Below are 114,946 nucleotides of genomic sequence, written 5' to 3' on the forward strand. Positions count from 1 at the left end.
AACAGAATGAACAACACTTGTTTGCCAATCATGGTCTAGACTTGAAATTTGGCACTGCAATACTTACAAACAAATGTAAATGTTTTAATCTCACACTTCAAAAAAAAATTAAATAAATCTGTCTTGTAAGCACCTTTAGTTTTAATTATTTAAGATCAATACTAACCTAAATGCCTCTGCCCCTAACATGCATCTCCTCTCCAGGGCCATAGACCTTTCTTATTCTGAAATCACTGGCTTTCTCCACAAACACTGTTAACCAGTTTCCTCAGTATCATATGCATAAGGGCTATAAACTAATGAGCAGATCTAGGTTATGTAGAAAGAGTGTAGAAAGGAAACAAATGTTGAACGTCACATTTACATTAACTTCTCACAGTTCAAATGGCAATTTATCCACAACATAGTATGAATCATGCAGTAAGAAAAGGGAGGAATCTCCAGTTTCTTTGATTTATTTGTCATATGGTCGACTGATGTCAGTATCAGTGGCTTTAAAAAAAAAAGTTTAGACATCCAAAAGAAAGGAGGAGAGAAAGAAGGAAAAGGTCTAGCTTTCCACAAAATCCATTTCCTTCAGGATGATGAGCTCAAACCAAACGAGATCAAAGACTGAGGATGAGCAGGTTCTTCTGTTCCTTCCGTGCTTGTCTCGTGGTCTGGCGCAAGCTGGGAATCAAGGGTATGGGACGGGTGGATGTGTTTTGTTTCTCTATATATGTATGTATGTAGGTAGGTATTAAAATATACATACATACATACACATATATGCAAACAGAGACAGTCTTCCTAAAAAATGCTCTTTGCAGTCCAGAGGCAGCAGAGTCACTGTGAAGGAAGAGCTGGGCAACATATGGCTGTAGAGTCTGCACTGGAAAAGTCACTGGCTAAACACACGCCGGCTGTTAGTTTTCTTTATTTTCATGAGGCGAAATAGGAGCTCTGCATAGAGTACAGCCTGTCAATGGGATTTCCTACTCTAGCCTGCATGGAGTTAACTTCGGAAGAGGCAAGAAAACAGTCGCTCAAGCTAGTTAAAGAGGTATCACTGTCGATATCATGAAAAATGGAGTCGTTTCCTGCAAATGAAATGTACACGTTAAGCTGGATGCTGCGCGGCCAGGGGAGGACACAGTACACACGGATGCTCACACGCTGCAGCAAATGGGAACACTCATGGTTCTGTAGCCACATGTTAACATACTTTGGCTTTAAGGGTCACACCTACAAGGAGAAGGGCTTGAAACCAACCCACAGGGGTCAGCTGGCAGCAATGCCCCCACACCTGCCAGGATTTAATTTCAATTTCAGTCAGCAGCACAAAGCAGAGTATTGGCTGACAATGGGAGCAAACGGTGCTGGGGAAGAGCAGGTCCCCAGCTTCTGCATGGGCTCTGGCACTCAAGGGGACACCGGGACTGTCAAGAAAGGTGGGACCCGCTATCGAGTGTCCATGACAGGGAAGCATGGTCTAAGAGCCATTATGATACTTGTCTTCATATACACACAAGGTAAAAGTTCTCCCACTGTGACAGGACCCAGGAAGAGACCCAGCTTCCATGGCCTCAAGTGACCTCAGTTGTAAACATGCTGTCCTTTCAAAAAAATTCCACTCTTTTAGGGCTGGTTTGGAACAGCACCTTTTATTTCCCTTAGCAACTAAGATTTCAGCTTACTTCAACACTGGAGGTACCAAAGCTCTAGCTCAAGTCCTGCGGGCTCTGCGAAAGTGTTAGTCTAGTTCTTTTTCCTCACACACTTATTTGTGCCATCCCCTGCACTTCTTTTGGGGCACAGAACCTGCCTCTCAAGGAGTTTTACTCAGAAAGCCAAGCAAACCAACAAAATCACAAGCCACCTAATGCTTGAGGGCACTTCATATATCCTCAGATCCTTACAGGGCCTCCCAAATTTCCTGGTATACACCACAGACTTGTTTCAGTGACAAAAGTAATGACACAGACCCAAAGCAGATTTCCTGTTGGCCTGTGCACGCTTTGTGTGGGACAGTGATGCACACGTGAGCCTCTATAGAGAAGTGTTCCTGGTCAGCAGAAATGAGTCTGAAACAGGCCCTTGTGGGCTACCGCAAGGCCGAGAATCCCAGTCTGAAAAATCCTCTGATATTCTTTTTAAATGCCACACTGCAATTGTCCAGAATCAATTACTGAGCATTTAGTGCTTGTTTGTGTGCTCATTTGATGTGTGGTCAATCAATCATGAAAGCAAACCGTCATCTTGATTTGGGACAGAGAATAAAACTATGCAGGAGAAATGTCCTGTGGTAACCCATCTCTTAGTAGCTCCCGAACTGTTCTTTAACAAATCCACGCATCCAATCTGAGTGGTCTTACAGGGCTGCTTATTCATTTTGTAATGAATAGATTACTTCTCTTTATTGAAGGCACTTTTTCCTCAAAGCTTCTAAGAAAAAAGGAAAAACTTGTGAAGGAGCTAGAATTTGGTACTGTTTATTTTTCAGTGTCTTGGACAGTGGTTTAAAATAGTGGAGTTTTGAGAGGTGATGTTGCTTCCTTTATCGTTTATCAGGATTATACTGTTAAATAATTTTGAAAGGTGTCCAGAGTTTGAGACGAGCTCTGTTCTACCCCGTTATGTGTACAACAAAATATACATGTAAAACTGACCGGTACGAATTCCCTGCTACAAATCCCACAAAAATATTCTAAAAGCCAGTAATGCTGCTGCCCCCATGGTGTGTGATCCAGCACACGGACCAAGCTACTTCAGATGTGGCAGAATGAGGCAAGCCTTACCATAGGGGTTCATGTGGTCGCCTGGCATTTGTGGAGGGGTAAGACCCTGTTGAAATGGGTCTGTGCCATAACTGCTTTGCTCCATTGCTACAATCTGCTGCTGTGGTGGTGCAAGTGGTGTGTAAGATGTCATCATCCCTTCCATTCGGTTGGACATTACTTCTGCAAAGCAAAGAAGAGTCACAGTTACTGCTGGGGAACAGGGCAGCATCAGTGGCAAAAATGAGCCCTAGAAAATGCAGTCAGGGATATCCTGTCAGTCAGGGATATCCTGTCAGTCAGAAAAACTTTCCAAATTTTGTCTGAGTGTAGAACTCTGAGCAATAAGTGGAAAGACTTGTAATTTCTGACTACACAGTAGTTTCTGGAGCTCCTAGGTCCTGGATCCAATCCTCCCAAAGCCTGTATACTGTGTGCTACAGAGCCCAGTTATTCTCTAACTTCTGCTGGTCCCAGGTTTTCTGGTTCTGGGTAAAGTGGAGGATTTGAGGTTACAAGGTCTTGGGAGCTTGAGATCCTCAAAAGCACCCACAGAGCAGCAGGGCAAGCCCCAGTACCTCTGTGCAGCAGGGTTCAGCCAACTGTGGGGGCACAGGAGGGACTCTCCATGCTGATGCCTGTGCATATTCCCAGCTGAGCATTGTGCCACTTACTGCAGAAGAAAACAAACCGGAGCATCTATCTGGAGCAAGCCTCCTGGAGATTTCTTCCAGTGGAAGTACCTCCACTCGGAGTAACCTGGCATGGGCACTCAGGCACACCTCTGTATGCTTCAAGTACTGATGGCACATATCAGCCACAGATCTGATGCACCCTGCATTGCTGTTCTAAAGTATCATGTGAGAATAGCACTTCCAGACAACTGCACATTGTTTCTCTCTCTATCACTGGATTGTTTTTCACTTTATCGCAAATCCCCTACCTTGTCCTAGTCGCTGCGAGTTCTGTTGCTCCTGCTGCTGCTGGTGCCTTCGTGCTAGCTTTTTCATCTGAAAAATGCAGAAGAGAACAGAACAATCTCATGGCTCCAAATGCAACAATTTTGTTTCCTTACAAAACTCTCTGCAAACATCAGCTAATACAGACCATTTATACTTATGCACACATTGTTGTGGGTTCAGTTTCAATTCTAAGCTTAAACATTTCAGTTTCCAGTTCAGACTTGCATGCAAAATTTACTCCCAACCCCGTGTTGCTTTGAGCATATGAATTTAATGTCTATGTTTCGAATTTGCCTTTCTAGTGTGGATGTAGAAAGCAGTGCTGGCAGAACCCTCAGAGCTCAGCCATGTGACTTCTGCAGTGTGAGCTGCATCCAGGGCAAGAGCCCATGTTGAGGCACAACCTGCATTTGATTTTTGAGAATGTGACAAACCGCCTACCTTTGCTCTTTGGTTTTGAAACCAGACCTGGACGACTCGCACACTGAGCCCTGTTTCAGCTGCCAGTGTTTCTCTGACCTGCAGGAGGAAATGCTTGATGATGCAATTTTTCGTAAGTTAAAAGAAAACCCCAAGAACCACCAGTCAGTTTTGTTAGAAGAACACTTGCACTTACAACAAAAATTGCATGTATGGAATTACTTTTAAAATTCATCATATTTTTGCCCCGTGTTGTCAAGTTCTGCCCCGATGGTGCTACTGGTTCTGTAACTACGGAACAAACAGTCTGAGCTGAGGAAAATGACACTAAGTCATTTCATGTTTTCTATTCTACTCATTAAAGACTTCTGTGCAAAAAGAGTGCTCTGCTCTCACCCCAGGAAAACGGCTATTGTCACAGCAAGCCACAGAGGCTGTCTGGGGCTGTGGCCTGGTGTCAGGACTGACTTGGTCCCTGGTGATGCACCTACCTTTCTACAGGGCTTAGAAGACACTTCAAAGGATGCTTTAAATGCTCGTCTCTGTTGTGTAGTAAGTATTGTCCTTGGTCGTTTAGGTCTTCTTGGGTCCTTCCCATCATCGCTTCCTTTTCCTTGGGTTACTTGGCCTTTGGTGGGCTTTACATCTCCATCTTCATCATCACTTTTGACTGGTGAAAAACAGGATACATAATTGCACTTGTTCCATCAAGAAAACAGGATGTTTGAGAACTGCTCTTCAGTCAACAGGTTCAACTATTGTCCCATGGTTATTTGAATACCTAAAGCAGCTGTGGGCAGGAAGAGGCTATCTTAGATCTATGTGTTCTGACTAAATCAAATGCCACAAAAGCATAAAAATGTTTTCAAATTTTAATTGTGGACATGGGACTGATCAGGGGATGGAAACTCAGAATGTGCTTCAGTATTTCCAGGAATCAGGCGCAGAGAGACTTTGAGCCCTCCCAGTATCTCTTGGTCCCGTGTGCTCACCAGCTGCAATCTCACCATCAGATAAATACCTTTCCCATCACAGCTGAACTCCAGCTTCTCCTGAAGCATTATCTGCAGACAGGTAGTACCACCTGCATTGCTACGGCAGCAAAACAGCATAAAGCAAGTATCACACAAGTGTCTCAAAACCTGTCTAACTAAATAGAGTGCAGATTCCAGTTATTGAATATTGTTCTAAAAATTTTGAAGCTCCAGAGATAATATTAAATATAATCTTTGTCATATCATTTTCACTTCCCACAGAAAACATCAGTAATTTTCCTCTAGCATTACAACTATGCAGGCACAAACTTCTCTTTCTCAGTAAACACATATAAGCATCTATGTACTTGTGTAGACCAATGAGATTCTTTGTATTTTCTATAATTAAATTCTGAATACTCATACAGTCTGGTGATATTACACGTGTTAGCATATCGTCCCGAGAAGTCTCAAGGGCAGTGGCAAAGGCTGAGGGTTAAATACAAATTTTGTTGTGAAAATCAGCTTTTCAACTCAGCATATTTTATTTGACTAGTGTACTGATTTTTCTTCCAGAAAACACTATCACATTATTATAGGGACTTCAACATGAAGAAACACACTGAATTTTTTATATACTGAAAGACTACATTTGGGGAATCAACAAATTAGGCTTTAATTCATTTTAGGGTCTGATTATTATGCACCTAGCAGTTTAATCACCTTTTACTTTAATAAGCATCTTTGGCCTAATGATTAAAGAGAAGTTCAGCCATTTTAATAACCACGACATTATTAACTTTCCAGCATGCCATTTCTAAGGAAAGGTTTGTGAGGATTAATACTGCTCATTGGAGAGTTACTTTTGAGTCCAGTGGATAAATATTTGATTGAAGCAGGACACATTCTCAGCCAGGGCTTTGCAGATCATGTGCTCACACACAGGCCTCTGGGAGATCAGTGTTTTCAGTATGTTAGACAATGGGAGACGAACAACTTGTTTAAATTGTCAGCTTGCTTTTCAGGTTTGGCTAACAGAAAAAGGAGAGGGAAAAAGCATCTCCAGGAGTAAAAAACTCCCCTTTGTGCCAAAGGGAAATGAAATTGAAACCAAGGCTGGTTTGTGCTACCATGGTAGCTCCTCACTGCTCCTCACTGGCTTGATCACAAGCCAGATCTGGTCCTGAAGAGGAGCCCACCCTGCTCAAAGCTCATGTCAAACACAGCTGCCAGCACTGTGTGTGAGTGAGGACAGCAGAGGGGGAAGATGCCAGTGACCAGCGTGGGGACAGCCTTGCACAAGCTGCTCAAGGGGCTTTAGCAGGTGCACAGCAGGTTGCTGCAACTTGTCTGGAGGTAAGACATGCTGACGGTCAAGGAGGAAACTCACATGCCTCGGGCACATTCACCAAGAGCCCAGACCCTACGATGTGAGATTTACTGAGCAGAGCACTCAAGGTGCTGCAAGTGTAGCATGGCAGTAACTAAAACACTGCTCCAAGAAAGGCCCTGGTCAGTCTGATTCATGCTTTATGATCCTATAGGAAAACACTTGGATGAAAGCAAAAAGATTTAGCTTTTACTAAGCAGGAAGTTAAGGAATGGAGTCAAGGTAGGGAAAGCAGACTGTGAATAGGAATGTTTTCATCTGTGCCTGCGAATTTGCATAGGTGGCACGTGCATATAGATAAAGTGGATGAGAAAATGGATGTACTTTTCCATAAGAAGGCTCTACAAACTCATGCAGCTTTTCCAGTCAGAGCAGGTGTGGGAAAAGCTTACCTGAGTCTGAGTCGTCTGGGCTGACCGAGCTCAACAAGTCTTTCTCTTTCTCATAGTCACTTTTGCAGAGCAGCTGCCCTTCCTTGAGGACAAACTCGTCCCCTTTCCTCAGCTGGCGCTCGCACACGCAGCAGCAGAAGCAGCTCAGGTGGTACACACACTCCAGGGCTCGCATCACGAATTCCGTTGGAGCAATTTTCTCCATGCAGCCACTGCACTTGGCAGCAAAGAGCCTGCAAGGAAGAGGCAGCACAGTCAAAGGAAGTGTCAGATCATATCCTGCATGGATCTAAATCCAGCAAAGCCTGCAAAGATCAGCGTGGCTCATGCTTCTGCACACTGCAAGACTCGCATCCTTAGGCTTGAAAACATCATAGGCATGGGATTTTTTCAAATCTCAATCCCTTTGGTCTCTAGATCCCCCAAATCACCTTTGCTGGACAAAGCCCATTAAGATATGTCCTTATCTCAGTGGCTTTTTTTGCTTTCAAAATGCGCAAGACAAAAGGGAGCTCCCAAGGTTGGATAATTGCTCAAACCCGAATGTATTTTAATTCACCTTTTAGAGGAAGGACCAGGTCATGCTTTGTTTTATGCAGGTCTCTGGTTTCAGCACTCAAGCCCTATTCTGAACAGATTTCATGATTTTCCATTTTTGGTATTATCTGTCTCTGAGGAGGCTGATAAACACAGAAATGAGCGTGAAAACTTCGTACTTTTGCTGAGACAAAGTCAACATGCGTGCATACACACAATTGTACACATGCAATCGATAAAGAAAGCAGTTAAATAAGAAGACAGTCTTTTTTTGGATGTTGAGTTATTCCAGAACAACCTGTCTCTGAAGGAAGTACTGTGCATTTTAAATGGTGTGAAACATCCTTTGGCAGAGATAGGCAGTGATACAATCTGTCAAATTACCAGTACAAGTACAGACCCTAGAACACACACTGTATCCAGACTATTTCCTATTAATGCTCTATAAACCCTGTCTTTCATCCAGCATTAATTTTCTAGGCTTAAGTTAGAACATTTGGATTAATTTTATTTTGATTTTCTAATGGCAACTGGGAATCTCCCTAAGTGAGATTTCAGAAAAGGGCTGCCTCAAATAAAGACAAATTGCTACATTACATCCCTGTGTCACACGGTGTGCTGGTGATTTGAAATTCAGCGTCTTTTATGGCAATACATCACAGCGCAAGGTGCATGAACATTTACATTTCAGCAAGGAAACAAACACCACTGCACCTGTGTGTTCAGTGGAAAAAAATCAGATTCTGCCTTTTAGCATGGGGTATGCTTTTTTAAATCATCATCAAAATTATAATTTTTCACTAAGAGGGCAAGGCTCTTTGATTTTAGAAGGCAAAGGCTGTGGTAGTAATTCATTCCTCCAGAGCCTCCATTTTGTCTGAGCAGAGAAGTGCAGGAAAATGGCAGTCACAAGCCCTCGACAAAGAGCTGGAGTCAAAGTGGGCAGGAGGGAAAAGCAAATGTTAGTATGGTTGCACATGACATCCAGAAAATGGTTGAGAGATGGCAACTGGGGTGTTCCCCAGCTGTACCCAGGAGTGACTGCACTGGGAGCCTGGCTGGCTCAGTGCAAACCTTTGCACAACCACAGCCTCAAGGTAACAGCTGTGCAAGGTGGACTGAGTGGCTCTTTTTCAGGTATGTAATGAATTAAATCTATCAAAAGGAAACTGATGGAACGCAGGATCCTGGGCGCTGCCATGAACAGGCCGGCTTATTTCATACACTCCGTTTGCTTTGTCCACAAGGTTTTCCTTACAATGCTTTAGCCAGCAAATTCCTAAGCAGAAAATATTTTTATCTCTACACAATAGCACATCCGAAAGGATTAGCACAGAAGGAGGAAAAAAAAGGTGCGCTGAAAAAAGTCGTTTCTATCTAACTGCTTAAACCCACTTGACTCATAAGGCAAGCCTGGCCGCCCTGTCCGAGGGGTGTCCTTAGGTCGGGGCACACCTGGAGACCTCAGGAGCGGCAGGCTCGGTGCCAAGGCACTGTGTCCCCCAGCTACCCGCACTGTGCCGTCCCCGCCAGCCGCAGGAGGGAAGGGACCCCCGACGTGCCGATGCCCGGCCGCACCGGGACCGCGGCGGCTCCGGCCGCCTCCAGTCTCCGCCGCCGTTCGCGGGTTCTGTCACAGCGCTGCTGGGCTGCGAAACGTTCAAAAACGAGCTCCAGGGACCGCGCCCCGCCGCCGACAGGTGCCCACGGCGCCACTGCAGCGAGGGGAGAGCGGAGCCTTCTCCGGGAGGGGTGTGGAGCCCACGGGCAGTGCGGGTTCGGCGGCGCGGGCTCGGCAATGAGGGCTCGGCCGTGCGGCGAACCAGCCGCGGCTCGCTGGGCATCGGCGCTGGGCTGCCAGCGCTCCAGCTTGGGCTGCCGCTGCCTCCAGTTGTCTCCCGAGCAAACCCACTAAATGCCACCGTCCAGTGACAGTGAAAACACAAATGTAACACGGTTTACAGATTATTTCAAGAAGAAAAGCCCAGGAAAGCATAAATCCCCTGCACCTTCTCTCAAACCGGGACACGAAAATAACCTCCTTGTCTTGTGGAGCGTGTTGTTTCCTTGACAAGCACCTTTGCTGTCGTACTGCCTTCCTGTTTGGGGTTTCTTTCTTGTTGGGTTTTTTCATTTTTTCTTTTTTCTTTTTTTTATTTTGTTTGTTTGTTTGTTCTTTATCTTCAAAACAAATATATCTAACATGAATAGAAAATACTTTGTGTTATTTACAGGTAACTGACTATTCTAGCAAAGCTGGTACTTTTGCAACAGCGCTTCCCAAGGCAGCCTTTTAGCTCTAACGAATTACATTGTCATCAGTGTATATTAACTCATTTAAATGAACATTAAATTGCCCTGACAATACTGCACAGACTTCATATCCCGAATTTCCCTCTTATCAAGAAAATTCCCTCCCCTGTACACAGGTACTCTGCATTATAACATGCATTCACACAAATACACACACACACACACAGAGCAGCATGTTGGGTTGAATTCTGAGATTATAAAATCTTCATTAAACTTATCTTATAGGGTGTTTATAGGTATTTTTTCAGCTTCCCAAGAGGAACACAAGGTTATGCACTCTTTTTGCACAAGGCAATCTCACAACAGGAAACTAATCTTGACAAATGACCAGACTTTGATAGCTGTGATCTAAACCACTGCTCGTTAGACTGTTCATTTTATAAACGAATGGTAATAAACCTGTTGGGAAGTGTAGGATAGCAGGAATACTTTACAGATCACCCCTTTACAGGTTTCAATCAAAGCCATAAATTTTAAGGGGAGCACACAGATATTCTGTGCTGAGACAAAGACTCTGTCCCACACCAACCACATTTAAAGGAATAGTTCTTTTTCTTTCTATACATTTTACAAATAATTTGCATAACTCTGGCTTTTTACCCCCATGGCTGATTGTCTCCAGCTCTCTTAAGTTAACATCAAACCTCAAAATCCTTGGATGTGTTAAAGTATGTGGAGAGTGGAAATCAAATGCCTTTATTAGAAGCTGCAGGAAATCTCTGACTCCTAAGCACAACGAAAACATTCCAAAGAAAACTGTTCAAAGAGGACAAAGAAGAAACGCAGAACAAGAAAACCTTGTTTTGAATCAATGATTGCAGAGTTTTATAAATAAATTCTGTTGCCTGGACAATTTTGAAAGACAACTCAATAGGTTTAGGAGTTTTTAAGTATGTTTGCCTCTATGCCTGGAACACTTGGGGGACTCAGCCAAGCTAAAGCTCAGAACAATGGCCTGTCTGTCCATCACAGTATTTACAATAAATGCTGTGAAACAACTTTACAGTACTAGATAATCAAAAAGTCTTTAACAACTAAAACTGGGTGAATTTAAATTAATTTTACATATGTATCAGGAGCAATGCAAATGTCCTGACTTTAACCAGTAGACGAAAATGTTCACCAGCAGAAGAGGCCATAAAGATTTTATTTGTTGGGATATCCCTGTGAAGTCAGGCTGAATCAGTAATCCTTAGAAACAACCACAGTTACATGATCCACTGTGCCTTCCTGCATGGCACAGCCATCTGGAGTGCAATACGGACCCCTGATTTATTATCTCCTGCACAGTTATCTCGCAGTAAGTTTGACCCTGCTTTGCTCCTGAGAATCGCAGCTCTTCTGTTTACTCTCCCAGTGTCCTGACAACCTACCCTTTACCTTTCTATGGCTCAGTCTGGTCCTTCATTTCCTCCTGTCTGTGAGCAAATAGATTTTAATAGTTTTATTATAACTAATTTAATCTGTGCTGAGAGATCTCCATGTGCAGTGTGAAATTTGCTGTTCACATTAAGTGTGGTTCAAGAGGTTTGTTATACAGGACAAAGGTAGAAAAACAGACTTATTTAGATAGGTTGTTTATGTACTGGGCCTCTGCCATGAAGCAGTACATAGGAAGTTATTAGGCTGTGTTTGACGTGTGCAAGAGGACAGATGCTGCTACCTACTTACCAGAGACCTTCAGTCATTTCCCTTCCTGTGTTATTCTGACATTATGTGTTGCAGCAACCACAGTAGATATCTGGCTTCTCTTTATTTAATAAATATGCAAAGGTAGTGGTCACAGCTTTTGTAAATACTCTCAGTGTAGTCTCTATGACACTTTTCCCTCTGCTCACACCCACCTGGGACACCCCTGTTTGCCTGTTCTGACACTGGGAGCTCACTCCACACTCCTGTGGTGTGAAACAGGGTAGAGCTAGAGTGAAATATACTGTGCTTTTCACAAAACGAGTTTTATTAAGAGCTGAAATTAAATTACTAATGAAAGACATCTGTTCCTTGTTCTTTGGGAGAAATTTTGATACTTCTTTCTTTAGATTACATAGAATTGGAAAAAAAGTATGCATGGGGCTTTTCCACAATAGGACTTCAATATTTTCTGTAGCATCTTACAGCTTAGAGATGCTTATAAAGTGGAAAAACTGTTGCTTGGTTGCACTCAATTCTGAACATTCAAAACATCCTGAATGCAGTAAAGCACAACAGGAATATTATAATTTTATGATTTGGAACCCCCACACACCCCCTTAAAAAAGAAACAATCCATTTAAAATATTTTCCCTGCAGAAGAAATAATTACATTTTTCATTAAGGCAAATTTCATAGCTGAAACTTCAGTAATAGAAAGAGAATTCCCTTTCATTGAGAAGTAATAAAATGTGCAAAAATTAAAAGTTCCTAGGAAAAAAACTGTAATATTTCGAGAGAAACTAAAACAAAGAAACCGTTTTTTTCTTCAGGGAGAACTGAAGAAAATATTTATTAACCCTCTATCCACAGGTGCAGTAGTATGAACACCAGCTACTGGTGAAAGCTTGAGTTAAACCAGCACTTCACAATGTGGATTTGGACTCACAAATTACATTTTGCCTATCTTAATAATGAGTGATTTTTTCTTTACATAAATATTCTACCTGTATTTCTGTGAAGAGTGCCATACTCCCCTGCCAAGACAAGCTGATGGCTAAAATAGTGATAGGGACCACATATTATCCCATGCCAAATCTTGCTCTGAAGCTGGTTGGACTTTGATTGTGGACACTATCAGAGCCACCAGCTCCCATCCTCACTCTGCCCACCAGAAACAGACCCACCAATGTGGTCCCAGGAGCACCTCAGGCTGGCCATACCCAGACAACAGTCTGTGTCACACCATGCCCACAGAAATACCACCCTTCATGTGGTTTCCTTCCTGCTGGGACCTCTCATGATCCCTCTGCAGGTAGCCAAGCACTCACTGTCCACCTCAAACCCCTGGACACCAGCAGCTCCGGGCTGGAAATGGGATGCTTAGACAAAAGCACAAAGACGCATACAATTTAAAGCTTACATCCTAATGCAACTTGCTCAAGTGGGACCAGAATGACCTAAATAGTTACATCTCCCTTAACTATAAAGTACAACATAAAATGCAAAGTGCAGAGCAGTTTCTCGCTTTGAGCAGAATGTGACAGAATGAATTCTTCTCTTTGCTTAATTTTCATCCCCTAATTGACCACTTTGTTCAACTGTCTTCCATCACTGCCATGCTGTTCTATTTTATAGCATTTTTCCATACAACACTTTGATGGAAAAATTTATGAAGAATAGAATTATTGCTGTTAGAAGGGAATTAAAACAATTTTTCATTTACAAAGTCACTGATATTGCTCTACTGTGCTCCACCTTTGGGAATCCAATTGCTCTTCTCAGCTACTCCCATTCCTCTTTATAGCATGGCAATTGCACTGTACAGATTATGGCTGCAATTTTCTCTTAATCTGTTCTGTAGAACAGGAACTGTTATAAAAGTTAAGGGCGTCAATTGAATTGACAAAGCTGGGGCTGCAATTAAGAAGCCTTAATGAATTAACAAAATAAGATGATTTTGTTACAATTATATTCTTTAGGCAGTGTGAAAATTTGTGAAATAATGTTATTTTTGTCCATGAGTTTCAAAGAGGCTAAATGTGCGTCTGTTGCTAAGTTTTTTGCATTCTCCAAATCACATCAATGGGCTATAAAAGCATCGTATGTACTGGGGACTTTGTGCTTCTGCCACAACTCTACCTAGCTGCGGGGCGGTGGTCACCAAAACCAACCAGGTGCTCCTTTTTTTTTCCTTTGGATTTTTATTCAGTTATTTACATAAACTAAATCCACCTTAATTTTGTCCCTTTACCCCCTCACCAGTATCCAGAGGATGTGGAACAGCCCGGCTCAGGGCCGGGATGCTGGCTTCAGAACATTCTCTGCTCTGACAGACATCTTATCCTTCTTGTTCACTACATGGCACACTGAATTTACATCACCAACAACACAGGGAAATTCTTCTAATGCAATTTTTATATGAGATTTCACTCTAAAGGCCCCTTAAGCAGGGAAATGGTACTGTTGTGATTCACTGGCCCAGTCTTCACTTTTACAGAAGAAAATAATCATGTGTCAAAGCAATTCAAATGTAATTTCTAAGTTATTCCTTGGCTGGCAAGAATGACTTAGGGAAAGAATTTACACAAGGTTTTCCTCACAACTAAGAACGTTAAGAGGAAGAAATGCTATTTGCCAGTATGAAACAAAATCACTTCCTGTGCCTGCTGCAGTGATGCTGGTAGAGAGCTTGTGCCCAAACTCTTTCAGCACAGCCAATTTAGCAACTGATTTGCAAGGGAAAGATACCTTAGTCCTGTGGTGTTAATGTCTTTGCAGTGGGGGGTCTATTGCCAGCTTCTCCAAACTCATCAACACAATCTATTATTAATACCCAGAAAGGCTTTATAGTATCTTTATAGCACAAGGCAATGAAAGCTCTGCGGTGTAATCTGTTATCTATATTGCAAAATCATGTGAAATAAAACAAAACATAGACGCTTCATAAACAAAATGTTTCATCTATTATATCTCTCTGCCTCCCCTGTATATAAAGCAGTGGGGTGCAGGAAAGGCATTCAGAGAGATTTGTTGTTAGATGTGGAACTGGCTCCTTTTAAAATTCTATTTGTATTGTGACAAATTTTACACAGAATGAAAATTTCTGCTCCTTTCTCTGAGATGGGAATATCAGAATCTTTGCAAAACTAGACTGTGTTTTGTCATTAGAGCAAAGGAGGTTGGGAACAAAATACAGCTTCTTAACTCCTACAGGGAAACTATGACACAAGGATGAGCTGACTGAGCCAAAGGGAGAAGGCAGCTGCGGCAGGGTGAGGAGAGAGCACAGCCTGGGGCAGGGCCAGGTAGAGGTGTCAGGGCATTGCCATGGTATGAAATAAAGGATTTGTCTCCAGTAAGCAGCAGCAAAACCAAGTGCCCACTAGAGGCAGTTATTTCTCTGGAAATCATTCAAGAACAGAATTTGAGCAGACCTGGATCTTTTCTTCTACTATTGATATGTATGACAATATTTTATATGAAAAGCCCAGAATTACTCTACATTTAGTCCCTAGGAAAAGACAGAGTTAGAGACATCATTTAACAGCAATGAATTAAATACACAGTTAAAAATCCAAGAAGGTTTTGTTTCAAATAAACAGATTTTGGCAAAGGTAGAACCGAAAGGGAAACATGAAGCAGTTTTGCATACTTGGTGAATGCATGTTTGCAATACAGCAAGAACCAAAAAAGTCCTGGATATAGGGCTGTGTCTTATTGCCTAGATGCCTTTTTATGTTCTTTGCCTGTTGAAAATAAATTGTTCTTTTGTAGTGTTTGTCTTTTCAGTCCAACTGTCAGCTATTATTTTTCTATTTCCTCTTTTTGTCACTTTGCATTATTTTTGGTGCTGTAATTCCCATTTGTTCCCACTCCTATCTTCCTGTCTCCCATTGTTCCATTTTTTAATCCCCAGTTTTACTCTTCTTTGGCTCTTTTTTTGGCCCATTCTCAGTAGGGTTTGAGAGAATACCCAGGCGTGACTCCCTGCTATAGCAACCACACCTCCCCAGGAAAGCCACAACAATCTCTTCGGGAGGAGGAAAGTCTTTCACAAGCTGGCAGCAAAAGTAAATCCTTCTTCAAGGAACAAGAAGGATTAGCAGGGAGCAGTGGGCTGCAGACTTAACCCTACCCCTCATTTCTTTAGAGCACCAGTCACTCAGAACCCTGCTGTGATGTACAATTAAACAGAACCCAAAAAAATCCTGAATGACACAAGAGCAGGATTGTGTAAAGGTTTAATTCCACTTTAATACCCTTCCAAGTTCAGAACTCAAAGATAGCAATTTAACCCAAGAATCCCCATCCAAGCATGAAAAGTTGCTGCTTGTCTTACAAAAGTCTCCGCTATATTCTGCTCTAAATCATGCTCTTTTAGGCTGACCCTTAATGGATGAAATTTTTCTCCCCCAATCATCTCACATGGTTTCTCTTCATTGTCTTTCTTTCACGAACTTTGTTCTTCTGATAAAAACAGGAGAGTCTTACCAGAAGCATAGAGCCTTGTAAAAAGGACCACTGAAAAATGAAAAGGAGCACTAAGAAACCCCAACTCAAATCCCCAAAGCTCAGGTAACTAAAGGTGTCTCCTGCAATGTCTAAGAATGGTAATTTATTCTTGTTATGTGAAGTGACTCTTATGAAGATTATGTCAATTACTTACTATTAATATTAGGATGGAAAATAAATATCCCTCTTAATATAGGTTGTGGGGTTTTTTTTTAATCCAAACATCTGAATCATCTTTTTTAAATTAAAGAACAGACAAGCCTGGTCATTCTAGTATGGATGGCTACTAAAGTTGCTCTATAAACTGGATTTTCAAGATTAGACACAGAACTACAAAAATCTCCTGGCTTCTGTAAGGCCAAATATGGTTGACAGAGTCCTAAGATTCAACTATCAGCATCTGTATTTGTATTCAGGCTTTAGTAAACTAGATGCTCTAAAGCTATACAAAGAGATTTATCAGTAAGCAAGGCTCTACAGCACACCCAGACCCTCCTCCTGCCTTGAACGCCTGCACAGGTTTTAAGTTATTCCAGCAGTCAAACATTTATCACACAGGACACTTCCACATGTGTGAAAATGAAATCCCATTAGACACCAACAACATTATTAGGCATGCAAAGAGGATTATTCCTTTAAGCTCACAAGACTGAAAGGTTTGTCTAAACATTTTATTAACTTTTTCAGATTTTTTTAATTAAATGAAAAGTTGTAAGTAGGTCAAAGCTGAAATACTTAAATACTACTTAACTTTTGGTTAAGTGTATGTATATATATTACACACGCGCGCGCGCGCAGAAAAAATAAAGATGCCTGTTAGAGAGAAAAATCTCTTCATATCTTATCAGCACAGTCATTTCTTTCAGCAAGAAAATTCTATGGCTTGGAATTGTTCTATAAAAGCACCAAAATGTTACATGATGTTCCTCAGGGTTCCATATATGTTTCCAAAAATGAGGTGCTTTGTTGAATATCTGGTTGAAAAGAAATCCTGCTCTGACTGCACTGTCCTTTCTACAAAGTTGACAAAGCCCTTTTTTCCAAAACACAATATTTGCTGAAATGCATCGAAGTTTGCTCACCAGGAGCTCTAATGCTCTTAAGATCATCTGTTAAAGAAAAACAAGGGAGGAGAAGCTGTGTCAGCTTTTGCTTCAAGTAAGTGAGATGCAAAACTCCTTAGGGAGCACCAGGAGCAGGACTAGGTCCTCATTCACAGTGAAGATGACTTTTAAAACTATCAGCTCCATTGGCAGTTTGGTCCTATACTTTGAGATTTATGCGTTGTTCACAGCATCTCAATTTGTTATTGGAAGAAAAACAATTCTCTTTTTTGGATCTCACAACAACACACGTCACAAGTCACAGAACAGCCTGGCCTGGGAATGAGGGCTACAGACAAGATGCAGCACATGCCTGTCCGTGCTGGTCGTGATGGAGATGCCAGATCGTCGCGGATGGGCAGGGCTGACCTACACATTACTCTTGTTCTCACTTCACTGACAATAGGCGTTAAAATATTTAAGATTTGCTTCTAGCACTGCACAGAGCAGGCAGGAAATGTAGAAGCTTGGGTGTACAAGTTAATGAAATATGGTTGGATGAACATAAGCTCTTAATTTAGACAATAACAGTTACCGCCACAGTGTCTTTGTGTCCGCTTTATGAAAGTCATAAACTCTCCAAAGAAAAGCAGGAGCTATTTCACCCTGATGGTCTTTGACTCCCTCTCACTACCTGCTGGCACAGTTAGAAAGTATCAACTGCCTTTGAACAGATTAGGACCAAGTTAAAGTGTGACAACATCTTAAGCTTTCTCCACATGTTGCCAATGATTTCCAACTAAAGATGTTACCCTCATCACTTCTGCCACAATGATAAGAATCTATAGCTGGCTCACTTGAGGAGATAAAGACAGTTTAGCTGGAAATATAAAGTACTCCAACTTGCTAAGCTAAGTGGCTGGCTGTCCCAAACTAGCTGAATTTTTTCCTCTACAAAGCACAAAATCCTTATCATTAGGGACTTAAGCTGCTTTTTATTTTGAGACAAAAAGAATACTGTTTATTGGCATCCAACTCAAACCAGCTGTAAACAGTTGCTTTGATGAAGGAGCAGCTACAACTTCATGTGCCCGAAGGCACAAACCTACTGAGTGTCAATCATTAAAGGAAGAATGTAAGGTGTATATAGGGTCAAAAGAAGGCCAAGGGACATTTGCAACCTCAGGGATCTTGGATAGCTCACTTTGGCTTTAGAACCAGAGGAGGAATTGAAGCTATTCTTCTGTATGACCTCTATCTCCAGAAGCAGCTCTGGGCTTGGCTGAGCCTGAGTTTACCCACAGGAGCAGCAGCCCTGCAGTGTAAGGCTTTTCTCCCCAGTATGCTGTACCTCATGGCACCCATGCAGGATGCATGCTGAAGGCTCTGGCTGGAGGACTCCTGTTAGTGCCCAGACATCTGAATCACTGATGTGCAGGTAATTTTAATTCTCCTCGTAACTTATTTCTTTCATCAAGAAACACTTCACTGGTTGCAACAACTATTTAAATTAAGTTGCCCCTCCAACAATTTTGGTGTCACAGTCAGACTGGTACAGACCCTTACAAAGTTAAATGCCAGCTGCTCTGGGCAGCCCAGGAGGGTGGGCTGCCATCCACTGCTGGCCCTCCTGCCACCCTTCTTCTTCCTCCTCAGCCCTCTGCCTTGGTACATGCTGATGTCTCTCAGTTGTTAAAGGCTTCGTCCCACTCCCCATCCCTGGCATAGCATCAAAGATTTCCCAGAATGAGCAGCAGCATGAAGGGTTTCAGTACAGAATGGCAGTGCTGGCCGGTGGGCATGGGCTTCCTGGTCCTTTATGAGATCAGAGTGGCTTTTCAGAGGGAATTCAAATGCAGAGTGAGCTCAGCTACCAGGCTGCACATGCAAGCCAGCTACCCCTCATGCCACATGAGCTGGGATATTTTATAGGAACATGTTTTTTCTATAGAAGGCCCTGCTACCACCTGAGGTGTGGCTCCTCCAGCTACGGGCTCAGCAGCTCCTTCTCTTCCCAATGCTGAGAATATACACACCAGCATTACCAGTTCCCTCTGGCAGCTCCCTGCCCACATCCTCACAGACACCACAGATACCTTTATTTGGGGAATTCAGTTCTAAATTGTCGCCCGGGCTTGGAGGCCTTTCCCAGGCTCCTGCCAACCTGGCAGCATCTCCCTGGCAATATCTCCACCCACTGCCCTCACTCCTGCTGCCCACTTGCACAGCCACACTGGGAGCCAGGCTGTCCCACTGCTACTCTCCTGCACCTCTTCACCCATCACATCCTCGGTAACATCTCTGGCCTTTGCTGGTCCCTCCTGGCTTCAGCTCCAAACATCCATGCAATGCAGCAGCTCCTCCCAGGTACTTCGACATAACTGGAATTGTGGGTATTACTTTGGGCTCACATGAAAGGCAAAAGGCAGTGGAAGGTTTGCAGTGCTGTTAGATTATACAACATTACATACATGATACAAAAAGAGTAAGTCTTCGTAATTTATTCTGTTAAGAAATTTTCTGATATGAAACCTCGTATTTTTTTATTTTAAAGAGATAGTGGTTCATCTTTATTGTCACATTGATATCTTTATAAACTTACTCTAGTGATCTACAGGAAAAGCAAACCAGACAGCTCTGTATTTATGGGCATGTTTTAAAAGCCTCTTATATTTAACAACTGCATTTAGCTGCGTTAACTGTGAGTTGCAGTAATAAAGGCTCTGCACACTTCGATGCTAAATTAAAAAAGTTCTGCTGTTCAATAATACATAGATGCTGTTTTTTTCATTACTCTTTAATATCATTTCCATTTAGTTTATAAATAATTGTAGCTAGCTAATGAAACGAAATAAAACCTGCCTCCAACCCATTCCCTAGAGCAAACTAAACTCCTCTTTTTAAAGCTTCTTAATCACCGCCCAGTTCTTACAAAATTAGCATAGTAATGGGCTTTAAATTGAGCCTCTTTGTTTTTTAATTAAGCTCCCAGCAGGTAAAAATAAAACAGATTATTGAAGAATATGCCAACCCTAATAGCCTGCAACTCTTTTGACAATTAAAAAGATCCCATGTTAACCCTTTGGAGGAATTCTGCATGCTAATTAGTCACTCTGAGGCCCAAATCCATCAATATTTTATCCAGACACCTTGTAAAGTTGGGATGGCTGGTCTATGTCCATACCTACCCCATTCCCCACAAAAGGTGAGGAATGAACCCTCAGTGGTGGTCAGATTCCACAGGCAGCTGTGTGCCAGGACAGGATGACACTGGAGTGGCTGGAGCTGCCACCCACCCTGTGCTGGTCAGTGCCCACTGAGCTCCCAGCCCCGGGCAGGACTGTAGCTCATCCTGTACCCAAAGAGCTCTTCTTCCCCCCTGTAAACTCCAGCACCTGCTGTTTGGCAATGCCTGCTTGAAGCCTCTGCCTCATTTTGTACAACAAAAGGAATGGGGTGCCAAGGCAGCAGCCCCCGTTCCAGCCCCGGGGCTGGTTTGGAGCGTGCACCGCAGTACCAGTGCCCCAAACATGCCACACTCACAACGACTGTGTTTTGCTTAGCAACATTGAGCTGCCTCAGAGGCAAAGGTAAATCCTGAGCAGAACAAGGGGGTTAACAAAGTGCAGGGTTGGAGCCACATTGTGGACAGCAGCGATTCTCTGGGAAATTTACTAGACACTGCTGGCAGCCTAGAAATAGGAATAGCATTGAGCTTCCCTGGCAGTTCTCTGTCAAATATTTGGAAAGCTCTGTCTGAGCCCCATGCTTTATCTTCTGTATCTGCTCTGAGCATCAGTGCAAAGTGCTGGCTGCCCTCCACTCGCATCCAGCCAGGATGATGAATCGCCACGGTTGGAAGTGTTGTGTCCATCCAGAAATTAAATCATCAGCATGAAAAGCCCATTCATTTCCACAGACGCTGATCACTCTGCGTTCTTCAGAGACTACCAACAAATGGGGCTGAATGCTCTTGTGTACCCAGTAAGGCCCTGCCAGGTCCCAGCAGCTGCAGGAACTGCTGTCAGTTGCTGCTTTATATTACACCTAATAGCACAAGGGTCATCGTGATGGAGTTAGGGGCCCACGGAGAATGGGATCAGATTTAAGGGCAGACTCCAGCCATGAATATATGCTGCCTTCTTTCACTGAAGCATTTGGGAGCCTCTAACATGTACTAACATTGCATTTTCAAAGATAAATGACATTTCTTGTGTCTCCTAACTGCTACCAGAGAATTTCAAGAAAGAAGGATGCACCTTGTTTATAATGAATAGAAGTTCAATAGGAAAAGACCTTCATTTACCATCTGCACAGGGACAGGTCTTACCTACTTTACTGGGCACCTCTGGACCATGCTGTGTTACAAATAAAAATTGCCAGCAGAATCATTCAACACAATAAAGATCCATCGCAATAGAATTCACTTCCCCTGAACTATGCCGGAGCAGATCACAGACAATGTACATCAGAACTGGAGAGGCCAGACTGTGAGATGGTGATGATGACTTGGAGTTTCTCAGCTGGGATTCTCAGTCCCACAGCCCCCCACTCACTGCTCCCACTGGGCCTGATGGACAGACCGCTGATGTGTACAGAGATGCTAATTCCTCCTGGGACCATTTCAATTACAGGAACCTCTCCAGGAATATATTTAGTTTAAAGCAAAAAGCTACAGTGTTCAGAATAAACTTGCAATATTCCCATCACAACTTGTTGAGAACACTTGGAGAAGCCATTAAGTTCTCTTTACTTGGCTTGAGGTTTGTCAGGTGTTGGTGGGGCTGCAAGGTGGCTGCAGAAGAGCAGCAACTTGTCAGTGACACGCATCCCAAACTGACTGACTTTAGAGTCTGTCTCTAAATTCTAAAGAACTGACTTTAGAGAATGCAGTATCCCCTGCACCAAACAACTGAACTCCCACCATTTCACACTGAAAACTTACCAGCAAACTGAGGACAACAATTCCCTATGCCTACAAGATTCATAGGACAGATTTCAAGCTGAAAAGCATGCTTATACATTGTGCATTACCTACCTTGTGCCATGTCACATGAAACAACCTAGTCTATGAAACTCTGCTATCAAAACCATATTGGAAAAATGCATTCACCCCAGTGCATCTTGAGAATACAGAATGGTGCATTTAAAAATACTTCTGTTTTTTTTGAGGATTTTTACCAAGACCAGAGACATTCCTTACTACTGAGTAACTCCTTCTCTACCACAGAATCAGTCAAAATGGGAGAAACTTTTTTCCATGTCTAATGGTTTTCTGCTGTGACTGCAGATGAAGCTACAATGAACTCACCACCTTCTGCTCTGTGTGCACAGGCTGTTATCTCCACCAGCTCTGACCTTTTGCAAATGTGATCCAAAGTGACCTTTTGGTATTATTGCAGCACTAAATGCAGTTTTTCAAGTGATCCTCATTGGAGTGTCCTCATTCTACATCTGTAGTTGGTATGCATTGGAAAATCCAACCTTTCTGCTGTGTCGAGTTTATTATCATGGCCAAGTCTATGTAGCTGTACAATTTTATATGAACCTTATATGAACCTGGCATTTGTACTGCCAAGCCACTGGCAAGCAACACCTTTCAATGGGCAGTGCAGCTGTCCAAACAGTGCCTGGTGTACCTGGACGGCACAGAGGTACTTGTTTACTCTCTTCCAGAATACACAGATGTAATTCTTCTGGATTTCATCACTGTCCCTTGTTTTATGCTTTATATTCAACCTCTCAGGAAATCAGAGGAAGGTATTATTTCCTAACAAAAATATCTGTCATCTGATTGCAGCTGGCAGCCTCAGCCTCCCTCTGCACCCCAAATGTGGGCTTTGGTTTAATGTCTCCTTGTCAGAAGTGTGTTTTATACTGGCACAGTGTGATACGATTTCTTTTGCATAGAATATCATAGGATATCAACTGTTACGTGTCGAAAGCTCCAGTGACAAAACTGCTTTCACCCACTCTTGTGGTTGAGGACAACCACACTTCCAGGGGCCAGGGGGGACTTGGAGAGCAGTTTCCACGTGTGTGCCTGCTACAGCTATTGGTGTTACTCATACAGGTAAGCAGATGAGAGCAATCCTGCACCATCAGCAGCCCTAGTTCATGTTTTATCACCAAAAAATAAATGTAACTTGACATCAGCAAGAAAAGGAACAGGTCAGGTGTCAATTCTTTTGGCCAGGAAGGCACCATCTCACAGATGTATGCTATGAAAACCTGTGTTTGCTAATTCTAATGTGATTAAATTTTACCACTGACTAAATTTATGAGCTTTACTGAAATCTGATGCTTTCACATGAGTAAATCGATACAAACAAAATCATTTGGTACAAAAATGCTAAGAACAAACACGATCAGTTCCCTTTCCACACTCTTTAAGACACACATCTAAGTGAGATGACAGGTGAGTTGAACCACTGGAGTTGCAATCCTATTTGGAAAATATACATTAATTTTGATTTCCAAATTCTGTCAGAACTGGGAGAAAGACTGTGCAGGTTTGGTAGGAATGCAGGAATCAGCATTTTCCAAACACAAGACTCTAGACAGATGTTGAAATATCAAAACTGTGTGCAATGGTCACCAGTAAGAAACTTCCAGACTAGTCAAGAAAAGTTCATGTCTCTGTGAGTAAGTGCAGGAGGAGCTGCCCCATGGCTGTGCACCATGTCAGGTACTCAGAGGCGCCTACAGCCCCTGGGTTTGCCTTGCTTGCTGTGAGCTGACTTTGGTCATCAGCTGCCAGAGGGCAGAAACTGCACAGGACAGAAACACCCGGGGCTGAGCACCAAGCTCAGAAGTGTCATTTACTTTGGTGGTTTCTTCTGCTCTCCACATGTTCCAGTCTCTGACACCTCACAGAATGCATTGGCCACAACTACCGTGGAATTCCAGTAATGATCCCTTGGATAAGGGTGAACTCTGGCCCTGATCACTTCAACTGAATCCAACTCTGAGAAAACCAACTACCTCTTAAATGGTCATTTTTCATAGTGTGACCATTTCTGCCACCCCATGAAGCATACACACTGCATCCTCCAAGTTCGTCCTCCACCTGACCCACAACAGCCCTTGTAACTCCAGCAGTTTTTGTGATTCCCATTAAAAAGACCAAACTCTGCACCGTTTTATGCGTAATATATCTGGCAATAACTGCGCAAAAAATTCTGTAACTCTGAAAAATATAATTAAATAAAAAGCAGGAAAACATTTGAAGACATTGTCTTCAAATTTTTTCTCTTATTTTTAAAGCAGTATTTTCCAATGTAATTTTTGTCTATCTTAAATTGTCTGAAAGTGAGAGAAGCTACCATGAATATTTTATTAGGCTTGGTATTATGCAAATTAGAGAAGTTTGGACTTAACCGTAAATTACCTCTCTGCCCCCAGAGGACCGTTTCCATGATTTCCCGCCTACTAAAAACTGACCCTCAGCATTCTTCTGCTCTGGAGAAGCTCTGTGCAATTCCTGACTTGACCCTGTATGGATAGAGAGGGTGAGGTAGGTTGGGACTTCAGGAGCCAGCCTGGAGAGCAGAGCTCCTCTGGCTGCCAATGGAATTACAATTGCTTTTAAAAACCTTCCAATGTAAGTGACAAACAGCAAAGCTGCAGAAACATTATTTGTATGAATCCCACGCTCTGAAGCAATGTTTTTATTTGGGATCATAGCACTGTAGTGGTTACTTCAGCAATTCTCACTCATCTCAAAAATAGTAGGAAAATCCATAATTAAAGGCCTATTGAAATGCTGAATTCCAAGTCTTCTAACTCTCCTGTTCCTCCCCTGTGATGTATGAACACGAATTAGAGCAACACCTAAGGGCAAGCACAGCCCCACAGTAACCATCAGCCTCCTGATCCAAAAAAGGGAAGGAAACAAAAAGGTATTTCTTAAGGGACTCTCAAAATGATCATTACATATAACACATAGTTTGTTTGCAACTACCAAACACTCCAGGCTAGATGAATCTCCAAGCTCTTTGTTTTGTTACCCCCCAGAATTAGAAGTATGATATGCTTAATTTAAACCATATTTCTCCAACTTCTAAGTGATTTAACAGAGCTGAAAAGCTCATCTTTCCATAGAAAACAATTTTATGTCACTTTTCTATCAAAAATGTACAAGCACCAAGAAGTAAACTGAAAAACTAGGTTACAAATGTATTTGTACCAACATATATTCTTCCTTTCACCCAAGTTTTCCTGAGCTCAGAGCAGACTTTCTAATAGCACACTGCAGCATAGCAAGATTGCATTTGCTACAGGTATGTAACTTAAAACTGTTTGTAAGAAACATCCTAAACATGTCCCTTGCTGTAAATGTGACATCTTTACAGCATATGCTTAGTAAATGAAAGCCCTGGGAAAAGGAGGAAAGTCAGGATACCTCCCATATAACTGATTGTAAATTCTTGGGCACCAGGTTTATATTCTTAATAACCTACTAGTTAGACTTAGTGTGTCTGTTCCATCTAAGTCAATTTAAATGAGGTGTACCAGATACAGTACATAAAGTGTTTCATACTTGTGGAGATATGTTTAAGTATTGTTTCTTTAGGAAAATCTAATAGCTAGCTCCAGTTAATCACTGTCAGATGTTCTACATGCTGCAAGTGGTAACTTCCTTGACACAAACTGCTTTTAATCAGGAATCTCCACCATATCTTGCACACATCTCAGACCGACTTTTGTGATACATTAAAAAGTCTTTATAGCATTTAGTTTTTGTTCATGTTACCGTGGTTTACTCTTTGCTTTACTATGTAGGAAAAACTCTACAAGATAACTTCTTTCACTGGAAAAGGACATGAATTCCATGGGGTTTCATAAAAATTAAACCACAAACGCAACCCCCCTGCCTCCCCCTCCCAACGGCGCTCACCACACTTACTTGGAGTCAGGATTATACAACCAACTCTGTGAAAGCAGTGCCAAGCCAGCCCAGGGCAGCATTCCTGCTTCCCCCACCCCCATCCCAACCCTTGTTTGTAAACACATCTTGGCTGAGAGCACGCGGATGGAGCACTGATAATAAGAGCCTTCAAACTATGTTCTTTAACTTCTCTGACTCTAAAAAGGCAATCAAAGCCACCCCACAATGTGTGATTAAATATACGCAGGGGATAATCTCTCCTTCGAAAAGCTGGAGAAAAGGTGGTGTTGAGACTGGTTTGAAGTGGTCTCCTTAATAGAAAAGGACGGTCCCTTTCTGTGTACATCATGATTTGCTTTGGGATTTCTGTTGTGCCCCGTAAGCCTACAGGATATTACAGCAGCTTTTGTGTCGCTGGTGACCCAGCTGTTCATTATTGAAAAATTCCACTGCTTGATGCTAAGGGCAGGAAGGCTGACCCCTCATCTTATGGACGTTACTATCTTTCAAAAGATACAGGATTAAAGGGCCGAGCAAAATCTGGAGGAAAGCTATGTCTGGTTTTCTGTGTTTTCATTGTCTTTTGCTATATTGGCCCGGAGAGGGATGTTTGTACAGGATTTAATTAGTTGGAATCAGGCTGAGATTATTGTTGAGACTATTTACTCAGCAAATCTCCAGTCTGAGCTGGAGCTTGAAATGAGTCTGAATAAGAAAATCAAGGAGTGCTCAGCTTTACTGCTCATATTCTGTAATGAGCAGCAAGACATAGACATGAAGGGTCTGCTTATGCGAGGTGCTGAATGCCCTTCATTCCCACTGGGATCGATAAACCATGGGGGGAACTATCATTATATCACATGATTGAGCCTTAATCAGCTATACATAGCAAGTGAGAAGATCACAAGGTTTAAGGACTTTTCCTACATTCTCTTGGGGAGCTACAGCACTAGTGCATGATGCAGCACAGGAAGCAAAAAAAGGCATGTTGCTGTCACTACTGCAGTTGTGGGGTTCTGTAATTCCATACAGATCAAATTTTGTAATAAAAAGGTTAGGAATAGAAATTTTTTTTACATATTTATTTTTTAAATTAAAGATCCAGAATCAGACGTAAGACTTGACCCATCAGCTTCAGTGGCAAAGAAGATGTTGCATCTGCTAGATATAAGTAAGATAGCTAGAAGAGCCATCAATAAGGGAGAAAACAAGGAATACTGTTCTGTAGCAGGACATGACATCTCTGGAAACACAACACATTCACTGCCTCCCCTGGTTCAGAGGGAAAGAGATTCTGGCAAGAGATTCCCTGGGATTCATATCCTAAACTTCTCAGTAATTCCAGGCCCTTTGCTTTGTGCATTTCAAGGGGATGCAGTAATTCTTAGGGAAGATTTATAAAGGTCAATAAGCTGCTGTTCATGCTTTGTACAATTAACACAGGTGCTTCAGGCCTGTGTGCAAACACAGCAGTACTGACCAGGGCACTTCTGGAGCCCTAGAGGGTGCAGAAGTGGCTCCTCCATCTACTCTTCCAGTAGTGCTCTTCTGTGCAGTGCTCAGGTGGGAACCATGGTGATACAGAGTTCCTGGTCTCCACTTCCTTGTAGGAGGACCTCTAGCAAAATCATGAGTTTGCAGACACAAGCAGTCACTGTCCAGTGTTTAGAGGAGCCATTAAGATTGCTGAGAGAAGAAAAATGTGTGGGGTCAGTTTCCCTTAGACAGGCACAATACTCATCAAAAAATTATCCCCTCTGATTTATTAGGCTTGAAAACTTCATGATGAGCCAGAGCTAGTCACCAGGAACTCATCTTGAACACTAAACCAGCCCGACAGTATTACTGCAGCAATATCCCGCAGCTAGTTGAGAGTGCATGGAAAGCAGACAATTCCTGGCAGAGGATGTTTCAGGTGAGGTGGCTGTTGCTTGGGTTGCAGCAGTTGCTATGGCATGGATCTCGTGCTGCCGGCCAGGGGCTGGGGGCTTTGCAGGCATGTTGAGCTGCAGATGTTACCATTCACAAAGCTGCCCTCTGCAGAGGGAAAAAGCCCTTCCTGCAGGCTGGAGGCCCCTTGTTGCCTGGCTGCGCTATTTTAGTCCAAATAATATGTTTTAACTTTCTAAATTGAAGAGTAAGTGATACAGAGAGAGCAAACATAGAACCACAGTGGATTCTCACCACATCAGACACTGGTGACCACCTGATCTAAAAGACAAAAGCAGGTTCCTACCCAGCCTAGAGCAGGAGGCAGTAGGCATACTGAACATCTCAGCCCCTGAAAAATTAAGATTAAGCAAGGAAGTAGAATTCAGTGCTTCTTCTAGGTCCCAGCTCTGACTTTTTACCAGTTTTGAGCAAATTCTTGGCACTGGCTCAAAAGGCTTTTTGTGAGCAAGCATGTTGTCAGCATTTTTCCTTTAAAGACATATAACCTAAGGTAAAAGAATAAAGCTAGACTGAGATTTATGCTGCAGCTTTCTTTTCCCCTCTGCCCCCCACTTTGGTAAATTACTGATGTTGCTTTATCAGTCAGCTCTGCAAGCTGTGGGCACGTGACTTCAAAGGCAGAGGTCTTCCCTTCCAGGAAAGAGGACGGGATGAACCCTTCCAGTGCCGGGGCTGTGGATCCCGCAGCTGACCAACGCAGAAAGGCATCTTATCTGTAGCTGCTGTGTAGCAGTGGGAACTTCCCAGACCCTTGCCAACTGTTCTCAACATGCCTGATGGATCACAGGGCCTAAAGAAATCACTGCCATGTTTATATTACATGGTTATACTATCTGCTTGCAGAAACCACTCAGACTCTTCCCTCTAAAGAAAGGAAGAAAATTTGAATAGAATAGAGTCTGAATAGCAAAGAGATGCAGCAGACAATGAACACAAAAACCCCTTTCAAATATTCTGCTGGTGATTCTGTATGAAAGAGCAAGTCTGCATTCCTCCCTGAAATGCACTGTGAGCTTCCATAAGCAAGGATTTTTCCAAAAGTTCAGATTTTATAAAATACATTCATCAGAGTATGAACGAAGAACTGCCTGGCTCAGCTCCCAGCCAGTGCTTGGGAGGCCTCATCTAGCTCTGCAGCTGGGGGAATCAGGCTACAGGAAAGAGATGGCAGTGCTGAGCTCTGCAAGTGCTGAACAGGGACCCCATCTTGTAAAAGTGGGAAAACTGTTCATCACCTCTGAGATGAAAATCATATCTACTCACTCAATTACTGAGAAATTAACCAGGGAGGTCTCTTTGTTTTTTTAAATAGCGGGAGAAAAAGGATTATTTAAAAAAAAGAAAAGGCCCTGCAAGGACTGGCTCATTTAAAACAGCCATGCCACAGAGGTTTGCCTAGGTGTGAGCTGCAGTGAAACTCAGACCCTTTTGTTTTAAACCTCCGAAGCACAGAGTGTGGCAGGAACAGCACAACCTGTGAGCATGTCTGCCAGTAGGCACTGGACTGCCAGCACAGGCTAGACACAGCACCACTGGAAAATGACCTGAGAGAAGGTTTGGGGATGGAATACCTGGGGGACCTGGGGGTTTGATGTGCTTTGCAAGACACAGCTAGATCATGGACACACAGCAGTATCTCAAGGGCAAACCATTTGAATCCTTTACTAGTGATGCAAACACTGATACCACTAAACATACATGGAGCATCCATCTTTAGCCACAGGCTAAGGGGCATCAGGGCTTCACAGTCCCTCAGACAGTCAAACCACCTCACAGCACAGGCAGCACCAGGGTACCTGGCAGCTTTGGGACCCCCTTCCCTGGACAGCGAGGTTCTTCACACACATGCCAGTGCTGAGTACTGGGGCTGTGTGGCATGGAGGAATGACAGTGTGGGCAGCTGAGAGACAAGGGGTCTCAGCGTGACACCAACCCCGGGTTCAGCACAGCACTTCAGCAAAGAGGATGCAGCAGCTCGGCTGCAGAGGGAATTCCATGCAGGCTGCAGATTCAGCATCACGTGCGTCTATCCACCAGATGACAAGAAAAGCACAGCAGCTGGCATTTGTTTGTTGGGCTTTGCAGCCACACTCACTCCTTTGTGGAGCGACAGGCACAGGAACAGCCCAATGCCAGTGCCACAGTCTGTCCGTCATGGCTTGGGCACCCTGCACAGCTAGGCAGCTACACACAGAGCACCATGAACCAGACCTGTGAAAGCCCTTCCCCCTCTTCCCCACCCCCTTCTCTTCATAAAGGGCAAGCGGATGGTTAAAAAGGCCTGATCTGATAGCTCTGTCCAGGCTACATCTCGAGAGAATGGACATCCAAGCTGCTGACAGCCCTATCAACTCATCCTCCCATGGAGAGCAGTCAGGGCCAACACTTTTGGTGATTTATAAAGAAAACTGTTTTCACAGATACTACGTGAAAGACACAAACTCTAGATTACCATCAAGATTAGCATGCAAAAATGTATTTGAATTTCTGATCAGCAGGAGGCTTCAAAGGGCCCAGGCTCAGATTAGCAGGTGTTACGTGAAAAAGGAGAGAGAGCTTTTGTGTTACAAAGTTGCACCAGCAAAACAAATATGTCTTTCACTTTGAAGAGCTGGGGAGGAATTTGTGGCTATTGCCATGGAAACTCAACAGGCGTTACACTGCAAAGCCAGATTTTGGAGACAGAACTGCTCTTACGTCTGTATGCTGCTGAATACAACATGTCTTTATCACAAGGGTGCTGAGGAAAATGAAATGACAATGTGACACCATTATTACACCTTTGTTTGGTTCAGCTGAATTTCCATTATCTACAAAAGGAAAAAGCACAGCAGACACTTGCTTTCAACAGTGGATCCCCTGAAACTACATTATTTAGAAAAAAATTATTTAAATTTCAGAGGACTTTGATTATCACTAATATCTAGCTAAATTTTTTTGGCCAATATAGTCCCACCCAAAAACTGTGTAGGGTCAGTCTTTGGCTGTGTGTTTTAAAATTCTTTTTCCACTTATTTTTTATTCATCCCGTCTCTGCATCATAGTTGAATGGCAGTCACGTGAAACAGAAGGTCCTGACTTCATAGCAGTGGCCTTCAACCAAACCAAAGCAGGCTGCAGAGGATGTTGCAAAGGATGTTCTCAACACCCTCAGTGACCTCACTCAAGCTGTGACAAGCCCACCTCCTCAAGCCCTCCGAACGGTGCTGTGCTCCAGGCTGGCCATGTGGCCAGGTGGCTCCCCAGGGCTGTCCTCACACACCAGGCTCCAGGGGCCATGAGCAGTTACAATATCCTCAGAAGGATGTGAGGCAAGTGCTCCTCAGGGCAGCAGGGAACAGGAGCAAAGGGTGGCACAGTGAAGGCAGAAGACAGTAGAAAAGGCCCTGTCCAAAGGGCTGCAGGCTCTAGAGCTGCTCCTGCCCATGTGTGTCTGCCTTTGGCTGCCCAGGGTACCTGACCCTAGTGACAGGCAGTATTTTGTAAACTGAACACATCCACAATTAACCAGTTAGTCCACCACTAACTCATCACCCTCCATTTAACCGTTTAACACAGTTAAAACACACAATTAAATAACTGATGCCAAGATACTACACTGAAAGGTCACAGTATCTCCCCACTCCCTCTGCAGTTCAGCCATGGCTCATCTGGCAGCGTGGCAAAGGGGGCAAAGATGGGGCAGTGGGGCACAGATCCACACTGCCACAGCCCTGAAGCTGTAGCCAGAGCCACCAGCTGAGGGGCACAGGGTCTCCATCCCCAGAGGGCACCCAGCTGAGGTCCTACAGCCACAGAAGATCTCTTCATGCCTGCTACAAAACAAGGAGGCAGGGAAGGCAGAGGCTTCCTCCATGGCTGCTGGCATTGCCACCTGTGACTGCCCCCAGGGCTGGTGAGAAACAACTGCTCAGAGCACCTGGGATCACCTCACTTAGGGTGCAACATATGAAGGCAAAGAAAACTATGGAAGACTTGAAAAGTCAGGACTCAGACCCACTCCCCAGGCCAGGGTCAGCAGGGATCATGGCAGAGGATCCTGTCTCCAGGCACCTCTGAAGGTGTTCAAGATGCTGTGTGATCCTCCTAAAGGACAGGTTCCCCAGGGACTTTCTAGCCTTAGGGGGCTGAAGGGCAAGCAGAGGGTAATAATTCTTAGCTTTGCTCCACTTACACCTGGCCTTCCTAGAACACCTCAGGCAGAAGGATCCTGGCACCTCGTCAGACACAGAGCCAGCTCAAAAAGCCCTGCTCACATGCTGGGCAATGCTGCTTTCTTTGCTCTCAGACAGGAGTGTCAGAAGATATTTCTTGGATGCACCAGGTTTTGGTTAGTCTCTTCCTGTTGAAAATCCGAATTGTTATTTAAAAATAATAATCCACTGGTGTCTAAGTGAGCCTCATACAAACCTTAAAAGATCCTGCTGCATTAAATAAGAGCACATCCTGTGAGAGGCAAAGCAGCAGCATTGTCCAGACAATAAGATATTGACTATCTGTGAAAAGAAATGAGTGTAACAATAGTCACTGGGAGTGCTTGAAACCCAGTATACTTGCTAGAACATGTATTCACTGTCTTAGAGCTCATTTTTAACTTCCACAACTCCTTACATAAGAATACCAACTTCCTCTCCAGCCTGCCCCACCTTTGCTGGCTTCATTCATGTTTGCAAGAATGCATTTTGCCTCGAGAAATCTGGCAGAAAATGGAACTCCTGTCCTTCTCTCCTTGCTGGCTACTTATGAAAAGACTTACAGTATTAAAAGCTAAAGAACTGGTTCCACAGAATTCCACAGAGATAAACACACAGTTTGGTGCAGATACTGCCTGAATTTCAGTGCCATTTGCATTCAGCTAAGAGGGAGCAAAGACTTTTGGTTTTCATCACCAACTAGTCACATCCCTGGATACACAAAGTAAAGGGCAAATGACACTTGCATGTGAAAAAAGAAGCATGCTTTAAAATATTCACCCTTGATGCATATTTCATATGGGCCAAGCACTTTTAAACTAATTGGTTACATCCAGGTATTTTTTGAAAGCTAGTAAGGGAATATTTAGATCTTCCTTCATACTATGAGTTTAGGAAAAAGTATTCCTTCAACAGTAAGCATACAAGAAATCTACAAACACTTTATTTAATTAATCTAAATGGAGTAAAAAATGCAGTCTTTACATTTACAGGCTGTTTATATTTCTAGTTAAAAATACTTAAATTAATATTTAATTCCAAGATATATATGACACAATAAATATAATCAAACCAAACCAAATTAAAATAATTTCAATTTATGAGTTGGAAATACTCAAAGATTATTCTGAATGAAAGAAGAAAGAAATTTTGTGATAGAGATCTAGAAGTTGAGAGAATAACGTACAGACAAATGCCAAGGTTTTACACTGTCAGTTATGTAAAACAGCACAAGACAAGGCAGCTGAATTTGTAACTCACAAAACCCTGACAAGTGTGGTCAACCTCCTGAAAGCAGTAATTTATTATCAGAAATGTCACGCCTACACAATAGCCTTATTGTTGATTCATTAGGTAATTTCCCTTGAAGACCAGCTGTTTCTAGTGTGGTGGGATGAATAATGAGAAAGATATTTAATGTTCAGGGTACAAATGACAGACATAAGGAGGTTCTAACACCACCAGCGTCTCACTGCCTACGGCACCAGCTCTGTTCCAGGGGGTAAAGGTCCTACACCTCCCACTTGCACAGAAAACCTCCCAGGTGTCAGATATGCTCAGAGGGCAGGTTGCTGTGCAATACCTTCAATAGAATCAGGAGACCCATGTGATATGGCCAAGCAGGCCTTGGGCTCATTGTCACCTTCTATTTCCATTGACATGCCCCAGGGGTAGATCCTTTCCCCTCCCAGCAGACTCAATTTATTCCCAGGTGCTTCTCTGAATGTCTCGACACCAGTGCAGCTTGCAAAAGAGAGTCCCCATGGCTGTGCTCCAGGCAAGCTTTTATCCTGTTTTCCAGAAGTGCCTCTTTTTTTAACGTTAAGCCAAGTACTATCTAGATAATAATTATTAAACTATAATTTACTACCTCTAGTAGTACTATCTGCTAGTTGTTTAGTTTATTTTTTTTAATTTTACACAAATACATTATTTGTCCCTCAAATGATCCCTCTGAGGGCTACTTCTCCATCATGTTAAGTAACACTGCAATTAAAGTGAGTTAAATTCACCAATAAGCAGACAAGCACCATGTGCTGTATGGCTGGTGTTCATTATGCTCAGTACATTAATGCCAACAGTTTGTCACTGCTTCTCCTGTTACAGCCACCTAAACTGCAAGAATCAGGAAAAAAACTGGAAAATTTGTCTAAAGGCTGCGACTGATCAGCCCTTTAACGTGATCCCGGAATACAAAGTCAGGTAGAACCATTTCTTTGCCTTTCAGAATGTATTTGTTTGGAAACATAACTGCATGCCAAGCAGGACCACAGTGCTGCCCAGAGCAGGCTTTGAGGGGAACCACTGTGGCTTTGGTTGTGTTCCCAAAGGCTGCAGCAGGATGGACGCAGACATGCTGGCAGCCACCTTCACAACCGAGTTAGGAAACATAACACTGTGCTGATACAAGGCCCAAAACCTCCACTGAAATTTCAATAAAAAGGAAAATAACTGCTCTCCACCTTGCCTAGTGATGGCTTAAGCTTTGGGATAATGGAAGGACAATTCAAGTTTTAAAGGCCTGTCACTTGCGAATCCCCCTGCTCCTCCTACACTGTGCCTTAAGTTGCAATTACGTAAACATTTTCAACTGGACGTGGTTTTAGGAAAATGAACAGAAACACCAGACAGTAAATATTCTCTCAGTATTTCTTTCTGAGGCCAGATGCACTGACATGGCACTTCAAACACGATTGTTTTTCAGTGACAGCGCTATGTAAGGTAAATAATTTAGTAAATATCTTCCTCTCAGATCTTACTTGTGCAGCAGCTGAGATCAAAATCAAGTTATTGTCCTTCTCTAGCTATGCGGTGGAGTGTAATAAAAACCCTGGATTTACAGTTAATCAGATCTGCTGACTTTGTGACTTCTGTCTGCATTTTAATGCTGCACCACTGCTGAGTAGCTTTGCATCCTCCAACACCAGAGGAGGTGTTCTCCATCATCACAACCACACTGTAGTAATTCTGTTGCTTTTAAAACTGTTCCCCCAAGTGCTTTAATTTAATATAAAAAATATTCAATATTTTTATTATCAGAAGACCTGATGTGAAGACCCTGTGAAGACCTTTTTCCCACATTATTCCTCTGTCCAAGCTCCTCACTCTCAAGCTCTGTGACTTGTCCCACAGAAAGGTGCCCATTGATTTGGGTGTTCAGGTCTCCCTTGGCAAGCTTGAAACCTTCCTCCATGTTTGAAGTCTACAAATTTTAAGAGTGGTTCCCACAATCCTTAAAATCCTGACATAAGTCACGGCCTCATGCTATTCTCCATAGTAGGGGCTTAAATTTGCAGTCACTACTTGTCTAAATATGAATAGAGCTGAGAGAACTGTTTGGGATTTATATTGCTAGAGCCTTGCCCTTGTATTTGCTTCAGTATGCCTCTTTAAAACATGGATATGGATCCCGGTTTCCTTCAGTCACAGGGGACAATTACAGGTACTTGAGAGAGGGTGGCAGTGCAGCTCTGGGTGTGCTCAAGGGGCTCACATCCTCCATGCCCTCTACCCCAGTGAGGTTGGGAATGTGGTCCTCCAGAAACATCGTGTGGTCAGATCGTGTGGCTGTGGCACTAGCCACTCTCATCTTAGTATCATCTCAGTGCAATTAGCATTTAATCATGTACTTCTTTCTATCTGACATTTGTGATCACCAAAAACCCAGCCCAAGAAACCTGTTTGCCCTTCCGAGAAGCCTCCATGGCAGAAGCATCTCTTCTGTTTTGGTGCATGGCTCCTTTCCATGAACAACGGAGCACGCTGCGTTAGGATGTGTACACATCAGGAACCAACAGGAGCTGAAGAGCCTCTCCCTGGTCACTTGGCTCAGCAGTCCTACAGGGACACTGACTGCTGTGAGATCTCACCATGTTTGAAGGAGAGGACTAGACCCTCTTTCCTATTTTTTGGGCTATTAGATTTTCAAGTCCAAACATGGAGATGAGCTCAGTGCGATTTTTCCATAAGGAAATTTATAAACTGAGCCCCATGACAGAGTTCTTCCAGCAGAAGAGGTTTCACAATTAACAAAACCTTGTTTACTGCTCTGTTTTAGAATCTGATTATTGTTCTACATTTATCTTAAGCAAAGTGGCTGACAAATAACTGCAAAATAATGTGATAAAAACCATTTATAATGCCAGGTTATTCCAGGTCTTTCTCCCTAACTATTTATGACAAGGTAATAATGCTGGTTATGCATTTGTCTGACTTTAAATTGGTTACTAACAGCCATGATGGATGAGGGGAAGGATCGCCTTATTCGGAAAAGCAGCTCTTGATTTCTGATCTCATTCTTGCAGGTAATGAATTATATCTAATTAGTAGGTTCCAAATCTAATCAAGAGGTTGAGATGTTGACCCAGAGCAGTAAAAGAGGGTGAGGAGGCCTCCTTTTATGTTTTTTGCTTATCTTAAATAAAGAATACTTCATAAATGTAGTCTTCTGGAGAGCACTGAATACACTGGCTAAAGATGGAATCAATTTTAAAAGTCACTGTTTCAGTTAACAGTTTAATGAAACTCATCTCCACAGATGTATTCTTTCCATTGGGAATGTAAACTCCTTATTCCCCATTATGGTCTATTTATTTTATTATTTAGGAAAAGTATGAGAAATTGTTGTTGTTGTAAGCAAATCAGGCTCCAAGTGAAAGAAATTACTTTTGATTCTATGAAAAAATTCTGTGAGTTAAGCAAAATTTCCATCAGAATTCTTGAGAAATAAACAATTATTAAAAAAAATAAAGGAACTGAAGAAGAAAAAAATAGTACAAGGAATGTATAGATTAAAAAATGTTTTTCAGTTTTACATCATAATAGCTGCAAAGCAAACAGAGCTCCATTTCTAGCGGCATTTTGATCTTATAAGAACAATTTTTTTCCACCAGAGACAAAGTGAATACAGGAGTACAAAATCTACCCTGCAATTCAGTCAATCAACGAGACATGTTTGTTACTCTTTGGCTTTCACACTTGACCTAAACCCACTATTTAACACCTAAACAGGTTCAAAGGTACCTGTGCTGCAATTAATCACCTGCCCAGCCCTGGTTCTACCAGTGATGGGCCTGCAGGAGGATCCATGGCCACTGCATTGAGCCTTGAAATGAAGAAGGATATTTCACAGCATTTAAAAGATTAACATCTTCTGAATTAGTAATTCAGGCCTATACCATATGGTTTATGTTCATAAAAAAGACAATATATTATACAAATTCTTGAGGTGCCGTAGCTAAAGCTAAAATAAATCTCAGTTTTAACTGAAGTCCTAAATAGGCCTACAATTTTCCTAAATATTGATGCAGTCTTTCTACCTTTAACTTCCACAAGTCCTAAATCTAGTAATAAACCTTAGCCTAAAAAGGACAAAACACTAACCCCTTATTTATCATTTGTGGATTTATCCCTATCCACAGCAAACTCCAGCTGAATATGACCACAAGAGCTCCAAGTCCTTCTGAAAGGAATCCATCCTGGGCAGCCCAAGTGCACCAGTCTCAGAACTGCTGACTGACCTTTGCATTCCAAGGAACAAGCAGAATTTTATGTAATCTATTACAAGCAAAATAGTCAGAAATCTTCTGGCATTTTTACCTGTCAGAGTCACTATATAACTCTTATTTCTTGTTTTGATCATAATTTGAGAATCTCTTCAGTGCACAGTTCAGATCAGATCACTGATTCAGTTCAGATCACTGCCCTTTTCAAGGACGTTCTGCCAAGCCACAAACCAGCTTTGTGCACTCAAACAACACAAGGAGACACTTAAAACCCCCTAATGATTGCAAAGGGAGAGCTGAACAGAATGAACTAGAGCCATCCAGTGCCCTGCTTCTGTTTGACATTACCAAGACAATGCTACAGCTTGATTAGTATGTTACCAAAAGGAACAGGACTCTATTATAGTTTTACACTGGAGCACCCGTGCTCCCAGGTATTAAGTCTGCCCAACTCACCATGTTCCAGGGCACTGCAAACAGGTACTGTTTGGGAAGAGGAGCATTTGCTTGCCTGGCAGACTAGTAAAATGATGGATTTATAGTGCTCTGTCTTTCATCTAATGAGGTTAAGTGACCAGTTCCAACTATGCCTGTTTCTCAGGCAATACCGGTTTTAAGAGCTCATTTTTAAAGCCAGACAACTCTGCTTTGTGTATGTATCTATTTATTTATGCATTTCCGAAGATCGCCACAATATTTACTCTGTTATTAAACTCTGTGTCAGGCACTAATGGCCTGTAATTATCTTTGAAATTGGATTTGATGTTGCAAAGTTACATAGTACAGACAAGTGTCCTAATGATGTCAGAGTTTCATCATGAGAAACTGTTCTGATGCTGCAATTTACTTAGAAAACACACCTGCCATGCAGAGCATATGAAAACAGATCAACAATGAGACTGACTTAAAAACTAAACCAGAGCCCAAATATTCCAAAACTGTATGTCAGTCCACTTCAAAATGGCCGGGAAAAAAACAGTTACCAATGCTCATATTCTGCTGCTTGCACCCCCCTGCACAGGCCTACATGGACATATTATTAGTTGGTCTTATTTAACAAAATAGTTCACAACATAATTCCACAAAATTAGCATAAAAACAAATGTTTGTGTGTGGTATTTCCTTTGTTCCCCTTGAGCCTGGCCGAACTAGCATATTTTATGTCATTCTTTCTTGTGAACAAATGGCTGAGAGCTATCGCCTCCAATTCCCCATTAAAGCCCTTGCCCTCACTCATTCTGTCTGCAGAGAGACCAGAACCCCCCTAGCAGCAGAACCCGCTGCCATTAATTCAGTTACCCGGGGAATTTCACACCTTTGCCAGGCCCTTTATGGTTCTCATTTTAGTGCAACCTAATCTCCAATGGATGCGGAAAGCTGTGAAGAAGGGCAGCTCAAGCTGAAGGCAGCAATTAAATGATAATTAGGGCTTTACTTCATCTTGTGATTGATAGAGGTTCACTGGACCCAAACTGAATCTTGTCATGTGCTAATAGGCCTGGCAAGATACTCCACTGTGTCTGAAGGATTTTGCCTTATCTCAAGAGAGATAATCTACTCAACAAGTAATCTCCTGCCTGTGGTAAAGTGCCACTGTATATTTACCAGGCCAGTATTCTTCATGGTTCAGCTCTGATCAAGCCCTAGGACTTCCTTAGGAGCAAGGAAGCCAAGGCTTTCTTTCCTGTTTTCAGGCTTCTGGGTACTCAGTTCCTGGGTCACCCAGTTCAGATGCTTCATCTCCCTTAAGCACATCCCTTCCAAGCACAGACCTTCACAGAAGCCACCACCTTGGAATCTCAGCCATGGAAAACTTCTGAACCATTTTTAGTCTATTTACTGCTCCCGAGGAAGTGAACTGTCCTGCAGCCCCGAGCCAAGTGCAGGGCAAGTGGGAGGCAGGAGCCACTGCCCATGGACTGGGGCTGCAGCTTCCATACTCCTCTGTGTCTTTTGGGCCTTTGTCAGCCCAATTACTTATTATAAACAATACAGTTTATCTTTATCAGAATCATTATCTAAATTGGCTACATGACACATGCTGTTCTCCTAACTGCACTCCTGGGAAAATGTGCTATAAAATCTGTGATTTTGTACTTTGTAATTATCCCTCTATGGGCTATAAAGCATTACTCTGGTGTTTAAAATAGGTATAGCTAGCATTTTCCATTGCTCAGAGTGGAACATTTATTCTACCTCAGAAAATAAAATGCAGCAGAATATTTGGTGCAATCAAGGAGATGTTTGCTGCAGCCATGTCCTGACTGCTGAGTTGACTCCACACACAAAGGAGTTTCTCATGATATGCTCCATTTTTTTTATGGAGTTTCTTTTTCTCTGGGCAAGACAAAGACGACCTAAGATACCGTGAAGTGAAACGTGGCCTTAGCTGGCATTTTAGTCTGGAAATGATGAGGTGTCAACAATAACAGTTAACAGAATCATACTCCCAGTGCCATTAATTTTCTCTTTTCAGTATCCTCCACATTTCCTGTTGTAAAAATGCTGGCCAATTCTTCCCTGTTGCTGACTTTTGTTTTCCTTACTGTTTTGAGAAATTCCTCCTTCCTCAGGATTTCTAAATCTGTTTCACACAGTGCCAAGCCAGCAGCTCTCCACATGATTAAAACAAAACACTTCAGTTCTAAAGAGCAAAGACCTCACCTCCCATCTTGCACAACATGAGGTGTCCCTGGCCTCCCTTTTTAGCTGATTCTGCTTGCTTGATGCACTTTCAGAAGTTCAGTAACTAGCAGTGGAGGGGTCATGTTTGCCCTCAAGTTGCTGCTTTTCATGCTTGACATGTTTTTCTACTGTCCAGTCCCTTAGCTGCAACAGGGTCAAGAGGATGGAGGGAAGGGTGGGGGTTACAGAAAGGGTATTGTATTACACAAACCCCAAAAGGTTTCGGTTACAGAACGTATATTGTCCATGTCTGTTGGGCTTGTGAAGAAGTATCAAGTTCACCACATTCTCATTTAGGGACTTTGATCCTTTCAGTTAAAAAGAAGCTGCTGAGAATTACTCTGCAGAGCAAAGAAATGAATCAGTTGTACTCTCTCACCCAGCACTGAGGAATGCCAATATTTCTGTTAGCCAGCCCAATCCTAGGGAGATTTACCCAGCTGCAGAGAGGCTGGAAGGGGCTTAAGTCTATCAACACAACCACAGGCTCCCCCTCCTTTCAGAAGGGCTCAAGCACCTCTTATGTTGCCTGACTTTCAGTGATGTGGAGTCCTTTATATGTCTCTGGGTTTGAGTATTTTTATGCTCCTTCTGCAGCTAAAGCAGCCATGGAGAGAGCAGCCAGGAATCTTGTCTCCTCTCCCCATCTCTCCTTCTCTAGGTTATCCATGATAAATCAGGTACTCCTGCTTAGGTAATTTATTAGTCAGATAAAAATGTATCTGGAATCACCAAAGCAGTTGTTTCTGCTGCTCTTTCCTGTTGCCTGAGAAAAGCTCATGAACTTTCAGTCTCCCAGAAAGTACGAAATTCTGTAATGGTCTTTACCCATAGGAGACCCTATATTTTTTGCCTGGAACATATTTATGCATATAATTACAACATTTGGGTTTTTTTTTTCCTTGCATTTACATAAGTATTCTTTGTAAATATAATTTTTATGGCCTGGCAAGCTGTGATGTGCATGCTGGCGTTGCTAAGTCAGGGAGACCTTATTTATATACAGGGGGTTTGTCTGCATTTACTAAAATAAGAGAGACTCAGAGCCATCAGGTGTTTCAAGGCTCCATGCCTGAGCATTATCCTGAGGGCAGAACCTACCCATGACCTAGACAGGGACTTAGAAACTGCCATAATACAGAGAATGGTAGTGCTAGAAACTGGCTTTTCTTTTGCTATGGAACAGTCTGTTTCCTCTGGGCTCCCACTGGCCAGGACACAGATCTGAGCTTTGCTGGGGAGCTGCACAGCCCAGTGCAGTGATCAGACTGACTTCAAGAGGTGCCTTTCAGCATTCCAGGATCCCAGGGAGCAGCCACATGGACACCCACACAGTGCCTCCGAACCCAACTCTTCTGTGTGAAGTGATGCTCTTGTGAATGGGGTCAGAAGGGACCCAGAAAGGCATCATGAGGCGTTAGCTAATTTTTCAAGGGGCTCTGTTTTGTTGCATTAGCAATTTTCTACAGCATTAAGCAGTTTCATGGTACATTGTACTTCACTGCCTGAGATGGGACGCAGATTGTTTTCAGACCCGAGAGGTGACAGATTTTAGATGTCAAACATCATGCTAGACAGGGAGACTAGTAACAGAGCAGCAGCCATCAGCCATAAACTCTCCAGTTCACCAGACCTGTTCTCCCTTCCCAGGTCTGCAGTCCCATCAAAGCCCTGCTCCAGCCTTTTGGCAAGCTGCTGCATCAGTGCCTGGGAAAGTCCACATCTTCATTAATCACTACCTGGGCCTGTCTAACCGGTTTTCTCTCCTCACTCCAGCCCTCCATCCTTTCCCTTCTTTCTTCCTTCTTACCTTTTCTCTTTAAACAGTCTTCATCTTCTTTTTCTCAGGGAAATTATCCAGAGATACTAACAATAAATAGAATAGCTTAGACAATTGTAGGGTCAAGAGCTTCCCTTTCATATGACAAATGTATGTACTTCAATCACTATTTCCAGTAAAATTTATATTTCCACTTGTACCTTCCAGTTACACAAGGAAAACAACCAGTTATTGGCATTGTTGCTGCAGTGTAAGCAGCTGTACAGGAGGTGTCTTAGCACAGATTTTAAGAAAAAAAGTTAGGACTCTTGGGAAAAAGGAAACGTTACAGAAGGGCTAGATAATGTATCACCTGTACACCATAAGCTGCAGTCTTTACTTTCAAGAAATAAACCAGACCACATCAGTCTTGGCATTTTAAAAACAGCAGTCAAGAGCAACACAAGACACGATACAACCTGCACAACACACCTGGGCTCCACTAAACAGAGCATCATGAAGGGCAACACCAATGCACAGGAACTGCACAGCATCTGGCTGAACCTCTTCACATGGGACACAAAGGAGCACTCAGGAGTATCTGCAGGCTTGAAGGGAGGTAAGGAATTCTGCCTGACTACAGAGGTCTTTTTTCTTTAAGATCTTGTCTTTCAGAATCACGTAACATTTCTAAAAGTAACAACAGTGATAATTTTTATTGTTGCTTAATTTCCAGTTTGAATGTTCCAATTCAAAAGAGGTTGAAAGTTCTGTCCCACTTAAAATTTCACAAACATTATAAGAAATTATTGTTATATAATTGTCACTGGAATATTTGATAGAATCAAAGACTCATAGAATATGCTGAGCTGGAAGGAACCCATCACGATCACTGAGTCCAACTCCTGGTCCTTAGGGACACCCCAAGAATCCCACCCTGGGCCTCAGAGAATTGTCCGAATGTCCCTTGAACTCAGGCAGACTTGGTGCTGTGATCACTTTCCAGGGGAGCCTGTTCCAGAGCCCAGCCCTGCTCTGGACAAAAACCCTTCTCTTGATATCCAACCTAAATGTCCCCTGACTCAGCTTCAGCCATTTCCTCGAGTCCTGTCACTGTCACGAGAGCAAAGAGATTGCTACCTGCCCCTGTGCTTCCTCTCATGAGGATGCTGAAGTCCACAGTGAGGTCTGACCTCAGCCTCCTCCAGGCTGAACAAAGTGTCCTCATCTGCTCCGCACAAGACTTCCCCTCCAGAAATGTTCATAAATTGTCAAAGGACACTTCTAACAGGCAGCCCTCCCTTCTCAGCCAGATAAAGCCCAAATAAAAGAACACATTAAAAGGCATATAAAAGCATACGTGTGAAGGAAGAGCTGTTTGCTGGAAAGGGACACAGATTAAAAAATCCCTGGAAATGTCATCATGCACTGTTTGTAGATACAGCTGTACCTGTATCTCTAAATTACAAATGATAATGAGGTGTAAAGATTTTATCAGATACCTGGCCAGCTTGAAAGACCTTTGTGTGTTGGCTGGTGCAGTCTCATATTAGGTGGTAGGAATTCTGTTTTTCTTTTCTAAGTGGAACATCAGATTACACAGGTCTTATTTCACTGCTGATTGCAGTCATCCACTTAACATCTTGACAGATATTCAAGAATGGAGCAAAGCTGGTGGTGCTGCTGAGTGAGGTGCACATCCATCCATCATCTGTTAGCAGATCACTTGGAAGGCCAGGCCTGATGTCATTAGCCTGCAGCACACCTCAACTTGGTGGCTTTTTTTTTTTTTTTTTTTAATTCTTGCTAACTAGGTTTCTCAGCAATTTTGGGTCAGCTTGTTAGCTGTCATTCCCACAAACAAAAATGTCAACTGAACATCCTAGGCCAGAGCTTGAGTAACACAGGGGGAGTTTGTTATATTTTCTGGAGATAACACAGTGGTGGGATGTTTTAGCCTATTTCCAGTGAGCACTGCCACTGCACAGTCTCTGTATCACTGAGTAGCCTCCAAATGCTTTGTTTACTTTTTACAGCATCAGGACTGTTGTTGCCTATTGTGTTCTCTCCTACGCTGCTGTTCCAGACTACTCTGGACCTCCTGTGGAAGAAGATGGGCTCCCAGGTGAGCCCATGACTCTGTCGTCTGAGGGGAAGACAGAGAAGATGAGGGCAGGACAGTGCTCCCAGCAGCCCCAGTCCCCAGCACCCTGCCGAGGTCATGCCACTGCTCTCATCTGTGCCTCAGCAAAGGTACCCAAAGAACAGTTACTGACTGTGATCTGATCCCCTCCAGTCTTTGACTGTCTTCCTGCAAAACAGCTTTCCAGGCAGATCTGGCTGAGGATATCCTTGACTCCAGGTGACCTCCACACCATCTCTCCGAGCACTGGCAAACCAGGTGCCCAACAGTGCTGTGACCCAACATTGCTGCAAACCAGCACAGGACAAAAAAGGACCTGAGAAGGACCTTTGCCCCATTGAAAAAAATGTAGCACTTGACAGTTTCTCCTCTAGATGATCACTTGTGCACTTGTCACCCAGTAAGTTCAGAGAAAAAAATGGGATTTTTTTCAAGGCAAATTTATTTAGTGGAAAGATTTGAGATGAGTTACAAATGTAATCAATGTTTGCTGCCACTGCCAAGTACAGTGCAAGTGGCAGAAGCACCCCTGTTACCACGCTGTGAGAGGCACTGGAAACCTCTCATCCAGAAAGCAAACAGGTCGGTCAGCCCAACACTGAAGCATTTTGTGAAAAACAAAGCTAAATGTTCTATATTCATTCATTATTGCTTTTGGCACCTTGTTCACTCTCCTTTGTGACTCCTTATTTTTGTCATCTTTTCTACTTGCTTACATTAAAATAGGAACTCTCTTCAACTTCTTTAATGTTTTTAAACTCATAAACCACAAAGCATGTTCTAGCTCTGTCAGCCTGTAAGACGTATTACACAACCTGGACATGTGTTCACACCTCTGTTGAAAGACAGAAACAAATACTTCAGCGCTCAAGAAAAAGAATAGTTTCTTGTCAATATGCCACTATGTAGTTTGACTTCTCTGGACATCAGAGAAGAGTGACATTTCTCTCTAATACTATTCTCTGTGAAGTAATCTCTAACAAGAAGGAATGAATACATATGCTACCTGCCCAGGTGAAATAGTTATCACTCTGTCTGCTTTCATCTAACAGTGCAAAAATGTGTTTGCGTCTGTTTGGGAAACACTCAGTGATATCATTAAAAGCCATGGACAAAACCATATAAAATAGATTTGTATTTCCTTGTCCCAGAATACTTGACATAACAAAAGGCATATACTCCTTAATGTAAACAGATCACACTTGCACAACACTATTCTAAATAAATCTGGGGCTAATGTAGTTTATGAGATACACTGAGGAGGTTAAATTGTTTCTGAGTAGGTGGTTAATTAAAGGATTTATTTTGCAGTTGCAGAGGACCCATAACTCATGAGTTACTGCACAATAAAAGTGTTGTAGATGTGTAAAATAACACCATTATTAACTCGCCCAAGCCACTCAGCCCCACACAGTTTTGTGTGCCCCTTCATTCTGCCAACAGCCCCAACCCAAAACTCAACCACACTGTGGCTTGGGGTTAAGCTTGGTGGTGGTGGTGGGTTTGGGTTTTGTTTTAGTTTGGGGTTTTTTTAGTGAAATAGATGCATCTGATCCAGTGGTTGGCTCAGGGCTTCTGCGAGCTACGAAAGAGGAAAAAATATACATGGAAGATTAATTATCAATCAAAAGTGGTCTAAAACAGAAGAGAAAAAGGTAAGCCAGGAAAGACTTCTTAATATAATAACACTGTTTCTCTCTCAAAAGGCTCCTGAGGAGCTATGAGCTGTACAGTGAAGCTTCCATCATACAATACACTGCACTTGTGTTTTGTTTGGCAAGGTCAAGCATTTGTTTTACCATTGCCTCAAAGTAATCTTAATGTTTAATGGAAAGTGACAAAGAGGAAGTGTGAAAAAATACAACATGGTTTTCCTTTTAGTTAAAACTGTTTGTTTTGGTCCATATTAAAAAAAATTATTTTCCTATGTATTTAGCCCTCTAAAATCCATGCCATTCGGCTACCAGCATTAATGATGTTAGGATGAATTATACAGAGAAATCAAATTTTCCGTAGCATTTGAACGCCATTAAAATGCCAAACAATAAACTACCAGACTGCAAATTAGATCACTGGAAATATCAAACACATTGCGGTATAAAATCCATAATTGCATTTAGCGCTTTGGCTCCCAGGGGACAGGCTGCTAAAGATCATCACTGTGCCACATATGAGAAGCTATTGACAGAACGATAAAAATCGACAGGCTAACCAAATAAACACTGCAGGCTTCATTAAATATTCAGCAACTGAAATTTGACTATCATGTGCCTTTTTTCCCACTAGATGTGTCCTGCTGCAGCGCTCAGGATGTCACCGTGACAGCAATGTGGGCGGCTGTGCCCCGCAGGGCTCAGGGCCGCGCGGCGCAGGGCGCGGGCAGCACCAGCAGGTACTGGCGCCATCAATAAACACACTGCAGCCCAGACACAGCGATTATTCTCCTGAATACATTATTAGCCTTGGCCCCGGGAATACCTCCAAAGACTTTAATTAGAGGAAGCATAATATCTGCAAAAGTTTAACACTCCTGCTAGGAAAAAAGGACATTTTGTCCCTAATGAAGCTGAGTACTAAATAGCCTCCTGTCTGGTCCCTCCTGCAGGTGGGTGCCACAGCAGCCTGCACACCTTGAGACAGGAGTATGCCCAGGACTCCAGTGGGCACCTCTCTGAGAAGCACAGAGCGTGGTGCCCACTCCAACAGCCTGACCCCAAGGCCAGAAGGCACTAAGGGCACCAGCTCTGGGATGCTCATCTCTGTCTGTCTCTGACCTGGAGAAGGGTAATCTGCTTTGTGTAGCTCTGTCTTTTACACAGTAAGAGAGACACAAAAGGAATGAGTTTCTGGCAGAAGACAGGAGGGTACTAATTTCAAATTTTACTAACCACTTATTTTACGTTGCATTCTTGGATCACCTACTGGCAGAAAGAGTGCTTTTGTGGCTTAAACAGCCTTTCTTTCTGGTGACAGTGAGATAAACAGAGTTACAAGACAGTTGGTACAGGCAGAAGGCACAAAGCCACGCCATGTGCTTGTGGAAGAAAAAGGAAATTAAGTAAACCCAGTGTGCCCCAAGGAGTTCTAAAGCCCAACTGTACTTGCTGCTTGTGGACCCTGCCTGACTGAAAGGGTGAGAGACTGGGACCTGGAACAGAGCTTGCACATGACACTGTTTAAAATATTTAAAATATACTGCTGTATTTCTCAAAATTACACTGAACGTTTCAAATTCTGGAATTAGTTCCCACAACTCTGTCAAGACACATTTTCGCCTGCTTGCATGCTCATGCATGCAGAGTGGCACGCTTACTGCTGCAAGAGAAAAAACAACAACGAAAAGGCTGCACGTTTCCCCACTCTGTTCCTACAGGCCGTGAGGCTGAAATTAGAACAAATAAAATGTATAATGCATGCTCTGGAAGCACCCAATAGGGTTATAAGCAGCCATTCCCTCTTCATGGAGAAAAAGTTTATGTAAATGACTGATGACAGTGTTATTGTGTGAGGAATATCAATGGAGTAATTACAGTTACATAGCTTGCTGCTGCACTGCTGCTCTAAGCCTGTGTTAATTTTTCACACCACTCCCCTGGGAAGGATCGCAGTGTGCTCCTAAGAGCAGAGCTAATAATCGGAGCTCTGAGCCACTGCCGCTGAAACTAGCCCCAAGGTCTTTCTGAGCAGACTGCTAAACACTGCCTGTCTCCCCAGAGACAAGAGAACAGAGATAAAATGATTAAAAACTGCCAAATTGGACTGGCAATCACTTGGCTATACTGTCAGCCCAAGACAAGACAAATCTCAGTTATTTTTCCTTTTGTGAGCTGAAGAACAAGGCCAGCACAAAGCAGCAGGACTGCTAGCATAGCAGGGGGCTGCCCACTTTCCAGATCCTCACCAGTTCTATGTCAATATCTAGAGACTGAAATGATACATTAGTGATTTTATTTAACACTAACACAAATTCAGAAGCTGAGAAAACCAAGTTCTATTTAGGCCTACTGGGACACTTACTAGAAGTCAATTCCACTTGTTTGATCCCAGGAATAATTTCAGAATTGAGCAGATCACAGACCCAATAACTACATCTTCCTCCATACGAGCAGTTCTTTGAGGTGGAATAATGCTGAAACCATTTGTCCTGAAGTTTTAGATAAATGACATATTCTGTCCACGGTGAGAGGCAGCACAAGGATTAAGTGACAGAATAAATTGTAAATATGTAAATTAAAGTAAATGCGCTTTTGAAAGACTCAAGTGAGTTATCTGCACCTCAGTTGTGTGAACACTGCAAGATGGTCTGAAGCCACAGCTGATGATCAATAACACAAGGTACCACTTCCCATGAGCTTGGAAAAATACCCCATGACAAAAAAGAAAAGTAGCCACAATTAGCCTACCAACTAGAAACCAGCATATAGCAAGCTTGAAGTCCTGACACAAACCACCTCACAAAGGTGCATACACCTTTCTTGGTGAGGTGACAGGGAAAAACAACAGCCACAATGGCTGTGGAGAATCCCACTGACCTTGTGCATGGCTGGTCCATAAGCCCTGTGTGAGCTGAATTTCCTGTGCGAAACCAGTCAAAATCGGTCGACATTGCCTCACCCCCATAAAGGGGCAAAAGGGTGATGGCTAGGGACCTCTTCTACTGCCCATCACAGTATTTTTAGCTTGAGTTCACTGCATGAAATCATAAGTGCAGATGTCAGCTTCTGTGTAACAACCCAAGCAGGCCCTTTTCCAGAGTCTAATTGTCAAGTGGCTCATGCATATTAATGACAGAAGTTATACCAGTCTGAATCTGGGGCTCCCCAGTCCCATCCTATTTCTCCAGAGAGAGGGATGACACAGGGGCTTTTCTCCTATACCCCACAAATTTCTCAAACATTTGTTTGTGATTAAACCATTTGTTAGTTATTAAAAATACTTTAGCTAATACCCTTTTGAAGCAAGAGGAAGAAATCTGGCAAGACTGAACACTAGCATCTGGCTGGGATAAACGGACTACAGGAGGGAACTTGCTCTGATAAATCCTCCAATTTTTCCAGTTTTCACTGAAGCATCTATTGCCATGCCTGCTCCCCAAATATGTCATTTACAGGACAACTATTGGAGTTTCACAGGGATTAAGATGACCTCTTGTCTCTGTCTATAGGTCCATGGCAGTGCCCTGGGGCAGGGCTGCCAGGGCACACTCATGTGCCTGGGCAACCCAGCCCCCTGTACGTCTGCTTGCAGGTCCACTCTGGCTGTGTTGAAAAAGCCCCATGCCTCTCTACAGCTTTGGTGTTCATCAGACTAAGGTAAGCTGAATCCTTTCCACCTATTCCAAAATTGATCTTGCACAGAGAAACAGCAGAACCATGACACAGAGCTCTGCTAAATCACATTTATTACCTCCCAGTTATCTATCAGTTAAAGAGAACATTTTCTCTGTAAAATGAGCTGTTGCGAGAGTCTCTAAAGTACAGTCAGTAATGACATGGCCACATCTACAACCCCTTCCCCCTCAGCTGGACACACTGGTATTCAATTAAAAAGAAACTATTCAATTAAGAGAATCTAAATAGGCATGTACTTGCAGCCTTGAAAAGTTTAAGTTGCTAGAGCTGTCTGCAGGGCATTTGCGAAGTGGAAACCCTTTAAGCTGCTGCAGCTCGAGGATATTAAGGTCAGTCTTTGTGGATGTGACACAGCCCTAATGGACATCCCTCACCTCCTTGTCTTCAATGTAACACAACCTTCCAGCCAGCCGACAGACATTTTCCAGTGTTAACAAAATGGGCTTGGGTACTGTATTTGTTTCCTCATTTCCAATCCTAAAAAGCCAAAAAAAACCCCACTCTAATCTTAACATTGATACACAAAAATACACCTTTTTCACACACTAAATACATAACCAAAACACACCAGAGGCATTCACTTAAAGTTATTATGAGCAGAGAGTCATATTGTCATATTGTAAACAGAAAAACAACTTTCTACTTCAGCCGCTCTAGATCCAGATGCTTTCTCTGTTCTGCAACACTCCAGACACTTACGATTAAAAAGAACATACCAGGTATTACAACTATTAAACTGTTAGATACAATTTACAATGGCAATAACCCCCTTGTCGTTGGTCCTTCCTAAAGTTAACCAGAAGTTTGTCAGATATTTAGCAGCTCATGGAATGAACTGAGTTTGTGACTTGTTTCACAGAAGTATGCTCAATTATTTCTTAAAATTGCCAGCGTTTGTTTTAACTCAGTTTGCTCAAGTTAAGGAAAATGTGAGGCTAAATTGTATGGGACTTTTTACTTTTGATCTATTTATAGTGTCCCATTTCATCTATATTCAGAGCAGCTCAGACCCGAGTCCTGCTCTGAGCTTGCAGAGTTGGGGTCAAGCACCTCCCAAGGCAGACAGGCAAAGGCCACTGCAGCAGTGGCACTGCTGGAACGTCAGGACTAAGCTCTGGACAAAAGCACCCCTGAGCCGCAGTGGCACAGGCTGACAACACAACGCTGGGCAGGGGATCTGCAGCAGGGCACAAACCTGGCCCCTCGGGGCTGGCTACCCCACAGTGTCCCACCATGTCCCATGGCAATGTGGCTGGGGACTGTCAGCCTTGGTGTCCCTCCAGGAGTGCCCAAAGGGATCATTCAGAGGCAGAGGGACTTCTGCTGGACCATTCTCTGCAGCAAAGGCCGGAGAAGGCAGCAGATTGACCTGAGTGATGTACTTCCCTGGCCCCCAATTGCACCAGGAGATGCAGGGCACAGCTTTAGCACGGACTAAGGTGGACAAGGGTGGTACTGCCCAAAAGACAGGATGAGAACAAGCATCCAGTGGTCCTCTCATTTTGTAAAAAATTTAATAACTTTGCTAGAGAAGTACAAACCAGGAAAGCTGACAGTGCTCACTCACTGAAAGTAATGAGGTTTGACAGAATTTTCTCAAGGATCACAGGTTATAGGCTCCCCTACTACTCAAAAGCAAGACGTTGTCAGGGTAGATGCCTATCTTTCCCAGAAAATATGAACAATTTAAACATGTGAGAGCATGCTGAAGTCATCATAAAGTTACTGTCATTTGTGTCCCTGCTAGGGTGAGCACTGCAAACGCAAACCAGCCTGGCCTCAGGACACCCACCAGCACGATGCAGCCCGGGGAAGGATCAGCAAAAGCTGAAGATGAGAAAATGACCAGATTAACATTTTGTGACAACGTGCCCCCAAGCTGAGTGTCTTGCCTGTCACCTCTGGCTAAATTCACACAGAATTTCGCTCCAAGCTTCCCTGGTTTTTTGGCTTAGCAAAGGATCCCTGGGCTTAGTAATTCCACCAGATAAGAACAGTTTACAAAATGCCTTAACTTTTCTATTTCTGGAGAGCTGATAATTTAGGGCTTGACACCACGTGCAAGTCTTGCCTGAGCAGGAACCCTGCATGGTGTAATCGTTTCCTGCTGCGAGGGCACAGTGTCTGGATCAAGGCTCACAGCTGACACACTGCTGCCTGACATCAGGCTGATCAGACGCCTTTTCCATGCCATCGGCACACCCCTGCAACCGTTCCTCACCAGCTAACTTTCTCTTTCAGTGGCACGAGTGGTGTCAGTGTATGAGCTGGGTATTTTGATTTTGGAATGAACTGGGAGGTGCAGATTTTATTACGCTAATGAAATAAGAACACAATAGTCCTCTGAAGCATGCAAGCCAGAGGCCAGGGGCAGTGCTAAAAACTTCTCCCACAGGAAAAACAGATACAAGGCTGGCTTTGAGAGTGGGCGTCTTCTACACTAACCACTGCATTGTCAGAAACCACAGCTGTCCACCACATGAGTGAGCTCAGATGGGCCTGCCTTGGGCGTGCTGACAGGTCAGTGCCTGCAGCGTGGTGCTCCCCTGCAACACAGGGCAGCTCCTCAGGCTCTGAGTCGGCAACCTCACAGCCCAGCACCCGTGAGGACATGTAAGGCACCAAGCTGAGCTGGACCAGAGCTGCCCTGTCTGTCTTCCTAAAGGCAAGGGGCTGAACAGCCCTCCTGGGCATTTCTAACAGAGGCATTTACATGCAGACACACACAGACACACACACAGACACTTCTGTTTGGCCCTTCCATATGTGGCAATTTTTCCTAGTGCACGTCTTGCAGCACAGCATCAATGTGAGTGTGCAGAGCAAAGCTCCAGCTGAGCACCTGCACGATGCCCTGGCTGGCCCAGCTTTAGAGGTGCTGTGCATGATCCTTCTCTCGATCTGCTGTTCGCCCTGTCATGCTCTTACAGTACACGCAGAACAGCTTGGGTCTTCCAGGACAAAAAATCACATAACAAGCCGTTATTAAAATTAGTTTAGTAAACAATAATCAGACGAATAGTTAATAAGCACAGCTTTGCTGTATTAAGTAGGAAATTAGATCCACTGCCCCATTACTATTTTGAGTGAGAAAGCAATGATGCCTTTAATTATGCATAGTCTGCTTTATTTGAACTGTGTTGGCTGTTGTGAAGGAAATAATCAATGTAAACGCCTCCTGAGGTCGCTCCTGAGGCAGCCGTGAAATGAACTAAGTGAGCAGAGCAGCGCGTATAATCATATCAAGCAAATCCCCAGGTACCAGCCTGAGAAACACACACATATGATTTATACACTCTCCACAACTCAACACTGACACCCCGAGCCATTTTAACAGCAGAGCTTGCACATTGCTCTGCATTCTTACCTACCAATGACAAGTCAGATTTTTGAAGCTGGAATGAATCCTGTGCATTTTAAAATTAACACAGCCTACCCTGAACTCTGTGGGAATCCTGTTTGATTAGAGATCATGGAACTCAGCTCCTGTTTAAAACCAGTTTGTATTCTAGGGGCCTTAAGCAGGACTCACTGAAGAATTTTTGCACACTAAAGTTAATCTTTGGAGAAGTTCAACATGAAATAAAGTTTAGAACCAAACTCTACTGTAGTGAGAGGGGCAAGATTCAGGCTGGAGGAACTATCTTTTAATTTCTGTATTTATATAATAGCAAACTTTAATATGTATTTGTTTACAAAGCTAATCAGATTTTTGTTTGTTGTTTTTCACATTTTTGAGTTCAAGCAAATATTTTAAATACAATTATCCACCTTTAGTTTGAATTGGCAGCACTTGTGTTAAACTGTGCAGGAGAGAATACAACACCCAAATGAGACTTTCTGCGCAGGTTCCTTCACCAACCACATTTTGGTGACTGAGGTGCTGTGGTAGTGTCACCGCTCACCCCACCCCTCCCCACATTTTACTTCTGTGGAAGCTGCACCAAGAAACTTACTGGGGAAAAAAAAAAAGGAAAAAAGGGAGGTTGTGCTGTGATTCAGAGGATCACCACTTGTAGAGAAATTACAGAGTACACATCCTGCCCCAGAAGAGGCTCTGTACACAGACCTGTTCAGAGCCACGAGTCCTCTGCCCCCTCAGATTCTTCCCTTCATTGGCACCTGCATCCTCAAACATCTCAGTCTCTGCTGACCTTTCACAATGGTGCTGTCCCCCCACAGAAGAAAGTTTCTCAGCTGTCTCATGCAAGGCTTCCTGCTTCAAAAAGCAGAGAGGGAAGATTTTTTTTCTCACAGTTGAGCAGTCACGGAGTTTGTTCAGCACAGTTCCCTGGCATCTTGTCGCTGCCAGGGCAGGAACCATGTCACAGCAACACAGAGGTTTCCCAGTGCAGATTTGGGTGGTTGTGTACAGACATCTGCTCTCCACTCCACACACAGGATTTCTGCAGGTCACTCACTCATGCGCTAAAGGGAGTTTGATCTTTCACTGAGACGTGCACTGGCGTGAACTTCACCCTAAGGAGTTAAATCAGCTTTTGCTATGGAAACTCACATGATAAAAATAGATCCTCCAGCTCTACGGGATCTGTACTGTGTGTGATTTAAGGGCCCTTGCTGAACTACCCTTCACGGTTTGTTTTGTTGCACAAAAATCATATTTGTCAAAAACTTTTTCTTTCCCCAAGATTCATTTGAATAGGTGCTGCTGTACTGATCCCAGGATGGGAAAATACAGCCTCTTCCCAAATGGAAAAGAAAAGCTCATGCTTCTTAGCATTTTGTTTAGAAATAAAAGTGTTAAGGAGTAAGAGCATATGGTGGTTCATAATTTTTATACAACCCGTCCCTAAGCATGCTACCATAAATCTTTTAACAGTAAGTAAGTCTGAATAGATGTATCCAAGATCACAAAGTAGTATTTTGTGTGACTTCAGACTTTTCAAGTCTACAAGCAAAACAGCTATGTCCAAAACATGCGAAAAAATTCCAACAGGAGACTAGGGGCTATTATTTGTGTTCTTTGATGGATATGGCTATTTAATGCTCTTAAAATTGAAATGCTGTAATGATGATTCTAAAAAAAATATATTCAGCCCCGTGTTTTCTGAGAGTTGGTTAGACACAGATTTGGGTATCAGGACCTTATTTTAAGATTACTTGAAATATTGTTGATTGATTGATTTTAGTTTGGTTTTTTTTTAAAGAGGGCTGTTCTGGTCACCTGAAAAGACACATCCAGTCACTATAGGTGGGAAAAAAGTGACTGGCATGAGGTCTGAGTGAGGCTCGAGGCAATGACAGATGAACTATCACCTCACTACCTGCCTAAGCAGCACTGTGCATTGAGGATATGACCTTTTCGAATAAGAGGTAGCGCATTTCTCATTCCAGGCTCTTGCTTCACCGCTCTGTAACATGTACAAGACATAGAAGCACTCTCTCAGCAGGTCACTGTGATGCTTGTGCTCATCTGCCAGGAGGAATGGGACAATGGGCTCTGCCAGTGTGAGCAGCCACAGAGCCAGAGCTGCTTCAGGAGCCTTGGATGGGTTCCTGCGCCACACACAGAGCTGGAACAACCTGGAACTGCTGTGCCCTCTCTTGAAATCACATGGGCAGAAGTGAACCAGATTCCCAGAGCGGGGTGCACTGGAGACGCCAGTCTGCCTGCAGGACCAAATGTCACAGGCGCTGCCACCCCCTTCACTTGTGGGGCTGCACTGACCAGGGACACACTGGGTAGTCCTACAGGCTTCTTCTTCAGGCACAACTCGAGGATCACACAGCCATAAGCACATGTGCACACAAACACATCTGCACACACTCACATTTTCCAGCCCCTCAAAGAAAATAAATTTCATGAGCGTCGTGCATATTTTAAACTGATACCCTGGGGGATTTTCAGACCAAAAATGCCTTAACCAGAAAACTTCATGTTTTCCTTGCTCTCAAAAACTCAGAAGAATTCATACACAAACGATGACAAATACTTCATTCAAACAGACAGTTACTCCCAGAGCAAAGGGAATAGGGCCAGCTCAAGTAGTTCAGATGGCTGCATGCAGCTAGCCCCTTTGCTTCAAGACCACAGGAATTGTTTATCACTGAGACTCTCCCAAGCTAATTGAAACCAGCCCTGACTTTTGAACCTGCCAGCACTAAAGAAACTTTAAGTGTTTTCTCCTACTGAGATTTGGCCTATGGGGACTGCTCATTGCTCACCTCTCAGTCATTTTCAGTTCTTTTTATTTCCACCTTGAATGAATCCTTGGTCAAAAAGATACTTAAGCAATTCTCTGGTAAATTACTTCATTTATAAGACAATTAAATTTTGAGACCATGTTGCTCATTTTGCGTCTTTAAAGATGTTGAATCCAGGTTTATATTCATCATTAAGGACTCCTATTATAAACCAGTTTCAATAGTTTGGGGTTTTTTTGTGGTTTACAACTTACAAATGTAACTTATGCCAATGACATCATTAGCAGTACACAGCATGCTGTCACTTAGATTTCCACAAGCTCTTGGTTGCAGAAATTTAAGCAATGAATTGGAAAAACAGTCCAGTTAACCTGAAGCTGGTTTAACATTTTCTAAAAACAACCTGAAAAACACTTCCATCCAAAGGCAGACCAGACTGGTATGTGCTGTACTGGACAGGTATGCTGGCCTGCCCTACACAAATAAGGAATGAATTTTATCCAGTGCATATCTTCATTATATATATATAATCCTGTTATAACAGGAACACCAGCTTCTAATGCTGCCCCTACAAAAAAACATTGCAACCATGATGCTCTACTGCTAACGTGCAATCCACAGCCTTATCATCGACAGAGTAACTGATACAGGTCACAGCACCAGATTCTGGCAGCCTGACATCCCAAGCTTGCATCCAGCCCTCCTAATTCCCCCAGGACACTGTTTGGTGCATCACAGATTAAGTCAGGACAAGCAGGCAGGCAGCAGCACATTTATCTTCTCTGCAAACATCAGTTCCAAGAGAGATTCCACAGATAAGACAAGTTCATTCAAATTCATTCATCTGAGAATAGAAACCTAAGCCAAAACTAACACGCATTTTATGCTTATTTACAGACCACCAGAGACTAAAGGATTCACCAAGAAATTCACAGGTACCTTGTCTGTAGCAGTAGTGAAATGCCACAACTCATTCTCCTGGGAGGTTTCACCACACACCAGCCTGAAGTTCAGCCTTTCCCCATGGCTCTTCTCCTCCTGTGGTCCTGCTCCTGCTGCCGAGCTGACCTTGGTCCGTGCAGCAGCAAGGAGGGCACTCTGTGGCCAGTGCTGTCTGGACAGACAACCCACCTTGGTACCACAGCAGTCAAACAACTGCAAGCCTACAGACCCTAAGAAACTCCTGCAATGGGATCACAAAAATAACTTCTCTGCACTCTTAGACTTAAGCACATTTATCTGCCCAGAAACTGAGGGTGCCCTGAAAAGCAGCACCACCCTTATGCCTGCAGCCAGTCTGGTCCTGCAGCCCAGCCCAGCTCAGCCCCCAGGAAACAGCGAGGGTGGAGCTGCCATTTTCAAACTTCTGGAGAACTTGGCAGCAGGTGAAGCCAGAATCAAGGAGCTGCTGCCCTCACCTGTGCCTCTTGGGAGCAGAGGAACAGAGGCTCAGGGAAGAGTGATAAAATGGTTTACATGTTTGGCCCCAGGATGGTTTCAAGCTGTACTCACGATACTTTGCTGGATCCCTTGCTGAACATCCCTGGAAAATCAGCTCCAGCCCTGATACCTTCTGTACATGGTACATTCATTGCCTTGGTATATGAAATACAATTGATGGCTTGAAAAAAGAGACAAACAGAGTTTAAACTTTTGTGTAGGTTGTGTCCAGAGGAAGTCTGTGCCCTGATTTTGCCAATTCATAACCAGTTAGTAGCCAGGTCATAAGTCAATAAGGTAGTGATGATATCAGTGAACAAGAGAGAAGAAAGAATCTTCTCAGTGAACACATCATGATCTTCTGTAGAGAAAAAGACAATTGTAATACTCTTGTTATGCACCTTTTTCCAACCTTGCCACTTTTGAACGTGTAGCTGGTAGTCTGAGGATCTCATCAAAAGAGGACACAGAGTAACCTTACCTGCCCTCATGGGAAGGACACAGGAAAGTAAAGAGCACGGGACCAATGGCAGTCATAGTGCTCACACGGTGAGATGATGTTTGGCTTTGGAGATTCTAAGCACTGAGGCATTTACCTACTAGCATCAGGAAGGCAGGAGTACCATGTGCCTTAGAACTCCATATGCCCTGAGACTCATCCACTGCAGCAGAGACTGCTGGAGCTGGAGAGACAAAACTGTCCACAGGTGTAACGGGGTAAAAGGGGTGCATGGACCATGTGGGGTGCATGGACCATGTGGATGCATGGATATGGCTGAACCAATACAACCCCTGTGTTCACAGCCAGGGTCCTGTTCACTGTGCTCACAGACACAGCACACAGGTTCAAACAGGGAGGATGTTGGCTATCCCCCTGCTCACCCCTTCAGCACCTCTCCAACAGGCTGCCAGCAGTGCTGGTGCACATCAGCAGAAATTACAACTTCCAGGAGCTCTCCAGACCACAGAACCAGTATTTTCCACACATGCCAATACTTTCCAACTGTGGGTACTCCTTCTTGACAGGATTTGGGAATGCTTGGGGGCTTTGGATTAGCTCTTGGAGCTGGAACAGCCATGTCAGCACGGCACTGGGCCCAGGCTGAGAAATGTGGGGGTGTAAGAGTCAAGTTCATCTGGAAGTGGGACAGGGGGTACAACAGCTTGGGAAATGCTGACAGAGGCTGTTTGACACTCAACCTGTCCTGAGGAAGCTTCAGGAATCCTGCTCAGTATCATGCAGGCATCAGCCTGGCAGGCTCACACGTGCACACCAGTTATTTCCCCCAGGACTGAAGCAGCAGCAGCAGCAGCAACATCCCATCAGCTTGTGTGTGGGAGCAGTCCCAGTGCCAGTGTTGATCCAAGCGGAGAGTCATCCCCAGCTGGCACCAGGCCAGCCTGTTGAATTGTCTCCTCACCCCACGCGTCCTCAGCCTTTATGAAAGGAAGGGCTTTATGCTGCTCTACTGCTCCAGTTCCACTGTGGGCATCTGTGCCCAGTGCAGGGGTGGGTGTGTGACATCTCACAATGTGCAGCACACAGCCCTTCCTCTGCCTAGGGGATGTCACCTCCGTACAACACTCAGACAGTTTCATGCAGACCTGAGAACGGTGCAAAGGGGCTGCTCATTCTTTCTTTGTGAGGCACACATTAATGTATGCTATCTTACAACACTGCAAAGAGTAATTAGGGCTCAACTGTGTGGTCGTATGGAGAGGCCTTCGCCTGCAGGCTGCAAAAATGACATTTGTGGATTGCAGGTTTGTGGATTAAGGATCTGGGAGATGTCAGCTCTCCCTTCCTCTTGAGAGGTTCACACCTTTCACTGGCCTGGAGAAGACCCTCACCTGCCAGCTAGGGGGTGACAGGGGCAGGTCCTGTCTTCACCCTCCACCACACAGAGGAGGAACCGGGTGAGTATCCAGTTGAGTATCCAAGGGCTGGTGTGATCCGGGTGGACAGCAGCGAGGGCACTCATCTGCCCAAGCCTACAGGTACCAATCCCTGCTCAAGGATTGTGCTTTGCCCACCGCTGTGCCCAGGCTGCTCTCATGGGAGCGCTGAAGGTGCTGCAAGAGGGAGGAGAGGGGGTGCACCATCGGCTCCTCCTCCGGCAGTGCTTTAAGAGAAGGTTTTGGCTGCCGCTGCATTTTGTGCGAAACCCGATCTTGTCAGCGTGCGCGGTGAGCTCCTGCATGCCTACCGCGGCGTCGAGCCCCGCGGGCCCGGGCTGAGCAGCAGCTCCTCTTGGCTCGCAGTCAGCTGGGAGCGGGCCAGCTCCTCCTGAGGCCGATCGCCCCGGACCCCAGGAACGCTGTCGGGCACCCATGCAGCGCTGTCCCGGAGCCCACGGAGCAGCGTGGCTGGCGCAAGGGACATCTGCCCGGCACAGCCCGCATGGCCCCAGAACGAGCTGCCTCCGGAACCAACTGGACTCCTTCAGCTTGAGCTCAGCTGGGCCGAACTGCTCACCTCCACCAAGGCTCCGCGGCAGCTCTTCCAGCCACAGGCAGGACAGCAAGCTGGCCGCTACACTGCACTGAGCCAGCCTCACGGTGCCTCCAGAACAAGGTGTGTTCCAGGGCTCAGCAGGACTCTGCCCCAACACAGTGCCACACAGCAAAGCTCACACCTCACGGCACCGCTGCCTCCAAAGCACCGCAGCCCCTCAGCTCTGTGCCACAGCAACAAAACAAAACCCCTGGAGAGTGTTTGCACCAGCAACAGACATACCCTGACTGTTGCAAGCACATGCTTCACCTGACTGAGATGGTACAAGGAATTTGAACCCAACCTTCAGAATAAAGAGTCATATATTAAAACTGTACAGCCCAAAGCTTTGAAAGGCTTGATACCCAACCCTGGAAGGCTCCAAATCACAACTTCCCTGAGCCTGGGTGAAGTCATAGGGCAGCATCCCCCTGTCTCACCAGCTCTCCTCCTGCTCACTCTCCTCACCACTGTCAGCACCTGCCCTGACTCTCACAGTCACTCACATTCCTTGGGTTCTTCAATTCAAAGTAAATTCCCTGCCTTCCAAATGGAAACACAAAACCTGTTTCTATTAATTTAAAACTATAACACATCTTAATTATAGCTATTTAAAGCTACTCTGTATTTATATTTAATAACAGCACATTTACTGGGGGCTTGAGAGTTCACATTCATCTGACAGCCCTGTTCTGGAAGGTCTGAGCTAGATGAAATTGCATAAACTTTGCACTAGTGTTGCTCTGCATCAGTGAAAGTGTTGTAGATTTACACTACTGACAGATAAAAATTTGGATGTAAAAATGGGAAATTAAAAATCCAGCCTCCAAAATATCCCACCAGAACACAAGCTGAATTAAAATTCCAGAACCAAATATTTTCTTTTAAAAATCCTTAAATTTTTAAGCAAGAATCCATTCCAGCCCACATGACTCTCGCTGGCAGCCAGCTTAGCACTGCTCCCTACTGTCAGTCCCAAACCCAGCAGGAATTAACAGCCTTTCTTCCACTCAACGTTGTCACTGAGCAAATTGCCGAAAATGAGCAGTGTTCCTCACCACAATTACTCCGTCTCTCTTTTGCACATTTTCCTTGTTCTAACCCTAGTATTTGTTCTCCAGTCATTATCCACCATAAGCCACCGCACCCTGCATCCATGTGTTTCTTTAGACAACCTCTATTCCCAACATCCCAGCAATACTAAATGCAAATTGTGAGATTAATTTTGAAGAATAGTTTCTTTGTTTTGCTTTTCAGAAATACATGTACAAGTAAAGCTTAATGGCCAGCCCACTTCAGAAATGGGATGCAAAATCATATAGAAAACAACTGCTTTAAAATAAAAAGCCAAGGGAAATGTTTTCCCCATTCCCCTTTCACATGACATAGGGAGTGCTGCTCTAACATCCCTCAGGGAGGGAGCCAGGATCGTGTCCCTGCTTCTGGCCACTTGCTTCTGTATGCTCCAAGTCTGTGACTTGTCTGGGAGAACAGAGATGATGAGAAGAAGAGGGAAAACTGCACCCAACGTGACATAGAATAGCCAAATGCTCAAGTCTGCCTGCCGAGCCTCACTGATACAGATGATGCACATGGATTCACTCCAAGGGGAGAGTCAATTAGTTCCCACTTCTTGCTACAGCAACTGGCTAAATGTAGCATTGTCTTGCACCTACCTTAGTTCTGTGGATCAGCTAACAGGACAATGCACCCTTTGGACAGGAAATATAGCATCAACATTTTCTTTTTTATTTTTCCCGTCTGCAGCACTACAATCTGGGTGTTTCAGCAACATTCCAGCCCCTGTTACCTACCCAATCATCTTGGCAGGAATGCTAGCAGAGCTAAAACACAAGACAGCACTGATCCTGAGCCGTGACTGACCCTAACTTGATAGCCCTGTTTTGTTCATGGAGGATTAATTCATAAAAGATTCCACAGCTCCACCTAAAGCTCCTTCCTCTCTGAATTTCCTCATGATGCAATCCATTGAAGTTTCAGGATGGCCTTTATTACAGCATATGCTGAGGCTTCAAATGTAAAGCAACATTTTGAAAAAGCAGCATCTGTCTGCAGGCAGGAAACTCCTTTTGTTGCCATATTGAACTCTTACACATAGAGAGGGATGCAATGCAAGCAGTAAACTCTTGATCTTCACTCGAAAGTCTCTACTTTCACTTATCAGCCTGACATCTCACAGTGGGGCCACCTGAGCAGACGATGGGGCTGGCTCCAGGGCTCACAGACTGGAACCAGACCTCCGAGGGACGGAGGTGGCCAGCTCCCTGGGACCCTCCAACACAGTTCAAAGTGACATGTTTTAAACAGCCCTCTCCTCCACACCCCATGGCCTTCAAAGCACAAACAGCTTTATTGCCTGCAGCACGTTGAGGATCCGCTCGGGGATGTGTGGCAGTCGCTGAGCCGAGGACAGAGCGCGGCTCGGCAGGGACCTTCGCATCCTGCGCTCTCAGGGCTGTTTGTAAATGAGTTTAAAGCAACCCCAGTCTTTGATTTCTGATGTCCTATTTCTGCCAGATCCTTGCAGTTCTCTGTCAGAGCTCACACACAAAGAATTATAAGCAGAAATACAGTAACCCCCCCAAATAAATAAATAAATAAATAAATAAAAGCTCCCCAGAAACTGGACTCTGAAGTTCAAGACAAAACTTCTCTGAAGTAGAAAATGAGTTAACACATAATTAGGGGTTTTCCCAAAGAGACTGAATAATTTATGGAAAATTACTGACATGTTCCTGACATGTTTGGTCCGGTTACAACTTTGCACAACATTAGGCTGTGACATCACAGTACTAAAAGACAGTGTTTTCAAATGAAAACTTAGGTATTGTGAAGCCAACAGTGCAGAAGCTCCTAAAGAAACTGCTAAACTTAGACCTAAATTTCCCTAAATCACTATTTTATAAAAGGAAAACATTCCTAGCTGTGTGCAATGTGTGCAGAAGTCACAGGATCCCACTTGTAACAACTTTCCTTCCCCTTATCACAGCCCAAATTAACAGCACTTGGGAGGCAATGAGCAAAACTGGAGTGTTCTGCCTGGTTCCTCCAGCAATTTGTTACAAGAACTGTTCCTGGAGCAGAGACCTACTCACCACTGGCCAAAGAGTCACTCTATATCCAAATAGACAAATTTTCCAATACTGATAAATGGATTAATGGACCGTACATTTTGCAGAGACCTGAAGGAAAACAACTGTCCTCAAAAAATGTGAGGGTGCAGCTCTGTGTGAAGACACAGACACTGTTTATCTAATGGCTGGAAAGTTTACAAGAAAACAGCAAACTTCGTGCTGTGGTTGTTGAACTGGAGTAGTACTTTACTAGAACCAGGTTTTTTCGGTAATTTTGCGGTTGTAACAACTATTTTCTTTACATACTGCTATAGAAAAGGGACTCTTTTTAACTTAATTGAAGACACTATCAAGAGTAAATATACTGGGGCTTTTAATAAAAACAGTATGAGGAGAACATTCAAAGCTAAATAATCAGAAGCAATTTGTGTTCATGAGCAGAATGATGTGTCATTTTTTTTCCTTGCAATGCTCTGTACTGCATCAGTTTTGAGACTGTGGCAAACTTTAAACCTATCTTAAAATAATGAACAGCAGTGAGGGTTGAAGATAGTTTGAAAAATACACTGGAAAGAGAAAACATATGCCACAGAGTGTGGTGCAAAAGTCATATTTCATGCATGACTTTAGAGAATGTTAATAAGGATTAGAACCATACTTCAGCAGAATAACAATCAGTCAGAGAAGTGTAATTAATTTTTCTTTAGATCTCTGTTAGACAAAAATACAGGAGAGATAGTAATGTTGCCTATAGATTTTGATCCAGCAAAGAAATACAGCCCTTAAATACTCATTGCAACTGTACACTGTAACTGCAGTGTAGTACATGACTCATTTGCTTTATAGTTGTTGATTTTATAATATTATGAATCCAAAAATATTTTAAAATTCAATTTTTTTCTCTGGCCAATAAATATGATTAAGATAATACATCCAAAAACATGTGTAAGCTGTGTATGTGAGACATATGGAAAGCAGATGTGTTCTTAATTTACATATGACCTAAAAAAATCAGCTGATTACCAGAGATGGTACTTTGTGGAGCTGTTTTAGAGGCAGAAGCATTGTTGCTAGCTCAGCACCATTTTAAAGTAGGCAGCTTGCTTCTCTTGTGCCTGAAACCCCAAAGTCAATGCAGCAGATTGCACTCCTGGAATATCATTTGGCTTCACACAGAACAGCCCAGAAATGGAAAACTATGGTCATTTGTTTCAAAACACGATTGTTATTGAAAAACTCTTTTTAATATCTAAAGTGTATATTCTAGCATATGCTTACAAAACTCCAGTTATGCGTGTAACAACACTCCTTCAACCATAATGACAATAAAGGTCATGCTCAGATTCCATCATAAGCCCAATGCTGAATGCCAAAGTCAAAAGGCAAAACTGTCTGTCCCACTGGTGGGGAACCACGCCAAGGTGGCAGCCATGTCTTCAAAATTGCAAAGTCACTTTTATCACAATCACAACAGATAATGAAAGTGGCTTCTTAATTAAACCCCCTGTGACAGAAGTTCTCTGGGAGCTAAGTTCTGGTTTCATTATTTTAGCTATACCAAATAAGAAAACAGTAACTTACCATCAGATACAAAAGGCCTGAAAAACTTCGTTCTCAATAGCAAACACAAGCAAGAAGGCATGTTCCCATTCCAGTTAACATCAGAAATCAAAGCTGGGCTGCAAAGTGGAGCACTAGAAATAAGCAGTTCCTAAATTTTTTTAAAGCAAAACATTATCTAGTCTTTTTCCTCAGCAGAGGTGGTTCAAATGGCAGGGGAGACTGCTGGAGCGATGAGACAGCTTTTCCAAAGCTCAGGCTAATTGAACACACCACTGATAAATAAACACACTTTTTTTCAGGCAGGCATTTGTCACAGTTAGGAAATTCTCACTCTTCTGCCAGGCTCCAGCTTGGCAGTGTGCACGGGAATGGCTCCAGCCAGAGTCCCCTTCACAGCAGTGCCAAGATGCAAGCCTGCTGCCTCCTTGCCCTGGCAGTTGCAGTGCTCCACAGCCCTGCCTGGAGTCACAGTGAGGGCTGGGAAGTGTCAAGCACTTGTGCTGGAGGCAGCAGCTCTGGCTGGCTCTGCTGCAGTCCCTTCACCATCCCCTCCTGCAGTGGATGCCAGGCACACCCTCTTCCTGGCAAGATAGATGCCAGGATGACCTTGAAGAGCCTCTGCACTCCAACAGGCAGTTGGATTTTTTTCAACAAAACAGTATTTTAAATTCTGCATCCTATTTTCTCACTGCAGGTGTAATTTGAGATTTGCTGGTACAAAAATGGCTGCAGCAGACCCAGTGAGGTGAGCCCAGCCCAGCCCCACTGCTCACCTGCTGTGGCAGCAGCATGGAGTGGGGCTTTCCTCCATGGAATCAGGAAAAGGTGCCCACTGTCACTTCCAGCTGTGTTGGGACTGCCTGGTGAGAGCATGAGGTGCTTGCACCTGTGCCTGCTTAGGTGCTCAGGGTGGTCTCTTAGGCATCCTCTCCTAGTGATTCCTGCCTGGGAATAAGGCCATGGCCAGGAGCCATCCTCAAGCCCCACAGGGACCATGGTACCTCAGCCCTGCCCTGAGTTTGGGTATGGACATGGTCTCTGAGCAGCAGAGACACCAGTGTGCACCCAAGCACAACAGGACTGGTGTCTGCTGTTTCTCATGCATTAAGATTTAAACGAGATAAAATCAGGGTTTGTTTCTCCAGCTTGGGCTCCACAAGCACTTGTTCTCCTGGCACTTGTACACATGTTCAGTATATAATTCTGGCCTACTTTTTCACAAACCTGGGTGTCAGATTCATATGCCTCTCTGGCCCAACAGTGATTCTGAGGGATGCTTTGCCCTGGATGCAGTGCAGGTGCAAACCCTCATGCTGGGGCTAGGTCCCAGAGCTCCTGTCCGCAGGGTGGGTGCTGCCCCACTGGTTCTTCTCCACTCCTCCCAAAGGCAGGAGCACCAAGATCAACAGGCTGGACTGGACAGAGCCAACATGGCCAGTGGTCAGTGCCTAGATGTTCAACAGACCTACTGCTGGGTCAGGATCCTGAGATTTCTCCTCCTCCATCAGTATTTTTTTTTCCTTGTCCCAGAACCTGTCCTCCTTCCAGGAAATCTCTGCTTATATCAGAAAAGACAATGGAACATGCCGTTATTGTTGGACTCTTGTCCAAAAACTCTTGCTCTTCTGGCTTACCTCCTCTCAGACAACCCTCCATGGGCCACTGCCAGGGCTGGCAGCGCACACAGCCCAGCCCCACCACCACTGCTCTGGGTGCCCCTGCCCCTGCCAACAGCTATGGGGCACAACATTAACCCACTTCCCAGTGAGAAATTAAAATCTCACCCTCCTCATCAGAATTACCAATAAGCACCAAGATTCTTCCATGATAAATCCTCAAAATGTAGTCCTGTGAGATTTGACAACATTATACCAAAGAAAAAGAGCTGCAGAGAAGATCCCAGCCCAGAGGCTGTGAGGGGCATTTTGTCATCATCATCAGAGACCTCATGATCTGAAACATCTGCATTGTCTTACACTGGTCATCAAGACCCACTGTCCCTCTGAACTCCAAATGTTTCCCTTCTCTGCTGCTTGATGCCTCCCTGGGTCACAGGCCCTGGCTCACAAATCATTTCAGCCTTCTCAGGGGGCTGAGAGTAAGGGAGGCTCTGAAATTTAATCCCCAAAGGTTTTTTGTTGGTGTTTTTTGGTTGGGGTTTTTTTCATTGGTTGGTATGAGCCTTTTTGTTTTCTTGGTTTCTGGGGGTTTTTTTGTTTGGTTTTGTTTGGGGTTTTTTGTTTGTTTTGGGGGGTTGTTGGTTTTGTTGTTTGGTTGGTTTTTTAGTTTGTTCGTTTGTTTTTTTGGTCCGAGCAAAAGTTATTTTTCTTTCAATGAGAATGCTGTAGCATCAAGTACTGCTCATACAGGAATACCAGCCCAAATTCACTGTAGGTGGATGTTTTTCCCTGTTTACTGACCCTCTTGCTCAGAGAAGGGTGGGACATGTCAAGGAAAGCAAGAGGAACTGTTGTGTAAAGCATCAGGGCACACAGTAAGGTTGGTTCCCTCTGGAAGATGGAGAACATGCTGTGTTTTCTACACCTTTCTGCAACACACGTGTTTGGTGTTAGGCTAGGACACCCTGAACTGGCACCACAGCTGGCAGATTTCTGAGGGGAGTGGTAAACAGCACAGCCCTCAAGTTCAAACCCAGGATATTAACAGCATCTCAGATGCTTTCTGAAGTCTCCTTCTCTGACATGCATTCAGCCTCATACCACATCGCTTCTGCTTGCATTTAACACTTCAGATGTGTTAAACACTACTACTCCTACATTTCAGTGAGGCTTTTGCCAATGTTTTGATGCCCTTTACAGTTTTATTGAACCTTCTCCCAGGATTTCCAGGGTACATGAAAGCTGAGGACCTCCAGCCCTGTCCGTGCTGCGGAGGCTGCAGCAAACTGACACCAGATTGCACTCCCAAGATCCTAGCAGAGCTGGCTGTTCAAAACAAACATGCTGCAGGAATGCTGCAGCCTTGCAGGTACCTTTGCGTGCTGTTTTATTAAAAGAAGATCCTGTGTATGCTCCCTGTTGCACTTCGTGTCGGCAGCCGCTGGTGCTTACAGTGGAAAAACAAACACAGGCAAAGCAGCAGCAAATGGCTCTGCACACCTCAGACATGAGAACGTTCCCATCCCGGCTCCTGGGGCAGCCTGGTCCTAAGAAGACATGGGAAGAAATGGTGTGTCCCACGGATAAGCGTGCCTGGGACAGGCCCCAGCCTGCAGAAACCCTAGGCAGGTCGCTCTGCAAAGGACTTTGATATCTGCTGGAGCAAAGTGCCACAAGAGATGAAGCATCTGCTCAGGACGGGATGTGAGCACCCACTGGGGAGCACAAGGTCGCCAGGAGCCGGGGTGGGGGACAGGGAGGAGAAAGGGGAATTCCTGAGGGATGATTTCTTAAAACATTTAATTAGCACCAACTTTTTACATCTAAAATTACTTTAAAAATGTGCATAGAGATGAAAAATACAGAGGAGCTGGACACGCCTTCCAAATGAGGACTGGTGAGTAGTGCTGACAGAACCAGCCTGTAGCAGATGAGTTGAAGGAAGTTTGATGCAGTTTCTCTGCCAGTGGTGCCAGGCTGGATGAAAATAAAATATCTTTAAACTTTCCCATTCCATTGCTTTTGATTACAGCTTGAAAAAATACTTCATGTGAGGGAAAAAGTAACTAATTAGACAATGCCCCTGAATGCAGCATTCTTTCAAAATTTCCCAGACTTCTGTTTCAAAAATTACAGCAACCAGTATAAACTTCACAAATCCACTGAGGAGGCAACTCTTCAAATACCTGTGGTTTCCCACATTTTCCAAGGAAAACAAAAAGATTTATAGTTTCTCATGTTAAATCAGAGGGGCTAAACTTTGAAAGATGTACTGGCCCACCTGCTGCACGTGTATTAGTTCTAGCTGAAGAGAAGTCAATAAAAATGGAGAAAGAAGAATTTGCAGAGCTGGTTAAGGTAATAAGATTTGTTTCAGAGCATCTGATCTTTAGACTAACAGACTTCCAAACAGTTGGACAAGTAAATAGAGCACCACAGGGAACCACTAGTTGCAATAGGTTACCGCAGGGATATGCACAAAGGAATTCCTACAACTAAGAAAGGGCTGGAGCTATGAAACTTATAATACCAGCACTGGGATCGATTGCTGACTTCTACTACATTGATCCTACACTTCTGAAAAGATAGGGGGTTTAGTTCCACTTACTCTTTTGCCTGGGTGAAAAGTTTGAAGAAGCCCAGTGAGACATTCCACGATATGATCTTACAGACACAACACAAAAGGAAGCATTTCCTTCAAAGGCCTTACATTCTTCAGAGAAATAAAAACAGAATCTAAAAAAAATCAGATAGCCTGTAAACCCTCCTACCATCTCCCTGGGATTTTCCTGCCCCGCATGCACAGCTTGCCTTGGGCAAGCAGCTAGCAGGACATGCGAGCCCTGGGCACAGGAGTGAGGCTGCAGTGCCATGGGCAGAGCACAGCCCAGCCGGCAAGGAACAAAGCCTCCCATGTCCCATGTCTATCCAGTGCTGAGGGGGTGGAGGTGACACTGTTGTAAGATGCCATCTGATCAAAACTTCTTTTCTGTCCCTGACATGAATAAGGGGATTAGGACGGCAAGTTTCCGTGAGCTCACTCTATCGGACAAAAGGCTCCGAGGTTTAGTGTCACACTGCCTGATAAAAGTACAGGAGGCTGTCAATCATGGGCTCCTAGGTACTTGTGTTGGTGACATAATCTTATTAGAAGATAAACCAGTGAAATCCTTTTCATGATGAAAAGTTACATTTAATTGCTCCTTTGCTTTTCTACACTTATTCATTTGTCCATTTAACTTTCTTAATGTTTGCTATTAGAAGAATATAACAGCAAACGGATGCCAGCCATCCCCACCACAGCCACGCTTCAAATACATGAACAACCAAGGGTGCTGAGGGATGGTGGTGTCTGGGCAGGAACAGCACCAGTTGAGATCTTTTAAACAGAAGGTCAAAAGAGTTACTGAATTAATTAGCACAAGTGCTCATGCACAGGGATAAAGTTAAATGTTTTGTCACTGGATTTAATACCAAAGAAAGCTGACAAAAAGACTAAAACATGGTAAAGCTCAGCCTCTGTACAACAAAGGGACTTTTAATATCCTCTTACAGAAGCAGATCCATATTAGCCTCACTAATGTGACTGTTTCATTTTCAGGTTACTTCTTTTCAGTTTCACAAACACACAGCTGATGCTGAGAGCATGAATCACCCGAGAATGAATCAGGAGAAACTTCACGGAGCCAGGAGCAGCAGTTCAGAGAGCATTAGCATCTGCGCAAGCTGTGTGCCCTCCGCAGCACCTGAGCTCTGCCATGCTCTGCTGTGGGCTTGGCTGGGAGCAGGTCAGGGTCAGCCTGCATCACACATGCCAGGGTGACCAGAGGAGCCAGGGTGACCAGGGTGACCTGGCAGCATGGCTCTCTCCCACATCAGGAAGGCTTGAGATGGACACATGCAAGGTCTGCACAGGACTCACTTCTAGGAGAGAGGAGGAGGACAGGACAGGACAGGACAGACCTTGAACCCTGGTGCAGAGGAGGAGGCTACACTGCTGCTGTCCCTGGGTCACTTGCATGGCTGTGCAGCCACTGCATGAGCCTCCACACGCATATCTGCACTGGACAACAGACAGGAACTGATGTATAAGAAGTTCCACCTGAATGTGAGAAGTCCCTTACTGCACAGGTGCACTGGAACAGATTGTCCAGACAGGGTGTGGAGTCTATGTCACTGAAGATATTCCAGAACTATCTGGATGCAACCCTGTATTATGTACTCTGGGATGATCCTGCTTGAGTGGGGAGGATGGACCAGGTAGTCCATCACGGTACCTTCCTGCCTTACCCATCCTGTGATTCTGTGAACAGCCAAACCCTTGCTAGTATAGAAGAGAAACTGCTCAGGCTACTGTGCCCTGGACTTCCCCAGAAAATACCCCTGGGAAGTAAGTGATTATTTACCACACAGCTTGGGCACCTGAAGGCCCCCAGTTCTTCAACCAGTTGTGCATGTAACTTTGCCTTGTAAATTGCTTACTCAAGGAGACTGAGTAAAATTAGCCAGCTTCTAAATGTGGGAGCACAGACCAAGCCAGAAGCTTTGATTCTCAAAATATAAATTTTTAAAGCATCATATAATTGTTACAATTAATAAAATACAAACATATTCTCAGCAAACAACCAGTGCCATTTAGTGCTATGGAGTCCCACTAAAATAAGCTTTACACAAAGCACCTGAGTGTCCATGTTACCCAAATAATTTAGCTCTACAAATGTGAAATGTTCAAAGAAAAAAATGAATTCCATTCATTTTATACATACTGTTCTTTATTTTATCCAAGTGCCTGTCCGACTGAAAACAAACTAGCTCTGGGAGCTGAAATGCTTTGAGAAATTAAATGTGTAGCTCCCTCCCATAACTCAGATGATCTTAAAGGAAGTAAGTCCTCCAGAGTTCTAGAAAAGCACATTTTCATTTAAGGACTAACAAAAAAATATCTGACAAATGCCTTAATACTTTGCTTGTTTAGTGAAAGTTCACATGAAATATTGTCAGACAAGGATCAGAGTGGCTGATGGCAGAACAAAACCAGCTGAAAAATGTGATTTAACATTGGTTAAATCAGTGGTAGTTGGTGATTTAGTGAAAAGACAATTGTTGCCTTACTGCGGTACTGGTCACATGTCACTGGCATTCCACAAACACTTTGCCAGTGGAAATCCAATACCAGCTTTTGGCAGGGCAATTTCAAAACAGTGCAACATGTTATAAATTAATTATCTTACTATTTTTTCTCAAAACAACAGTTTCTATATCACGGATATTTACAAAATCCTTTATTACATTTTTGAATATTTAATCACATTTCATATCTGTCAGTTCTATGTTGGACTCCAAAGACTCCCATTAGTACACTGAAAGCCTGTCAAAAATATTTGTATACAGGTTATTTGCTCGACACCCAAATTCCTCCGACATTTTTTCTGAAATCAACAGGAGACATACAAGTTCAGCCCTGCTCAGCCCCTTTTCCTGGTCACCCCCATTTTAAGGCTGCAGGGTGATCCATGGAATCAAACTCCTACAAACAAGCATTTCAAAGGTTTTGAAGCAGCGATGAGGGAAGGATGATGGCTGAGCTCAGTGCAAATTTATTTTTACTGATCGAACTTAAGCAAATCCAAGGAACAATTAGGAAGTGCTGTCAACTAAAGTCTGAAATCTAAGCAAGTCACCATTCAAAGCACAGTAGGCCCTTATAAACAGTTAATCCATGCAGCTGCAGTAGTTAAAGCAAACACACTGCCCTTCACTGCGCCATCAATTACACCTTCCCAGAAAAAATTACACAAACTTTGCAGGATTTTTCAGAGAGAAGATGGATTCTTTTTGAGACTTGAGGTCAAGGCTGGACTGTTTAAAGTATATTATTAACAAATAAACATTTATTGCAAAAAAACCCTATAGGCCTTTGGGGAGGAAAATTGTGTTATTTTTGGCATCAAATGACACAAGCCATTTATGACATGAATGGCTATCACCAACAGACTGATGAAATGGCAAATGTCTCCCACTTAACTTCCCTTGGCTTCCTGAATAAACTTTTTCAAACACTTTTTTCCTTCTGAAATGGCAATAAACTCCATGTAATTTTGGTTTTCTCTCTGTTATAGTTATTTCAAGATCTGTATTTGGAAAGGGTTGAAGGTACTTCCAGATGGAAGCTGAAGACTCCCCAAAGACTGGTGAGGTGATGAAAATCACATTGTTGGGATCCAGGGCCATGGACTGCCCTTGTTTGTGTGTATTCCTGCCTGAGTGACATCCAATTAGCTTTCGGATGGTTAGGTGAAAAAGCTGAGGTTTAATTGTGGCATCCAACAAATTGAATGTTATAGTTCTTGTCATTGAGTGTATCCACTATGCACTCAGACAAACCCCTGCCAAAGTATGAGCTGATTTTTTAAGAAAAAAGCCGCAAATGGGACAGGCTTCAATTACTCAAAACAACCAGTGTTCAAGGGACATGAATGAAGCCAAGACAGTGCACTTGCCTTGGGCCTGTTTTCCAACCTTTCTGTAGGACACAGATCAGCTGAGCAAGCTCCACTGCTGCTGGCACTCAGTCCTGGCACCCTGGGCCAGCTGTGGAGCACGGTGGGACCACAGACCACCCTGCACTAGGCTTTGCCACAAAGGATGCTGCACAGTACCAGCACTGCATCTCCCAGCCCTCCTGTCCTCTCTTGATGCTGGTTCCCTCCAGGGGGAACAGAAGCAGGGTGGGGAGGATGCTGCACTGGGCAAGACTGCACTCCCTGTAATTGCCCTGGAATCCCTGGGGATTCTCCCACATAAAATTAATGCCGGCGCCATCATGGCTAATTTATTCCACACTCACAAAACCATGCTGGGAACTAGCCCCAGCATGGGCAATGAGGCTGAGACAGCAAGATGGAAGGAGCTGCTGGGAGCTGCACACCCGAGAGCAGAGCTGGCTCCCTGCAGCCTGGGACAGCACATGGATGTGCAGGGACCCCACAGAGGTCATGCATGCCCCTGCAGCCCCAGTGCAGGACATGAGGGAAAGCTGCCACTGAAATACAAACTCTGCCTCCCCCATGGAACTCTGTTCTGCAGCAGCTCTGGCCAGGAGCAGCCAGGGCGCAGCGGGAATCCCTGGAAGCAGGATCCGCCTGCTCCTCCATTACCAAAGTAGCTGTCAGTGTTATTAACACTTTCTGCTCCCATCAGCTGAATAACTTGTTTGTTGCAGCTCCAAGCACTGAGCGAGGCAGGTTCAAACCAACAATGCCACACAGAGATAGCATTGCTGCAACATTACACCATTACACTGCTATTTCTTCCCTCAAGTTGTTTTACTCCATTTGTACTTTTGCACTGTTTGCACTCTTAACAATAACCAGCTTCCGTGCTAGTGCTAACGTTCATGTAGGGCCCCACCACACTTTCTGCTTCGACTCCAGTGTGAGTGGGACCTGACCCCACAGGGTCAAGCTCCATAGGGGAAACTTTTCTTATCACCAGATGAAGATCCAACTGTGAAAACAACTCACAATGTTAAACTGCGACTTCCGCGTAGGGTGGGTTTCGCCTGTGAAAAGCCACATCCCCAAAAACTTCATTGAGTAGCTCCACTGTGCTCTCACTAGACACTTGCTGTCAGGTAAACTGACCTTGCATGACACTGCAAGCTGCTGCATGCCAGGGCAATTGGCTTCACTGGGAGTAATGGGAGCAGGGATTTGCTGGCTCAAGTCCCTGCCCGGGGCTTGTCGAGGGGCAGCGTCAACCCCTCTGCGTAGGGAATGTCCTTGTCTGCTGATGGCTGCTGGAGAATGCACTGCCAGCCCCCAGGAGCACTCGCACCCCCTGCACACACTGCTCTTCGAGGAGGGCTCCGAGGTGTGACAGGAACTGACTCAGGCTTGCACATACACACAAACATTCATGGAGCAGATATTCAGTCTGCAAACCATGATTATTAGCAGTGGGGTCATGAAGGGGGGAGGATCAGCTCTTTCTCTTCTGGAAAGTCAGAAATGCTGAAAGACCAGCAGACACACCTGTACAGGTAACCTGCATGACCCCACCTCACACAGGCAGGGAGCACCAGTTTGCTCCACCATGCCAGCTGCCGTCCACCCACCACAGCCCATGGCTTTGGGCTCCTGTGAGCTACCAGCCACACCACCACGGCCCCAGTATCCTGAACACATCATTCAGCTGATGGGGAGGATATATGGCGCCTGGCCAGCTCCAGCCTGTGCAGCCACAATGGAACCCCGGGAGCTGCGTCAACCCTTCCTCCCTCTGCCCACTATCTTGTCACTGCCCCCCACAGCACCCAGCACACCTCTTCTGTGGCTCCTGACCATTCAAAAGGTTGGGACAAGGCTCATAAGATGGCAGGGGGCGGGCTGCTGGCCACTGACCCAGGGCACAGCCACACAGAGGGACACAGCCAAGGTGCTCGAGATGGCTCACCACATAGCATCAACTACCAAGAAACATCTACACAAGATTCTGAACACTTAAGAACAGTGCTGCCATTACCAGACTGTCATGTACAGCTGGACCTCACTGTACCAGGTATTCCCCTGACCCTGGTAGCTCACCTCTTCTGTCACCATTTCCATATTTTGAGGTTTTGTTTTGGTTTTGAACAGTAATTTATTGTGATTTGCTAATAAACCTCTTTTTACAATACCAAATTAAATACTTGTCTCATTTTATATGCACTGTCAAAGGGAACCTCAGCAAAGGCATCTACATCCCCCAGAAACTGGACTGATGTGACATGAAAGAAAAAAACAGAAGGGAGAGAAGCTGTTTCCATCAAGAAGGAAGGAACTGCACTATCATGGGACAGAAAAACGCAAGCTGTTGTCAAGCTGGTTCTGTCAAAGGCCAGGATCTCACAAGTTGAATACAACTGTTTTGGGGCTGGGTGTTTAAGGAGAACTTGGCCTTTGTCACTAATGAGCTCTGGCAGGTTTCGTGCCACAGCCCAAAGGTCCAGTCCCACAGAAGTGCGGAGGAGCTCGGCTGCAGCTGAGCAGGCAGAGCCCAGCGCCCTGCTGAGCTCCTCTGCTAGAGAGCGAAGAGCTGTGCCCATCAAACTGTCCCCATCCACCAGCTGCAACACATGTGCTCCCTCACGAACACACAAGCAATGCACCACTGCCAGCCTGTAAAAAGCAGAGGTGCTTCTCTCCATCAGAGTAATCCCTGGCTGTAACCAGAAATGCTTTAAAACTATATTCATAGTTTCTTCTGCAAATTCAAGCTTGCTTGCTCCCTATCATAATACTAACATGATGAAAGTAACAACTGCAAAAAAAATATTGATGTAGACGATTATTCTTTGTTTGGTTTTGTTTTGTTTTTGTCATCAGTGAATGGTGATTCAGGTTTCACCAAGGAAGAAGCATGTGAAAGTAAATTTCCTAACAACTACCAGGAGGATTTTGTCCTCAGCATGTGCACATAAATCCCATCAGCTCTTATCGGGAGAGTGCATGTGCACTCTTGTACATTATAAATAAAACACTGATTGCAGTAAAATCTAGAGCCAAATTCCCTCCTTTGATGAGCAAGTATGGCTCTCACTGAAGCCAATAGGAATGACACATTCACAAGTTCATGTCAATGTTTGCAGAGGAAAATTTTGTGCATATTAAAGAAAATATTATGTTTTGGAAGCAAAGAAAATTACCTCCACAACAAGTGTTCTATTTGCCTGTTACAGGAGAATCAGAGCACAAACTCCCGAACAAATATGCTATACGTTGTTTATGCTGATAATAAGGGCATTTAAGCAATTTGTGCCACAGCAGTTCTGCTATATCTGTGAGGAAGATCATTGTAAAATTTCAAACCCAAGAAAATAACAAACTGATATTAGAAATATTAACAATTCCTTTACCATAACACAACTTCAGAAAAGTCTACGTGTTTAGTTGCCCACGGGCAAATAGTTTTTGCAAGGTAAAACTCCCTGTTTTGTGAGAGTGAGGTGATGAGCCATGCCCAGCTGGGCCGCTGGGCTCCCAGCTCTGCCGCACACCCCAGGCTGACAGACCCCGTGTGCCACTGGCAATGCTGACCTCAACACTGCACCCTCCTAAGACAGTGGACACTTGATGGTGACTACAAATGCTTCATTTTAAGGGTTTTGCTTCAAAACAATCTGCATTAGAGCTGCACAACATGCCACACATGGTGCTTCTACTTACAAGGTATACTGAGCACATGGAAATGGGCCATGGCAGCACATCTCTTCTGGGTGTGTGTTGGCCATATAAAAGGAGAAAACAGTTATCAGTAATTTCTTTTTTAACAACTAGAGTCTATTTTGAAAAATGGCTGTCTTGAGAGCAGCCTGTTGAGGCCCAGGGGCAGGAGCACTTGTCCCCCAGCCCTGCTGCTGGCAGTGCTGCTGGTGCCAGGGGCTGTCTCTGGGCTCGGGGCTGCAGCAGCTGGACGTGGCTCTCACCGTATGGCCAGAGCAACTGCAGGCATGCCGAAGAGCAAAGCAAGGGTAACACAGTATGTCATTAAAGAACTGTAAGTCTAACTAAAACAAGTCCACGAATGAAAAGTAAACATAAAATTTATATGTAAAAACAATTTTTAAAAGAAAAAGGAAAAATGTCAAGTATCTGCCTCATTTTTATATTGAATTTAAAGAGGCTTCTAAAACCAGTGAATAATTTGCCTGAACAAGGCACTGAAGATTCAGATCTATATTAGCATGCATGTTCAAAACACTAACATTGCATTTCAAACAAAAAGTCAGGCTCATTTTACCTTATGAGTATTTCCTTTTTTTTTCTCTTTTATGCTCTCTCCTCTCAAAGTCAGTAATCTAGCTTGACTTTCAACATTTATTTTAAGTTAGATGTGAAGCTGTTAATTTATTTTTTTTACTTAGTTACTAATGGAGAAAAGTGATGTCTTCTTCCCAAATGCAACCAGTGCTGTTAAGGCTCCCACTGCTGCAAAATGATGTTATCTCCCTGATACATTTTATAAAATACCATAACTCAGAAAACACCTCGGCTTTATAAATACATTCTAATACTTTTTTAATCTAAAGATCAATTTTCATTCATAGCTTTGGCTATACCAAACCACAACTACACAGTCCACAAGGTGGATATTCAATAAAAACTTCCTGGCCACTTCATTTAGTTATTTCAGTTCACCTGGAGAAAAGAAAATTCTGTTCCTAAGTGCACCCATTTATCTCCAGACTCCTCTACTTCCCTTGTTTGGCTGCTGCAGACCCAGCTTTTGGGGCTCACAACACATTGTTACTTATAACTAATAACTAATAACCAATAACTAACTTATAACTAATCTTGTCCTTTGTTTTGCAACGAACAAAAAACTGTCATTTCACTATGAGTCAATCTTTGCCTTGTGAGTAATGTAATCATCCCAAATCATGCCAAAACCCCTTCCTACCACAGCAAACCATCCCAGAGCGATACCCAGTTTGTTTACCTTTACTGGAGATTGCTCGTCAACTCACTTCACCGTTTTATTTATTTATTTGCTTGTTTCTTACCTCACTTGAGCATTAACACGACTTACTATGTGGAAAAAAAAACCTGTAGGCAAAGAGTTTTCCCTGGTTTTTGTTTTTTTTTTTTTTTCCTGCAAGTCTGTCATTTGCCCTTGTACACCTCTACAGAGGACACAGCCATGGCCTTTTTCCATCTCGCTGGGGTTCAAAATTCACAGCCTTTCTCTGACTCTGCATTTTATGCAACCTGTGGCATGGTCCAAGCTGGCCCAAGCAGCGTAAAATCCTTTTCTAATTTTGCCTTGAAATGTCGCTGTTACGTTACATTGCACATTCTGCCACAAGCCCCGCGGAGCGCAGGGAGCTCCGCGCTCGGCAGGCAGTCTCTGAGTCCTGCTCTCAGCCTGGCACTGACAACAAACACTAAGTATTCACCGAGCCTCTCTGCCCCGAAATGGGCGCACCGAGCACGGCAGCAGCCATCGGCGGGGCTCGGGTGTGCGGGGCGGAGGTGCTGAGCCTGCCGAGCCTCGCCGAGCGTTTCCTCCCAGCCGGGAGGCCCCAGCCGTTCCTCGAGCGCCGAAACCTCCCAAACCTCCCGCTGGCCTCCGCACGGAGCGCGCAGGGGGCTCGGGTCTCCTCTAATCAATCCCTTTATCTGCTGCACTCGCCATCCCAGAGGAAAGAGATATTAAATAAAACTAAATCAATTTCTGTTACTGCAAGAAATAGCAGATTTAGTATAAATCCAAACTTCGTCTGAAATGAAAAATAAAAAAAAAATCACAGCTGCGTTAGGAAAAGCATACTCTTTTTTTTCTCCCGAATATTTCTGCCCAGAAATATTCGTTCTGACCAAACGAAGCAGCTGCTGGCTTTACTAAATCTGTCCCACACACTTTCAGGTCCACCAAAGCAGTGAGCACTTCAGGAGATTCCAGGCTTTACAGGCTGCTCCAAAACGGAGGGAAGCGACAGGGGTGTGTACTTACCATTGAAATACACTAATGACATAATCAGTCTAAAAAGGGATATTGTCATCCAGCTGTTTTATCATGATATATTATTGATAGTTGGAAAGGGGATGCATGCCTTTGAACTACCTCAAAAGTTTAGACCAAAAAAACAACAGACTCAATTTCTAAACAGAATGCAAAATATTCCTTTTTTTTTTTTTTTTAAGTGAAGAATATTTTGCAATGTATTTCACATCTATGATTATTTTTTTCTCAGGGTAGTAGTAAAGCATTATAAATTATACTCCTGACAATTTAATTGCATATCGCCTATATTGAACAAAGACCTTCCCTATCGTTTTCTGCCATGGATCAGCGCAAATCGCGTCTTTCCATTGCAATTATTTTGTCCACTGTTACAGTGATCGCAGCAGAAAATCAAAATGTCTCCCCAAATCCTCAAAACACATTCCATCCCAGATCCCTGCCAGCACTCAGGCAGCCCAGCCCCGACCCAGCGGGTGGCCGGTGGCCAGCGCTGCCGAGGTGCCGCTGAGGCCAGTGCCACTGCCACCCGCGGGGACACGGGGGACCCGCAGGGGCTCGGCCCCAGCACGGCCACTGCGCTGACGTCAGCGGCTGAAATAACAGCCACATTTCCTCAATGCTCCCGCTTTGGGGACTCTTGCGAGATGCCACAAAATTCTGCTCGTACAGAGCAGTTTTGATGGGGCTGCTGAGACCGATGGTGCAGGGCCGGTGGGATTTTCAGAAAAAATGCCGGAGTATTTCAGTGACTTTAAAAAGCATTTTTAGTAGATGACATAACTTTAATCATTACTCCGTGTCCTGGGCATGTGCTCAGGCTACTCCTGTCGCTAAGTTTCACCTGGTTTCTGTGTTTATTCCTAGTGACCCGTGCACAAGGACCAGTGCCCGTCCGGCACGAGGCGAGGGCAGCTGGAAGGAGCCTCCAATCCCCTCGGTTCTGCTGAGCTCACAGTGCTGCACGACTGCACCCATGAGCAGAACAGCTCCTCCGTTAAAAATAAAACAGGAAAACTGGAAACACATTAATTCCCGCCGTTAGCAGGCTGCTATTGCCCACTGTGCATGCAGCAGAATCCGTGAGCTTTGGTCCCTCCTGCACCGGGCTCATACCACATTCCACAGCCCATTTCTCTGCGAGAAATAACAGTCACAAAATCAGGAGCCACTCACTGATGGGAAGCTTTTGTCGTATTTTGAATCTAAAATGCAACTGAACTGGGAAATATCAGCCTCAGTGTTATGCTCGTGTGAAAGCATTCCCAAAATCCGGAGAGGGGAAGGCTTCCCCAAAGCACCGAGGCTTCATGGGGCTTTCTTTCCTTTCTGCAAGGAACGTGTTGCTCCGTGCTGACTGCACAGCAAAACCGAGCCCAGCCACCGACAAGAAAGGACTCAAAGATGAAGAACAAAAATACATGGTCGGTCTTTTTCAACAGCATCCAAAAGTGCTGCTAAAACAAAACCTGACGCATCTAAAAGGACAAAAGCCTGAATATTTCTCTTCCTCACCCTAACCAAAACTTCGAGTGCATTAATGAAAAATAATGAAATAGCAACTGTGGGTGTTTGCTATGTGATCCCTTAAATAAAAACGTCTTTTGCAGCCTTTATTTCCAAAACTAGAACAAGAATACAGATATTCTCTATTTCTATAAATTATACGCACTGCTTACATATGAAATACATAACCTGAAACAGTTATTTTTCATAACATACTTTTTTTTTTCTATTGGTAATAACTAGGACAAATCATTATATAACACTGGGCAGTGGAAGAAAAACAAACCAGAAAAGCACAATCACAAAAAAAGGGAAATACACAAATGGGAAAGAAATGTAGTATTTATAAATACTGATGTTTTGTAGCAGGAAGCACTGTTATGAGTGGTACAATAAGCAAATTCATTTAGGCAAAGAACCAAAATATAGCTACCACAAGCCTTCTATTTTTGAAAAACATTCATTCTGAAGGTTTCCATTTGTTAGAAAGAAAACTTCTTTTAAAGCAAAAACACAGTGTAAGCGTAAGGTTCCAAATGTGCAGCAATTTGGCAATATTCTAATTAAAATCAAAGAGATTCTGCTTGTCTTGGGCTTGCAAAAGCCAGCCTTCTCTTTTTTTTTTTCCTTAAAAACCTTGCCATCAAATGCACCTGACTCTCAAAATCGTACATTTTAGCAAAATAAGTACTTTGCATTAACTCAAAACATCAGGATGTACTCATGCAAGAATGTGTTGAATTCCTTCTTTAAAAAGAGACCAAAATACATGCCCAGGTTATCCCACTGGTCCCACTGCCATACTGATGATATTTTTGTGTTAAATTATATTTATCAGGCACCTCTGAGTATTTCAAACCGGGCTTGGGCTACTAATCCACCTCCCCCAGGACTTATTTTAACATTCCAAGCAGAGGGGTAGCTTCACACAGCCAACATTTTTCTTGAAAAAATAAAAATAATGAAAGAAAAAAAAAAAAAAAGCTGTTTTCACCCTTCCCCCTAATGTGAAATGCCCTCATATGAGGATGGGCAGCAATCATTCCTGACCCAGGGAAAGGTGTAAGGTCTGATATCTGACCCATCAGAAGCTTGCTTTCATTAGAAAGATGAGACACCATTTTCCCAAAGATATATACACAGCACTTGATTATAGTCCTGGGAGTCCTGGAGAAATCTGACCTTTAAAATTACATTACTACGTACAGAAAAATCTATTTAAGGCAAATTTCAGGAACTGAGATATTTAAGTAAACTTTATTTTCCCTTTTTTAATTTTTCCCAGATATCTGTAAATAGGACTCAGGATAACAAAAAGCATCTGATATTATTGCTCCCTGTCTTCCTCCGTACCGATTCCATTCCATCTCACTACCCCAAGGCATGCTCACTGAGCACACAGGCATTTCCCATCCCGCTGTTCCAGCATCAGCTATGTCCTCTTGCTGGAGTTGCCTCGCACAGCTCACTCATGGCTTCACTCCCCACAATCTGATGAATAAAACTGACCCTCTGTACTGCACAGCCCAGGGCCACTTGCACCGATAGACAGCTATTTTTATCCTCTAGCTACCATAACCGAATATTTCTCCAACTCTGAAAGGGCACACAATCCGTGTCAGCACAGTTTCACATGTTTGCTCTTTTGGGCTAATAAAATCTCAGAGAAAACAAATTTTGATTTACCGTGTCTCCCCTCCCCTTCCCGCGAGCCGCTGCCGCTGTCAGTCCTCGGGGGCACACACAGCAGGGCACCATGTCATGTCACACTAGGTGCTGGGATTCAACAAAGGCCAACATGTTGATATCTTTTTATTGCTCAGCGGCCTGGTTACCCCATTTTCCCCCTCTACAACTGGACGCTTTTGATAATACAGAAAGTTCTGAAGCAGTAAGATTTCTATTTTCAGTCATAAAAGTATTTTTGTTTTACAAAGCAATAGTCTCTGATCTTGCTTTTTACGTCACTAAGTATGATCCTTTATTTTACAGAAACTGAAGTTGGGAACTTAGAGGGTACATTTGTTTGCAATTAATGTAAATATTTACATTGCCAAATAATGCTTTTTTTTTAGGTAGTCTGAAGACTATTCTACATTCTTTTCTAATTAACAAAAATATCTAAGGTGTTACTACCTACAGAAACAGAAGCTTGACTGATCTACAACTACAGCTACCACAGGGCGATTTATTTTGTTTAGAAATAAAAGGCAAAGCCAGTAGATGGGCTCCCTGCACCAGGCACAAGAAATCCCTAAAGGTGCTGCAGTCCCAGCCCCACGAGGGCAGGATGGCGGCAGCCCAAGGGCAAGCCTTGGGTTATTCCCATGCACAGCGCCCGGGCCATGGTGGATTCTCTGGGAGCTGGTGAGGGCTGCAGCATGAAATAACATGTTTTGATGTAATTCCTAAACGGGGGACATTTATCTGGGCCATTTATACAAGAGTTATAACCCTCACAATATTTATACTCAGCATGTCATGTTAGCATTTACTACCCGTTTCCATGGAGATGGATTTTCATGCTGTAACTATGAAATGCACATTGTTGCCACTAAGCCACTTCAGGCCTTTCTGGATGCCTGCTGAATGCCTGACAAAAGTTGATGCAAACCAATAGTTGTTGTTCTTTGTTTGTTGCCAGACTTCTAGCAGAGCCATATTATGTCCTAGTGATTGAAATGCCCATGTTCGCCCCCCTCCCGGCACAAAAAGGATCCTCAATTTAGGTGACAAGCATGAAGTGGGCTTCTGCAGGGGAGGGCGGTCCGGCGCGGGGCCGGGTTCCGTCCCTGCGCGGGGCCGCGCCGCGGCGGGGGCCGCTCCCGACAGCGCCTGACATTTGGGGATAAAGCCGGAATAAGAGAGAGCGCGGGCAACGCCGGGGCCGGGGCCAAGCTCAGCGCCGGGCTTCTCCCGCCGCTCCCTCGGCCGGGCCCCCTCCGAGCCCAAGGGCAGCTCCACCGGGCCGGCCCGCAGCAGGGTACCGACGGCCAGGCCGAGCCCCCGGCCCCGCGCCGGGCTGTAGCATCGGCCGTTCTGCGGGCCGGGCGGCGCTCGGCACGGCCTCGGGCCTCTCGGAGCGGGTCCAGGGCAGCGGGCGGCGGCGCGACGGGACTTGCCGTGGGCAGAAGAGTGCCGCGGGACGGCTCCGAGCGCGGCGCTGCCCGCGCAGCCCGAACCGGGCCGGGCCGCCCCATCGCCGTCCCCTCCGACGGCGCCGCAAGGTACCGGACTGTGGCGGGCCCGGGGCGGGGGGCAGCGCCCTGCCTGGGTCGGACGCCACGGCTCGGTGTCTTCGGTGCCTGTCGTGCCCGCCTTCGCCGGGGTCCCCGTTCGCCGTGGCCGCCACCCGTAGCCGCGAGCCCCGGTGCCGAGCTGCCCCGCTCCGCCGGGCTCGGGGTGCGGCCCGACCGGGAACACGCTCAGAGCCCGCCGCGCGCCCCGGGCCGGGCCGGGCCGCCCCAGCGGGACCCCCGCCGCCCCCCGCGCCCTTACTGTTGGTAGTCCTGCTTGCAGTAGAGCTTGCGGTCCCGGAAGTAGCAGCTGGTGGTGAGCGCCTGCTGGCACGCGGCGCACTGTAGGCACTCCTCATGCCAGGAGGACTCGTTCACCCGCATCAGGAACCGGTCCGAGATGGGCCGCTGGCAGCCCTCGCAGACGGCCTGGTGCTGGCACTCCGACCCTGCAATGGCAGACGGCGGCGTCAGGCGCCGGCCCTGGCCCCGAACCGGCCCCGCTCCCAGCCCCGACACGACCCGGTTCCGCTCCCCAGCCCCCGTCCCGGGCAGCGCAATCCGCTCGGGCCAGCCGTTCCGCGACACGGAGCCCGACGGCTGCCGCTGGCCCCGCGCACCGCACATTCCGGCGAAACAGTCCAGCGCCCCGCACCGGGCCGGGGTTGAGCGGCCACAGCCCGGATCAGCCCGGCCGTGCCCGTCGGAGCGCAACCCCGGGCACCGAGCGGTGCGCGGAGCAGCTTTCGGTGTAGCCGAGAAGCGACCGGCAACTCACCCAGCAGCACTCCCAGCGTGGCCGGCCCCGAGCGCAGGGGGTGGTCTTCCATTTTAATGCCGTCCAGCATCTTGGCGCAGTCCGGTGGGCCCCGCGGGAAGCACCTCTCCAAGGACTCGGGACCCGCCGCGATGTCCATGAGCGGCGGCGCGGCCCGGCGCTCCGGGCGGCGGGGAGAGGCGCTGCCGGGTGGCGGGGCCAGCTCAGCCCCGCGTCGGGCCGGGCGCGGGGACACTCTGCGGCCAGGAGGAAGGAGTCGCTTTTATTTTTATCTGGGAGACATGAGGAGCGTTTCCTGCCCGGACTTCCAGAGACGGGGGGCAGAGGCAGGAGCCGGCGCCGCCGCCCATGGGGCCGCCCCGCTACACGGGCGCGCACATGCCGCGCACACGGCGCCGGGCAGCCGCGGTGTCACCTGCTCGCCGGCAGCGCCGGACCCACGCCCTGCTTGGCGCAGAGGGCCCTCCCGGGGCGGGCCGTGCCGGGCGGAGCGCGGGCGCGGCGGGCCGGGCGGGGCACGGGGCTCCCGGCGCTCCAAGCCCCTGAGCCGTGCGGCGGCCCGAGGAGCCGCGCCGTTTAGAGCAGGGGCCGCGGCGGAGGAACACACCCCCCGGCGCCTCACCCCTCCTCAAACTTGCTGACATTTGAACTCCATTGGTGCGCGGCGTATCGCTACGCCGCGGTGATCCGTCTCCTCGACGTCAAATAGTGCCCTGGCCCCGCCGGGCCCCCGCGGCCCCTGAAGCGCGGCGGCGCCCGGGGCGCGGGGCGGGCGGCTCCACGAACCCCGGAGCGGCCGAGTGGCGTGGGCAGCGCGGGCCTGGGTCGCGCCCCCGGGGGCCGGGGAGGGGGAGAACGATCTTGGCTACCGAGGGTGGCGGATGAGCGGGGCTCCGGCTGCTCCGCTCCTCGGGTCGGCGCCCCGCGCCGCTCCTGGCCCGACGGCGGTTCTCGGCTCCTGCCCTGTCCGGGGTAGGTAGCAGCGCGCGTCCAGCGCCGGGCCGCGGGCAGGTGGCGGCAGGAGCCTCCCTCGGGACGCCCGGGACCGGCGGGGACGCGGCGGTGTCCCGCGGACGGCGGCGGCGCGACTGGCCCCGGCGGGCACGAGGGACGGGGCGCTGGGGATTGCGCCGCGCACGCCCTTTTTTGAAGGGCGGCTCCGAACCGTCACGCCGAGGCTGCCAGCGGGAAAGCTCAGGCGGAGCAGCGGCCCGAGGGCTGCGGATGCTTGTGCGGCGGCGGACCCCGCGCCCGCTGTCGCAGCAGCGCTGCCCGCTCCGGTTCATCGCCAACGCTTTGGAACGCGCAGGGGCTCGGTGCGGTGTGCGTCGCGTGCGTGTGCGGGACAGCCCTGTCCAAACTCACCGCGCCGGGATTCCCTCTGAGGAAGAAAAAGCGACGGGAAAAGCGATCCCGCACGGAGCGCCGGAATCGGCGCCGCCGGCTCCCCTTTCGTGTTTTTTTTTGTTTGTTCATTTTTGTTTGTATCTTTGTTTGCTTTTTTCCCCCGATACCGTTAAAAATCTAAATCTGAGGAAATGAAAATCCAGAAAGGATTCCTTGCGGAGATTCTTAATGTGACCCGTGGTATGCCATGACCCTGCCGAAAGAAGGAGTATATTTTGTATATTGTATATTTTGTTCCCGAAATATTGATACTTAATAAGCAGGACAAGTGTTCACTTGAATTACTTAATGATTCTGTTTTGTGGGTCATAAGACAAAACCTCTTTTTATGACGTTTTCGTACAGAAAAAATCTTTTAAAGAAATTAGTCACGGTGTTTTAGTTAAATGTTTTGGAAAATGTTTTCAGTAATGGAGCTTATTTGTTTTTTGTTCTAGACAGTAGAAATCTGAAAATCTTCGTCGTTAATACTGAAAAAATAATGTATGATTATTTAATTTTGAGATCAAGATAAAGGCTGCTAAGATTTCACAGTTCAATCAGTGGCTAAAAAACCTGCTTGTTCACAGTAATTTTTTATGTCCCCTTCCTATTTTTGCATAAAGATTCGAAGTTTTCCATCACACAGGGCTTCGATCAAATTATCTTCTACAATTGTGAGGAAAATTTAAGCCCTTCTTTCCGCAGGAGTTTTCATAAATTCTAGTTCTAAAAGAACGAAAAAAACCCCAACTCCTCAAAACCCAACGAAAAGGCAGTGCTGAGCGGCGGGACCAGGAAGCAGAGCGAGAACCCCTAGCCCTGCACCCGCAGCAGTAATTCCAGCTTTGTTCGTGGGCTTTTACTCGCAAATATCACACTAAAGGTTTGTTGCCTCTCTCCGTGTGTGTGTTTTCGAACACTGCGCCGGGTAATTGTTATCCCCGCTCCTACCCCGAGAACAATTCGATGAGGTGTTACATAGGTTTATATAATGCTTTTAACGAAAAACGAAATGCAATTAAAACACCCACGCGCAAAACCATCACAGAAATAAACCCAAACCAGACTAAGCAGCCCCTCCTCCCAGCGGCTTCCTTCGAATTCTCCTTTTATTTGCAAGGCAAATCTCTTTGTTTTGAGTTAATTTTGAGAGTCGAACAAGAAATGCAGCGGGTCCCAATCTTTCCCAAGCGAGGCAAGAGGAAAGAAACACCGGGATAACAAGCAGCGACCGAGCCCTCAGCACCGACTGCCCCACCGGCCGCCAGAACACGCCGCCCCGTCCCCGCTCCTAGCTTGTCGGTGCCGCCCGGTGCGCACTCCAGCGCGTACCGGCACTGGGGGGAGCGCAGCGGGACCCCAGCCGTGAGCGGGACAGAACCGCCCGTGACCCGGAGGGACCGCGGGTGTCTCGGCACGGGGAAAGGGGGGCGTTCTCCGCGTAAGCGTGCGGTGCCGGCGGATGCGTGGGTGTCTGTGCAGTCTGTCTGTGCACATTCCCGGCTGCCTAGACGCGTATTTTCCCCAGTACCGACGCGCACCGCCCGCTCCCCTGGTGAGGTGGGCACGACCCGTGGAGTGCCCGCCGCTCCGCAGGCTGCGGTTTAGTGCGGGACCTACAGTCAAGTCGTGTGGCGAGCGCTGCCCCGCGAGGTGTGCGGCCGGATCCGCAGGGTGCCCGCGAGCAGGGAGGCGGAGACGGCGCGGCCCGGCCGGGCTGGCCTGGGCTCACCGGGCTGGCCTGGGCTCACCGGGCTGACCTGGGCTCACCGGGCTGGCCTGGGCTCACCGGGCTGACCTGGGTTCGGCCGGGCTGGCCTGGGCTCACCGGGCTGACCTAGGCACACCGGGCTGACCTGGGTTCGGCCGGGCTGACCTGGGCTCACCGGGCTGGCTTGAGCTCGGCCGGCCCGGTGCCGGTGCGGCCGGGTTCGGGCACAGCCTGCCCCCTGCCGGCGAGTGGCGGCACGGCAGGGGCTCCGCGGGCGCGGGGTCAGCCGGGGCGAGCGGCGGGGCCAGAGAGAGCGGCGGGGCCACGGCGAGCGGAGCCACGGCGAGCGGGGCACACCGGACCGGGTGCTGTGCAGCTCCGAGACGGCGGCGCTTCCTGCTCCTGGACGGGCCGGAGCGGCCTCCAGCCTCGCCGCCGACCCCAGCTCTGCGGCACCACGACGGCGGGGCGTGGGGGGAGCGCCGGGGCAGCCGAGGACCACCGGTTCACTGTGTCCTGTTTTTCTCCACCCACAGCCGGACTCTGTAACTCGCTGCCCTGCGGAGCCCCGGCCTTCCCCGCTCGCCAGAGGCGACGCCGAAACATCGGTGCACACATAAACGCCCGCGGCGGGAGCATTCGGGCAGCCGAGGCACCAGGCTGCAGACACGGTGGACAGCTGCCTAGCTTCGGCATTGGTACGGAGACCGGCGGGAGTCCCTCGGGCGGCCGGTTGTCCGCAGAGCTCCCTTACGCTTCCCAGAACAGGGCGCTGCTCAGAACGGCAATGCGAGCCGGCAGCTCAGACCGAGCCCCCGGCGGCGGCGCCTGCCGCCCGGTGCCTCCACGTTGCCGGGCCTCTGCCCCCGGCCGCCGTCGTGAGGGGCAGTCCCACGACCTGGCCGCCTTGGCTCGGTAGCTTCTCCAGCCCGGGAGAAGCCACCGCCGGCGGCGCACGACGGCGACTGATCCAGCCGGCGCTCCCCCCCTCGGAAGGATGGATGTGAACGAGCTACTAAGTGTAGTTACTAATAACAATAACAATAAATTATCGGACTATTGCTCAGTAACGCGAACAAATGTTTCGTGAACCACGCCGAATCTCCCCGCGTCTCGCAGCCGTCCCACAGGGACCGGCCCGTCTGAGGACCGGCTGTTCCCCGGTCCCGGGAAAGGACCTGTTCTCCCGGCGGCCTCTCGGAGTAGGTGACCGGGCCAGTGATCAGGGCTGGGGCCGTCCAGGGCAGCCGATAGGGGAGGTGGTGCCGGCGGTATCCGGCAGAACGCGGTCGGAGGCCACGCCGCGTGAAAAGCGGCGAGCACCGAGCCGGTATTTTAATTAAGCAGGACCTCTTTGATATAGGCCGCCCGATGCTATCTATCTCTGCGCTCTGTTCCCGTCACGACAGCATTTGGGTAGGAAAATTGCTGAGCGAGGAGGGTCAGGCAGGGCGTCGGAGCCGCGCCGAAAAGCCGGAAAGCCCCAGGGAGCGGCGGGTGCTGCGCAGCGCTGGGAGCCTTAACCCCGCCGCGGTGCGGTGCCGCCGTGCGTCTTTTCGGGGGGCCTGGAGGAACGGGAGCCAATTTACCATGATTAAAGGCACAGGCGAGGAGGCGCCACGCATTTGCATGCGCCTTCATCTTCCCTAAGTGGATTTTTGAGGGCAGCGCGGCAGACAAGCTCGGGCTCCGCATCCCCTCCGCTGGTGGAGCACCCGTCAGGACGGCCCCGTGGCATGGGAGGGCTCGAGCACCCCGCCCCCCCCAGGGAGCCACAGGACCGGCCCTGGTACCAAGGCCCGGCGCGGTCGAGCTGCTCCGACGCGGAGCAGCTCCGCCACTCGGCCCCTCCTGCGGCGACCGGCGGCTCCTTGCTGTACCCGCGACTAACCCGGTGCAGGGCACGACGCGCAAGGGCTGCGCCCGAGGTAGAGGCTGCTCCTCGGCCTCGTCAGGCCCCCGGCTCTCGCTGCCCGCTCGCCTGGCTTTAGCGCGTGCCGTGTTGCTGGCGCAGCCCTGTCCCTCACCCGCCCTGAGCCGCACGACCCAGCGGGCCGAGCAGGCGGCCGAGGCCCCGAGACAGCAGTGGCGGGCGCCGGGCTCGGGTCCGGCTCGGACCGAACGCAGGCGCCCTCTCTCCGGCCGCTCGCCGAGGGCATGGACCCGATGGGGCGGGCGTGACGAGCCCGGCTGGCAGCAGCGTGTCTCACACATGTGCCCCCGCGGCGACCGATGCCAGGTGCGAGGCTGGGGGCAGAGTTTACCGCCGGTCTCGGACGGCTCCGCGGGTTTCCGAGTCCAGGGCATGGGGCGGGGGGGTTCGAAGTGGGGGGAAGGGGTCCTTTCCCTGTTCAGGGCAAATACCTTCGTTTCACTGGGAAATTTAACCTCTCCTTGGAGCTGGATCCATTATACGGGTTTAATATCCGCTCTTTTACAGCTCAGTGTTGTAAAAGGCAACAGCCAGGTCTGTGAACTCTGACATGTGCACCTGGGGGGACGGGAGGGGGGTACGACGACAGGACCTGACGGCGCGGAGAACGCCTGCGAGCGCAGCCTTTCATGTGCGCAGCCTCTGCAGCGGCCCCGCCGGCCGGAGCGGGACGGGGGCAGCGGCGCCCCCCACCCGTGCTGCCCGCCAGGGCCCCCGGGGCCGCGGCCGCGGGGTTCGGCAGCCTCCGAGGCGCTTCCGGGGTCCGGCGGTGCCCCACCGCTCCCGGGGAGCGGGCTGGGCTGGCGAGGCAGAGGCTGTCCCCACATCGGTGGCTTTCCCCGCACAGAGACTCGACAGGTGCCCCAGGAGAGCGGGCGGAGGCCGAGAGGAGCAGAGAACCCGTCCGGGCGCTGCCTGTCCGGGGCTGTCCCCGCCGGCGGGACCTGCTCCCTCAGAGACACACGCGGCAGAGTCGCGTCTCCCGCGCTGGCGTGAGCGGGGCAGTGCGACGGAGGGACAAGAAAGGACGAGGCCACCCCAATCTTCTGCTTTTTCTCCCGAGAATTGTGAGGTGCGTGGAGTAGCCCGGGTGGGGGCACCGAGCCAGGGCTGTCCGCGGGGCACGGCGAGCGCTCGGCGCCGGCCGAGTGGCGTCGAGAAGCGGGCGGGAGCTCGCTCCGCCGGTTCGGCAGCTGCACCAGGCTGCCCGGCAGGATCCCAGCACCCTCGGGACCCGCCGCCCCCCGAGAGGTATCTACGGCTCCCAGGGCAGGAGGGCTGCCCGAACCGAGTGGAGCCGGGAACCGTCGGGCCGGGGCGGCGGCGAGAGCGCCCACTCGGCTGCCGAGCGCGGCGGGACCGCTTGCCGGATGGAGGCGGACTCCCCTCAGAGGGCAAGCTCCTCGGGGGCAGAGGGAGCTGGCCGCTCCTCTGCTTTTCCGAAGCACTGCGGGATCGTTTCTGTAGGTTTAATCGAGGAACCTAAATACAGCTCGATTTTCAGTATAAAACAAGTAACAATAACTAGAAATCGTTTTCTTTTTGTTCTGGGAGGCCTCTCCGTTACGACTAACGTTTCCCCTCTGCGTGCCGAGGGGAGCGCGGGCTGTGGCCGCCCCGAGCCGCTCTCCTTCTCCCACCGGAGAGGAGCCCCGCGTGAGGCCAGTGAAGCGCGTGGGCCAGGCAGGACCGCTCAGACATCGCCTCGCCGTCGCGCCCTTTGCGCGCCCACGCAGCGCCGCTGCCCCGGCGCTTCTTGAAGATACATGAAAAAAAGCGTTTGGGAGGAAGAGGAGAGGAGAAGAGAGGAGAGGGCTCTGCCTGCAGACGGCGCGGCTTTCACGTAAAGATATGAACAGCAGGAGCTGCAGTCAGGGGTGACGGCGCTGCAGGGGCTGTAGAGGCTCCCCGGAGCTGCCTTTGTCAATAGAAAACGATCAGGTACAATGGGAAATATCAGGAGCCGCGCGAATAAGCAGCGCTGCCCTGAGTGGAGCGCTCCGCTCTGGTTTGTATTAGCAATTATTGTGCTGTCATTGAGGAATGCAGGGGTGGAATCGGGACTCCAAACACACGCGGTACAAGAGAGGAACAAAACGCTGCAGCCTGCGTGCCGCACAGAAAGCGGGATAACGCTGAACAAACTCCGAGAGACGCTAAGAGGGAGCCGGAAGAGGACGTCCCTCCTACCCCCCCCAAGTCTAGCCTAGTCCCGGGGGCTGCTGCCGCCCCGCTCCCCTCAGACCCTCTTGCTCTCCAGCACCTCAATCCTGGCAGCTCGTCACGCTGAACGGCGCGTGATGCAATTCCCAGCGTGGGATTCCTCACCTGCTGCCAGCTGATCGCTCGGGAGACGCACGCGAGGCTACAAGCTCTTCTGGCAGCTTTTCCTTGTCCTTTCGCCATTCTTGCATGTCTGAGTTACCTGACATGCTGTGTGTTGGCATGGCGAAACCTGGAGTAGTTCTTTGAGGGCTCCGGAACCGGAGGGCTGCCGCACCGGCTGCCCTCGCAGCACTCCTGCCGGCGCGCAGGGAGGAACATGGTTCCTCTCCATTCGGGGAGAATTTTTTCTCCCCTTATCAATAAGCCCAGTTTATTGCTTATTATTTCTATTTATCACTAGACGTAAATTTATATAAACTTAGCTGTGGCATGGAATTGTAGAGAAATCCCTTCCCAAGGTCTTGTCCTGAAAGAACTCCTCTAAAACTGCGGCTAAAAAGTTATCACAGACAATAAGCACTTTCACCCTCAGCCTCAGTTAAGGTCAGATGAGTCCATATGACACCCCTTCCCGCACCACAGACTTGTTCATCTCAAAACGAGGGACCTGCATAGTGTTCGCTGAAGTCGCGGTGACCGATTCTGCCTTAATCGAGGAGTTTTGGTTTCTCGTGGCTCCTCGAGTGAAAAACGGGGAGAAAGTGCCAGAGAGCCGACGGAACAAGGTCCCCACTCCTCGTCCAGTTTTGCCTTTGCACTTCCCGTATGGATTCCCTGGGTATCTCTGAAGTTCAATATTTGCATAACAGACGGGGAAAGGTGTTTCCCAGGAACAGACAGGTTATCCGACACACGCGTGCCCAAACAGTCACATTTACCACAGATTGGAGCATCCTTCCAACCTGGGTGAAAGAGACTATAAAGAGAGAATTGAAAGGTTGGACTGAGAACTGCAAAGCGTGATTTTCGATGTGGTCCCTGTGGATATGTGCTTTCAGTCGCGTTTCAAGCCGCGGTCAGCTGAAAGCTCGGGGTCAGCATACCACCCTCGCGGGGTTGATCTTACACTTTAGAATAAACGAGTTCCATTGCAAAAACTCTGATTTTTTCAATCACTTGCCCTCATGGAACAAGTCCCGTGCGTGCTCAACCCCTAATCGTTGCTCAAGCCCGATTTAGAAAACAAAACAAAAATAACCCTCCAGTCCTAAGCAACCCATCATATAAACTAGTCGATAAATGCATTTACACTGCTGATTCTGGCTGCGGCAGTGCGATTGAGGCAGGGGCGCACTGCAGCAGAGCTCAGGCTCCGCTCCACGGCCGAGGACGAGCCGCATAGCGGGAGCAGCCCCGCTCCGCAGCCCGCACCGCTTCGCCCGGCTCGGGGCCTCAGAAGAGGAATTAACAGCAGGAAAGGCAGGAAAGCTGGCCTGCCCCACCCCGGTGCGGGCTCCGCGCCTTCCCCTAGCGGAGCCCGGGCCAGCGTGAGGCACCCCGGGCAGCTCCGGTCCTGCCCCGGCCACGGAGCCACTATCTCCTGGGAGAGACACCGAGCTCAGATTCTTAAGTACCAGCAGCACATGAGCGCCTAGGTCTTAATTTTTATTAGTGTCAAGGAATAAACCCATTGCTCATAAACGTAGGGGAAGACCGAGTATGTTGGTGGTTTTGTATATGAACGTTATAAGATTACTCTGGAGGCCAATGCAACCCGTTAAAGCTGCTCCCAAGTCCCGTTTTCCTCAGCTGTGAAAACTGGTGAAGTGAAAGATGGGGAGGGGGGTGGGAGTCACACATAGGTTTCCCTCTCTCGCATGGAGGAATCTCGCCGCAGAGCACACGGAGAGCAGGGTATCTCCCCGAGCTGGTTCCCAGCCACCAGCACACACAGACAGCCTGCAGCGCATTCAGAATTTTGTTTTTGATACCTTTTATGCTAGAGAATTTTTTTCCCTGCCTTTGTGTGGGGAGTAGGAGTTGCAGTCAAAAATGCTAAGAAAAAATGTAGTTAATCAGTAAAATAATATATTAAATCAAGATTGATAAGATATTAAAATACTGCTGTTAAATGGGAAAAAAACAATTGTGACGCTTGTAAGACTTTGAATTTTCAAGCTCAATTCCACAAAGAAGATGGAGAAACATTGCACATTATCATTTTGTTGTGAAGTCCGTTTCCTTGTGGCAGGTGAAAAACATACAGAATGGTTGCTATTGGTGGTTAAATAGAGTTTTCTGCACTGTGAGATATGCACCTGAAAACATAATGTCCTTGAGCAAGAATGTGTGCTTCTAAAATATAATCACCTTCGAAAAAATAGCATTTTAATTTCAATTACAATTGTTCTATGGGAGACAGACGTGAACTGCTAAACTCTTTATAATATAGCTCAAAAATATTAATGAAATGTGTTTCACTGATGGGATTTGATTGGCGTGCTATATTAATTACAGGACTTTCACCTCTGAGACTGCTGTTCCAATCCTAACAGTGTCCAGGGAAAACAATTTAAGGTTTGTTTGTATATTCTAAAATGATATAAAATCAAGTAGGCATCTTTAGGAAAAAAAGAAAAAAGGATGGATTTCACTACAGTGAAATATTTAAAAAGGAGCATCTGCTAACACATACATTTTGGTAAGCATCCTACAATACCAACCTGGAATTTTTATAGTCACTACTAAATGCAAATTGTATCTGTTGCATCTGTAATTTGGAATGAAGTGGAAGATGTTACCCGAATTTCTCTCACGACACACTGAGACCTGCATGTCTCCAGCAGGAGGAGGCAGGGATGCTGCTCATTGTTGGTGAAATAATAGAAATAAAGTAACCAACAAGGTTGCAGTAGCACTAAACCAAGGTGCTCAAAATCCATCACTTAACTTTAGAGAGCTTATACAAACAGTTTAAAAGCATGGGGTCTTAAATCATCCTTTCTTTTCATTCCTACTGGTGAAAGTGGAGGGTCCTTGCTGATCACATCTGTAAGTTTTCTTTACAGCCAGAAAAAGAATTTTCTTAACTTTAAAGCATTGCTCAGGATGTGTCTGTGTGCAAGGAAAAGCCAACCTTCCCTTCACTGAGTATCCCTGCTTGTCCTGGGGCTGCATGCATGTCACCAAGACCATGACAGGTCACATCCAGGGAGCCAACAGCCTGTCAGCTGCCTGATGAGGAATCCTGGGTGAGATCTCAAGGGATCTGCATCACCCGTGGGCTGATACAGGTAAGTGAAGACAATCAGTTTGCAAAGAACAAAGGTGTGTTTGGAGTAGAAGCACCAACATTTGAAGCACCATCTTGATGCAAGAAACAACCGCTGTGTCAGAATAGGAGTTGGAACAAATAAATCTGCACTGGGATAATATTTTGAACCGTAACCCCCATTTTCGTCTATTCTACATGTTCTATGGCTAGGCATTTTATGCGATTTGGACACAACTCCACTGCTACATTAAAATTTATTAGCCTTGAAAACAATTGCTGCATCACTACTGATAGAAGACTTGGTGTTACACTGTCAGTCCATATTTTATTTGATCTCTGTCTTAAATAAAACTCAGGCCTTTGGACTCAGTACTGAGCTGGATTTTAGCCTTTTCCTGTAATTATTTGGTGTCTTGTTAACATTTTATGAGCACATCTGCTTAAATAAAGTTACTTGATGTGCATTTGTTTTGGCTGTAGCCTTCTTCGTAGGATGGATGTGCTTTTCTCTATGTCTTTTAAAAGAAATCAAAATAAAGCTGAACAATCAAACACGAAGGGGAATAAATTTAAATACATTGTTCATTTCACTTAACAACAACACAATGCAGTTGAAATCAAATAGTTCTGACAACATTATTTATGAGGATTTAATATTTATGTGGTAAGTATAGAACATTTGGATAATTACAACTGTAAAGTATTGCTTTTTTTGCCAGTTGCATTGACTGATTAATATTGGAGCACCACAGGCACAATGTGTTTGCAGTAGTAGACTGTAAAAAATTCTGGAGTTTAAAATATTTTTTAATCACCCTTCTATGCTTTTTATTCATTTTCTGAATACTTTTAGAGGAACAGAATATTTTCAGATTTTTTTTTCTGTTTGCATGGAAAGACCTTACACATTTGTTTCTGTCTCTGCATGGTCACAACACGTGGAGAAGTGGCATGGGAAGGAGGAGGCCTGGCCAGCCCTTCCCAGCCACCTGCCCAGAGGTCTGTGAAGAGAGAACTTCCATCCTCCTGCTGCCATGCTCCTCCTCCACCAGATCTCCTGCAACCAAGGGCCCCCACATACTCCCCAAATACTGCTTCAAGTATTTATTAAACTGCAGATTCTGTACTCTCTGTACCTCTTCAAAACATCTAATTCATCTCCTTTGGATCTGTTGGTACCTCTGGACAATTCCTAAAACTGTTGTGTGAGAATTCAGAGCTGCCTGCCAACCTTTGTTCTGCCTGTGGAGCTGTGCTGGGCTTGTCACACCCAGTGCAGCCTCGGGAAGAGACAAAGACAGGTAATAGCTGAGGAAGATGGAAATAATGTTAAGTGATTTGTCTTTCTTAGTTCTTCCCATACAAAGTATTCCTGGTGGGGATTTAAACCTCAGATGCTGAAAATAAAACAAATACAGAAACAGAAAGAACTGGACTAAATTACATCTTGTCATTCTCTATCAACTTTCTCCATGTGATATTTAATAGAACTTGGAGCACAGAAATGTATTCATTGACCACTAGAATGCAGCAACTTCCAAATAAACAGCATCTTCATACAGCAACATTCAGCAGGAGTTAAACCCAATGAAAGACATTAAACAAAGAAATAATTTCTGAGAGTTGCAGGGAGGGTTCAATTCAGTCTCATTCATCTTTTCCTGTTCCAGCTCCAGTAACTTCCCCTGACACAAGCTGCTTGAATAGCTTGAGGCTTGCAGGTGCTGATTGTCCCTGCCCTGCTCTGACCAGCCGTCCCCTGCTCCCAGGGCTGAGACAAATTCTGCTTGGCACAGAGGCATTGAGACAGTGTGGTAAAGGCTCTCCTTGGTTTTGCTGAGCTCTCACCTGGACATTCACCTGCCCCAGTCCTGGAGCTCTGGAGTTAGCCAAGACAGAGCAGGCTGCACAGGACAGCACAGCTCTGGGTGGGGGAGCAATTCTGCCCCCTCAGTAAGGCAGCCCCCACAGCCCAAGCAGCACAGCTCTGAAGAACCATCAGACCAGTTAGTAACTGTCCTGCACCAAAACCAGAGCATGTTGTGAGCTTTTAGCTTGATTTTTTTCCCATTTCTGCTGGTTAGTAAAGTGTTTTTTTTTTTTCCCAAAAAACGTGGGTATAAGCTATCTTACACCATATTCCAGCATGTGACTTGGGCAAAATGTTATTGTTCCAACATCCACTGCAGTAGAGTTTGCCCAGGTAAAAACATTCCGAGCGCATCCTTGGGAGTACCAAGGATAATTCCTGCCCAGCTGAGTAACTTTCCAGGATGCACAGAAGAGGAAGGAATATTTCCATGCTCAAAACCCTATTGACACCCTCCCAGATCACTCTCCTCGTCTCTCACTTTGCCAAAAAATAATACAACTATCCATTCTCCCTTCCAATATATACTTCATTCCTCGAGATAAACTACCTCCAACTTGTTACTTTTCCAAAAGTCACCATTTTCCACCGAGTCTTGTACTGGCAGAGCCACATATAATTATTCCCTGTATTACCTTCAAAGCATCAGGAACTAAATGAAATTTTTTTTCTTAATCGGGTTAAGTCAAGCGCTAAACCTGCACCGTGGGAGAAATGCAGCAATCCTCAAACCTTTATTTTCTCGCTTGGCTCCATCTACTGCTGCCACCGCAGATTGCACACGGCTGAGGCACCGGCACTGCTCTACTTGGCACCACGAATCGTTTAAGGGCTAATTCTTCAAGAGATTGTGAAAAAATCCGCTCTGAAGGAAAAGACGAGTGCTTGTGCGTGTTTACCCCGCGGGGTTTTTACATCAGAAGTGTAAAGTAGGATAACCCAGAAGAAAGTGATCTGCTTCTTGCTGAAAAGCATTTTGGAGCCAGTTTAATAACCCACTATGAGACCACACATCAAAATTGTATTTATTTAGGGAGCTAATTGAAACGGAGCCTGTAAGGAGGAGTCAACATCAGAAGCGAGATGCAGTTAAGATCAGAGAGCGGGCGGTGTTTGCGGGCAGAAGGAGGGAACAGCGAGGCCAAGGCTGGTAGCCCTCAGCCAGGCAGCGTTCCCACTGGGTGGGGTGGGCTGCCGTCAGGAGCTGGTTTGTCAGGGGAAGGCTTGTTCGCTCAAGCCTCTGGGTAATTTCCCTGAGCAGTGATACAGCTCTGCTTCCACCAGTGCTGGCACTCCATCCGCTCCTGCCTCTTCCCAGTGCATTCTCTGTTGTGACTGCAGAGCCATGCCATGCACCACCAAGCACAGGGCTGGTGGTGTTTCACATTTGGTTTAACTGAATAAATGATTGGGATTGTTGAATTGGCATTTTTTCAGTCTGTGCTGGAGGACATTGTAAGATTGTTTTTACCAAAGAAAAAAAAAAGGTATGTCAGATTGGAAAAGCCTGGCATCATACAACTTCAACAAGCATTTGTGGGCGAAATGCTGAAATCCTTATTCAGAAAAAGTCTTCAAACCAGGTTCTTAAAATCCACTCGGGTGGCTTAATACCTTTAATATCAATAAATAAAGTTTGAGTTCCCCCTGCCTTCAGAGCAGCATGAGTGGCACTGTCAGCTCTGGCTGTGACAGCAAGGGCTGGAATATCAGTGCAGGGAATCTCACTGAGGTTTTCTGGAGCAGCAGTTCTAAAGGCAATATTGAAACCTGTGACACCTGTGATAAAACACCAATATTACATATAGGGGGGATCATTTAAGAAAAGACTGAGTAAAAGTGCCATGGGACAAACAGCTGCATGTTGTCTTTTCACTTTGGAACAGCATTTTAAGGCTCATATTTTTGAGAATTTAGTTAAAAAACTTTGAGGTGAAACAGCCAGTGTTAACCAGCTCCCACCACTCTGGTCTCCTCTTCCCAGCATGGGGCAGATACTCCAAGGTAAGACTTGCTCTACTTATGTTAAACTGATAGTGCAAGTAGAGAAGTCTTTTCCCTTTTGGTTTAAATGAATCCTTGCCACTTAAGTTCATGTTTATTTTTATAATATGGACTCTCTGTCATTTATTGCTCCCAAAGCGACTCCAAATACCATGATGGTTATGAGTGAACCTGGGAATATACTCCTGAATTGCTTGTGATTTATCCTGGTTCTGATGCACATAATAACCCAGCTCTTCCGAAGCCTCTTCAAGGGTATTAATTATTAATTTCTGTACTTCGTGTTGCACCACATGACAGTTATTGTGGCTGTGGGTAGGAATTACTGTGTCTGTGTTCCCTGGTAACAGCATTGTCATTGGGAGTTTCATATTTCAGGCTAACTGCTGAATGGCTTTGGAAGAACTTTAACCTGTCCCCAGCAAGGGGATGTGCCATTTAAAACAAGATCCTTTGCAGGATCAGGATGCTGGGAAAGGCAGAGCCCATGGGGGAAGGTGAGACCAACAGAAACTGTGAAGACAAATGGTAAAAGCAGATGGGCAACTTGCTCCACAAAAATGCAGCATGCTTTCACCATTCCAGTGGCCTCACTGTGCCTTTTACTAAAGGTAATACAGGAGTAGGATGAACCTACATACAAGCAATTTTTCATTCCTCAGTGCCAGTTGCCAACAGCTTTAATCCCATGTAACTCCTTGAAGAAGCCAACAGATCCAAACAGGTGACAGCCTGAGGGTGTCCATGCACCCACCTGTGCTGGTGAGGTCTCTGCAAGGCTGGATGAGCAGAGCACAACACAGAGCCCTTGCTGTGGCACCATCTGCATTGTCCCATGTGCTAAAATGGGTCTGTGGCTCCATCCTGCTCTGCCTCATGCAGCCAGCTTCCCTTGGGACAGTCAGAGATTTTCCCACCCTGGACATGCATCCTGCCAGATGCTGCCTGTGGGGCCAGAGCCCTGCACCAAGGATGCTGCAGAACTGGCTCCATGCACAGCACCTTCAGCAGTGACCAGAGGAGAACCTTCCCTCCCCCCTTCCTCCTCAGTTACTAAATCTGTTTAAACTAGGGGAGAGGGGTGAGGAAGTGAGACCTTTTGGAGAAGTCACATAGATGTTTGTTTTCCTTGGGGGTTTATATCAACACTGGTCTTGACATTTTGCCTCTTATTATGTGTGGCTCTTTAAAAGGTGAAATAATATTTTCTTTTGCTTGAGAAAAGGACAAAGTTCAGACAAGGCACTCAACCCAAAATAATTTTCTTCTTTCCCAACAGTTTACACATTGTCTATGCTATGGCTCTGCAAAAAGCACCACTCTGCAAACAGGAGAGCGTCAGGGAGACCCAGGGCCACCCAGTCCACCTGTCCCTGGCACTCTGCACTGCTCTGTGGGCAGAAGGCACACCACAAGCCCAGCCCAGAATGCAGGTCATTGACTCCAACAGGTCTCATAGTCTCTACCCATCAATCCTGATCTCACTTGTAGCCTAATAAATCTGCAACATGTAAAATCAAATGAAAACAAGACCTAAATAATAATCTGCAAAATTTTGGTAGTAAAATGGGATTTTTCTGTAACACATACATTTCTATTTTAGACAGCTTTTTCAGTGTTCTCTTTAGAATTATATTTTACAGACAGACAGTCTTCAAGCAATATAAGCCCATAACACACATTCAACAAAAAGTCTGCAAACGTTTTATAGACTCACATAACTGTTTGTGATAAGAAATGAACACTGAGCCACACCATGATCTTGAGGTGGGATGGAGAGGTTGCCCACAGTGATGTAACCTGCCTGGGTGACTCTGAGGTACTGACACATTACCATTACCTCAAACCAGCTGTTCAAATGCTGTAGGACATGCCATGGACCTCTGACCCACAGGTGAAGAGGGAATGAACGCAAATCACAATTCCCCAATTATTTGGAGGTGAAATGTGACACTGGAGTTAGTGCTCACCAATCAGGTTAACAAGTTAACTGAAACTTTATCTTTCTGTACTTAAATTACTGGGAAATCATCTTGCTGCCCTGATGGAAGAGATACCCATCATCCCCTGTTTACCCAAGGCTGCAGGGTCGGCTGCTGTCCGTGACCAGGCACTGCAGCTGTGGCTGCCCTGAGCCTGCAGACCCTCCACAGCCCACACTGCACCGTGTGCTGCTTCTGCCTCACACACGTGGGGCTGGAGCAAGAGGAGACCTAATTCTGCTCTTGAAACCACCTAAGCAATCATGTCTATCAGACATTTACCTGCAGACAACAAGTAGCTTGCTGACAAGTAAGAAGACAAGGAGAAGTCATGAGCTCTCCATGTCTCCACCCGCTCCATGCTGTCAGTGCAGGATGGCCAGGCATGCTCAGGAAGGGCAGATGAAGCCAGGAGTGCTGCCCCAGCATGTCCAGAAGTAGCTGCAGCTCTGCTGGGGGACCAGAGCTGACACCCAGACCCCTGCCCACCTCGTGAGCACAGCTGTGCCCCCACAGCACAGAACCTGGGCAGAGCTGCACTGGCAAAGCAGGACCAGGGATGCTCCCAGCATCTGCAGAGACACCTCTTCCCCCAGTTTCTGGTCAGGAACTCAGGGGCCCTCTTATAGCAGTGATGGTATTCTGGTGGAAGGCTGATGCTTCTCTGAGTTTAACACCTTATGATAAATATGGTGCACACTGTCAGGGTAAGATTTATTCTTTCCTTTCATTCTACCAGCTGTCAAACATGTTTGATTTTTCTCGAGCTTTGAATGTTGCAGAATTTAACCAATAAATAAAACTGACGATGATTTTCACTTTAGTTTCCGGCATCTGCCATTCATAATGAAGTCTGATTAAAAATGTAAGAAGATTATTTTTAGTTTTAAAATGTATCAGAGCCTTGCTGCAAAACATGGTGTGAGGCATGAGTAATTAACTTTAAAAAAAATCAAGGTATATTCAAGCTCCATTAAGCAAATGTAGGAATCCTCTGCACAGCTCTGCCTTGGCTGTGATGTATCCAGTGTGCAGAGCATGATGTCACAGCCTGTGGGACAGCCAATTCTTTGGCTCTCATTGAACTTCTGTGCTTTCATTGTCTTACTAACAGTGAGTTAAAAGTTAGTGACTCCCTGCCCTGTGAACAACTTCACCATAGGGTTAGAGTCCACAGAGCTTTCCCTTCAGAAAGCGAAGGGGAAATGCAGGAGCAGCTCTCCAGGTGGTGGCAGGAGCAGACAGGACTGTTGAAATTCAGTTTTCTCTCTCTCCATGAAGCTCAGTGGCTCTGTGTGTGGAGAGTGGCTGCTCTCCCTGCTCAGCTGGGGCTGTGAAGATGCAGCGTTTGCATGCATAGCCCCTGCCAGCACCACATGCACACACAGCCAGTGTGTTCCCAGTGGGAACCTTCCCTGAGCCCTGCTGACATCTCCCCACAGCAATACTGGGGACACAGATGTATCCCTCCAGTTCCATGTGCGCAGGGCAGATGTTAAAAAAGGCTTTCCCCAGAAGCTGTGCAGCAGGTAGGAAGCTGTGTCACTGAGCAGAGACTCTCTCTGTAACTCTCCATCTGTGCCAGAAGGCAGTAGGCAATCTCATGAGGGGACATAGGAGATGCTGGGACAAGGTGGAGGGAGGTGACAGAGCTGCAGGTCTGATGGTGGTGGTGGCTGCTCTTGTGCCTAACTATCAACTCCTGAGTGTTTAGTATATGGAGATGCAGACAATAAGGATCAGTGGTTTTAGGGATTCACTTGCTTTTACCCACATTAACCACCTCTAGTCTCTTGGAGGGAATTGACATTGACAGGACTGAATTGTCTGATAATAAATTTATCAAGATATTAATTATCATCAGCTTCTCTGTGTACTACTTGGCAAAATCACTACAGGTCTTCCTATTAGTTGGAGCTGCTATCCATTTAGGGCTTGCTTTGAAATTTTATCTTTCCATCTTGTTTTCTGTTTCCTCCTTTTTTTTCCTTTTTTTTTTTCTTTCAGAGACCTCATCTGTTTGCCAGCATTCTCTGATCAGCATCTCTCATGTGTTTCCCATTAGGGCTATGATGTGTCTAGCCATTTTACTTCTCCTGCCCTTTTAAGTGGTGTCAGTCTTTATGCTTTGCTACTAGTTGCCTTTTATCTCTGCAGTCTCCAATTCTCAGCACACATCATTACCTAACTCTTGAACTATCTTTTTCTTACTCGCTATGACAAATCTTGGAGGCCTGTGGCAAGCCCTTGCAGGATGTAGATAATGATGCCTGACTGGCCATCAGGAGAGGTGGCTTTCCACGAAAAAGCAAAGTCCCTGCTTTTATGGCTTCAGCTGTAGATGTGGATGGCTCCAACTATCTGTGGAACTCAGCACTCTCTGAGCACAAGGTGCTCTGCCAAACTTGAGCAGAGTCTGTAGGGCCCACTGTGCAGAACCCTGATCCCTTTTTCCAGTATGTGCTGGTGGCTGCTGAGGCCAGCAAAGCAGTTGTGCCCCTTCACAGATGCCTGATTCTCTCCCTGGTTTCCCAGCTCGGGGGTGTGGGGTCTGATCCACTGCCCTGTGGAGCAGCAGGGCTCTCAGGGGGCTCTGAAGGCTCTGCTGGAGCCTTCACAGATGAGAAGACCTTGTTTAAACAGAGAAAAGCCCATCAAATGATATACAGTACTGACCAGGCTGTTCCTTATGGTTTTGTGAGCTCTCTGAGTGTGAGAATTTGCTTGTGGTAATTCATTTGAGGTGTCTGCTTTAGCTTTCTCTGCACTTTCAAGATTGTAATTTTTCTCCCAGGTTTTTTCCTTTATGTTTTCCCATATGGTGCACTACCTATAATCACCTTAATATCTGGCTTATTTACTTGCATTTCATGCTGCATTTAATTCAAACACGGATGTCACTAATGATCCATAGACAATACCACAGAGCACCACACAACCCCAGTCAGTAACTAAATATGGACAGCATTATCATACACTCTTACCAAGAATGGTTTCTCAACGCACAACCAAACCACAGCCTCCAGGGCCTCTCCCATCTCAGATGAGTGGTAATCTCCCTGTCCCAGCTCTACAGCCCTTCTAGGCTCTGACACTGCCCAGGAGCCTGTGCTGAGTGTGGCACTGCTGGGCACTGGTGGCAAAAACCAGTGGCCAAATAAAACGAAATGAAACAGGTTGTGGCCAGTTCAGAAAACACCTCTAGTGTGCATCTCCCCTCTGCCCAAGTAAAACTCTTCTGGATTGGAAGAGATCAAATCTCTACTCCTCCCTGTGTCCAATTTTCCCTACGAAAAACATGAATAAATAAAGAACCCCTACATGAAAGTTACTCTAAAGGCGTATAAAGTAAAAATCCCTGATTACATCTGTTTTATGTGACTTGTCTGTAAAGTCTTACTCTATTCTGGGCTGTTGTACAGCAAAGGTCCTGGATAGCACCTCAAATAGCTAGAAATCAGCCAAAATATTTTTATGCAATTAAGAAAGAAAATATTATTTTAATTTCAGCATAAATACATTATCTTTTCTCATAGTAAATTGTGAACTGAAAAGACAAGAAGCATTCTGGAAACAAGTCCCTTTTCATGCTTGTATTTGCACCTGCCTGCTACTGACAGGAGGCAGCACTTTCTGAGGTGCCTGAGGTTGCAGGGTCACAGGGGAACTCACAGAGTGCACAACACACTCAGAGCTGGCAGTGGCCGTGGGGACAGCATGGGAACACTGTGGGCCTGACAGCAGCAGAAACCTCATGTCACTCTGTGTTGGTGACATGAAACTTTATCTTTCTGACATTTCATTTGCACACTCACCCTGAAAAGAAGGGTTTTCCCCTCTGTCTGGTAATTCTGCCCCTGTCAATTGGCCACGATCAGCTGTCACTCCTGGCCCCCACTGCAGGTCCAGTGTAGTGTCAGCACTGTCAAGCCTTGGCCATGTCCAGCTGCTCGTGGGAAGGGAAGGTTGGCTGCCAGGGAAGAGCAGGGCTGCTGCCAGGGCTGTGTGTCCATGCAGTGACACTGGCCAGGGGCACACCTGCAAAGCCACTCACAGCCAGGGCTGACACAGGCACCCTGCTCAGCAGAATGTTCTGAGAGACTGAGGTCTCACCAGCATCAGCAGCAACACCCCGCTTGCCCCCAGAGCCAGACCCAAGCACCCTCTACCCCAGGCATGGGCCACAGAAGGGCCTCCTGGATGAGTCTGTAGTTATGCCTTCCACACACCTGTGCTGTCACTGCCATTCCCAGCTTCAAGAGACCCAAGAAACCTCCTTTTCAAGCATTTGGAACACTCCAACCACTTGCTATCTCGCTGCCATGCTGCCCACATCCCCTCATGGACTCACCAGGCTCATGCTTCAGGATTTACAAACACCAAAGTGGTAACTGGAGTGATGGCACAAAGCTGGCCTTTTTCTGGCTGGAAGAAAATCTACTCAGGACTCCTCATCAAAAGCCAAAGCTTTCTATTTTTGTAAGAACACGAGTAAGTGAAGCAGAAGGCAGCAGACAGTCTCATTGCATGGCTGCCTTTAGTGGGCAAGTGCTCCTGGGTGTGCCATGCCTCTGGCATTCCTCACAAAATGCCATGGGAAGGGCTGCACAGTGACACCAACAACACAAGAAATCACAAAACAGTCCTCATTTTTCAAGTGCAAAGTGAGTGATAACTGTTTAAGAATTCAGCCCCGTATGCTGAACCAGAAAGGTGTTCCAGCTCAGTTTTCCAGAGGGTATGAAAAGGATTTCCTGCAGTGTGGTTCATTCAACTCACTTTTCATAAGCTAGTTTTCAACAACATCATCCAAAAGCCATTAGTTTCATTGTATGTATCATGTAGGGTTATTTAGTAGGTCAGGAGGAAAATTTAAATGGACAGGTGCTTTAAATTACAAGATGGTGGAGGTGGTTAATAAAAAAATACTAGAAAACATTGGTAACCTTATTTCAGGCTTGAAGTGGGTTCTGTAACTGATGGGAAAATGGCTTGTAGAAACACTGAGACCTGTCAGAAGTGGTAGTTTCAAAATGCATTCAGGAAATCAAGCTGCTCCCCAGAGAGCAGCACACGCTTCCCAGACATTATGCACCTTTAAAACTATTTATTTCCTCTTGGATATTTGCACTGTGGGTGCAATTCATTATATCATGCAAATGTCCTATACGTGTGACAGAGAGAAACCTCAAAACACTTGTATTTCTTGTCACAACCTAAAAGGTGTGAGAACCACGCTGGGCTGCCTCCAGGTACGCTGCAACAGACCTGGGGAGAGGGTGAACTTGGCTCTGCACTTCTGTGCCTCGGGCTGCACAGACACAACGAAGGAAGAGGAGACTGTCCAGAGCTTGGGACACTTTGGCCACAACCCATAGCCACCTCTGCACAGCGTGGAGCTCCTGCCTTGCACTGAGGCTGTGCAATGGGTCCTGCTGCCTGAGAAGAACCAAGCGCAAGACTTCTTGCAGCTGAGCGCCTGCAGTGTGTGCTGGCTGTCACCATTGCCCAGAACCTGGCAAACGGCCTCAGCAACAGCTTTACAACCTGCTGCCATCCCCACAGCTTCGTGGGCAGGCACTGCACATGAATACAGTGCCCAGAGAGCAGATACAGCGCCCAGAGCACAAGGATGCAGTGCCCAGAGCACAAGGATGCAGCGCCCAGAGCACAAGGATGCAGCGCCCAGAGCGCAGTCCAGGGATCTTTCAGCACCCCGGGACTCCTGGGCTCGCAGCTCCTGCTGCTGCCACCCAGCCCCTTGCCCAGAGACATCCAACACCTATGTACAGGCAGAGCAGGGCGGTGACAGCACACGGAGAAGGTCACACGTGCACACCCACACCCAGTCCCACCACATGCACAAAGGACTGTGATCGCTCAGAAAGCCTGCTGGGGTCAGCGAGACAGCTCAGAAGGAAAGTAACAGCACAGTGGAGAAAACACACAGGAAGGATTTAACGGGGAGATGAGGAGGATTTAATTATTTTACACATTAGAGACTACTTATTGAGATGTCTGCTGAAAGACTGGGGCTGTAATGCATTCATGTATGCAGCATGTGAGAAGGGCGAGTCTGGTTTGTATAAACATTCCCCAACATCACCACATCTTATCTGATTCCTTTGGCTTGGAGAACAGGCAGGAAATCTCATGGGAGTCAACTGCTTTCCAAGATGCTCGATACTTCTTAATTATTCCAGGTTGGAAACATGTCAGCAGCCAAGCAGAGAAGCTCTACTATCTATGAATTCCTGGCCAAGATCAGACTGTTCCTCTATTCCTGAAGCTCAGGGTACAGGAAAATGTAGGAAGGCAACTAAACTGTAGGAAAAACTCCTGGTGCAGTAGGCAGTAACAGGGAACAAGAGCATGACTGGAAGCCAGAACAGCAAAGGCTTTGGCTGCCTCTCCTTCTTCCAACCCTGCCTGGGACAGGACAGGACCACAGGAGTGCCTGTGGTGGGGTAGGAGCCTCCTGCCACACAAATGCCTGTGGGATGTTCCCAGGCCTCAGAGGTGATTACCTTCTGAGGCTTGAAAGAAAGTTTGTCTTTATTTGCCTCCAGTTTGCTTTACCACACCACAGAGAGGGGACATCTGTAACTGGTTTGGTTAATGCTGCTCCAGCATGACTGAATTGGACCCTTTGGCCACCTGAGACCTGTTAAGATCCAACCACAAGACTAAGAGGAGACAAAACACTCAAGGTCACAGGGAAGGCAACAACAGGAAATAGAAGGAGCATATCCCCCAAGTTTTTCTGCCTTGGACACCCTGTTGATGCAGCCTCAGATGATGCTGTGCAGCCAATATTTGGGCAAGAGGATGGGATAACCATGAGAGCCCCAGAACAGGCTGCCTGCTCTGTTCTTCGTTAGACCACTCATCTTCTGAGACTGCTTCTGGTGACATGACTTGCAGCCACTAGAAATTCCAGGAGTTTTTTTTGCTTTTTCCTCAGCATTTTTCCCCATGTGCATAGTTTGCATGCCAGGCAATGAGCTGCTCTGGCCAGATGCTTTCCTGATGAAAGCTCCTGGACATGAAAAGATTGAACAATATGTACCAATGCACCATGAAATCCAAAGAACAGACTGCTGTGGGAACAGGTGATGCTTTGGACTTTGGTCTGCAAAATCTGCATGAGTGTATGTTTTGCTCTGGTATGGCACATCTAGTGTGCTTTCCCTTCCAGCAAGGAATGATGGAAGAATCTACAGGATATCTTTGTTCCCTGCAGTGCAGTACACATGCCATGATGCAGCAGCACATAAGCTGGAAACTGATTTTACACACTGTCAAGCCCAGAGTTTTTGACCTGGGGAAGGGTCTTTCTTCACAGGGCGGAAAGGAAGGTGCCTTGGAAAAGGAGAAGGAAGGTCAGCAGCAAGACAAGAGGAACAGGCACCTCCTCAGCTGAGAGTATTTTGTAACTTTGTTACCCAAGAAACCCAACCAACTATGCCAGTAGTTAAAAATCATGGCTCAGGCCTGTGCTGAGCTGACACAGGACAGTGCAGGAATAAGTCACCAGCCTGGTGTGACTGGGTGCAGAAGCCAGCTTGGGGCAGCTCAAGCCAGCAGAGAACATCACAGATCCTCCAGGGAGAAACAGCCTAATCCTCAAATCTGGTTCTCAATCTGCCTTGTTCAAGAAAGCCCCAGACAGGGAAATTGAGGACCCTCAGATTTAGTTTTGTGTATCAAGTAAAGAAAACAACAAAATTACAAAGAAGGGTCAGGTGAAATCAGTGAATTTTGCCTGGTTCTCATCCAAAGCCTCGCAGACACTTGGGTCACACCAAACTTCACACAGGTTCACCAAGAGCTCACCTGGCTTCCAGTTTCACTGGCAATGTTCTGCACAGCTTTACAGGAATCCCAATTAAATCCAGAGGGAATCCCTTGTGAAGCCCTAGGTATAATACTTCTATATTCTGCCTTTTTTAATGCCTATAACCAAACAACTGTCAAATCGAGGCATCTAGGAGTATTGGAAACACTTCAATTAATTAAGGGTAAATACACAGTAGAGAGTCAATTAAAATCACTGACATGCTTTTTTTTTTTGGAGCTGTGTTTCCATTTGGAAGCAATTCAGCCCAAATTCTAGCAAAGCCCTTCAGAGCATATTGAACTGATTTAAGGAGTTTGCATCCAAAAAATCTGAAATTTAAACAATGAAAAAAAGAGGTTAAAAGGTGCATTAAGCGTTGTTTATAAATCATGCCCTCAAATGTTAAGCAAACATGCAGCCTTGCTTGTTGGCAGGAAGGGAGAAGAGGGCCATTGGTGTGGGCAGTGAGCAGGTGAGAGCTCCCTGGAGCTGGGGCAGAGTGGCTCAGCCCAGAGCTGCTGGTCTGGAGGGAGAGTGAGGTGCTGTGACCTCAGCACTGGGCAGCAGCTCCAAGTGAGCCACTGCCAGGCAGCCACTAGCCATCAGAGGGGCCAGACCTGCCGTGCTTTGTCACCATGTCCCCCCCAGGACAGCTGAAAGCCCTGCTGTGACCTCAACCTGCTGGGACCCACTTGCAGGGAACACTTCTTTACAAAAAAAAAAACTTCTGCTATCCTTTAACATTTCATTTCCAGACTAGCTGCAAGCCAGCTCCACGGAAACCAAGTCTGGACCCAAGGGGTAACATCAGCACACCTGAGCAGCACTTTGTTCCTTGCGTGCACTAACAAAAAATTAAAGGGATCTGCTTTCATCTGTTTGAAAGCAACAATTTCCTATGAAACATCTTTAGCCCCGAGGGTGCTGTGTGTGTCTGTGCCCCTCCCCATCAATATTCTTTTGCCTGCACAAATGGAAAAAATTGGGGCAGCCCCTAGGCAAGTAATACTTCTCCAAAGGTTTCTCTCAAAATAAAACAAAAACCAAAACCATAAAAAAAATCCCTAGTGACTGGTGCAGACTCCATGCAAAATCCATCTACTTCCTAGAATTACTTCAAATTCAAAATTCCCTGGGGAAATGGGCCTTGTTTTATAACAAGTACAGGAGCTGGTGACTCCAAAAGGGTGGAGGCACAGAAGAGAGCTGGTGTTGAGGAAATTCTCCCACAGGCTGTGATGGGCAGGAGAAAAGCTGTAGCAGACCTGCTCTTGAACCTGTGCCCATGCTTATGCCTCTCCTCCACACAGGCACTACCCCTGCAGCTCCCAGGACTGTGCCAGCATGTGGGCAGAGGGTCTGGTCAGGCCTGGGGGCAGTTTCCTCTCTGGGGGCCAGAGAACTGCTGCCACAGGAGAGGTGGATATCAGGAGATGCCCTTGCTCTTCTGAAACAGGAAACACCCAAGTCCCACAGCTGTCCCAGCACTCTTGCACAATGGTCTTTGTGCTGCTGGCATTGCTGGGAATAAGGATCCAAGATAATCTCCTTGGACTCCCAAAATGCTATGCAGCAAAATTGGAAGAAGCTTGGAAAATGTGCCTGTGGTTGAATAATTCCTTCCCTGGTGAGCCCAGCTCAGCTTCCCCTCCTGCCTGAGCCTCTTTGCACACACAGTTTGCTCACACATGCCTGGCTGCCATGAGGTTCCTCAGTTGACCTATTTGTGTTTGTACATCAGCCAGAGCTGCATAACAACCTTTCAAAAAAAAAAAAAAAAAAGGTACCAATGGAAACCTGAGGCTGCTTTCATGCCTGGTTGTGGGTTCAGTTCTCTCTCTGTTTCACTGGACACAAGGATGGGTGCACTGGCAATCCCCCCTGCTTTGGGAAGAGGAGGTCCATCCCCTGGCCCTCTGTGACATTTTTGAGAATATATCTGCATGGTTCCACTGCCAGCAGGATGGAGTCTGAATCTAATCTCTCAACAACATAAATGCTGCTGAAGAAAACGAACCAAACTGATGCAAAACCTGTAAGAGAAGCATCTGTGCTGCATCCACAGAGACCTTCCTCAAGGACACCCTGAAGAGCCACAAGAGACACGGGCTGGGGCATTCCTGCCGTGTGGGAGCAGCCTGTACTGCCTGTCCCTGCTCTAACCCATCACAGACCTCAGCACTCGGCTCTTTAATCTGCTCCCTCACTCCTCACTGTTATTTACAACTGCTTAAAGCACCTATTGAGCCTTGCCTGTAAAAGGCCTGGGTGCTTTTTGATCATGCCATGAATCTTTTCCTCGCAGGCTTCTCCTGGACCCACACAGTTTTCCTGAAGAGCTGCACACACTCCTGCTCCTTTCAGAGGAGGAATGAGGATTACAGAGCTATAAAAGCGGAAGGAGGCTGCTTGGCAGAGCATTCCTTGAGATTTGCCAGCCTAAGCACACAGATGTTTCTCAGATGGGTGAATTTGGAGATGAAGATCTACGTGGCATCTGTCAAAAGGCTGTTGTTTCTGATCTGTGACAAACACTGTGCAGGATCCTGCCTGTTCTGCCAGGCGAAGGCTGCACACAGCAGATCTACCCATCACTGATGCTAATCCCCAGTAATTTATGAACTTTCTTGTGCACACTCGTTTGTACCTCATAATTCTCTTGTCCATAATGAAAAATTATCTCTGCTTGCAGTTGTCCTTCCAGAGCCAAGGAGAGCTGAAACTGCACCCAAATGCTTTTTGGAAGAAGGGCCACTCCTTAACTATGTTTGCCCAGCAGCCCACGGACATACCACCAAACGCTGTGGACAGAGATGTTTCTGTAGTTGCAAGACCTTTCTTTTCAATTATTTTCTTTCAGAAGCTGACGGGAGCAGCAGTGAGCAGCTGCTCTATCTGACACCAGCACAGGGCAGGATGCTGGCAGCATGTCCTGGTGCAGCTGCTGCAGAAGAAGGAGCTTTTTGCTCTCCAGCCAATCCCAAAATGCATTCCTCACGAGGCCTGTGCCTCGCTGAGAACAGGACTTTTACCTCAAACTCCTACCTGAGGGTCACACCTGCTCAGGGCTGCCTAGGCACTCAAGGCCTGGGCAAGAGTACAACTGTAAAGACCCTGTGCTGGATCTTCATTCCAGCACTGCCAACAGGTCACAGAATTGTTTAGGTTGGAAAAGCCTTCTAAGACCATTGAGTTTAATTGTTCTCCCAGCACTGCCAAGGCCACCACTAACCCATGTCCCCAAGTGCCACATGTACATCACTTAATCCATCCACTGCCCTGGGCACCTGTGCCTGACGATCCACCCTTTCCCTGAAGACGTTTTTCCTATTAACTAATCCAAGTCTCCCCTGGAAGGTCCTGCAAGCCCACCTGCCTGCTTGCTGTGATGTGCAAGGGGCTCTCAGCTGTGCCCAGAGCTGGCCTGCTGGTTGTGGAGGACAGATGTACCCAAAATGCTTGGGCTCTCTCACACCCTGGCACAGCTGGCAAGGCAGCACTCACCCCTGCAGACACAGGAGCTTCCTGCTCTGAGCAGAGCCAAGCTGGGGATGCAGGAGATGAAAACGGTGTACAAACACCAGAATGTTTTTCTCATTGTCAATCCCAAACCATAATTCTTCACTTTGGAGTTTCTAATAAAAATCCAACTGCAAAGTGCTTACAATTGGTGTAATAATCTGTAAATCACAAAAGAAAGAGAAAAGAACTAGGCTAGGTTTCTGAGGAGTTATGAGTAATGGATTGTCAGCTTCAGTTCAGACCCACGCTAAAAATCTTTTTAACTAATGCATTAACTCTTTCACTGCTCCTGCAGATAAAAGCACTGGGGTCACAAGATGTTACAATTTCAACATCCTGCTCCAATTCATCCAGAAATATTGTAGGTGCTTGTCAGAACCCTTCTGCAGAGTGAGATTTTATGTTGAAAGCCACTGAAAATGTTAATTAATTGTTAGGGTATTGCAGAAGACACAGGGAACTCATGTGCCTATGTAAAAAATCTGCCAAAAGACTTCAAATAAAGAAGACATGATAAAGGGAAAGGGATTACTGGTAATTTCTCATAACAAGACTCATTGACTGCAACATGCAATTCTTGCACAGAGACTAAAAAAATAACCATCTATGACCATGATTCAATGCTTTTTGCTCAAACAGTACTGTCACAGGACTCCTCAGGTACTCTCCAAGTTGTCTTTATACATGCTGCTGATATGAGCAGATGAGTGCTTCCTGAGGTGACCTCACCTGGCTGCTCATGTCCCACTGCTGGAAACCTTGTCAGACTCCCAGAGCCTCTGAATGCTGCTGTCCTGCCCTGAAGAACTTGCCTGCTCCCTCCTTGGAGCAGCCATTCAAGCAAAGGCAGTCAGGTAGGTCCACTGCCAGGTGGCACACCAGACAGCATGTCTGACCTCAGGAATATTCATTAATGAGGGCATGACTGTCTGCAGAAAGATTATTGAAGCTTTACTGGATTTAATTCAGATGTATTTTTAAAAGGCATAAATACATCTGTGGGAGCACCAAACCTCAGGCTGAGTCCATTCACCCTGCTTCTCCAGCAGCAAGCCTGAGCAGTGGGCAGGTACCTTCTTCCTGCCACCCACCCTTCAGCTGTGCCAGCATGCTAAATATTGAAATAGCCTCATGGCAACGGTAAATAACAACGTTTTGACCTCACACACTCTTTAATTTGGGGCCATGTACACTTTACAACAAACATTTACAAAGAGAATTTAGTGAGAAACAGACCATCCAGGGCCAATCCTGCTACAGTGCTTATTCTCGATATCTCTGACCTGCTGGAGCTTATCTTGCGAGTGTAACAATGGACTCCAGTCGGACTGCCCAGGACAGCCGCAGCTGAAAGGGAAGGATGCTCACAGCCAGGGCAGCCCGTGAAGGTGTCCATGTCACAGAAGACATTTGCTGTCCCTCTGCACCTGCAGGGAGGGCTGCATGATGTGGAGAAAAGGGGGGTTTTGATGGGAACTTGACTTGTGTGTCTGTCCTTAGCGCTAAGTATTTTATAATTTCTAGTTCTGAAGAGCACCGGTGCTGCTGCTGCACAGACGGGTGCAGAGGCAGCTGCGAGGGCCAAATCACTGCGGTGTGGTGACTTCACCGCTCCCACCTGCACCCTGCAGCTGACAGCATCACCGTCCCGGCACAACGCACAGCAGTTCCGAAAGGGACTAGAGTCACACAGTGTCTCCCATTGCCAGAAACAGGAATCCCAGTCCGGAGACGACCTCGTTACCTGCACAGAGCAGAACCGCCCGGGTGACACAGAGCGGACAGGGTGGCACGGCACAGCACAGCAAGGACAGGGTGGCACGGGCCCCGGATAGCATAGACAGGGTGGCACGGCACGGCACAGCACAGACAGGGTGGCACGGGCCCCGGACAGGGTGGCACGGCACGGCACAGCACAGCACAGCACTGACAGGGTGGCACGTGCCCCGGAAAGGGTGGCACGGCACGGCACGGACAGGCTGGCACGGCACGGCACAGCACGGACAGGGTGGCACGTGCCCCGGAAAGGGTGGCACGGCACGGCACGGCACAGCACGGACAGGCTGGCACGGCACAGCCCCACCAGAACCGCAGCGGCGCCACGGGCTGCAGCAGAGCCGCCCGCACCGCCCCCTGGCGGCCGCGCAGGGAGACGCACGGCACAGCACGGCCCGACCCCGCTCAGCGGCGCGGCGCGGCAGAGCACGGCACGGCACGGCACCCCCTGGGCACGGCACGGCACGGCACCCCCCCACCACCACCACCCCCCCACCACCACCACCCCCACACCACCAACACACACCACCCCCGGCACGGCACGGCAGAGCACAGCACGGCACCCCCTGGGCACGGCACGGCAGAGCACAGCACGGCACCCCCTGGGCACGGCACGGCAGAGCACAGCACGGCACCCCCTGGGCACGGCACGGCACGGCACGGCACCCCCTGGGCACGGCACGGCAGAGCACAGCACGGCACCCCCTGGGCACGGCACGGCACGGCACCCCCTGGGCACGGCACGGCAGAGCACAGCACGGCACCCCCTGGGCACGGCACGGCAGAGCACAGCACAGCACCCCCTGGGCACGGCACGGCACGGCGCGGCGCGGCACCCCCTGGGCACGGCGCGGGACACCCTCACAGCCCTCGGGCACGGGCCGGCGCATTGCAGCCCCGACCGGGCAGAACGTGCTCCACAGCGTCACTCGCAACCAGGTGTTGAAGAGAGCGATCAGTAGGAAACAGATGATGATGATTATTGTTAGATGCATTCGTGTCACCTTAGAGATCAGTAAAAGGAAACATCTTGATGCGCAGTTTGCAAGCGTAGATTGTGCAGTGAGAATTCCTGCAGTTGGTGCAGGAGAGGTGACAATGTTATACCTGCAGTATCACTGCCATTCTGCTAAAGTTGTGCTGCTTCTCGCTAGGTACAGAAATGCTCTAAGCCATTATTTCCTGGAAATCCATCTGTTAGTAAGCTCCTAGGAACACTCATCCCTGCGGTCGCTGGGGTTCAGTGGCACTGCGATCGTGGGTCTGGCCAGGATCACAGCAGGCTGCTGGGGACTGGCTGGTCCACTATCTCATGATGGTCAAGGCCACCCCCACTGTTTGTGCAATGTTATCCATTGATATACCAGCCTGGAAGCCAACAGCTAACACAAGACTCCCAGGAACATCAGACACGCATACCCAAACTGATAAAATATTCCAAAATAAACCCTGCAAGTGTCAGGAGCTGCCGGTGCAGAGTCTGACCCAGCCTGGTTTTTCGTCTCCCAGTGACACATTGGTCATTCTGATTTGTTGTGATGTTCATTAGTACCTTGGGAATTCATTACTTAACACACACAGGTCACCCCCACTGCAGCTACTGGAGGAAACAGGCACTTCTGTACACAGTTACACATTTTACAGCTGGAATGACATCAGTAAGAGGCATATTT

General features: G+C 46.4%; 1 protein-coding gene across 1 annotated transcript; it reads right to left on the reverse strand.

The window, feature by feature from the left end:
* Nucleotides 1-439: 439 nt before the first annotated feature.
* LMX1B (LIM homeobox transcription factor 1 beta) lies at nt 440-84,421 on the reverse strand. Its single transcript, XM_085076646.1, has 8 exons — nt 83,807-84,421; nt 83,291-83,477; nt 6,895-7,127; nt 4,630-4,808; nt 4,160-4,237; nt 3,700-3,766; nt 2,778-2,939; nt 440-1,079 (listed from the first exon to the last, which is right to left on the reverse strand). The coding sequence occupies exons 1-8, from the start codon at nt 83,943-83,945 to the stop codon at nt 922-924; spliced, it is 1,203 nt and encodes a 400-aa protein (XP_084932772.1). The 5' UTR covers nt 83,946-84,421; the 3' UTR covers nt 440-921.
* Between the last annotated feature and the right edge of the window lie 30,525 nt (nt 84,422-114,946).

This window comes from Lichenostomus cassidix, chromosome 17, assembly GCF_008360975.1.
Source record: "Lichenostomus cassidix isolate B80296 chromosome 17, HeHo_3.0, whole genome shotgun sequence".
In the NCBI taxonomy this organism is placed as follows: Eukaryota; Metazoa; Chordata; class Aves; order Passeriformes; family Meliphagidae; genus Lichenostomus; species Lichenostomus cassidix.

Bases quoted from the DNA above. Each gene is read 5' to 3' on its own strand.
- LMX1B (XM_085076646.1), bottom strand. From the start codon at position 83,945: ATGGACATCGCGGCGGGTCCCGAGTCCTTGGAGAGGTGCTTCCCGCGG. The intron at 7,128-83,290 runs GTAAGGGCGCGG...TCTTCCTTGCAG, and splicing joins TGCAAGCAGGACTACCAACA to GCTCTTTGCTGCCAAGTGCA. The intron at 4,809-6,894 runs GTAAGCTTTTCC...GTTTTTCACCAG, and splicing joins CCCAGACGACTCAGACTCAG to TCAAAAGTGATGATGAAGAT.